We start from the raw sequence: 131,854 nt of genomic DNA, 5'->3' as shown, positions 1-131,854 counted from the left end.
GGCAGAGCAGTGAGAGGACAACAATGAGTTGTCCTTTCATTGTTACCCAGAGAAAGGGTCCTAGGAAAAAGACATCATCCTGCTACCTGCAGAGCATCTCATACTGCTTTAACAGCCTTAATTTTAGCAGCTTGGCATAACTGGGTGTGTGTCTTTCCTTTGCCATCTGTCTCTGAAGGTTTCACTGAAACTTGTGGCCTGGAACCTCCATGTACAGCTGATGAACATGAGGAAATGACAGAGAGATTTATGTTAATTCAATGTTCTCCAACACTCAGAGCCATTGCATTGGTCTCAGGTCAAAGCTGAAACTTTCACTGTAAATAATAATGAACAGATGCTGTACTTAAAACCAATCTCTTGTCTGTCCTAGGAGGATGCACAACTCCTTGGAACTGGTTGTGGGGATTATAAAACAAACCAAAAGAGGCAGGGATAAAAAAACAACACCATGTTTAGTGCTAAAGCTGTGGTGAACCATGTCAGTGGTAATATATAGGCAGAGAAATGACACCTGACCTTACATCTTTCCTGGCTGGATGTTTCCTGGCTGAATAATTGATTTTGGAGCTTGGCAGACAAAGAGAAAAACTGAGACAAAACCTGTTGTTTCTGACAGACCTAAAAAGTCATTCTGTCTCCAGACTGTTCAACTCTTCTCAGTGCTACCTGTAAGCTCAGCAGCAGAGTGAAAGCAAAGCTTTGCAATTTCATCCTGGTGAATCTTCTCATGTGCCAGTGGTTTTTAGCCAAATTTTTCTGTCTTCCAGCCAGGGAGCGGTGCTTTTCCCAGCTGAACTCTGGTATCCAAGAGGACTGGCATGGCAGCAGTTTGGCACTGGCAGCACAGCTACCCCTGTGCCTGGCTGGGCTCACAGTTTTGGCCAGTGACTACCATGGGGCAGAAACTGCTTTTACATCTCCCTGTCCCAGCTGACTGTGTATAGGCAGTGGTTATAGGGTCACTGTGCCCTGGTTATCCCCATCAGTGGGTGGACTCAAGAGATGCTACCTGAGCCCAGGCATCAGTTTGGACCAGTGCAAACCTGTCAGAAGACAAGGGATTTATTAGTCTTTTTTCTCCTCACATCAGCTAGTGGCCAAGTTCAGCCTGATCATTAGCAAGGAAGAGTGATTTACCCAATTCCATAACTAACTGGAAGGTGCTGTGAACTATGGCCATCTGACAGGGATTTGGTGGTGTTAACAGTCTTCCCTCAGCTGAAAGATGCCTTCTCCCTTCTGCTCCCAGCACTGCCCTTCAGAGAAAAAAGTACCTTCCATTCACTTTACTCTGTCAGTAAGCCTGTACTCAGCTGTACTGTGCTGTGAGGGGCTTTGGGTGGAAACAGAAACACCAGGTTCTCTTGCATCTCTCCCTGAATGCTATGACTCACCAGCTCTCCTCTTTCATTCTCCATCAGCAATGCAAGATCCCTGAACAGCAAAACTAATTCACGATTTTTTAATGCAATGTCTCAGAGTAAGGTGCTGCAGCTCATGGACAGGATTGCCTTTGAAATGAGAGGTGATATGAAACTTGCTGTCAGAAACCCTCCAACTGGTCTCTGCCATGTCTCTAGCACAGGTGCCAACCTACCCTGCTCCCTTTTTGTTTCTCTCTCCCCTTTCTTCCATTTCTTGCATGAAGCTCCTTGGCTGTACCACACTTTATGAACTTGTAGTAGGATTAATGTGACTTGAAGCCTGAGGCTATATTCAGCTTGGATCTAAGTCAGTAGGCATGGGGTCCATGGTACTGGAAAGCAAGCAGGCTGGCAGTGGCTGAAAGTGCTTGTCACCTCTGCAGCCTGGATGTGCTGGAGAAAACATTAGGTTTGAGGGGTCAGAAGCTGGGGATCCTCTAATGGGACACTCACATGTCTCTGCCTCTGGGTCAGTACCATTGCTGCCATCATCCTGTTGTGCCTGTGAGGATGAAGGAGGATCTTCTCCATATGAATCATAAGCCACAGCTGATCTGAGCTTTTGGGGAGTGAGGTTCCATGTGCTGGCTACTCCAAGACCCCATAAAACTGGTGAGTGCAGGAGCTAGAGAGAGGACCCCCAAAAGTGCAAGGTGACCACGTGTTACTTACAGGACAGAGTCAAATCTTGCAAATCCTCTCAGGCCATGTCTGTGCTTTGGGTAGGCTTTGGCATGCTTAGCCCTGTGGCCTGCCTGTTCTTGCAGAGTCATCAGGGCTGTCCAGCCAGGGTGCATGGGGTTCAGGGCCATCTGTGTCCAGCTCCTCCAGCACCACAGGTGTGATGGGCTGGGCTTGCACAAAGGTACTTGAGTTTTCCCTCTCCAAAAGGTGCTGCAGCAGATCTGGAAGTCCTGACCGGAGGCTGGTGTGTGTGCGTGCTGGGTGGCTGACGAGCCTTGGCAGGTTTGGAGGCAAGCCTCCTTGGTGGCACAGGGAATGGTGCAATGTGAGACCTGGGAAATGGAGCGCCTCTGTACAGCCAAGGAGGTTTTAATGTGACAGTGACACACCACAGCTCCCATTCGCCTGTCAGGTAGCACAGCTGAAGTCAAAGGATGAATTACCCTTGGCTAAGGATGCCATCTATGCTTGCCTAAAGCCCAATCAGGTAGGAAAAAAAAAAAGTTTTATTTTACAGCTTTCCAAAATCAAATTTGAACTACAGCAGATACTGATTTGCTTTCTGAAATTAAATATCAAATTAACTCAGAAATTATTAAAAAGTTATTTCTGTTCATTACAGTGGCGTAATATATGGCTAGACTCTTCAAATTTTTTAATCTCCTCACAGCTGCTCACCAGGCACAGAGGGCCCATTTTTTCTATCAGGCTATGATGCTACAGCTTTAGTCCTGTGTGCTCTTTGAGGCTTTCTGTAAAACATCAGATGGTCACATCACACTTCAGTGCCTGCATGTAGCAAGGCTCACTCTGTTTAGTAATAATGCGGCTACCAAATGTCACCTGTCACAGGCAACTAAGCAATGTGACATTGGTGACTCACCCCACGTTCCTGGGAACACCTTGGCCACGGACACACTTTTGCGAGTGTACCACACCCTCTCCTGCAGGCTTTAACACACTTTGACTGCAAAGTGCCTTAGCTTTGTTGGCTTGAAAAAAGTGGTCTTCCGACTGCTTAGCTGCTTGGATGCCATTAGAGACACGTACTGCTGTACGACCTGCTCTGCATAAAGTGTGGTTAAAACATCTCAGTGGTGTCTGCATGCACACATGTGCCACTTAAAGAGCTGGGATGCAGAAAGCATTCATTTTAGGGTAATCTTAAACTGAAGTTATCATAATATGGCACACACGTGGAATAATGAAAATAAGAGATGATACACTCTATCTTTGCAGATAGATGCACTTGACTACATCAATACAAAAATAGATTCTTTTGGATAATACAATTAGACTAGGACAGAAACACTATATTTGCAGTGTCCCATCGTTTACTAATACATTTTTTTTCTGACATGGCCATGTAATTTGTATAAGTGCATTGCAAAGTTTTAAGATTTGGTTCTGTTTTCCCATTGGTTTCTCTGGTTCATATTTGGCCCATTGTAATGCAGATTTAGCTTATCCCAATCCCGATTTTAACTAAGTAATGTTTAATGTTACAAGCTATGGTTGTGTTTGCATTTTGCTCCTAGCTCACTACAGTCCATTATATTTGTCAACAGATAACATGAAAATTTAGCCTGGCAAGCTGCATCCTAAATTTTTTTTAGATGTTGCAATTACCTGATTTGCTAATATATATTTTTTACCTTTCCCCCCTTTTGTTTCCACATTCATTTATCTCCTCTGTTTGTAACATCTTAAAAAAATTACAAAGCTGATTTCCCACCACCACCACAGTTGTTTAGTTATGGAAGCCTTTATAAGTAAAATAGTTTACAAAATAAATGGTATGGTTTTAACATCTTTACAGTGGGATAACCTTTCCACTGTGGAGAGCAGGGCAGACTTAAGCCTGCCTGCCTCCAAAGAGATGGAGACAGAGCACAGCCCTGTGTAAACAAGACCTGGCAGTGTCATTTCTTTCAAGTGGGCTGTCCCAGGGCGGTGTTTCCACTGAGCTAGTTTTCTGCCTCTCAGCACCACTCCCCATGCAGGGCGGGCGGGCGTGACAAGTGCTTTGCTACCTGCTGTGCCTGCGTTTTGATTGTTCCCCTAAAATTTTTACTCCGTCCAGACCATAGGATAGGGTTATATTTTACAATTGCTTTTCCTGTGGAATCCCTCCCCAGGGTCGACAGGCAGTTCTGTGTCCTGTTTGCTGCCACCGGATCATCTGAAGGACTGTAAAGGCAACCTCAACAGGGAAAGCAGAGATGCTTTCCTCCAGTCTCCCAGGCTCTCGGGAGCCTGTTGATGAGCAGAAGGGTTTTCACTAAACGGGCAGAGGCTGCCAAACTCCTTGTTCCGTACTTCACCGAAGTAAGCTATGACAGAGACTCCTTTTCCACCCCATAAAGTGTGGGCCATGCAGAAGCCCCTCCTCTCACTTCCCAAACTAATTTTTGGCTGCCAGATCTACCCAGACTGACATCATGCTCCGCTAAGGGTGAATCAGCGTGGTTGGGGAGTATGGTTTTGCAATCTCTTAATGACAATTCGCCACAGCTTGTCCCTGTATCAACTGTCCAGGGAAACAACATTAGTGCCCAGTAAGCAAGAAACAAGTTGCAACTTGCGACTTAGGCAAGGCGGCTGCTGCTGCAGCCGTGCACGTGGCCTGGGAGGAATTTTGTTGCTCAGCTCCATCTAGTGGCACTGGCTTCGGGAGGACGGCGGTGGCCGTCGGAGGGACGCGGCCCGTGGGGACGGTGGGTGTCCGACAGGTGTGTTTAATTACAGCTCTTCTCCCTTCCGGTAGACGCATGCATTAGCATGTATATCACTGTGAATCTGTGTTGTAATACATACACAAAAGGGGAAGAAGAGTCGAAATGATGCAGAACCAACAAAATTGAGCTCGAAGCTGCTCTGTGTAGTCCTTTGTTTTCCTGTTAGTCTTCTGCTTTCTTTAGGGGATGTTTTCCTCAGTAACTGCATCGTGTCTCACTCAGAAGATGAGCTCTGGGACCACTACTGGGTGTGCCTGCATGTCACTTCATGAGACAGGTCCTCAATCCTGAGCTAAACTGCTCCCTGAAATGCAGTATATAATATTGTAAAAGGAGCAGTGAGGTATGACAGCAACTACAGCAAGCATGATCCAAAGTAGCAGTGTGGGTCAGGAATCTGTTGGGGAATGTTTGGGCTGGGTCTCAGCTTCAGCCCCAGAAGGAGCTCAGCCAGCAAGCCTGGATGGAGTCACAAAATGCCATTTTTTTCCTGGCCCAGGATAGGCTAGGCTTCAGTGAACCTTGGAAAGTCAATTCAGCTTCAGGAGCCAGAATGAATAAGATTCATGTCAATCTGTTGGCAGGTTGTAACATTTTTCCTTTCTGTATTTCCCATGGCAACTTAATGTAGGAGAACCAGAAAGTGAGAGTGACTCAAAGGAGTGGAGAAGGGCTAATGCCAAAATCAGCATGATTGTGAAAAGCCTATTTGCATTTTTCCCCGGGGATGCTTGTTTTTAATATAGAGAGGTGCTAAAACTAAAGATATATGCTTATAATGACATGGGTTTTCTTAATGACATCCTCAAAGAGGAATTTCTTGGACATACTACTTCATTTGGAGATTGGAGTGAATAGCAGGGATTCACACTCTGCACTTTGCTGAGTAGAGGCACATTTGGAGCAGCTTCCTGAGTCCTCAAGATCAACAAATCCATATGAAAGCAATGCTCAGCTTTTACATGCTGCAGAACATTTCAACTTCAAAGTGCTTTGCACACATTAACTCATCTGAGAGGCGTTCCGTCATGAAACTGTTATGCCTTTGTTTTTTTGTACCATGCTATTATTATATATATATTAACCTGGTGCCTAGAGGCCCAACTGAGCTCAGGGCTCTGCCATTCATAGACAGAATAAGAAAACAGCTTCTCTATGTATGAGCTCACGATCTAAAAGAGTAGCAATGGATGGGAAAGGAGACAGAATTACTGTGAAGTGAAGTACCTCTTGTGTCGGTCAGCCAGCAGCTCACAGGCCACAGGCTTTACGAGTTCGAGGCCAGCATGCAATCCATTGGCTTCTGTGCTTCCTGTTAATGTCAAAGTTGGCAACACAGCTCGACAGCCATTTTACCTCCAGATCTGAACAGGCTAATACAGTCAAAATTGTGTGCAATGCCCTCTCAACTAGTCTTCTGCTTGAGTCCTTTCTTGTCCCTTAACCCAAACCAAGCCTTATTCTTATTGAAATCATTCTTTACACACCAACTGCCCCCTGCCCCAGTTACATTGTCCGCTGTTTGTGACCTCAGCTGGATAACTCACATGTCTAATTTACAGGGTTGTGTATGCATACACACGTGCTGAAGTGGAGATAATGTCAAGTCCGGCATTTCTCAGCTACAGGTTACCATTGTACCTGCACTGCTAAGTCTTGGCAGTTTGGCCACAGAGCAAATGTACAAGTTTGTGAAATCTAGAATGGTGTTCGGAGAGCTTTTCTCACAGCTCAGATAGTTAATTTGTTCAATGCTTTGAAACTACAAAAGAACAGAAAAATAGCAAATATTACTACCAGAATTTAAAGAGTTTGCGCGTGCCAGTGAGGGGCAGTCCCATGAATCCAAAGTAAATTCAGAAATGGGCATGTAAAGTGCTAGAAGCCTGCGCAACCTGGAGCATCTCGGGAGGAAGGAAAAGAAAAAAAAGAAAAAAAAGAAAATAAAAAGAAAATACAAGAAAGCTGCAAATACAAAAAATTGGTTGCAAACCATATGTTGCAAATAGTACCTCAGGAGTCAATAGGTACATGAGTGTATGTCCAGATGTCAAGTATTTAACTGCATGTAAGTTTAGTTACTTGATGCCAGAACCCTTGAAACACAGGGACCATTAGCTTCCCCAAGAATAATTCAGTGGGAAATCAGCCCTGAGGACCAGGTGGGTCCTAAGAATTTACTATGGACACTGAAGACCTTCCTGTGGGATTTGACAGTGGCTACAAGTTCTGTAGCAGATGTCTGGAGGATGGCTTCAGGATGGTCTGGAAAGGCTGGCCTTTCAAACTACTTAGGAAGACACTTTCCTCCTAGAATAATTTCTAGTGTGTTTTAGAGTATTATTTTAATATCCCTTTCACTGCTGTTTAATTCAGATTATATTTCATTCTCCTCTCTCCTGCCTTGTACAAGGAGATATACTTGTATAAGTCTTTCTGGGGCAGAGGCTTATTTTGCTTTTATGTGCCTAACATAATAAGGCCCCACCTTGAGGGGCCCTAGGCACTCTCCTAATAAATGAGCTGAATTAATTGCACGTTTGTCTCCTTTAACCATGTGGGAGGAATAATGCTTGTGGACCTTTATCTTCTGTTGTCAGTTTTCCAAAGTTTGCTTTGGATGTTCATGACAATTCAGGCATGTGCCATAGAACTTGCCCATGCAATCTATCTTGGTGAAGAGCTTCATTCCTGTGGCTTTTCTGGGACTTGACACCAATTTTTAAAGTAATCTTCCCGTCTGGTAACTCAAGTTCTTGTGACAGCTCTCTGGACCTCTGATCAGTTTTACACTGGCTTGATAATAGCAGTCAGGAATGGACAAACAGCAAATACACAAATCATCTAAATTGTGGAGAAGCAAATAAATAAATACTTGTAAAGATTTTGCTTCATCTTCACTTTGACTTTATGTAATTTATCACCTTTCAACGTGCCTGCACTTTTTAATTACTGCAACCCTTCCATCATTTTTGTAATTAAAAAATAGCCAATTATATGACAGTCTTGATTGGCTAATAGTTGTAGCAAAATGTACACGTGTGTAAGTAAGGATGATTGTTCTTTCTTGTTTGTTTTTGTAATATTCGCCTTTCAGATCTCTAGGTTATATAATTGTTCCCTTTGGCTTGAGATCAAGTTTTCACATTAACGATGGCTCTGCTGTAGTGCACTGAGGAGTTGACATACAGCTAATCCACCTGACAGGCTCTGGCTTCTCATTCCTTAAAAGCATGCGGCTGGAGGATTTTGATATTAGAATGGCACTGTCAGTCATGTATTAAGTGAAATCAAGGTCCCAATCTCCATCTCTAAACCAGCGCTAGGAATAACAAGTTCAGTGCTGGAATGCAGCGCTACTACTCTTGCACATGGGCTTGCAGATATGCAGGAATCTCAGCTTCCTCTGCCTAGCGGGGGTATAATTACATGCTTAGCAACTCAGAGAGTCAGACATGTATAAAACCCAAACCCATCTTTTGTTTTCCCTGAAGTAATCATAATGAGAAAAAACCTTTTTGAGCTCTTCTCTTATGGATGTAGGACATAGGATATTTTGTTCTACCTCCAGAAACATCCTACCAATGAGGTTTCCATGACTCAGTTTGTGACTTGCTCTTGCCTAACGTGAGACAGTATCCAGCAGACCTTCTATCAGACTGCAACACTGAAGTGGCAACCAAACAAACAAGAGATGGCAAGGTGGGAAGTACTTTTTAAGGAGTGTTAAACTGAGATGAAAAATCAGCTGAAATGTACACTTTTCTCAAATGTGTCTTAATACAATATTTAACTGTAAGGATGTGACTAGGTTGTGCCCTCAAGTATTTGCAGGAATGCAGGCTGAGGTCCACCCACACAGCCCACCAAGCAAGGTTTCATGTGGGTACAAGGTATGTGTGCCCATTAACAGTAATTTGCAAGGGAGAGACCTGATAAACAGCTCCTTTGCCAGTTGTTGTTGGGTCATTGACCCAGTAAGCCAATAGAAAAGTAGCTCTTCAAAAAGTGCTCCTTAGATACCACAGTAGATGTCCCTTCAGATGGATGAGGGCAGGCTGCCCTAGAGCATGTTATTGCTTTCCCTCTTCAGAAGGAAGATGCCTGCAGAGTTCAAAAGGCAAGTATTAAACAGAAATGCTAAGAAAACCGCTATTTTCAGGATTTAGAAAGAGGATTCTAAAAAGCCTAAGGCTTTGCGAAGGCCTGAGGAAAACAATGCATTTAGATTATCAAATCACTTTGCAAGTAACCAAAAACGCCCTGTAAAAAAATTGCAGGATGTACAACACAAAGCAACTGTGAAACATTGAGACGCTGTCTTCCCTGACAATAACGATCAGTTCATTTCTATCAAAACAAGACACGAACAAAACTATGCCAAAGTGATATTGTAGCATGAGATGATGGAAGTATATAGAGGTAGAGAGAGATAAGGGGAGGAAGGGTTTGGCTTGCTGGTGCTGCAGGTGGGGAAGCAGTACAGGGACTTAGGATACTCCAGGAAGAGACTGAGCAAGGGGTGTGCTTTTTGGGTAGAAAAGACAGAGAACAGGAGCCAATTCAGACCAAGTTTGAAGTCTGCAGGTTAGTCATTATTAGAATTTATAGTTCAGTTTTTTCAGATGTTGAGAGTCAAGAGGTTGACACATTACATTAAACACTGAGTTAGTTCACCTACTGTAAGGAGCAGCTCTGTAATACAAAAAACCCCACACATGCTTTCATTTAACTCATTATATCACTTCAGTGGTTGAAAGAGGCAATGCATCCAAGCATATCTGAAGATATTACTGCATCTTTTTGTTGCACTCACTTCAGTGTGGTCCTACTACTAAGCTTTGGCAGCAATTCTTAGAAAAAAAATGCATTTAAAAAAAAACTATACATCGAATTTGCAGGCCTAGCTCTCACAGCTGAGGGCAGAGGAGGGGCTGCCTTAGATTTTTTTTTTTTTTTTGTCAAAGTTGGGTTAAGCGCTAGAACTAGAAGAAAAACGTTTTCCCGCAGCGAATTTTTGCTCAGAATGAGCAAACAGAATTTCCCCAAATGAATTTCTGACAGAAAGGAAAGCTGAGAAAACTGGTTTTGGCTGCTCTGTGCTCAGCCACACGTAACCCCGCAGCCTGCGCCTGCCCTGGGCGACCCTCAGGGGCGGCTGCAGCCTCGGCCATGAGCAAGGCCACGGAAAGCCGCCAGAGCCGCCCGCCCGGCCTCCCGCTAGACATGCCACTGACGGAGCTCTTGGGAGGACACTCGGGAGGTTCTTTTTTTCCTCCTGCTCGTTAAGGGGAAAGCCTGGCCAATTGCTGAATTAGCGAAGGGGGTGTGGCAGTGTGCTGCAGCCGAGCTCTATTCCAGCTGGCCCTGGGCTTTGCTCCCGGAGTGTAAAGGCCCCCGGATGCGATGTTGCCGGCCCTTTGGGGCGGTGCTGTGAGGGAAAATGCTGCTTTATGCGGCCCCGGGCGGCGGCCCTCAGCCCGCCCCTCACGGCCCGGCCGCCGCTGGGGGGCGCCAGACGCTGGGCGGCGGGCGCGCGGCCGAGGGCCATTCCCTGGCGGCCGTGCCGTGTGAATTCCCCTGAATTCCCGAATTTTCCGTGAGAGGGGGGGAGTGAGAGGCACACGTAGGGCATGGCACAGGCAGTGTAGCAGACTAAGAGATGAGGCTGGGGTTGGGAGCCGTTTAAAGTCTGTGTTAGAGCTACTTATCGCGTGGGTGATGTGCGTGTCCCCGGGGGTTCAAGTATCTGCTTGGAAACGAAAGTTTGTCTTTCATGATGCATTAAGAAATGGTCATGCCTGCTCACCAACCTGCTTAAAGGTACGTGGAGCGAGGAAAGTAAAGAAACCTGAGATTTGCTGGTGGAGGAGGATGAATTTTAGCGTCCTCTTGGTGACTAATACAAGATCTCAGTACTGTGAGCAAGACCGAGACCATGCCACTTCTGAAGTAAACTACAGGTGAGCACCACAGGCTGAGAAACTGGTGCTTTGGGCAGAATTTCAATTATCCCCCCCCCCCCCCCCCCCCCCCCCCCCCCCCCCCCCCCCCCCTTAGTCTGAAGAGTCAGAATAAAGCTTCTATTCTCCATTAAGAGATCCAGTCTTGATTTGGAAGCACCAAGCAAAGATGAAAAAACTTCCCTGGGTTCCTTGCTGTTTTGGTTAATCACCTCGTAGATCACACCTTTGTCTGATTTCACAAATTAGTTTTCTTGGCTTGAACTACAGAGTTTTTCTGATGTGTGTATCTCTACTGTGTTAAAGATCTCTCTAATTTAATTTTCTCCTTTTGAAGCATTTATATACTGTAACTGATTCATAGTCTTCCTTTTGATAGCCCAAACAGCTGGACCTCCATAGGCATCTCCTGCAAAGTACTTTCTTGAGCTCTCACCTTTTCTTTGTGGTGCTTAATACCTCTGCCCAATTTCTTAATCAAAGATCTGAGAAACAAGCTCATCTACCACTGATGCCTTCCCCTGCAGCACAGTGCAAAAACAGGGACTGTGCTGCACACTCATTTTGTTCCTTCAGATGTGTCTGTAGTGTCTTCATTTTATCTTTAAAATTCTTTTCAAGTCCTTTGCTTTTAGAATATGATGTTGTCCTGCAAGGCTTGTGCTTGTTATTCTAACATTTATTGTATTGTGTTTGCTTGAGTGCTATGTATTACTGAACTGAATTTTGCCAGTCTTGGGATAGTTAACATGCATGTATGTGTATGTGTCAGGGGTACAAACATGTGTGCTAGGTATGGTTTTATTTCATAGGAGAGGGAGGAAAAAGACCTTTTTTTTAATGGGCTGTGTACCCAGAATGAAACCCTGCAGAGTCCCACTAGAAACTTGCTCAGCTGATAATATTTCCCCAGTATCTTTGTGAGTTTGCCACGTTAGCCATTTTTCAGTGCACGTGTTATGCTTTCATTGTTGCAGGGTAAGTGCCACATTTCAAAGTGCCGTGCCCTGCAGCTCTGTGTCAAGCGCTCTGTGGAAGTTGTTGCACTTTCACGATAATCATTGCTAATCAATCCCCCAGTCTCAGAGCATGCAATCAGGTTTGTGAGCCGGTGTCTATTCTCCATATAATCAGACAGGCCAGCCCTACTTATGTTCTCATCCTTTCATTCTTTATTGATTGCATTGCATGGGTTTTGCCATTATCTTGCCATGCACTGAGGGTTATAATTACTGATGTCAACCCAATCTCCTCTTTAGTGAGTATCAGTACAATGCTACAGTCTCCTGGCACGTTCCCAGTTGTTTGAAGGGGAATCTCTTCTCAGTGTAATCAGAAGAGGTATGAAATTAGATACTGCTGCAGCCCCTAAGTCTCATGAGCAGCTTGATGCCAAAGGCCTGGATAAATGAAAAGTAATCATGACACTGATACTGCTCTGATTTGTTGATCCACGAGAACATCTTGTGTCTTTAAACCTCTATTTGACCTTCATGTTCTGTAAATTTTATACTCCTTAAATCTGTAGTCTGGAAGGGTAAATACTGTACTCTTTCTATGGCAATGCATTTTGCATAATCCCTAGCAGGTATTGAAACTCCATTTTCATTCTTACCAGTGCATTTTATTTTCTTCATATGGACAATGAAGAGTAACTGAGGGACTGTCTGTATCATTTTACCAGACTCTAATCTTTAACTGGGTTGTAACCAATTAATCTGGCTAGGAACAGACACAGTTATCAGAGCAAACAGCCATCTGTTCATATCCTCCCTTTTAGCAACTGCACAAATAGTCTGAAAGATGTAGGGCAGGAAAGAGAATGGACAGATAAACTGGTCTCCAGAATGATCCTCCAAAGAATCTTATCTTTCTTTCCAGGAGAAAGGGATATGAATTAGATCTTCAAATCACATTTGTAAAGAGGAGTTTCATAAGTAAATTCCTTCTGCTTTGCCTGATTCTCTGCAATTTGAGTTGTACCTTTTGCTAACTGGGAAATTTCTGTTTCAGTGGTGAGCACTGTTTGCCATTGCCAAGCCCTACAGATAGGTTCAGGCAGCCATCTTAGATTTCACAGTATGGCTTAGCCCTATCCTTTAATACCTATTAAAACAATATGAGAGTTTTGGAAGATCAAAGATTCACACATTCACACACAAAATAGAGAGTTAATTAGAGAGGGTTTTTTGGGGGGTTGTTTGTTTTTTAATTAGTTTGTGTTCTTTTTTTTAGATCTAAATTATCAAAAATACTTTTTAAAAAATTTATTTTTAAAAATTTGGAATTATATTGCTAAACTTAGGAGATTACATATGTGCTTAGTCTCCTGAGGTGTGCACCAGGGTGGTTTGTAGTGGTGACTGTACTTGTGCATATACCTAGAAGTTTGGAATATTAGTTAAAACCTTACTGACTATAGACAGCAATTTCATTGATTGAAATGGAAGGTCACTTAGCTATTGGTCCCCATAATGTGGTTGTTGAACAAGAGAGGGGGGTCTGATTTCAGTCATATTGGTAATTTTGGGGGTTTTCATTAATTCTGTGATACATGTGACTTTCGTGCTCATGAAAAAGAGAAGTGTTTTGCATTACAGGTGCTTTGTGAACTTAAAAGAATAAGCTTGTTCCGCATCCTCCCTGATTTTCCTGTTATTCCAGTCCTACTTTAAGTCCTTCCCTGAAGCACAGACTCAGCAGCATGTTGGATGCAGGGCTGTGTAGTGACATCAGTCAATTGCATGTGCGTCAGAGGTCTGAAATGCAATATGAGCTATTAAGTGAAGCTCCTGGCTAAATTTGTAGCTGCTCCTGATCTGTAGAACTGTAGCTGTTTCCTCTGGTGGTGATGTCCCTTTGGTTTTGCACCCACACTCCAGGCCTGCTGCTGTCACTACTCTGCATGGGGTGCCTGTGGTGCTGGCTCTGCTCTGTCACAGGGTACAAAGCCGGTGTGCCCAGCTGTGTGCAATGAAGGGATAATGGGCAACGTTGAAATGTTGCCACAAGGAAAGTTCCATTATGACATGGAAAAAAAAGTCATTCCCATGGGGGTAGCAGAGCACTGGAAACAGAGCCAGAAATGTGATCGCTCAATCCATGTTGGACCTCAAGTGGGCAAGGCCCAGGATCTCAATATCTACCATGGACTTACCCCTGTGTGAAAAACCTTTTAACTAGATGACCTCCTATTGTTTTCAGTCAAAATTTTATTTTTTTGGATGATTCTTCTGCAGTCATTTGTACCCATTCCTCATACCAATGTTCATTCTGGCTCTCTGGATGATAGAAGTCATGTTTTCACCACAAGATGATTAAGAAGTGTCCTTATGTTTGTCTCTGAAAATTACCCCTTTTTTTCAGGCTTCTTATATTGGTGGCTACACCTGGGAAGTCATTCCAATTCCCAGACTAGCTGGGTTCTTGTCTACTTTCCCAGGTGTGGGTTAAAGCCTTCGGCTGGGATACAAGCTCCAGGGCATAAGGAATTAACAGTGGTCATTAAAAGGGGTGATTTTGAACTAACGGGTGTGTTCTTCACTAATGTGAATCTCCCATTTACTTCAAATTACAGTAGTTAAGATCCAAACAGTAAATATTACTTTAAGGTACTGAAGCAATAGCTGCATTTCTGGCTTCCTTGCTGAGAGTTAGTGGTTTAGGTAATTGGGTTCATTGCTATTTGGAGCATAATCAGCAAGCATTCATTCTCCATACAGCCAGCATATAAAATTTGCAAGAGCTGCATACCGTGCATGCTCAATCAGTGTAAATCATTTAGCAGCCTGCATAATGGATGTCTGGCTTTTGGACTAAAAAATCCGCTTGATACTACAGGCAAATGAGTAATGAACAAGTCTTCCAGTTTTTATATGAAATTATTATATCCACAAGAGACTCTGAAAGCTGAAGAGATTTTTAGCTTTCCAGACAGCAAAGGGGAAGATGAAATGCAGTTACAGTATTTTCATTTTTTCTGAGTATTTTTATTCAGTACCAAGATGGCTTTTTTGTTCACTTAATAATCATTACTGACATAGCCCCGCTCAAATCGCTTGAGGTTTTGGAGGGTATTCTTCTGTTCAGTGAGGGTTCATGGTAGTGATGAACAGATGCAATCAGCTCTGTCTTGAAAGTACGTTTGCAGCAGTGTTTTAATAGCTGCAGACTCCTCCCTGCCTGAACCGGAAGCTGGTGGATCTCCTCAGTGCTTGAGGAGCAGTGTACAGTTGCTGTGGGAGTCAGAGCCTCGCTAATAATTCAGCAGAGATTTCCTGAGATTAAACTATCAGTTAGAGTATGGCCCTCATTTAGACAACTGACATCAGAGCAGGAGTCTGTTGGCCGAGTATCAGCAGCTGCAGGGGAAGCAGATTATGAGTTTCCTCCTTGCCAGTGGATGTCATACCCCTAAACCTTTTCACTCAATATCTGCCAGTCAGCAAATGCTTTGAGCAGTAAAGCGTAGATTTGAGCTCACTTTCACTCCTTCCTTGAATAGCTCCTGTGTAATAGGAGAGGAAACATTGCCTCCTTCCATTGTATACCCTTCCTATTGCTTTCAAAGTCAGAACATTAAGGAATCAGCAGGAAAATCAAATATCTTGCAACTTCTTATTTGAAATGAGACCTTGTTGAGCCCATCTTCAGACAAAACCTCTCCTCTCTATAAATTATTTTCTGGGAATTTTGTCTTGACTCTCAGAAAATTTTCTTCTATTGACATTTTTCCATTCTCTCTACCATGCTTGTTTGTGCACTCATTCCACAGATGAAATAGGCACATCTTTGTAAGCATGACCTTTAGCTGGTTTGCTGCAGAGAATAAAATGCCACGGGTCAAATTCACTGATTCTTAGGGTTTGCCTGGGTTGCCTTGTTAAGCAGGATTTGGCCCTGTAAGTCCTAGAGAAAAAGGGGTTAATTTTTGTACGACATTTCAATTGCAGGTCTGAGGTGGTTATTTTTTGGTTGGTTGATTGGATAAGGCTTTTTTGTTGTTGTTGTTTTACTTTGTGGACTTTAAAGCAAAAAGCACTGATCAGTGGGTTTGAGTTGTCGTGGAAGAGCCTGGGAAACTCTTATCAGTCTCATTAAAATAAGAGAAGAGGGAAGAGGCTGTCTAGGGTTTTAAAATGTATGTACTAATACTCTGCACTAGCTTCCAGTCCAGAGTCTCCAAGTGCTCCATAATGATAGAGAACTAGCACTACCTGCTGCATCAGGAAAGGAATCTTGCTCCCATAGAAAAATGCAGTTATGGAAATCTGTCTTTTTAATGCTGCCACAAAAGGATAAAGCACTTTGCAAAGATCTGGTCTCCCCAGACTCACAGTTCTAGCTCCAAGTAAGATAAGGGAGAACAATTGCTCATAGATGCAAAAAGAGGAGGAGGAATAAGAGAACGTGGATTAGAGATCAAAGCTGTAACATTTTCTAAGTGGTAATGTGAGAACCTTCTCTGGGTCATGGATCTTTTAAGTTTGATTTGTCTTTTCTTCCTGACTAGCAAATAGTGCTCTCTGTGCGTAATTCTATTTCTCTTTTCTTCCCTCACCTCTTTTCTTATACCTAGAAATCCCTGCTGCAGCTCAGGGTGATGTGAGCTAGCTACTTACCTGCTGTACAGAATCAGGATAAAAAAGGCCTGAAAAGGTGATGAGTGGTTTGTGCGAATCTCACTAAACCTAGCCTCTGATTCAGTTGTTCTTCAGTGCTAAAGGAAATAATTTCTCGTTTACAGGGACAGTCTTGAGGTGATGATCAGACTCAAAGCTGCCCTTTGGAATAAAAGTAAGGTTTGTCCCTAGGACATAATGTTTACACAGTGGCTTCAAAAAGCCATCGTGGGATGGCTGGTTGTGGCATCTGTACATACTGAGGTGTCATCAGTATCTCAGCCCTGTCTTGCATTGTGCTATAGCTTCAAAGCACTGAGCAACAACAAATGTGAAAGACTTCAGGGAGCTAGTTAAACTCAGCAAAGTGTGTTAAAAATGGAGGAAGCAAAGTCTCTGGTAAGACAATTAATTAGATTTACAACTAGCCATGTTTCTTTCATTCTTTTTCCAGATGGGGAACAAAGAGATGACACAGACTTTAATTCCAGAAAAAGTCACTCTCCAGTGAGAGAAATAAGGTCTCCCCAAACTTTGCTGGTGACAGAAGCCAAGAAAGGGTAATTGATGAACCATCACACAGATGTTTACAGAGCTGTTAAGATTTATGTGTGAAGACTGCTCAACCCTGAAAATGCAGTGTTTTCGGTAAGGAAGAAACTGACAGGTCCGTGAGAGACAACCTTTTCAGTTTCTCTTCCTGTCAGTGTAATCCTTCAGACCTGAGAGCAAACTGCACATTACCCACCTGCAGTTCTTGAGTGATACAGTGCTCATTGCAATGGACTAGGCTAGTTTTTCCTGTGTGATTTTTTTTTTGTTTTGTTTTTTTTGTTAAAAGTAGCATGTCCAAGTCTAGGACTGGACTGATACAGAAAGATAAAGTCACCATGTACATGTATAACAGAGTCCTGGAATTTAAATATTTTGGTGTTGAGTGTGTTTGTGTTGGTTAATTTAATGTCTTGTTCCTATGTGTTTGAGATGGATGGCACTGCCAGGGACTCTGGTTCTGACCTAGAAGAATAGTCAGCATGAACTGTTGAATATCAGGCACTACATCTAAGGCATATTTATGACTTTTCTCCTCTGAAGGCATTAAAGGCCTTGAAAGAACAATTTGTGTGGAGTCTTCAAGGAAAAGGTAATACAATAAAATGCTGTTTTACTTCCTATAAGCATGGAGGGAAAAAGGGAAGAAGAATGTAAAATTTTTAGGATATTGGAGAGAGACACAGTTGATACAGTCTCAGTGTTTTAAATTAGTCTGGTGCTAAATTTGTACCACCTAAGTAAGGAAAAAGATATTATCTGTACTGGAGAAGAAAAGTAAGCAAGTCTTTATTTAAAATTTAATCAAATTTAGACTTTAGTCAATTTCTACAAAGTAGTTACATACCTACTAAATCACTTTAATTCTTGACAGATAATGTCATACTGAAGAAAATATAGTGGGATTGTAATTTGGTTTAGGGGTAATGTACTTTGTGGGAAACCAGATTATTAGGATAATTTTTCTACTTGACTTAACCTGTTACCCTGTGTGGTTCCCGTCATTAGACTGTGACAGTCCAGACTGCCTCATTGGCTTGAAATCTTTGTTCCACCTGAAATGTGCCTTGCTCTTGTACCTCCCTTTGCTAAGATATCTGATGGCTATTTATTTGCAGTCCTTTCCCTTCCTTAGACAAAATCAGACTTTTGAAGTGGAGGGAAAGCTTCCTGATGTTATGCCATTATCCCAGTATTTAATGACACATGGCCATCTTGAGACAATTTGTTATTTCTATACTGCTTTTTAAGGTCACTGCTTAACCAAGTAAGCAAATACATGAATTGAGTAGATGTTCTGACACCCAGTTTTCAGTATTCATAAATTATCAGAGGACAGGTCCAAATCTGTCTGAAAAACTCACTGAGATTAATTGTGAAGATGAAGCACATCTTGCTATGTAGTATGGTATTACACAGTACAAGCCAAAGCATACAAGTAGTATGAAGTATGGTATTACACAGTACAAGCCAAAGCAAGGCGACGTGCAGAGTTAGGCAGGGCTCTTACATCAGCACTGAAACTGCCCACAGTGCAAGTGAGAGCACTTGCTGAGAAAGCACCATTATGCAAATATTTTTGTTCTTGCACACAGTTCGCAGTTTCTTACTCAAGTCATCCCTAGGACATTAATTTAAAAGAAAAAGTGTGACCCAGTTTTGGGGGGATCTTAATCTTTAGCTTTTTTAGATTGCTTGCAGGTGATGCTTCTGTTCAGATCTCCTATAATGTCACACTGGCTGCACACCTTGTGCAGCTGATGGCCTGAGGTCAACTACTCTATCTACTTTCAAGTCAGCTTTGATTGTTTTTATTATCCTGGAAATGGACTGCTGAATGGAGGGGGATTTTCCTCTGTGCAGAGCAGTGGGTTGCATTTGGATGTTAATAACATGTTCTAATAAATTTGAAGGCAGGGGTTGAATAGCTAAAAATGTGGTAGAAGCCTCAGTAATATTTTTTAGCTGCTGCGGAATTCATACAGGCAAGGACCTCTGGCTGTATGGATCTGGGTAGGGGCCAAGATAAATTTTTACTTATAGGCTGTGTACTACCTCTCACTCTTTCTGTTTTAGTCTCTTTTATTTATTTTCTTTATTGAAAGTTAAGAAGTCTCACTTATTTTGTAATACTGAATGCAGATTTCTTGAACCAAAACCTGCATATTGACTAGTTTTATGAGAAATCTGGTACATAAAGTAATTAACAATTAAACTGACAACTCAAATAGAGAACTTCTCCTGGCATGAAGGCATAATGCAAATGTTAATAGCTTTTCTTTCAAAAGCAGTGCTCTCTTAAAGCCATAACAGGGAATAAATGTGACTGGGGATACTTGAGTAGGGAAGAATTCCGAAAGTGAGACCTGAATTCAGCTTAAAAGGCTCTATGCTATTTGTGGTAAAGGACCTGGATACGTGACAGCTGAGCATTGCTCCCATGGCCCTTCAGGGTGAAAATTTCTGCCTCTAATGCTTGTACTTGGGCCACTGTATAAATCGGCAGGTCTTTCCCCTGCATGTATCATTACAACATGCAAATAAGTGCCTATAGGATGGGAGTTTACAGAATGCTGTGAATGAATGATTTTTGTCTGAGCTGCTAATGCAGCTCTTTCTGTAGGGTGACTGGTTGGATTGTAAGCCTTTTGAAACAAATAATGTTTTCTTGTGTAAGAGGCTCCAGTGTCCTTCAAGGCCCCATGGTCCTGTTGAATGTGTAACCTACAACATGCAGTTTGGCTGTTTTTGTGGCAACGTCACACATGGAATTAGGATTTGGTGCTGAAGGGGAAGAAGTAGGCGAAACAGTAATGTCTAACTTTGTACATGTGATCTACTTTAGCTACTGATGATGTGATAAACAAGAGAAAAATACATGAAGAAATATTTCTTCCTCTTTGTCTATAAATGTATATAACACACTAGATATATTTCTGCATGCTTTTAAAAAATTCTCTGCAGCACTCTCTCCTTTGTGTGCATATAGGGTTATGCATTAAGATGAAATTAATCCCTCATTTTGGAATGCTCAGGCTCAACGTTTGCCACAGCTTTGCTCTAAGAAAGGGATTCAGACGTGATCTCTACCAAAGAATGGCAGATTGTTGGCACAATCTTTTTCCATTTGTTTCTGCAACTGAAACAGTTAATAAATCAATCATGCATTATTACTGGATTAGGAATCGCACTCCCAAATGCTACTAGCTGTTTTCACTCTTTCTCCTGATGATTACCTTTAAATCCTATCAAGGGACAAGATTCCTTTTGCCTTGCCTGGCATTAGCACCCTAGTGACCTACAGGCAAAGTCAATAGTCACTAAACTAGCTCTTTGTCGTGGTGGAAGAACAGACTGCCTTAACCATATCCACTGTTTCTTAAGAAAGATTTGGTTTCTCCTGTCAGTGCCTGCATTTCTTATTTTTCCCTTTGTTTAATTTTTTTCTGCCTCAGCCAGTCTGAAGCTGAACAGAAGGAAGTTTGCCACAATGAATCACTCAAGAGTCTGTTGTGGGGTCTCACAGAATGGAAGAGTTTTGCAAGGCTGAAGACTGCAGAGGAGCTGGAACCAAGAAAATGAGAAGAAGGTAGGTACTTAAATTCTTTCTTTCTGGTTAATTAAGCTTATTTACCTCTTGTCTGCAGCTGAGTGTCATCTGTAAACCTGCCTGTTCCTCTTGGTTTGAAGGCAGAGAAATAGCACTGGAGACAGGTCATAAATTGATGAGAGAATTCATGGTCTGTGAACTCTCCTTGCTAGCAGTTTCATAGGAAAGTTACTTAAAATTGCATGTTGGACATATAAAATAGTACAACACCTTTTTCATGTGTTTTGAAATGCTCACCAATGAAATGGCTTAACTCAGCAGTGACTCCTTATTTTGCCTCATAAGCTACTTTGTGTTTGTTTTCAGGGCATTTGTTTCATTATCACTGGGATCCATTTACAGAAGCACTGGGGTATGTTGTATGCAAAAAATTTCAAAAAGTAAGATTATACTTAAGTTACCATGTACTTCATTTTTAGGGAACCTGAAACATATAGACACTAAAATATTTTGAATTGTAATGAATATTCTTACAGTTTCATTATGCTTTACTGCATGGAAGATTCATGTTAATATATGTGTAAAATATTTTTCTTACAGCCTTGTAGGATTTTTTTGCTAACCTGTTACTAGACATGAAGGATGGTCTGAAGATCTAAACTATTCTTAGTATGCAGACAAAGATAACAGGATATAAAGTGAAAGGTGTTAGCAGTGCTTAAACTCTCCCTTGAACCTTGAATGATGCGTGATTCTGCAAGTAACTTCTTCAAGTGCCTCCCAGTAAATACGCAGCCACAGTATGCTTGCAGCACTGTACTTTCTGATATTATCAACATAGTTATCTTCTGGGGTGAATGGTTAGATAAAGGAATGGGCTGGCATTCAGATCAGGGCTCACTGTGTCTTAAGTGTCAGACTGTTTCATTCAGAACTCTTATTTCCTCGATTCACCGAAATTTTAGTTTATAGAGTTTCTTTTCTAGAAACTGCAAACAGAAATGGTGGACAAGGAATTGTGCATCGGGGTTAATGTGATAAAGCAAAGACCAATGGAACTTGACAAGAAAGAGCAGTTAAATGTTTGAGCATTGAATTGAAAAGTAAGAGAAAGCTTTTCCAGTCAGCTCAAATAATTTTTTTCTATGCATAAGGAGGGCAATATTGTGAAAAAACAAAATCTGGGAGGCACCCAGACTGAAAGCAAATTTTAGTCCCTATCAAGAACTTCCTTAGATGATGACCTAAGTGGGCCAACTTTCTACCATTTAGTCCTCCACCCTCACCTAATACTTATTCCTCTGTGGACAGTCTCAGCTCACAAGGGTGGATTGAAAATTCAGGTTATGGGCTCATCATTGTGCATGGAGTATTTTGCTGGCTTTCAAAACACCTCTTCCCTTTCTGTTTTTCCAACAATGTTTTTCTGGCTGCTTAAAGCTCTGCTTCATGATGTGTTCACTGGCAGACTTGCTGCCTGTCTATGACTGTTGGAGTTCCAGCCCAGCAAACCATGCCCATGGTCCCCACTGTTGTCATGCCAAGCACAAAACATGATGCAGAAGCCAGAGGGCTCACATGACGTTTCTCTAATGCTCTGGGTTGCTTTTCTTGCAGACTCAGAACACTTACTCACTTACTATGTGACATTTTATTTGTTCTCATTGGGTTTCAGCTTCTCCTCAAATAGGGTAATGAAATTTTGCTTGCTGTATAAAAAATGTGGAGGAAATGCAATGCAAGTGCAAATATGACTATACAGCAGCTAATTGTGAAATGATGTGACTGTTTTAGATGAAACATGATTAAGAACATTGAGGGGTTTTAAGATAATACTCAGTCCTTTAAAGCTATGAAACCCTGTAGTGTTCAGGGCCTAATTGTAGCATATCACTACCTTACACTTTTCTTTTTAAAAAGAAATTAGATGTGCTGTGTAAACATTAGCATCTAAACTTAATATGGTATGCAAACTTGGTGTGTAAGGAAAGGTTATTCAGAGAATAGTACACTCTAAGCTCTGTGGCCTAAATTCTAAATTCAGTTCCTGCCTTTTTTTTTTTTTTTTTAATCATCTTGGGCAAGGTGCTTTGTCAACAAGATCTCTCTTTACAGAGGAGGCATTGCAATGAGGAGTACATGAGGGACAGTGAGCTGTCTCAGTGCTGCTCTGATGGGAACCATATAAGTACCTACAGTAGTCACCTGCTCTCCCTGCAGCAGACCCTGCGATGAGGAAGGCGGCCTCATATTTGTAATATTGCAGCATTGTGGGTTGGTTCTCAGGCTAGTATTCAGTGGGCAACATCCTATAGGAAATCATGTGTCCACAAAGAGACAAATTTGAAATGCTGGGATTTGACAAATATTGCCATCCTGGAGAAAGACACAGTGCTTCCATCTTGTGGTGTGAACTCCATTATTTTTCTTCACTGTCAGTATTGCCTTTGGATACTGGAATCTTGAGCCATGACTAGGTTTTAGAGGTGCTGTTGTAATACAAGCAGTACTGCTACCACTAAGCAGCTTGCTTTTTTAATAGTGGTCTTCACAGCAAAACGCCAAACCCATGTTAATTAAAGGAGGTTGGGGGATGTGGAATTATTTCAGTTAGACCAGGACAGCAGCCCTCTGTCCAGAAAAACAGCTTTAAGCAAAACTCTGCTTGAGCAAGTTCAATCCTGCTCATTAAGACCAAGTGTTAAGACCACAGCCAGCTCCTAAACTGCCTCTTCTACTGGTTACTGTTGTCTGAAGGGCTGCTCTGCTTTTGCTTGATGGCAGCTCTTTTTCTTCTCCTCCTCAGCCAAGCTCAGACTAGTAGCTCTCACCTAACTGTGACTCTGCCCTCTGCGTCTGCCCTCTGCACCTGCCCTGGTCTGGGAAGTCAGAGCTTGTAAACCTTCTTTCATGCTCTTGAGATAATTTCCCATCCAATGTGTGTTTTTGTGCTGGTTTGATTGAATAAACACAGGTAGAGGAAAACATATGTATGCCTTTCATTAGCGTTAGTAGTTACAATTTATTTATGGCGCCTTCTAATTCTTGAAATTTTGTGGGACTAATGGACATCTTATGTTCCACAAATATTTAAGCAAACTCTGTCTGAAGATGATGATATTGCAGTTTTTCTCCTTATGAGTACTGACCTCTCGATTTTGTTCTGCCAAATGAGTTCCGTTGGATTTTACACCTGCTGTTCCCTCTCCTGTTTAGAAATGAGTCTGGATGCGGCTGCTATCATGCTGCCATAGCCAATGACTCCTCACAGGACTAAGGTTAAGCTTTTGAAACAAGTGACATTCGTAGTCACTCAAGTTATTCCAATCAGAATGGAAAATTTTCACTGCAGTTGTTCTAAAGATCAGTACAGGTTAATATTGATGAAATGTTGTAATCTCTGGTTTCTTAAGTCTCCTAAGAGTAGGTTGTATCCACAGTGGCATCTTCTTGGTCTCGAACAGCCGTGAAACAGCAATTCTTGGCTTTAATTTGAGTTACAAATACCCTATTTCCTGAATGGATGCTAATTTTGAAGAAATTAGTACTGTCCAACTGCCCATAGCCTCTGGACACAATTTGAAACAATTTGTCAATTTGATAGGATTAGGAACAGACGAAAGTGATATAAGGCTGAGGAGGGAAAAGACTGAAAGAAAAAAAGAGATGGATTAAGTTGATGACTGCAGGGAGATGAGAAGTAAGAAATATGGGTGTACTCATTATGAAGTGGGATAGATGGGATTAAAGAAACCCTAGGAAAGTAATAGTGAGGAGATATAAAATATGCTTGTATCTAAGTAAATAAGAGCACAGAAGCAAGAGGGCTTGGGAGAAAAAAGAAAACAAAAAAAGAGAATTTATAATGAAAAAGGTCTTGCTGAGCTGACAGAAGAATGTCCCTGGAGGAGAAGAATGCGAAACTATAAAGAATTGGGTATTTTGACTAGCTTCAGGGAAAGCATGAGTTCTGACAACAAGGGAAAAAAAATTCTTTAGAAGAAGTAAAAAGTAGATTTTCAAATAGAACAGGACCAACATATATTTAGAGTTAATTTCAAGTGTTATTCTATTGAAAGTTGGTTGATCTGATAGTATAATAAAATACTTCTATTTGATTTTCCTGGGTAGCAAAATCCTTGAGAAGTTTGCTGTAATTTTTTAATAGCTTTTTCTACAAAGGTCTCAGGTTTTCATTACCACTACTGGATGGTATGGTGCAGGATCCAGAGAGCCTGACACCCAAGGATTTGTATTTTCCTTGATATGGGTATGTCTGCAAGATAGAGGAAACATAGAGGAAAGATGCCCCAAACAACTTGAGATAGGCTGAATGTTGGTACTGTTGTATGGTGGTTGAAATGGCACAAGACTGTCCTGCATGTACCTGAATCATGTTAGAGCTGAAACCTCTTCTGTTGTCATTGTTCTTCTTTCACGTGTACATCATGGCAGTCAGGTGCACAACTGTAGTGCACATGTGTCAGGATTGGACCTCATAGATGTGAGAATAATGTCAACAGTTACAGAAATATGTTAATTAATAATGAAGAGTATTTAATATTCTGTGTACTGGTTTCTGCTTTTCTGCCTGCTGACACAGCTTTGTTTCTCACTAGTCCTGGTTACTGCTAGGAAACTACATGCGAGAAGCAAACATGCCATTTTAGCAGGGCTGGCTACTGAGGGAAACCTGAGCTCCTGAAAGCCTTCATTCACTTTAAATGGAACTCATAATCTGGGCAGTCAAATTTTTGTTGGCAGGAGCAAGGTTACAGTTAGATGATAATCTTATTCTCCAGCACAGTGAAGGCCATAAAAGGAATGATTTTGGAAATGGCTTCCTCTATTTCTAGCTGAAGAATGATATTTCTTTAGAAGAGGAATTGCTTTTTCAGCTAAGTTTTTGATGAGACCAAAAGATTTATTTTCAGGTGCCTCAAACGTCTTAGTGTAAATCGTTTTTAAAAGATCTTTTCAGAACAAGACTTGAAATATAACAATACTGTTTTAAGTTAAAACGGTAAAACTCTAGTTTAGTCCTTCATGATATGGTACGTGCTGTTTTAAATTTTTAAAGTAACTTTCTTAGACTATATTATCCTCATGCAGGAAAATAAACCCCATCAATTCTAACTGGTACTGACCCCCACCTCATTACAGTTTCCTTTCAGCCAGTTGTAGCGAGCAGTAAGGTCATCCTTGAGACTCCTTTTCTCCAGATTAAACACCCCGAGCTCCCTCAACTGCTTCTCGTAAGACTTCTCCAGACCCTTCCCCAGCTCCATTGCCCTTCTCTGGACATGGAAAGTGATAAAGTAAGATGTTTTCTGCCTGTTTGCTATATTCCTGACAATACAACTGCTGGCAAATTAAAGGCCAAGTAGAGTATTGGAAAAAGACGTGTTCAGGGAGAAAGTGTAAGATGAAATGCCCAATAGAGCATGCTGGAGCTCTCCAGACATGTGAAACCATAGGGATGAGATAATGTGTAAGAAGTTACACAGATCCTCTATAGTGGGATGGTTCTCTGCCTAGTTATAAACAACTTTATTCATAGCCACTCATAGGCATCACTTTGGGTATTGAAACCCCAGTGCCAATATTCATTACCCAGCAGAACTTTCTACGATGTTATGGTTTTTGTAATTCACTCAGGTTTTTTTAATAGAGACTGTGGAGGTGACATGTTAATATAACAAATATACATATATTGGAAGCTATGGTGCTTTTACTATACTGGATGTTCAGCACTGTGTAAGCATGGGACAAAAATCTGCTTATCCCACACAGGGCTGTTCTGTTTCTTCTTTGAATGTTTCATTGCTTGACTAAGTTAATTGTACACAAGCACAGCATGATTTTTCCCTAGCTGCTGCCTTTCGAGCTGAGGGAAAACACTTGATAAAGGACAAAAAGACTAGTTTGCAGCAAATCAGTCAGAGTAAATCCCATTTTAATTGGAAAATATGCAGCCATTTATTCTTATTTAGTCATGTTGCCTGCCAAATATGTATCTTCTATCTCCAGCCGCTTCAGCACAAGTCTCTTTAATGTTCTTTGTGTGTATGTTTAGAAATTAAAAAGTTTGTGTTTATTTTTTGTACTGCAGAGTTACTGCTTTTGCTTAGATGTGATACTTATCTTTTTAAAGACTAGCTGGAAATTACCAGCTTGAAATGAGAGTTTCAAAGCTCCTCACAACTGCTTAGTACAATTGTCAGGAGGTAAGGAGAGATGAAAGGAACTTTCAATAGAATGTTTATTCATTTTTCTTCTTACCTTTGATTATTACTTACCTACAAGGAGGACTCTTCCCCATAAAGACACTATACTAGCATTTTGGACATCCAGACTGTTGTCCCTGGATAGTATTGTCAGTAGTTTTCCAGTGGCTTACTTGTCTTATTTTTACTGGAAACTACCCTTCCTTCACTTGTACTAGTGTGACTGACTTCAAACCTTCTGTGAAACACTCAATTTAAAAATTAAATAAAATATGCTCACACTTCACTAGGGCCAAGCGTTTTTGCAAATCTCTTTTGGTGTGCAGTCCCATGAGTTGCTGGCTTGTGCAAGGCATAAACCTCTGCCATGGGTCTGTGGCTATGAGGAGCAGAGCTAGGAACATGTGGCAGTGGATATTCAGTTGAAGGAGCAATGACAAGAAACAACAGCCTGAAAATATAGATTCTCGTTAGAATTAAAAGGATAGTATTGCCATTTCTGCAGAGTCCTCTGGGTATTTTCTCCTATTACAATGAAGGAGATAGTCTCTTTCGTAGTTAATTCCAAGTTCCAGTTTTACTAGGAGTGTGTTCTATGTGCCTTGCATGTCATGAAGGAGTTGAACAGGTTGTACCTAAATTTGGAAGAGGATGCATAAATAGATGGTGTTTATTCTTTTAGCATCTGATTCAAAGACCTTTTCAATGTAGTAGAAGGTCACGACTGACTTCAGTGAACACTAAGCCAGTAACTCCTGTTCAACGATAGAGTCACTGCAAGAACATAATCAAGTGCATGGAGGCACTTTTCCAGACGATACTAATCATCATATGGCTCAGCCTGATTACTTATCCCAGATCCCTCATCAGCATGACTACTTTCATCTTTTTGCCTAGCTTTGCAATAGCCTGAAGCATCATAAAATCCCTCAACCCTATGCCCTTTGTTGCATATAAGTGTATTATTTGACAGACTGCCTGAAACAGACATACTTTGGCTAGCATTGATGTCTATATAAATAGGAATGTTTTGAGGTTCTTGTGTTGCTGTTGTTTTTGTTTTGTGTAGGAGGATGGTATGTTTTGTTGATTTAAGATATTTCGGGAATTTTAGAGACTTTTTAGTGGTGCATTTGGTGTTTGAAAGCAGCTGGATTATTTTCTCTCTAAACTTGCCAAATGGAATTTATTCCACAAGCCCTTTGGCATTTTCCAGAATATGCTGCCAGCCCTGACTTTTTAAAATAACTGTAGCTTTCTTTCTTTCTTTATGCTGTCATCTTGTTTTCCAAGTATTTCTGTATAGAATAAAAACTTGAAAACATATGCATTTCAAAAAGACGTTTGAGTTTTTAAAGAAAAATGGGATGAGAGACAAAGGCATATCAGAACACAGACCTGCTGGGCATTTAGGATGAAATGTGCATCATCTGTTTCATGCTGTGGCATGTAGAGAAATCTCAGAATTCACCTGTAGCCAGTAATTGAGCATGTGAAAATTGTTTCTGTGAAAATGAAAAATCATGAAATATTGTTGTCCATGCAGTGAATTCACACTGCTATTTTGTGGATCAGTTTTCTATGCAGTTGATTTTTATTTTGCTTGTATTGGTCCTTTCAACAGGGGTCTAATGCAAAGTTCCTAGGGAAATAGGAAGGAATCCTCATTTTGAGCACATTCAAATGTCACCACAAATATTTCTGCTGAGTACTGTAAATGGAAAGTCCAAAATTGTTAGAAAAGACCTCTCTAATCAAACATTATACAGAGTATACAGCTGCAACTCATGAACCCTACAACACATAACCTTACATGTCTTTGTTTTTCCATTTGTCTGGATGCTTGTATTGAAAAATCTTAGGAAAGAACAGTGATGATAAACAAGCTAATAATGCCCTTAAAGAGGGAAATTGTTGCCTGCTTTGCTGTCTTGTCATACATTGGAGTTAGGATTGATGACTACTCTTTCCAATGGAGAAGTATCTCTTGTCATTGCTGAGCAAGGAACAGGAACATTCAGTCTCGAGGGATGTGCCAAACATTTCTGATGCAGTTTAGAAATATACATGTACACATCAGGCTGCCTGGCCCAGATGGAGTCATGTGTCATGAATCATTGAAGAGGTTTGATTCATGGTGCTGGCATTTTTCTTACAGGTCTCTTGCATGCTGGGATATCTCCAACCAGTGCTAATCAGTGGGGATGACATTTTCTCCACACTAACACTGGGTTGACAGCTTTCCAGCAGGCAGAACAGCTCAGAAAAAGGAAGTCCTCCTAACTTTTTCTTGACTCTGTATGGTTAATAATGGTGGGAATTGGGCACCTTTAAAATGGCTTCAATACCCATGTCTTAATGATCATCCACACCCATCAGAGCAGAATGTTCTACTTATTGCCAGTTAACCTAAATCCCTCATAAGATAAATCAAAGGATAATATATTTACGTAAGCCAAATATAGCCAAAGTTAGTAGGTGTATAAGCAAGCCAAAAGCTAATCTTGATATACACCTTTACTTAAGCTCATCTTTACCTAACAAGCAGTCAGAATGCTTTGGTGCTTTATGGCTGGGATCTAGTTCTTGGACAAAGCCCACTGCTTTGGATTTAAATGTCACTGAAAACCCCCCTATATTTACGGGTTGCATGCATGTGGTAAGTGGCCAAACTTTTCTTGGAATTCTGTTCAGATTCAGACATCCCACCTCTTTTCCTTGATGTTTTCTTGTAATCTGTCACTTTCTTAAGGATCAGTTTAAATATTCTCATACAAGACGTGTAGTAGTAGAAATACTGTAGAAATGCTGATGTATTTCAAATGTTAGCTAGACAGTATTCTCCTTTCCAGATGACATACAGGCTTGTTCCTTCACTGGACTATAAATGAATCATTATCCCATTGCAAGATAAGCATTCTTTCATCTGACTGATGATGCACAAACCTCAGTACATAGCTTTTCACAAAGCCATATCCTTATACCAACAGTACTACCAGGTACAGGCATGTAAGAGACATCAAAAGTTGGGTACATATCCAATTCTAGAGGCTCATCATGTCAATAATCAGCACCTTCGTGAGACAGTGGATTTGATATCAAGGGTTCCCAGGCCTTGAGAGATCCAGTGACAAGTTATCTTCTGAACTTCTGAAGATGGAAAGGATTTATTAGAGTGATCAGCTTTTTAGATGCTGTGTACAACTAAAGAAACACTTACCAGTTACAGAAAAATGATTTGTCATGCTCTATTTATAAATGCCCAGGAAAAAAGTAGATTCTAGGTAATTTAAGGGAGTTATGGGGGGAGGGAAGGAGTGCTTTCGTTGCTGCTGAGGAGCAGGGAATATACAAGGTGGTTTTGGATAAAAGGTAATTTTGTTGAATTATTTAGTAGCGATGCATTCTCTCCATCGAGCAGGAATAAACACTGAATCTGTGCCCTGGTTTTCCAGTGTGAGGGAATTAGGTACTCTAGTACTGTGGTATATTATCTGTTACAGAGGGTCTAGATCAAAGACCAGATTGAAATGTCAACTGTGAAGACCCCTCACCACTATTTTGTAATGCTCAATAATGTCACATGTGAGAACAAAAAGAGGTCTTTGAATTAGTACCTCTACTCTGTTCTTTATTACCCTGTGTAATTCCAGCTACACAAGGGGCTGAGTATTAGTGGAACTATGCTCATGAGAGAAGAAAATGTAAAACAACACCTATCTTGACTTTTTAGCCTATGTGCATGCATGTACTGTTTTCCATTTTCTTTGCATATGTACATAGATAAATTGTTTGAGAGTTGCTTAAAAATTGTGTACAGCACAGCATAATTGATGGGGGAGGGGAATCTTACAAAAAATGTGGATTTTACCCATTAGTGTTTATTGTGACTTTTTTGTTTGCAATGGAAAAAAAAAAACAAAACAACTTTTTTTACTTTCTCCTTTGCTCTTCTTCAGATCATAGCCCCTCTTCTTAAATATAATGTATGAAAGCCAAGCTCCACTGAGGTCTGTAGCAAATATCCCATTGACCTCACTGAAACCAAGATTTTCCCTGAATTTATAAAATGGTTAAGCACTATTAAACCACACATGCCATAATGCACACCCAAAATGCCAGTGGTTTCTTTTCTGGGACTGGCAAAAATGCTGTTGCTAGATCACAGGGTATTAAACCAGTGTTTCTGTTGTCAGATATCCAGCAGAACCATTATTGCTATGCAGAGGAATGTTATTAAACAGTCCACTCCCCAAACTGTTCTTAATGTCAAAAGGAGAATGTACCTTTTAACATGTTGTTTTGGATTTAAAATATGTTTACTTATTTGCAGTGCTTTGGAATTTACCTTTTATAAATACATGAAATGCATCTGCACTTGCCCAAAAATGTCAGTATTTTCAAACTTTGTTTTAAAATATCCCAATTTTGTGTACGAGCACTGAGTAGGACAACCAATCTCTGAAGATCTGTCATGAGCATCTCCAAAGTGTTTCTGATTTGTTTCAGAGGAACTTTGTCTAGGCCATAGAAATGTAAGAATACTTGGTTCTAAGACTTTCAATAAGATCGTTAACTGATTTCATAGGAAAAATTAAAGTTCCTCTCTAGGAACTGTAAGAATTTTCTATAGATCACTGTACATTTCCATAAGTGGTACTGTCTGTCACTTCTGAATTGATGTACATATAAATATAAACTGTTCATTGATAATCAAAGAGTCTGTATTTAATACCAACTTCAATCTGTACTGATCTGTCCAAGAACTGAGCACCATTGTAGTCATAGGCTGGAAGTGCCAAAGGAAACATGGAGCTGTCATAATGGGGCTGCTTCCAAACAGTTTGCTAGGACATGTGAAATAGACAGAGATGCACCAGAGCTGACACGTTTAAGACTGTTAATGTGTTTGTTCTTAGGTATACATGGATTGCCCATTATTGGCTTTCTTAAGAATATAATCAAACCAGATTGCTTTTTGTAAAGGACTTTGCTCACACACTACACTGTTCATCTCGTGTCTCCACATTGAAATGGATCTCTATGTTTCATTCACTGAATTAAAGATGACTTCCTGCAGGGACTTAGTATAGAAGGGAGGCTTCTTAAAGGTGTAGTTCTCCTTACAGTCAAAAGATGGTACAATTTCTATTCCAAGCAGCCCAGCAACACAGAGTAATAGTTATGTATCCATTGTTTGCATCCTCTTATAGGAAGGGATAGGGCAAGAAAAGAAAGGTGAGGCTCCGTAGGTGAGATCCCTTATGACCATGACCTTCTCTGGTAGTCAGTAGTCCCGAATGTGGCCAAGATGGCCAGGTTTAATTGACTCTAGTACAGCCATCAAGCAATCTGGTGCCAGAATGGACATCTCTACTGAAGGGGTTATTGAAAGGCTTAGGGGATTGAGAGAGCATGGAATGGAAGTGTCCTTCTCATCATCTCTGATGTTTTCATAAAGTCTCTAAAAGCAACAACTTATGTAATTAAAGTAGCAAGTTTAATTAGACCTAACTATTGATTAGTTCAATGTTAATCTCAAAGTATTTTATACTGTGGTGCAGATAGTTCATAGCAAGAAAATGGTGCTTCTGTGGAAAATAGTACTAGAGTTTACTTAATTTAAAAAGGAGAGAAGTTGCCACTAACTGCTCAAAATAGAGAATTAAGACAGGCTGTTCCCTGAAAAATGTGTGTTCTTCCCATTTTATTTTTTAAGAATACAAAGAAAATAAGATGTTTATGCTGATTAAAATGAACCTGTTTTTTTCACTAATCAGTAGTAGGATTTCAATCTCATTTTGTCTGTAGTGAATCCTGTAAGAGCAGTTGTTTGCTCGTACATACTGCTGATTGTAGCAGAATCTGGGAAACTAATTTTGTACTGAGCATACATTATGTTCTTCAGCAAAATAAGATCAGTAAGGATCTAATATTACCAGGACACAGATATTTAGATGCATATGCTGCTACATCTGAGCTGAGGAAGCAGAAACATGTTTGCAGGAAGCATGTGCAAAGATTGTAATGGAAAATTTATATCCTTGACTAACAGAGTGAGTATTTCTGTATACACTGAAATGCTACTGTGAATCTGCTTAGAAGTAAGATTAATAATTTGAGACAAGTGCTCAAATATAAATATAAGTGCTCTGCTTTTAGGTGTGTAATATCTGTTTTGGGAATTCCAGTTCTACCAGTGTCTGTAAAAATTGTGCTTGGTCCTAACAGGTTACGTTCAGGCACCAGTATTAGGCACTGTATTGGGATCAGTGAAGAACCTTCAGACTCAGCATAGAAGTAGCTAAAAGAAAACAGTGAGTACAGGAGTTTGTCAAAATTTTCTTGCTTTCAGGAACGAAGGTATGGTTGAAAGCCACACATTATCACATTTTTCCACCAAGGATGTCATCCCCTTATGGATGTCATCGACTGTAGCAGGCCTGTGTTCGGAGAAGGCAAAACAAGTAGTGGTATTTTTCAATTCTCTGGCTTCAGATTGAAAGATACAATGAGAGCTATTGCCAAAAAAAGGCCTGGCAGATCAAGGCAGAATCCCATCTCTGGAGTGGATATGAGAGCATTATGCTGCAAAATGAAGGATTTGTTTTCTGTTCCCTGAGTTCAAGCTCGTCCTGGGAACAGGAGGAAGTTTGTAACTTTTAAGAGTTGAAATTTTAGTTTCAGGCACTGGGGTTATCTGAGATGTGTCTAAGTAATTCTCTCAATTCTCTGTATTGTCTGGAAAATTATTGTAAAAGCAGACCGACATTTTTGGTTCCTTCCCACCAAGCTAGAGCCCATTCCCCTCTAGAAATCAAGGAACTCTCTGTGCATGGAGAATGACTTCTGCAAAACCTGAAAGAGATAAAAGGTACTGCTGACATACATCCTTGAAGCTCTTTCCTCCCTCTTGTAATGATCTTTGTCTTAATTCACAGTGGTTTCTGAAGCATTTTATTTATCTCTAGGAATTTATTTTTTTAGGCATGGCATAGTGTGTGGTTCCTAAATTTTAAGTAATCCACTGAAATAGCTGATTTGGCCTGGACTGCTGGAAAAGATTACTGATCAGGGTTTGAATGAGTACTGTTATATTTCCATTACTCTTGGAACCTCTACATACCCAGAAAGTTGCTCAATTCATTCTAAATTGTAGGTAAAGCCATAAAAAGTCTTAACTAGCTGAATGCGTCAGTCACATTGGAATATAATTGTCTTGGTAGATAGTTTTGGTTTGTGTGTTTTGTTCCCTTGTATCTAACAATTATAAAGACATTCTGAGTAAGCAGTGCTGTAGGAAGTTGCCTCTGGATGTCCCTGGAGGCTGGAGACAGCCATTTCTGTTCAGAACTTCTCTAGCACAAATGGTGTCAGAGCAAGTGACAAGCTGTCTCCGTGCTGACTTGATGAAGCAGAAGACCTAAAGGTAATTATTTCTTGTTCTTTTTTGGGCTCCCTGGTCTGAAATGGATAAGCAGAGAAGTTCTGAATGCTGCTTATGGTGATGATGTCTAAGTACTAAAATGCAGGGAAAAGGGGGACAGTGGACAGGGCAGGGACTAAAATGTGCCACCAGCTGTTCGTTTGTTTTCCAAACAATGTTTGACTTCCCTTTTACAGGTCCACCTTCCCCTGTGTATAGCAGCACCTCAGTTTCACCTGTCTCTCACTATGTTCTGTAGTACCTGTAAGCAAACCAAACAATTTTATTTAATAATAAAGGCAGGACAGACCTTTTCAAACAGGACACTGCATGTACTGTGTTCAAGAGGCTTTTGCTAGATATAGTAACATCAAAACTTGTCCAGATGTGGTTGAAATCACTAATGGCTGTTAAAGTCAGAACCCGCAGCAAAGAGAAGCAGGTTCCATGTGACTAAATCCATGAGACAGCTAAGAAGCTGGGCTGTGCCTCTTGGTTGCAGTGCTCCCTGGCCATGAGACACATTCAGCAGCATTTTCTCACTTCCAAAATTATGTCAGTAGATACAATCCAGATCTTAGCAGAGAAACATGGAAATTCAAATAATTTTCTGCCTGAATTAGAGGCCCTCTGTTCTGTGGGAGCTTGCAGAATTATTTCAACTTTTGATTATAATGCTAGTGATTAAGTAGCTGAATTTCTTGCATTTCTGGATAAAGTAGTGAGGCACAGTTGAGGTTGTTACCTTTCGTTTGAATAGGTCGAGGTCAGCTGTATGTGTTTCAGTAAGGCAAACTGCTGAGTCTGCACTTCAGTCACAGCAACCTGAGGCAGTGCTACAGATGGACAGAGTGGCTGGAAAGCTGCCTGAAGGTGAATGACCTGGAGATGCTGGTCCACGGTGGGATGTGTTCCCAGGTGGCTAAGAAGTCCAGTGACTTCCTGGCCTGTGTCAGCAATAGATTGGCCAGCAGGACCTGAGCAGTAATTCTCCCTCTGTACTCAGTGCTGGTGAGGCGTCACCTCAAATGCTGTGTTCAGTTCTGGGCCCCTCACTACAAGAAGGACATTGAGGTGCTGTAGAGAGTCCAGAGAAGGGCAGTGACATTGATAAAGGGTCTGGAGCACCAGTCCTGTGAAGAGCAGCTGGGAGTGTTTAGCCTGGAGAAAAGGAGACTTAGGGAGGAATTTTACTACCCTCTACAGCTGCCTGAAAGGAGGTTGTAGGAGGTGGGAGTTGGTCTTTTCTCTCAGGCAACCAGTGCCAGGAAAAGAGGAGACAGCCTCAAGTTTTGCCATGAGAAGTTAGGTTGGGTATTAGAAAAAATTTCTTCACTGAACGTGTTTAAGCATTGGAGCAGGCTCCCCAGGGAAGTGGCGGAGTCACTATTTCTAGAAACGTGAAAAACAGATAGACTTAGTACTATGGTTTAGTAGGTATGGTGATATATAGTCAAAGGTTGGACTTGAGACCTTTTCCAGCCTTTATGATTCTATGATTTCTATACTGCTAGAACTCTTTAATTTCAGATGCTCAGTGACAAATTTCACTGTTCTGTGTATCGTTATCTTAATGCAGTCTCCTGTGATGTAGCTGTATAGAACCAGTGAAGCTTCTTTCTGGACCTACAAAGAAAGATTGATGGATAACATTCTCATTTTGATGTTAAGTGGTAACTTTTCAAATAGGACCAATTTATTTGGTCTGGTGATGTAAAAGAAAATCTGAAAGTGTTTGGAGTATTATGGAATGAAAAGGGAAATGCAGTCATGCAATCTTTGTCGTTAGAAACTTCCAAACCCACCATCCTGGTAGAGCAAGAAAAAACATCAGTTTATTAGAAGATAGTAGAACTATGAGACCATTTTAGATTCAAGACAACCTTACCATAAGCACAGATAACTCAGAGACTTCTTGACATTCTGGTATGATAATGTTTAATCCAGTAAATGAGGGATGATTCTCAAATATTTAGTGAAAAAAAAAAGTCTTAAATTAACAGAGCTATGGACTTTGCATAGGAAAAAAGGCAAGATATCCTGACTAGGACAGGCTGTTAAATTCCTGTGCTGTCCTTTTGCAGGTCTGTTGATTCTTTTTCTACATTGCTCAGCCATCTCTGCAATAGACGGGCTTTTATTTAGCTAGTCACAAGGTTTATTTGAGGTGAAGCACCTTGTTCAGAGATGGTGCTTTGTATCTTACACTGTCGTAACATGTAATTTCACAGAATAGTCTATGTTCCACTCTCCAGGCAGTTGAACATCATCTCTGCTTCTCACCCTAGGGAGTGACTAGTTCATTGGCCATGTCATGTAATCATATCACAAAAACCTTGGGGACTGTCAATGTTTAATCTGCCCTTAATGAAGTCTGCCAGATCAGTTTACACTATTTGTCACTATTTTCTGGCCTGGCTGCCAGAGCCTTGGCAATGATTTGGGCTTCTAAAACAAGGGAAAAAGTAGGCAGGCCTGCAGTTGTAAGCATTAACTAAAATTGAAATCCATGAGAAACCCAGGCAGAAATCCACCTTTGATCTGTTTCCTGTGTGTTCTAGGCTAGATGAAATCAGTTTAGTTTTAATCCCCATAATGACCATTCCTTGGCTGAACTCAGGTAAGATCCATGCAGGGACTGAAGCCAGATGTAGGGCCTGCTTACTCTCTAGGGTTGACTGGAGTTCAGGAACCTTCAATCTGGAAAAGTCACAATGCAGGGCAGGTTTGTGCACAGCACAAAGGCTTGTTAGTGGCCATGCACAAAGCCAGATTGTGTGTTTGTGCCCTGCACTCCCTGGCATTTCTGTTTTATGAGTCAGTATGCAGATCCCTGCCGGCTCAGGTGGCCCTGCACCCACATCTGTAGACATGGCCTTTAAATACCTAATGGCCGCCTTAAATACTTCAGGCAGGAATGTCAGCCTTCAAAACCTGCCACATAACCCACGTGTCTGGAGATGCTAAGCAGCAACAAGGGCTGAGCAGCTGAGCATCTCCCTTATACTTAGGCAGAGAAGACACTGTACCTGTCCTCTCTGAAGTAGTTAGTCTGGCAGAGCTCAGAAAGCACCTGTTGAACCCCAGCAAAACAGCTCCTGCCATCGTGGGCACAGAAACCCGATTTTGCACCTAATGAACAGCCAGTTACTGAGGCAGAGATTGGACTTTCAAGGTTAGTGCCTTAAACAACAGCCTGACTACAGGCTATGGAGTGGTCTTTGTTCTGTCTTTGGGTTCCCTTTGCTATTTGCTAATAGCAAGACAGCAGCTTCAGGAAGATTCCAAAGTTAAAATAACCTAAAAAGATAAAATTAAATAAGGGAATGTTGGTTTAGCTTTTATCTGGCTGCTAGGAGATTTGAACCAAAATCTGTCATCTCTCGAGTACGGTAATTGGCTCTCATCTCTTCCCCAGTCAGCCTTAAGGGGCCTTAAAAGAATGAGAATGTATGAATCCCAGTTGGAGACCGGCATTTTCCTGCAGTCCAGATGAGGACACCAAGTTCATGGAGAGAATTTAAGATCTTACCATTCACAGTAGCTAAGTTAGACAGCTCTGTGCTAATGTGCTGGCTTTTGTGGGTGTCATTCCTGTGGATTGCTTAAGCACAGAAATCTTGGCAGGAGGATCTGCAGACTGCAAGGCACCTTGTGGTTAGGAGTTGACACCCCTGCCTGTGCCTCTTTGTGAATCTGTCTCTTCCTTTATTTACTGCTAAGTTTTCTTGTCATCATCCAAAGCATGTCAATTCAAGTAGATGGGAAGTAGGACTTTTTCACTATAATAGGACCATGAGAGAAAAGAGACTGCAGTATCAAAAGCAATGCAAATCTGATGAGCAGTCAGTGCCCTAGAAATATAAGTAACCTGTCTGTGTGAAAGCCTGGCATGGAGTTAACTGAGGTGGTGTGACAACAAGAGATTTCCTTTGGAATAAGTGATGTAATATTGTATAAAGGGTTTCCATTGACACTACTATCTCTGACCAAAGTCATATGTAATATTATGTTGTCAATATATTTTTTTCATAAACCTGATGTAATGGCATGGGAAAAGATGTGGAAAACATAATAAATACTGATGGAATGGGTGAAAGACATTTTAAATAACCACTGAAAGTCTGCCTTGTTCCATGAGGTGTGCCAAACAATGTGCAGATCATAACAGCTCAATTACATTTTTTTCTGAATCTATTTGCTGAGAGGCCATTTTGGCAGATCTTGGGCTGTCAAGAGAAGCTTTAACTCCTAGAGTGAGCTAACTCCCTGCTGGAAGGAAACTAACAGCAAGTTCATAGGTTACAGCTGCATCTTTGTATGCCTGAGTCCTGCTATGAATGCAGATCTTTCTTTTGTTAGACTAACTGCCTTCTCAGCAGTATCTCAGCCAGGTCCCTTACAGCCAGAATCAGAGTTTGAGGTAAGAAGTGTAAGTGCTGTATGTTAACTTCCTGGAAGCACAGTGGCACTAGTGAGATGTCCATTCCTGAGCTGTGTGCCCAAACACCCTGTCCTTTGCCTGAGGATGCCACAGAGTGTCCAGGAGTTGGATACACACAGACTCTCTACATAAATAAAGGAGAAGGATGCAAGTTCACGCTGCTTCCACACTGAACGGGCTAGATGTTACTTTGCTCAGTCCAGAAGTCATGTAAACCATGCCAACTTTCGCTGTGCTATGCTTTTCTGCGTTGGGAGACTTGGCACAGCTATGAAAAGTAGTTGAGCCTTCTCATTCCATGTCAGATGTTTGCTGCTTTTTTAAAAATAACCTATTAGGTTCATTGCTTTACCTTGTTGTAATATTCATTTCTCAATTTGTCCCTGTTGCTGTCTTTGTGCAATGCACTCTTTGAAGTTCAAGGTTTTACACAGCAAAATGTCAGAACTACATGAGTTTAAGTGACAGCTTAGCTCTTTCTAATCTGCTTAAGGAATTTTTGCATTTTATTGCTTTTCTTTCTGAATATATTGACTTTTCTAGGGCCACAAAATATATATTCCACTAGACATTGTCTAATTATTCTTTAATTTTGTATATAAGATTAATTCAGAAATGGATGTAGACATTTTGTTGAAAACATTTTCCTTTCTTTTTATTTTTTTATTTTTAAAAGGGGAAAAGATTGATTATAATGCTTTGTGGTTGTATGTCCTGTGGATAGAACAGGAGTGCCCTGGGGTTTAAAAGTCAAATGCTAGAGAGGCATGACTCCTGTGTAATGTTTGTCTAGGAATGTGATACTTGATAAATCATAAAATTTTCAGTCATGTAAGTTTTAGACTGTGTCCTGCTGATGCTGAACTTCCTCAAACCCAACTGAAGTTAACACCATGTATCAAATCTCCTTCATTTTTCTGTGTAAAAGAGAGAGAATGTCTAATGCTTTCACATCTTCATACAACCCTTGAGTTTCACAGACAAAAAGGCGTGTTTGTGTGCACAGCCTCTGATAAAATACTGCTCTGTGTGATTGTCAGAGTAAATCTCCTGGTTAGGTCAGTTTGGGTATTCAATGCAATTTATGCAGCAGTGCTGTTTAATTTAAAAGTCCAGGGAGTTTTGCCAATTGCAGTGAAACCTCTTTGAGGGATTTTGTATTAGAGTATGTCCCATTACTTGTGGAGCCAGTAAGTTTTTTGTGAATCCCTGGTCTTGAACACCTGTTTGGAGAAGCCACATCCCAAACAATACTTCACCTTGAGGCAGCATGAATCTCTTTTGTAAAGGTATGTCCAGCACACAAGAAAGATAGAAAAATGCTGTGGGCTTTGAAGCAATGCTTCATGCCTGCTTTGTCCCACCTGGAGGGCCCCCTTTGCACTGCAGGATGTCGGAGAACCTTGCTTATGTTTTGGGGAAATGTTCTGTTGGCCAGGTACTCTCTCCTGTTCATCTTATGAATAGGAGAAGAGAAGAAAAATCAGTCCTCTGTGTATATTAATGTGGTACATGCTAAGAACACTTGCTAGGTTGATAGGTCAGGAGAGATCAATCCACTGAGTCACAGATGTACAGATATCTCAGAGGTAGGATTTTAGCAAAGTTTCCCCAACAGTATTCAAACTGAAATCACCAATTTTGTGTCAAGTTAAATACCTAGCTTTGCCTTCTTAACAGTTTGACTTTTGATTTGTGTGACTAGGATAAGGGTTATCTGCATGGGTGGCTGCAGATAGGGGAGGGACAGGAGACATCTACCTACCTTGTTTTGCTGGGGTCACAAAACACCTGTGATATGACTACTACTTCATGTCATTCCCAGCCAGGCAGGTCTTCAGCTGCTGACTTAGAAGGCTCCCCATGCCCAACCCTATTGCTGGGGCCTTAACATCCCCCTGTTCCTCATGCCGTCTGACAGACCTGCCCTGCCCTCCCCACCAGGGCTGTGTGTCTCTGAGCTGAGAGGAAAGTCATATAAACAGCAGTGTGCCTTCTCTATTTTTGCTCTACTGCATGCTCTGCCTCAGTGACTCACACAGCTCCTTTCAGGCACTTCCTGGAGTTTTGACATAGCTTGATTTCATAGTGTAGGGTAAGAGACTTTGAAGCTGATATTTCAGTTTTGCATGGGGTAGATGTCAGCAGTATTTGGCTTACTTCATTAAATGAGGTCCTGGTTGCTGGAAGAATAAACATACAGAGGAAATTTCAACTCTGCAAGATGCAATATTGATTGCTGCAGTGAGCCATGATGTCAAGTATATGCTTCCCTTCCTCCTTGATTCCCACAAGTGCTAAATAATAGAACTCATTTACTGGCATTTACAAATTATTTTGTCTTTGTGATTGATGCAATGATATGCCCCCTATACTCTCATTTAATTTGTAACACCATTTGGATTTTTTTATCCTACATTTCTAATGCAATTTTTAAATAACTGTATTTCCTGCCCCCCAGACAAATCAGCTCTAATTTTATAATGAGAATTTCAGGGTTAGATTGTTTTTAAAAAGAATCTAGGCCATATACATTATGTAAGGTTACCATAGTAACAGTTTCTCCGAGGGGAAAACCGACTGTCCGTAGTTTCCACAGAAACCACTCCCTGCTGAGAAGGTGCCTCCAAGGGAGGTGAAAGGAATATAAATGAGAGAGAGGGAGACGCGCACAGATGTCATATGACCTCTGCGGCATCCCTGCACTGTTGCAGATTCAACCGAGCGTTTCTGGGTTTGTTTTTAGTTTGTTGTTTTTGACTGCATGAGTGGCACCTTCTCTTGTCATGTAAAGTCTGGCCGCCCTTGCCTCGAGTGGAACTGGTTTTACAGCTGGAGGTACGGCGATGCTCCACCTTGGCAGTGAACTGACCGCAGCAGATACTAAAGTCCAGTGCTCTAGGAACCATTGTGCGTGGGAGAATTTAAATGGTAAAAGAGAATTTCCCCTCTTTTTTATTAACTTTTTTTTTTTTCCTGAAAGAAGTCAGCAAAGACAAGCAGGTATGGAAATGCTTCCTTGCAGACAGAAGCAGGAGAGAAGGGAAGTTCAACTAATTTGTTAGTTAATGGTTTTGTTGTTTTGGGATACAAGCATACACTGCTAGGAAAAATGTATTCTGTAAGGAAAAAAACCTTAAGTCCTAGGACTTGTTAACTGAGCAGGGAAAAAAAAAGGCGAAATGTCATTAATGTACTTTAATATCACTGAGGCAAGTATGGATTAACATTTCTGAAATCCTTTTGCACTTACTTTTTTCACAGACAGCGTTGATTTGTTTTATTTAGTTTTTTTCAAGGGCAATAAAACTGTGACATTCATTCAAGGCTTAGTGCAGCCATAACTACAGATTAACGCGCTGGCTACTTCATCCTGTCATCTCTCGGCTGCTTTCTGGGGAAAGCGGGCTGACATGGTTATTAAATCTGGCAGCTGTGTTGTATGCACATGGGAAGCAAGTAGAGCACAGCATATAGAAAATGAGTAGCTTTCAGATAGCAGCCTTCATTTCACTGCTGCAAGACTTGAAAGGCAGCCTAAAAAGCTCTTTCTCTTCTTTGTAATCACCAGTCGCTGGATCAGTGCGCAAATATCACAAATACAGTTGCAAATGTAAGTATTCCTTGCCTGTGTGGTGCTTTCAGATTGCTAATTAAGGTTTCTAACTTAGTCTTCTGCTTGGAAAAGCAGCTGAAAACATCCCTGACAGGGAAAGCTTCTCTGCAGTATTGTTCTGGCTTTCAGTGGAAGAGCTGCTTAGGGAAAGGGATGCATGAAAGCTTTCCATAACAAATAGTTTGCAGTTGTGTTTGTTGATTCTGGGGAGGTCTGCTTGCCATTTTGTCTGTGAGGGGAAGTCCAGCAAATGCAGGAGGTCATAGTGAGATGTTGTTCTGCTTAGATTAGATAGTATTAGATATACAGCAGGAAAGATACTTCAGCAGTAATTGACAGTCTGTGAGCACATAGAAGAAAAATTTTCCATGGTATTTTTTACCTGGAATTTTTTTTAAAAAATCCATAAATGCAGAGCTGGACTTCTCATTAAGAAACTCGACAGTACCTTATTATCAGAAGCACAAACAAATAGTCATCATAAGGGGCACCAGTAAGTCTGCATCTGACCTGATAAGAACAATGAACATAGCACGGTGAGCAATGCATGTTTTTCACCCATCTCACTCTGTCTATACGTGAAACTATCTTTATCTGCTACAGTGGCATCAAGACAGGATAGTAAGGTAGCTGGGAAGCAGTGGAGCTGAAGGTTTCTCTGTGTTGTGGTGATACTGTAAGGGAGAAAATTGATACTTGCCAGTATGTTTTTTGTCTCATAGCGTTGAAGAAGCAGTATGTTGGGTTTTATTCACCTTTCTAATTCAAAACTTCTGTATTGGCTATTGACTTATCCAGTTTATGGCTAATGAATTCTTACTGTGCTGTGAATGAAATCTGCTTCTTGAAAACAGCCTGTGATCAGTACCAAGTATAAATGTCAGATAATTGCACAAGAAGTGCAGGCTGTAGCCAGTTTGTTTCTGTTGCTATGTCACGTTTCTTGCTTTATTTACAGGTTTTGTTATTTCTTGGGGACCATTGGTACTGTCAGCTTTTCATGAGCCATGTGAAAATGTCATTTTCACAGTTAACAGGTGACTGCCATTAAGCAATGAGGGAGACTATATGTGTGTTGTTTGCTGCAGTAGAGGACTAAACACATTAATTGTATAAACCCCTTGATAATGCTGCTGTAACAGGTATCTGACGACTCTGTTGTGTTTATAAGCTGCTTTTGAAATACTTCAGCCTCACCTTAACAGATGTATATGTATAAATGCCTGTCTTCACTTTAGCAAAGTAAAAGCTGATTTTGAAGATTCCCTTTCCTTCCTCTTGTCTCCTTTTTCCCTTCATAGACATAAATTAATAGCTTCTCTGAAACTTAGCTGGGAAAATGGTCATTTTTGATGACAGCTGTGGAGCTAAGCTTCCCAAGTCTGATTGGCAGCCAGCCAGCTGCTGAGACAAGTGCTGACCTTTCAGGACAATGTCTCTCATAAAAATGTCAAAATATTAAAATGGCAGACATCAAATGCCATGTGCGTGGGGAAGGGTAGTCATCTGGCAGGCTTTCAGCTGAAGACAGTTAATCCTCTGCTTGTTTGGATTATACATTGAAAGCCCTTGCCTAAGTCGCTAAAATGTAGAGAAATAATTTATATGTGTCCTGAATAATTTCAGAAGTTCTTGAGATGATTTGGGACATGGATGGAAAATTTTAGAGGTGTTTTATTTAAAATCTGCTCAGGCATCTTCCTGACAGATATCCCAAAAAGAAGATTTTGGCCTTTAATTTTGCTCTTTATATCATATACCAGTTTTCCTCCCAAATCTCTTAACCAGAATGTAAATGGATCCTGATGAAGCTTAAGCAAAGTTCACTGATGTGCACAGGATGCTGAATTTCTGATTGCATGTGCATTGACTTTTTAGGCATATGCTCACTGCATACTAAACAATCCCCTGCAGTTCTTGGTGCTGCAGCCCTGAGCTGAAATCTCATTTGCTATTACATGCATCAATGCTTTGTAACTTTCTCTGAAGGCACTGAGGTGTGAGCATTCTCGTGCTCGCTGGTGTGTCAGATTCTCAGATACCTTTACCTCTGGTAACAGATCAGTGAAACTGATAGGCTGCCTCGTAGGTTTCAGCCTTGCTGCATAAATATTTCTGGGAGGTGTGAAGCTGCCTGATGCTTTACCTTGGTCTGTAGGAAAGCCAGGCAGCGTGCATGGCTGATCAGGGAACAAACCTCTTCACCTTGTGGTTGACCTCTCTCAGAGAATAGGAAAGGGTACACCAGTAATGGCATCACACCAGTCTTGTCCAGCCGGTTTGCAACTGGCCACAGTTCAAGAGAATTTTCAATATTCTCCTTGCTAAGCACAGGGTGAGCTGCCAACATGGATAACCCCTGCAAAGCTTTAAATATTTAGATTTAAGAGTGCCAAATCCATTGTTACTTACCAAGATGCCTTACCAAGTTGCTGAAAAGGAAAATATTTTTTTCCACTATTTCTTTCCTTTTTTCCTTACCTTTCAAGGTAGCAGTTTCATGTCACTGCAAGTTTTCTCTTACTTCAAGCAAGCAGCTTTTTCTAAATGTGTTTTAGTGTTCTTCCTTTCTACTCATAGAGGAAGTGTTTCCTCTCCCCTCTGCTCTTTAAAACTGGGAACATTGCATTCCATGATCACCTTCTCTCTACTGTAGTTATAGGAAAGGCTATGTATCCATGATGGTCTTTTCTTTCCAATTACTATTCTGTGATCACTCCTCCTTTCTCCTAATTCCCTTCAAGAAAAATTCTGAGGCAAATGAACTAGGTAAGGACAAATTCCCATAAGCATCTTACAGTAGTTAATCTCTCCTTACCTTCCTTTCTCCTTTCCTTTGTCTTCAAATTTTTATCTGCTTTCACACAAACATTTCTGCTGTTTGAGAATTACCAAAATGTAAAAATCTGTTTGGAAGAACAACATTATGCTTATCCAGTTGAGGAATAAAAAGGTAACAGAGGCATCAATTAATGTAAATTAACATAGCTCAGATACTTAGGCTGAGTTTTGGATTTTGATTTTCAAATAATAAACCATATGTAGGCCCAGTCTATTTAATCATCTGATAATGTTAAAGAAAAAAATAAATAGGGATGCTGCTGTTTTCTGTGAGCTTTGCTTGAAGAAAAAAATCTGAGAAAAACAACTGCAGCAGTGGTAATTTCTTTTAAATCAAATTATACAGGACTTGGTTGTTTCCTAAGAACTGTGCAGTGTCAGGTTGATTCAGTGCAGTTCATTAAACATCCATCAGTATACCTCGTATGAAATTCTGACTTGCACCAATGGCATTATCATTTTATTCTGCATTTATATTATTATTACTCTTTGCTATTTCTGTAGCATCTAGGAGTATCTTTTTTTGTTACTGAGCTAGTTATTATACAGAAACAGAAGGCAATCCTTGTTCCCAGACTGCTTACAAGCTCTATTACAAATAAATCAAAACCTTCTTTGCACTCACTTATTATCTTTCGTGTTTGGCTCTTTATCTGAATTCAAAACACAGATGTCAGTACTGTGTTATCTGAATTGGTCTTCAGGATACCAGATTTTGCTTAGACATGGGCTTGAAATTGCATGTAATTAAAATTAGGGAATTACATACTCTTACTGTGACCTTATTTTAAAGCTGTCTTACTGGTTCACATGAAGTATCTCCCTTAGGCTGTTAGCATTAAGTTAATGAAGTATATTAATTGAAATTAACTCAACTGACCAAAACATGACTATAGTTACAAAATATTTCTGGACCACCAACAGAGATTTCCCTTAAAATCATTAAGACACTATTGCCAATTACTAAGTTAATAAGATTCATGAAAATCCTAATTACTAAGGTAATAATATTCATTATTAAGTTTAATGAAGTATGCTTCCTTTTAATTATTTACAGAATCTAAATTTTCAATGTTGATTATTGACATGAAATAGCATGACAGCAGCAGCATGACACCTGACCATCAGGCACTAATTGACTCATGGGCGATGTACTGTGATTTGGGGTGGACAGTGAGGATCACAGTGTGGGTGAGATGAGAGTATCATAGATGAGAATCTTCATCTGCATTTTCTGTAAGACAAATTTTTCCCATCACTCTGCTCCTTATCCATCGTACAAGTAGATTTCAGGAGCAGTCACATATCTGTTAACATCACCTTTTCTGCTACCTTCTGTTTGAAAGATATGGTGTAAGGTACACAGTAGTTTTTATACTCATAAACTAGGACTAAACTGCCATCTGAAATCAGTGAACTCTCTAGTTGACAAAACCCCATTACAATACTATTCCATGCTGAAGGTATTTCATGTGTTCAGTTTGCACGCTCTGCAGACCATCTTTCACAAAGCAAGGCTGTAGTGTGTGAATACAAGCTATAACTTAACTGAGCAATGTAATCAACATATCTGAGCCAAAATGCATATTTAGTCTTTCTGGAAATTTATATCACACAAACCAGTGTGATTTCTAAGAGCCATTTTTATTTTGAGGTGATAAACCTAGTTGTATATGCAGAAATAAAAAGTCTGAAGGAGAGAGCCAAATTGCAGTTCAAAAGATATTGTACCTTGAATTTCCTGGGATTTTTAAATTTCATTTTGAAATTATAATTTGTGATACCTCTTTTTGCATTGACACCACAACTTGTATCACTTTAGTAACATATTAAAAACTAAATTTAAATTTATTACAACAATGTCATTGTTGTCCCTTCCATAAAGCAGTTGAATAGATCTACACAAATGCAAGCTAACAAACATGAAGGGCTGTTGTACTCCTCTACTGGTTTTTTTTTTTTTTTTCATACAGGGAATGATGAATAAAAGTCTGAAAGATTATTTGCAAGCATGCAATTAATCATAAATCTAGCTTGATCTGAATGGATAAAACAGTAATATGTAAATCTGGTTAGCCAGTACTTTGAAAGGATTTTGCAAAACTCATTAGGTCAGGAATATTAAGATAGGTACCTCTTTTCTAATGAGACAATAATGTGATTCCCAAAGGGATAAGCTAGAAGGTCAAAGACAAAACAGTTTATCCCCAGGAATGGTATGGATTACTGTTAAGAACGTTCTGAAATCCTGTCCCATCATTCATTTATTTCAAAGCATTCCAAAAAGTAATGACTTAATTTTAAAGACACTAAATCAGAAATAACCAAATCACTAAAGCTTGTTTGTCTTTTGGAAACATGGGTTGTCTTTGTTTAAAGGCTTCAGTACTTTTGAGTCTCCTTTACCTATCTAGGGGAGCAATTGAAAAAAAGTTAAATACTTTTCTATTCTGTTTCACTCCCCTTCCACCCCTAAATTCAGTGGGAATTCACTCACACAAGGGCTCTTTTTAAGAAATTAGGGAGTTTTCAGACTGATATTGAGCTACCTCTGTTGAATACCTTGTAATGAACCAGCTTCTGTTCTTATTCAGAAATAAGTTCACTGAAATAAGTGATCTTGGCAGAATGCAGAGGAGTAGATCCTGCTGGATGTCATGGCTAGGTTTTTGAAAGTGGAAGTTGACATCAACTTGCTTGGCATTCTGAGTGTTGGCCCCACTGACATACCTGAAATCCATAGGTTGCCAAAGCTTTTTTACAGTATGTGTGGCCCTACATTTTAAATTAGTCAGTAGTAATTGCTATGTAAAAGTCAGGGTAATTGCTATGTAAAAGTAAAGCAACAAGGTTGAAAATTGATTGAAGAATTAGATAACCAACACCCAAATTATTTTAGTATGTTTGGAGTTCCCAGGACAATATACTTACTAGCCTCGGACCAAGACACAGCCATCCCAAAATGCTGCATATTCCCATGGCAAAATTTTATCCCTAATGGGCTTTCAACCATCAGTGTCCCTACTAGGTGGAATGGCCAAAGTACTCTTTTTCTCTATAAAATTAATAGTCTATGCTTTAAAATGAGAAATGGAGAATTTGTTCAGTTTTTCTTTTGTTTTTAAGAACATGTTGAGAGTTAACATAGTGAAGCTTGTAAAATAGATGCCATTGTATAATGCTTAAAATTAATAACATGCTATGATATCAGAGGTCTTCTAGGAGTCAATAATTATTGATGAGAAAATAAGTCATTATTTTCACTGTAATTATCAGGAGACGTGATGATTTGCTTTGGTTCTGACCTTGATTGTTCATGCACTGAAATAATAATTGAAGTTAATTCCTTCTTTATCATAAATGTTCATAGATTCTTCAGTCAGAGAGTATGTATAGGGAAGGACCACCATGTAAAACACTTCTGTGTCTTGGGAAGTATGAGTTTGTCTTTTTGTCGCAACAAAAGCCCTCACCCATGCTTACAGTAATGCTTTTTAAAATGGTTCTGTCCTTAAAATGTTTTCTTAAAGGTTTTTCTTTGTTTTATTCTTGAAAATGTGAGGGCAGATAGACACATCTGAGTGCAAGTGCTATGGAGGGCAGAAAGAAAAAAGGTCTTTTTGATGTTCCTGTATCCTCAGCCAGCTAACCCTAGGATAAACCAGAGCTGATGTTATGATTTATGGAGCTTGGAAAACATAGCTGAGATCCTTGAGCAGCAGAGACCCCACACTGCTCTGATATTATCATCTGGAAAGCATTTTTCTGTAATTATTCTTCCCCTCTGTTTGTCACAGAGGAAAGTTTGAGTGTTGTCTGGGCAACAAGTGGTACAACATCACTATGTCATCTGTGCTTCTGGTGAACTATCTAAATAAGGGTGTTAATAGATTGTCTTTATAAAGAGATCCCTTCAGCTGATTGCTTTTATCTGATATGGGGATTAAAAGTAGGTACAGGGTTGCCTATCACACTGACAGTGCAATTCTCTAGGTTAGTGAGTCACTATCTTTTCACAGGACTATTTGTTGGTGGGTATGTGTATGTACCATAGTCCATAGCACTTTGTTTTATCTAGTGATTCAGAACAGATGCTCAAATTGCTCAACTTCCACGAAGGAGGAATTGACAAAAAGTGCAGCTGGGGTGAGGATGGTACAAGAAACTCCATCCATCATTCTCCAAAAGGCACAATGAATGGCTTAATTGTTGCTGCTAACAATTGTTGGCCATTTTATTTGCCATAGTCAAAGTATGATCCCACTAAGAGCCAGCTTGGAGAAATACAATGACTGGGCAGTCTCTTTGTTCTGTTCACTTGGCATCAATCACTGAATAGATTCCACTGGCTTTGTCTGGGTGAAGACCTTCCTCTGTTGCTCACCTGCAAAGCGCACTTCTTGATCACAGTGAGGTCTTGAGCTGGCTAACATAGCAATAACATGATATAATTAGGAAGGAACGGTGAAGAAACAGTACAGTATGCAATAAAATCAGCAGTATTTCATACGGAGGAGTTTTTGTAAGGCAGTCTGTGGCAATACTTATCCTCATCCCAGAGTTTCCTTCAGTCCCTTGTGATTTTATTCTATAATTTTTCATTGAAATGGATTGGATGTGTGTGGTTTAATATCTTCCTCTGTTGCAAGGTTTGCATTTAAGGGATGCTACACAAACTAGGAAAGGACAGAAAGCATGCTGCCTGTATCCCAAAAAAATTCATCTCCCAGGACAATTCATCCCAGACAATTCATCTCATTGTCTGGATTAAGGCCTCTCCCTATTGTTTAGTATCCAGGCTCCTACTGAAAAATGGAGAATTTTCATAGTTCTCAAATAAAGACACCTGAATTTTTGTCATGCAAAGCAGTCTGATTTTTCCTAATCTTATTCTCAGAAATAACTCAATAATTTTGGCTGATTTTTTTTAATGAGGCAGATATCTAGCATGAAAAATTTCACGCTAGCCAGTAAAGAGTGTCAGTCTCTTAACAGCTGAAATGGAGTCACTTAATGAAGAAATATAAAATTACCATGCTTGTACATTAATATATTAACATGCACAATTGACAACAAAATCCTGCTTTGGGCAAACATCATGGCATTCAGTACCTCTGTGTAGGAAGGAAGTTCCTGAGTATAGGTGTAACATGATTTCTTAGAAAAATATCCTGAATGGTAATTTATTCTGTTGAGGATGAGATTAAATATCTCTGTGGGTCTTCCCCTTCTAAAAAGTGATATTGGAATTTGCTGTAGAGTCTGAAATTGCTGTGGATGAGGGAGGAAGTGAAAGGAAAAAAGACTGGACCATCTTCAGTTTCATTTTTTGAAATACTACAGAGAAAGTTTAACTTTTTCCCTCATTCACAAGTTAAACAGATTTTTGACTGCAGAATATTTGCTTTTCAGAACACATGTGACCTGTTATTCTGTATTGTGGACACCAGTGTTCTTGAATCCTCTGGAATATTAAGGAGTTTGCATGTGTTTGGTTTTAGGTATCATCATATCTATTGATGCCAGTGGGATGAATTCAAGATAAGCTTCCTTCTGGCTGACTTGTAGTTTTTGCTGTCTGTCACCCAACCTTAAAATGACCAGGAAATATAGCTTTAAAATAACTGCATTAATCTGAGCAATTACTGAATTTTAGCAATTACATTGCAACAATCATTGCCTCCTTCTGTGAGGTCTCTCGCAGCTTGAGCTCGAGTCAGAAAGCAACCGAGAGCAAACAACAAACCTGTCAATGCCTCCTTTAAATGTGCCACATTGCTGACCTTGACAAGCATGCAGAAAAGCACAAGTGAATGCACACAAAGTTTCAAGGCCTGCTGTTCATGCAGACCCTGGGTACTACGCAGTATTATAATCACACAGATTTTGTTCCTTGCATGCAAAATAGAATCACAGTGTGTGAGCTATGATTTAATCCCTGTTGTAGCCTTGGTCAACACAAAGGGCCTGGTGGAGCACTGTGTTGCAGTTGGGCAGCCCTGGCTGTTTTAACAGAATCTGGGGATCCTTGCTCAGGGAATGAGGCAGAATAGAGCAATAACAAGAATGAATGCTGGGAGAAGTGTTGGGCTTTTTTAATAAGTCTCTGTTAAATTGGGAAAAACCCCCAGACTGACATGGAACTGATTTCATATTACTATAAAAATACCATAGTGATGCTGGATGCAGATTATAGAGATTATAATTTTATTTCATGCTACATATTTTCAGGAAACTCTTACTAATTTGGGTAGCATTTGCACTGCTTTTGCATATACATTTTTATTTATTTGCTTGAGCTAAAATATACAATATCTCCAAGTGTCTTTTCTGGCTGGGTAATATTTCAAAATACTTTAAGTTTCTTCTCCCCAGTTAACCTTTGCAAGAAGAGTATCTAGAATTTTTTGTTTTCAATTAAAAAATATTTTTGGTTGATTTTATACTTACATTGAATAAATAATTTAATTATATGTTCTCTATACTTTCATACTAATTACAAGTATGTTCTTATATAGATTTCTCCCTGTAATTTACGGTTGCTATATAAATGTACAATCTCATATAAATACTTTGGATCAAGAGGACTTTTATATTTTAATTGAGTTTTCCTGCATGGCTGACATTTGTAGTATCTTTAATGGTAAGGTCTTATTTTCCTCTCCTGCTGCTCAGAATACCCTTATAACAGAGCTTTGCTTGAGAACTACTGAAAGGAAACATCCCTGTTTTTCTGAGGGGGATAGGTAGTCATGAGGAACTTGACTTGAGAGCACCTGGAATTCACTAAAATTCCTCTTATTAGCGTGTTATATTAGAATACCAAAAATTTGGACTCTTGTGTTTGCTTAAAGGCTTATACAGGACACACCAGTATCTCTTTGGACTCCATTGTCCAAATCAATGATTCTGACCTTTGTTGTGCCTCTGCAGTTTCAAGCAGTTAAATTATTTAGGTGATTCCTCGTGCTCGGTAACTGGCACACTTTGTCTAGGCTTGCTGGATAGAAAGGGGATGTAGAAGTATGTTGGTTATAGCAGTTTTTTTGGTATCCCACTCACTCCACTTCAGCAAGAAGGCATAAAATGCATCAGTAGTCTCATTCAAGGAGAGGTAAACTCCTGATCCACACTGAGAGAGGGGAGGGACAAGTCACATCTGCACCATTAGGCACAAACCACTCTGGTCATTATTCAGAGAGTGTGTATGTGTGAAGAGAGTTAATTCCTTTTAGTTCCTGGATAAGTCCATGGCTGACCTCATTGATGTGACAGTGAAATCAGCAGGAGTTCTCATATGCTTGACAGAAAGGCATGTATTAAAGTGCTTTCTTTGAACCAAGGTCACTGCATCACTAATCTGAGCATTTTTCCTGTGATGGGCAAATCCCTCTTGGTCTCTGAGCATCCTTTGCTCTAGTTGATGCAGGAATTTGGTTCTGTGCCAAGGAAACAAGTGAAATATTTACTGCTGAGTTCATGATGAATAGGGTTTCTTATGGGAGCAGGAACCACAGCTATCTTGAAGGCAGTCTTCTAATTAATGCTGTCTGTTTGTTGTGTAACAGCAAGGTCTGCACAAAAGAGTTCTTTTGGATATTTCTCTTGAGTTCCTCTGTGTGAGCAAGAACATAGGCCACAGAGAAGTATGAGAAACTGGAGAGGAGATATCTTTTTCTTTGTGACAAAGCCCGCATTGCGAAAGCCATAATAAGAAATTTGTCAGTTCCAAAGATATCACTGGAAATGTTTATACTGTTATTTGGAAAGCATCCAGGCTTTCCAAATAACAGTATAAACAGGAGACAAGTCATCTTGTAATTTGAAATTAGGATGGATGTGTGTGCTGCTGGGTCTCTGGCTCTTTTTTGGCTCTCTTTGTCAGCATACCTGACACTCTGAATGTAGGTCTGCTCCAAAGCCAAAGTATTTGTCCTTCTGAAATATTTTCTTGGACTCTAAACTTAATCAGAGACAAGGGGTGTCTCAGCACTGTTTGCAAAACCCTTCTAGAAGGGCATGAATCACCCCATAACAACAGTGGAATTTAAATGTTGTGTCTAGATTAATTCACAGAATTTCACTGAGAAATGCCTGTAGTGTAGCATAGCAAGGCTTAAGCAAGCTTATAGCCAGCTTGGATATAGAAGCCAGTTATGGCAGCATGATGCCCAAGATAGGCTAATTTGCTTTTCTTCTTGACTGAGTTTTCTCCTGCTTTAACAGCACGAGAAACATACATTTGACATACATTACACAGATATTTCAGATGTAGCTTTGATACTTCTTGCTACCTTGCTGTCACAGTTCTGTCTAGAAAAACCTTAAGGCTCAAAAACTCTGACTACCAAATTCCAAGTGAGATGAGAAATGAGGCCATTGGTCTGCAAATAAGGTAAAGCACAACTACCCCTGAATGGGGAATGAAGGGCATGTGCAAAGAGTAGTTTGTACTTGAAAGGCCTCCTCTGAACTCTGTGGCAATTGAGGGCTGTGAAATATCTCTCACCAGGAAATGGGACACAAAGAAGCTAGGGAGAAAACTTGATTAGACAAACTTTAAACTTGTAGGCTTACTGTGCTCTACAGTGCCGGAAGTTAATCTTTACCCACAGTGCGTGTGTTTTTGGAGGTGCATCTCCTTTTATTAGTGTATTTGGAATGTATTTGGAATGAGTGACCTTTGAGAAGGTAGGAAATTAAAAAAAAAAACAAAAAAACTTACCTTGCCAAAGTAGCTATCCTGTTTATTTGCTTTTAAAGGATATACTTCTTAAGTCAATTGTGAAAATAAAAACAGTTTGTATGTCTGAAATGTCTTCAATGAGAGCTTCAAAGATGTAAATGTATCCACAAAGAACTTCTGTGAAATAGGTAAGACATAATATTATCACTTTACAAAGGGATATAAAAAATGAAATCACTAACAGTGATTTCATAGTGCAGATCTAACTAGAACACCAGTGATAGTCATGACAGCTGTTGATGTACATCAGCTGTATAATCTTTGTTTCTTTCCACACAGCTCCTAATGCTATAATTGTATTTTTAGTTACAGTTACAATGTGATAATACTCTGCTGCTTTTCCATTCCTGTGAAGGAGAGAAGCAGGTCTCTTGGTTCAGTGTGGTGTTATTTACACTATTAAGTTGTGGCAGGTATCTCTGTTTGATCTGATCCTTGGCATAGCATTACTGATGAGGCGTAAGGAAATATTCTGTCTTGAAGACAGGTAGATTCTGGATGGAAAGCACATTACGGGGTGATTCCAGCAATTGGTCAGCAGCACAGGAAGGACTAGTTGTAGGCCTGACCTTTCTGTGTAGGGAGCCGTGAAAAGAGGTGCTGACAGCAGTCGTTTCACTTAATTTAGAGCATAGGGATAGGTCCTATGTATATGTCCCTATAGTCTGTGTGGCCTCCAGGGGTTAGACACACCCCCAGAGAGTCTTCTGGCATTTGCTACACCTCAGGAGGCACCAAAGGGTTAAATAGCTCCACAGTGTGTCACTTGCTCTCTAATTAGGAAGTGGTCCAAGAGCTCAAAGTTCAAAATGCACATGGTCTGAGCTGGGACTAAGCCCAAGTTCCCACAGACTGCAGTCTCATATGTTTGCGTGGTGCATCTGCATACAATCTCTTCCCCTTCCCATTTCTGCCATTTGTTTTTCTTTTTAACAAGAAAATGAGACATTTCAGCTTCAGTTCTTTTGTCATTACCTGAAGTCTTTCATTGCTTGAGCTTGTGTGTTTTCTAGGAATAACTTGAAACCCCCTCTATAACTGAAAGCAGGCCAGTAAAACACAACAAAAATCTCACTTCACCCTATTCTGCAGCATCTGTGGCTTCTGCCAGAGTACCAGGGCAGGTCTCCCCAGCAGCAATGTAGATACAAACTGGCTAGCCTGAGCCTCCTGGGGCCTGAGGTTCCTTGTTGGCCCCAAAGGGAGATACAAAGAACAGGCAAAAAAGCATCCAGCTGAGCTTGTTTTGAGAAGAAAGGGCAGAGTGAGGGTGGGCTGAGGCCACAAAATGGTAAAAATAAAAAACCAACATTTTTGGAAAGCAAACAATAAGTAGTAGAAGCCAGATGCATGGATGGTAATACGAAAGAGACAGAGTCAAAATGAAGCCTGCAGCTGAAGGAGTGGGCAAAGTTCTGCTGAATCATATCAGAGAATCATAGAATATGCTGAGCTGCAAGGGTCTCATCAGCTTTTGGGATCTTGTGTTTAAAAATGGTGTGGGTTTGAGGGTCATGGTTTTAAGTTTCACCCCAGCATAGATGGTAGCTTTTTGGGGATGACAGCCATATTTTGCATATGAAAAAAACCCGTGGTGATTCTGGTCTCCACCTTTTTCCCTCTCTGTCTTCAACCTCATGTGTTTACTGTTTCCCTCCAGTGGTGTTTCGGGTGCTTAACATGGCAGGGATATTGAGTCAGATCATTAACCTGTCTGAAAGACATATCCAGCAACACAAATTTAGTCTGTGAGCTTTCACACTGTTCCTGCAATACCTGTGAGAGAAGAGCAGGCCTGTGCAGCTGGGAATGGTGTTAAAGAGAGGGGGACTACGACCTTTTTTGATAAAACTAAGTCATTGCTTCAGCTTGGCCATCACACTTAGCTGGTGCCTGGGCTGGTATTCTTGGCAGTGCTGGTAACAGTTTTCCTGTGTCATACAAGGCTTAAGGACAAAGAGATGGCTTCATCCTTGGCATAATGCTATGACTGGAGTCATGAGAGTTGTACCCAGAGTGACTTTGTTTAAAGTGTGCCTTTTCAACAAAGTCCTCTAAATCAGCTCATTCTTGCTCTGTCTTTTGTTTCTTTATTTGTGGCTACACTGAATTAGCATCTTAAATAAATTTCCATGGGAGTCAGAGATGCAATAGCTAACTTGCTTTTTCTTGTGCATCTACAAACAGTCTTTTCATAGCAGTCTTTTCACAATCTCATGTACAGCGTTTGGGCACTTGATCCATATCCATCAAGGGCTTTTCATGCATATCCTGTTCCATTAAAAAATGCAACAGCATAAGGTGCATTATGTGCAATATATAGTTGATGGCAGAAGATTTGTAGCACATGTATTTTATATGCACTGATGAAACATTTCTCTTCCTGGAGTGACTTTTCACCTATTCATAGTTTCTCCTACTCTCACTCTGATACATTATTTCTATATTTTGCAACATGTAGATTGTAGAAAAGAAAGAAAATTATGTAATTTGATTTGATGAAGCAGGGCATTCTCTGCATAGAAGACAAGGTAAGAGAAGAGAGCTAAGGAAGAGAGAAAACTGAAAAGGCAGGCCTTGTGATGAAGAGATCTGTGGGAGTGGATCAGTAAGAAAGGAGAAACTCTGAAAAGGCCTTGAAGCTCAGGACATGAAAGCATGGCTTTCATGGAGGTGCGGGCAATGTGGGTCTGGTATGGAATAAAAGATTACCTCAGCTGCTGATTTTTTTGGGGAAAACAGTGCAAGTGTATTGGGAATAAGGTCCAGGCTCAATAATCAGAATAATTCAAGTAATAATATAGTGTGATCACACGGTGGACCTGGGCAGAGATTTACATGTTAAAAATACTAGAAGAGAGCTCTGGTTAAATAATGGTCTTGGTGTGGATAGCAGAGACTAAGTAAGAAATCTGGGCAAAAATATATGCAGTGCATGTTATGAACCTGGGTGGCAACTGATGGAGCTGTGCAATTGCATCAGAATCTGAGATGTCATTAAAGAACGTGCCTAGTACGTCTCACTGTGAAGAAAAACTTGCGAACGTGCCCCTGGCACATTGTGATGCAGCGCTTTGTGCCAGAACTCCCGTGCAGCCTGTCAGCAGGAGCCGGGAGAGCTGCGCTACGCCTGCCCATCTGAACGAGGTGCTAACTCCGGCATCTGCTTCTCCTGGGAGTTCAACTCCTTTATCAAAGCAGAGGGGGAGAGAAACTTCTTGTGCCAAGACTACACGGAATGTAGTGTGATTGGACTGCTTTAATTTGACCCCAGAAAAAAGGTCTTAAAATTAGGAGCTGTCAGGGCATTTAATACAATATGCCTAAAACACAGGGTGGAATATGGGACTGGAGAAAAGCAGAAAGTTGAAAAATACAAATGGATACTTGTAAATCACTGGCATAAAGTGGTACAGGACCCTGCACAAGCAAACAGTACAAGCTGGTTAGAATATAACAAGAAGTGGAGTGCCTTTGGGAGTGTGAGTGAGGGAGGAGTAGATGCTGAGAAAATAATTAATCAGAAAGGTCAGAGAAAAAAACAATGAAAGGCAAAAAGATGGTATGGTTTTGAAGGAGGATTTTAGTTATTTCCAAAGCAAAAAAAGAGCTCAAAGAGCCTGAGGCTTGAAGCACAAAGCATGATATTTATGCAGGGAGTTATTATAAAGCACTTGATGAGACAGATTTTGGTGGCAGACAGGCCTCACAGCCAAACTAGAGGCATAAGAAAGTAGGACAGAGCTGGGATGAAATGGGATCAGCAGCTGTAAGCAGGGTATTCAATTAACTAGGAACAATTCAATTCAAACAACAAAGGAGAGAGGAACTTGGGCAGACAGGTGGGAACATAGATGACTGAGGCAAGATCAGAAGGAGCTTATATTTCAGGGAGTATTCATTCCATGCAATACCTCTTTTGTCTCTGCGTTAAGATCAGTAAACTGACAGAGAAGCATTTGCTTCTGTGCTACCTTACCTTTCCTTGAATGATGGGGGAACATACAAGGAGGGCACAGTGTGGTGCTGAAGAGAAGGGAGAGTAAACACCTCCACTTTTTACAGCAATAGCTTGCTAGATCAACGTGGTTCTCTCACAGAACCTTACTCTAAGGTGCATCCGTTGTGACTCTGCTCTTTGCAGGAGATCAGGACCCAAAGAACAAGCAGTTAAGATGGAGGCGAAGAGAAGCAATCATCGGAGGATCAATAAAGGTTGGGGGGTCAGGTCAAGAAGGTCAGGGTAAGACATTTGTGATCGAGAAGTGAGAAATGCCACTGTCAGCAAATAAAGCAGATAAAGCATGTTAGGAAGGATGAGAATAAGAAAAGGTACGGAGAGAATTAAATTTAGAGGCTTTGCAAGTGAAACTTCTATACAGTGAATATGAACTGAATTTAATTTAGAGGTCTTTTGTTTGCTTGTATGTTTGATTAACCTAAAAGAAACAGTGCATTGGAGATGCCTGTGGGCTCCCTATAAGTATTTGTATGAATACACAGCAAATACATGCTTTTCCTGAAGTGATCTATTGATTTTTGGTTTTCCTTCCACCTTAAGCATTTTAATGCCTAGCAGTTAACCTTCAAGCCTTAGCCCTTCCCAGCCAGTCCCTCTTTTCCCTCTGCATAAGAATGAAACGCAGTATCTTGAACACCCAGAATGCGAGGAAGGAGCTAATCATTGGCTCGCATTGTGGCTGGCAGGGCAGGCCCGCCTCTTTGGCTTGTGCTGACAAGCTGTTTATGTTTGTGCACGGCCACCCTTTAACTCAGCCTCCCGATGGCCGTAATGGGACCAACTGTCTGAATGCTGCAGGGAGCTAAATCTTCTCATCAGACTGAATTTCAGCCTCTGATTCTCCTGCCTGGACTCTATGGAACACTAGTAAGTAGCCTTCTGTCTTGTTGTGGCTTTTCTCTTAAGACTAAGGGCATGTTTTAGCAAGGCAGGTAGGTGCTGTCATTCAGAGAGGCAGCTATTAAAGCATTTCCCTCTGTCTGAAGTAAAAGAGCAGCTACTTTGTATGCAGTGTCATGACTGCAAGGACCGCACGATTTCAATCTCAAATGAGACCTTCCCGAAAGGCAAAAGGGAAGATGGTAATAATGACACAACCCATTTAAACCTACTAAGTTGTTGGGGTGTATACATATGTGTGCATATATACAGACATATACACACTTCATTTAATCTGCATCTAGTTCTTATTTTCAGATGCATTTACAGTATTTGAAATCCAGTCTCAGTTTAAGCAGCAGCAATTTTTGCAAGGTCATGAGTAGTTTGGTTTGGAAAAGTGTGAAATGGCTGGAAATGAGATACTATAAAAGGAATGCTCCCCAAAATGCTGATATGTCATGTTTGAAGATATATACCTAGCGGTAGAAAAAGAAAGTCGTGGTCAGAGATTTCTGTCCTCTTTGTTGACTGGGAATTGTTATTGGGAACTGTTCACAGCTCCACAGAGCAAAAGACTGCAGAGATAGAATGAGCATGACTTCTTACATCTTTGGTATGCTTTCTAATTTTCAGAAATTGAAATCAAATGTTGCCTGTTTGGGCAGTATTCTTCAACTTATACCTGCGCTGCATATATTGATGGACTTTTTAGACTTTCTCTTATACCATTTACACCAGCAAAGTCTTAATGTCGCTGTCAGAGTTGGCCACTCGGCAGAATCTCAGAACTAGTCTGCTCCTGAAGTTTGGGCAAGTCTCTGTGTAGATTTCATGTGGTAACTGAGGCTCAGGCTGTGAGTTCAAGATACCTTGAGGGGGAGAAAGGTGGCTGTCACTGTAAAGAAGCATGTTCATTATTCCTCTATTTAAAATCACAGGAAAGTAAATTGCAATCAGATCTTCATTAGCCTTGACTCATGAAAAAAAAACAACAAAAAACCAAAAAAAAAACAAAAAAAAACCCCAACAAACCCAAACCAAACCAAAACAAAAAAACCCAAAATAAACAATTAAAAGCAAATCCAAAACAAGGTCTGATGCCATGTTTCTTTCAGCTTGTTTAGCTTCGCCCCTGTGGATTGTACCAGTAGGGGAATACCCTGGGGGTTGTGCCTTTGTCTCTGCTGTGCTGCTTGTGTTTTGTGGCTGTGCACAGCTCCCTCTGACAGCCCTAGTGCAGCCTGGAAACTTTTGGCTCAACAATCCTCCTCACCTATAGGATCTTAATGACTGCAACCTTCAGTGAGTTCTGGATTGCAGAGGGCCAGTCAAGCAATATTATGTTTAGAAAGCAGTGGCTGAGAGAGCTAGACAGACACTTTCTGATAACACTGATCAGATTGTAGGCAGCTGTTGTACTTAGTACATTTTGGATGGGTCTTGATGCTGATGGTTGTTCAGCTCTGAGTCTGAGCCTTCTCTACAGCAGTACAGTGCATGTGTGGTAGTGTATGAATTAAAGCTAATTACCGCAATAAGCTTCTTCTGTGCCAGGCTGTGAATACAGGCCAGAGCGTTTCAGTCAGTTGCACTAAGCAGCAGATAGATACTAAGCCTTGATTAGTAAAGATGGATTTTGTCTATAGATTAAGAAAACACGATCTCAGTACTTAAATGAAAACCATACACCACACACCTAGGAATTGTTGTTGTGCCCTCACAGTACACTGTTAGGAGTAATCAATATGCTCACCACATTGTCTCTTGACTAAAGAAAGAAATCCCTTGTGCATCACAAGCTCAGCACAACATGGCTGGCTCTGAAGGGGCAGACTGTGCCTGTTTGATTTGCATCAGGGTAAACATGCAGAAAATTAAAATTGATTTTTTTTTTCCCCTACCAGAGAGATAATTTTGAAGATGTATTTACAGGGCTTGCTAAAACAAGGCGCTGAATCAACATCCTTCATAAAAGAACTGCTCTGAACTGAATAAGCTATAATTGCACTTTTTGATTCTGAGCTGGTAGGCAGTTTGTGAAAACACAGTTATTTACTAATACTCATTAACAAAGCTTTCAGATGGCTTGGGAAGCAGAGAACCATATCATGCTCAGTCTACAAAAGAAGGAGATAAAATCTGCAAGGAAGCTGGAAATAGAACTGCTTACTGTGGTTCATTTTCTTCCTCTGGTTCTGTAGGAGCATTTGCCAGCACCTTCCTGTGGCTGAGTATTTAGTCTGCAGGCACACTTGTAACATAGCTATTGTTCATTTGTTCAAAACTTAATGAAAGGTATTCATTTGGGGTTGACTGAAACCCTGACCTCTTACCAATATTTCCCAAATATACTCATGGTTTACCAGATTATTAGATCCACTGTATTTCTCCTACACTTCCCTTGGGAATGTCAGACCAGCTCCCAAAATGGATCAATATCTTGGGAAGGAACAACTCTCTGGAGTTGCTAAGAATTTTGACTTACTGGAGCTTTAATTCATGAAACTGAACATTTGAATTATTAGTGAAAGCAGAAGGCTTTAAGGGTACTTTTTGCCTCAGGATTTATTACTAGCAGGTGCTCTGCTGATATGTCCTATATGCTTGACACACTCAGTTAAGGTTATGATAACAGAGAGCCTGTGAGCGAAATATTCCATGTGTCTCACTCCCATCAGCTGTTTAAGTCTGACCAGGAAACTGAACTGTCAGGTAACAGAAAAAAAAAAAAAAAAAAAAAAAAAAAAAAGAAAAAGTCTGGGGGTCTGAAAGAAGCAATGGCAGCCTTCTGTCTGGTTTGGATAGACTTCCTTGTAAAATCACTCACTATCAGAAGTTAGGTCTCTATAGGAAATCACTCACTATCAGAACTCAGGTCTCCCTAGGGATAAAGGCTGAGATTTGCCTTCTCACCCTCCTTGGGTAACTTGTCCTCTCTCTTAAATCTGAACCCTGTGACTGATATCCTCAGTTTTCACACATGCCTATGAAGCATCTTTTGTTGTTCAGGTGGTGGTGTTTTGTTTTGGTTTTTTTTTTTTTTTTTTTTTTTTTTTTTTTTTTTTTTTTTTTTTTTTTGTTGGTTTTGTTTTGTTTTGTTTGTTTTGTTTTGGTTTGGGTTTTTTTGGGTTTTTTTGGGTTTTTTTTCCCCCCAGATCCCTTTTCCCTTTTCCTAAGTATTAGATGCTAGGTAAGGGATGGTGTTGCTGTTAAAGTGGAACCTACTGGTTGGTTCTAAAAACATGAAAAATGCTAGGCAGCCTTTTCTATTAAAAAAGCAGCAGGGCTGTAGTACTCAGATCTCACTTGAACATTAATAGCAGAGGGTCTTCCTCAAATGTGTGCATTTTATTTTGGTGGTGTTACCTGGAGAACATACTGCTCTTAGGAAAGAAAAGGATTGCTAGGCAGATTATATTTTCAAAATTCACTCTGGGAGAATAGAGGAAGTCTCTCAACCAGGTATTTGCCACAGGTCTCGTTCTGTAGTGTGGCCTGCCTGAAATAAAATGGAAAACTTGTGTCAAGACAGAGAAAAAAGGGTTTACTTCCTACCTTCCTTGTCTGTGACAGAGAGTGAGTGGCAGTGGCTAAGTTGTCTTGAGGGTGCTGTTTTTAAATCATCAAGTATCTGCCAGTTTCCACCAGTTCCTTTGACTCATCTCCCTCCTGTGTGACATATCTGGCCTCTGTGCTAGCCGGCAGTGCTGAAAGAAACAACCTTCCGTGGCATTCCAGCACTTGCAATATTCTTTGCTCTCATGCTGGGAAGATGTTTCCTTGGACTCCATTGGCAAGCCCTAAACTTTCTTCTTACTGGAATTACTGGCTTTCAGAACAGACTCTCTGCATTGCTGCTTTGCTTTGATAGTGTGTAAAAGGCACAGTCGTGCAAACAACTCTTTTTAGGGTACATACAGGACTGATATATTAGTTGTAGCCTCCAGATGGCTCATTTCTCTCTCTAGCTCACCTCTCTCCAGCCCAGAAAGCAAATTGTATGTGCTCAAGTAGTCAGGAAATACTATAGATGCCATGGTATCTTCATCCATGAAGAAGCTTTCAGTTTATTAAGAATACTTCAGTTTCCTTCCTTTTGCCCGTGTAGTTGCCTAAACGTCTAAGAAAGCAGCAATTTTAGCTCGTAGCATAAAATGTCCCTAATTAAGAGGGTAGCTTGCTGTGTTCTTCTTTGTGGCTGCTGTCTAAAAAAATCATCATGGCTGTCATCAGCCTTTTCCTCTTATCACTGCTCGTTCACAGCATGTGAAACTGAGAAGCATTATATCCGTTAAAATTCAAGGAGTGTGCTGCAGTTTCTCTCACGAAATGAAATCATACTGTGGCTTGTTTTCTTCTTGACATCTTTCTTCTTATACAGCATCTTCGGTTGACACTTTACCTAATGCTCCCTAATGTAATCCTCTAATGTACTGTCAAAAGTTAACATTTTTTATATTAATATCCTGGCATGGAATTCTGCAGGTCTTACTCTGGCAAAACTATTGCTAAAGGCAATAGAGAGGCTGGTTTCTTAAGGACTGAATGGGACTGTGAGAGTGACAATCTTTTCCCATATGTGTGGTTTAATTTCTGCTTCTGATTGGGATACTTAACTTAAGTGTGATACCTTTGGCCTTCATTTTAATTAGTTTCAAATGTGTAAGAGCAAGTTGATAAGTATTTGATGAGGTTACTATCAACTCTAGCATTGCAGTGGCTGAATTTTCAGCACTTTTCAGACATTGCCTTCAGAGACCATCTGTCTAAAGAAATGTCTCCTTTTCTCTATTTTCCCAGTAATTTTCTCCTGATACCCACTCTTTTCTGTCACTTTGAAATCTAGGCTTAACACTCATATACACTTTGGGATCCAGAGAGACCTCAAAACATTTCTTTGGATCATACTGCCTATGGAAAATGTCACACTGTCACATTCCAATACACAGATGAGAAAATGTGAGCCAGGGCTAATGTGGCTCTGGCTGCAAAAGAGAGGACGCATGTTGATGGAGCAGGGACAGCATCTTTTATATCCATGCAGGTATACAGATAAGGATAGTTTCAATAGAGAAAGTCTCATTCCCTTCCTGCCCCAAAGCTCTGCTCAGCTTCAAGCATGTCAGCCTTTCACTCTGGCTTGCGGTGTCTTCTGGCCTCAGGCCCCTCATCCTTAGTTCAAGCTCATGCCTGTGTAGGGAGGGCATGTAGCTTTTCCCTGTCATCCTTGCCCCTTAGCTCACTTGCAAAGTTCACAGCTTCTTCATATTTCTGCCATGACTCTTTTCCTATCCTAGAGGCACCATTTTTCCCTGGCCTCACATGTCCCACCCTCCTGAACCTCTGTGTCCTGTGCCATTTAAGATGCTTGTTCTCCCTCCCTTTCAGCCCTTAAGATCTTCCCCAGAGCTCTTTGCTCCTTGCTGTATTCTCTTCCTACTCTCTGTCTTCCTCACTACAGCCCAGTGTTTGCAGGCTGAGAGACAGGGGACTCTTTGTTCTCCCCTGGAGTCTCAGGTTCTTCAGTGCAAAGGTCTCAACATACTTTCTTTTTCCTCTATTGTACTTGAAGGCAGAAAAGTAGGACAGGTCCAGGGTAACCCAGGCACATACTAGTTTTTTGTGTGCTGTAAAGGGGTATAGCTCCAGGCAAGTCAGAGAAAGAAAGAAATATATAAGCTTTTTTTTTTTTTTTTTTTCTTTTGAAAATGTAGCCCTATTTTTTTGGCAAACAAAGTGTCCAGTATTCAACAAATATCTTGTGAACCAAGTTCAGGCCCAGAGCTGCTTTTGAACTGTTTGCTGTGATTCTTCATGTGCTCATTTCTTTATGTTACCAGTCACATGATAACATTTCTGATTCTTGGATGAATGATGTTTTCAAACAAAAAGAGGGATTTGGACACATTACTTTTGGTTCAGAACTTTTCATGAATGCAGACATATGAAAATGTCTTACATCAGTGCTTCCTGGTTACTTGCTTTTGAAAGGAAGCTTACATGAATGGAAGTTTGTGAAAACCAGTAGTACTGAGACAGTACAATTTTACAAGAGCCAGGGCTGATGGTTAATTTCTCAAAGTAGCAAAGTGTGATTCAGAGCAGTGCAGAGCAGAAGTGTGAGCCTGGCACAAACTGAGTGTATGCCCGTATTTAAGGGATGTGGTTGCCACAAAAGTGTGACTGAAGACCTTGAAGTAGGATCACAGTCAGGAGAAGTGTGGGGCTTACCTGCTGTTACATGGTATATTTTTATAAGAAGCTTGTGCATTTGGTTGCGGTTGTCTTTCTTCCCCTGCTCCAGTCCATAATGTCTGCAGCACTTAGTGGACATCTATGAGCTAATTCACCTCTTTTGGGTTGCAGAAAATAGTTGCATTTTTTCACAGGGCAGTTTTCTGTCAGGCAGTGAACTGTGTCTGTTCACTGGGGAGTCCAACAAGTTCCTCCATGTGAGGTAAGGAGTGTGAGGGTGCACTGAGAGGGGAACAGGGGCCTTTGAAAACAGTCTAATGTTTGTTTTTTGAAATTATGTTCTCCTAATATGTGACCTTCCTTGATGAAAACCACTGGGGTATATGCATTGCATAGTGTTTGCTGACTTGTTGCCTAAAAAATACGAAGTATCCAGCCCGTAACTCCTGTTCTGCAGACTTCCAGGTGGGAAAAAGGAATCGTCACTTCATTTCACTTACAAGGGAAAAGGCTGTGTATGTCTCCATCACCAATGTGCTCAGAATGAGCTCATGTGCCCCAGGCATGTCCAGATCCCTGCAGTCACAGATGTAAGTGAGACTTGATGGGAAAAGTGGCTTAGTTATGCTTATTCTCCCTCTTTTTTTTCTGGGGACAGCCAGGGGCTACTGCAGGCAGTAGTGAAAACAGAAGCAGCCGTGGGGCTTCTCCAACGATGACATCAAGGTTAATAATGCACTGTGGTTTTGTCTGAGCTGCATTTTTTCTTTCTGTGGAAGAGAAGTGATACATTATAAAGCAAAATACAACATCATGGAAAAAAAAAAAAACCAACCAAACAAAAGCACTGAAATAGCTCCAATCTCATCTAAGAGCTGGAGCAGGCAGCAAAGGATTATCACATGATATCTCTTTGGAAGATCAGCTAAAAATTATGTGTGTTTCTGGAGGGGGGCAGGCTTTTGCCAAACTCAAGTCACTGGGCACCAAGCTGAAGTGCTGTGATAAAATACATGAGGCCAGACCTACTGAATACAAGTTTCGCATTTGAACCCAGACCCAAGGCAGTTGTTACATGTGCTGACTTTAAAATACTGGTGATAAAATGATTCATAATGATTCACAGCTACTTTGTCTTTTAAAAATGAGCTATTGTCAGTGCCAAAATTGATGTTACTTTACTTCATTAAGTGAACTGAAGCTTCACCCTGAACTCTTCCAGGGGTAGTTTTGAATCAGTTTATCAGACCTGTGGTTTTCAGTTGGTACAAAGCCTGCCAGCTTGTTTGCATCAGAAGACTCATTTAGAACTTGAGTGGTGACCAACTAGAAATCTGCATAAACATATTTAAATTCCTACGTCAAGTGGTCTAGTGTTAAAACCAAAGGTGAACATATACTTGTGGTGAGACCCAGCTTAGTAATCTACCATCCTTAACTTCTATCATTTAGGTAATTTCACAGATTCAAATGAAATGGAAGGTGCATCCTCCACTAAACCACTTGTCACTTTCTCAGTATTTCAGCTGCAAAAAAGCTGGTTGAAAAACAGGTTGATTTCAACTATACCTTTGCAATGCAGTGCTTCCAATACAACCACACTAGACTACATGGGAGCAGAGTTCAGACCAAGATATATATATCTATATATATATAGATATATAGATATATATATATATATATATATATATATATTCTGCCACTACCTGTGCGTCACAACCTGTCCACTGACTAAGGAGGGATACTTTTCCCTTGCTTTAAGGAACATGCAATGGCATTTGAAAAAACCTTTCAAGCATCTACATATAAAGATACATAATCAGTGTCTAAGCTGGATTCTACTCCACTCTTGTCCTACTAATATTGCTAACATAGTTGATCTTGGTGAAAAATTTATATGGAAAATAATTGAAAATATCCTAAATGGAAGCTGCCATTTTTCTGAGAAGACAAAGTGCTCCTAGAAAGTTTTTCCTATCTGATCTGTTATTTGTTGCAGTCTTTCCTAGATGAAGCTTTCTAGAGTAAATTTTATCACCATCAAAGGAATGAATGTCTTCCATCTCCATTTCTCCAGAAAGCTGAGATCTCTGTGCTCAATAGGAACATGGTGCTTGACTGCCCCAAAATTCATGGAGACAATGTGGGAGAATGGGAGCGTTAAATGATGCCTTAGATCCAGGCAACAGTGAGGGGATCCACAGCTGGCCTGCCTGGAGGCAGAAGCTATGTAGGGACAGTAGAATACAGATACCTCATAGGGATGAGATAAAAGAGGAAATGAAAAATACAAAAAAACCCAGAAATAAAGTTAGTAAGAATGATTCCCAGAGCCTGGAAAATGAAGGGTCATTTAAAATTGATCTACTGTTTTTGAATCTTGAATTTTCTTGAGTTTTTCTTGAGGAATTGCTATTTGTGAAAGCCACTTTTGATGTAAATGAACTGGTTTTTTGAGAGAGCAGGTATATTGAAGATCACCTGAGCGATCAGTGTGAATTAATGCATTTGCTCCTTTGGGGGAAAAACATTCAGTCAGCAAAAGCATCACAAACTGAAAATGCTTATTTCCACTTACTCCTCTCTTTATTACCATGTCTCATCAAAAAAAGTGTTCTTATTCCAAATATAACAGTCATTCAGCTTGTCCTTGTACAGTGGGGAGAAACCTGTGTGCCCAGAAAACCACACAAGGACTACTCTGCTGTGGCCCATGAAATAATTTCTGTGCCCAGACCTGTAAGTCTGCTCTACAAGGATCAGGTTCTTTGGTATCATGGAAAATATCAGTAAGAACATGAGATAGTCAGTTCATTTGTTTATGAAGTGGGAGAATAGCTCAACAGTTAGCAAACTCTGCTTATTGCTGTTTCAAAAAATATTATTATTTGCTTCAGCTGACATCTGCGCATTTTGTGTGTTTTGCTGCTTACTACCTTGAGAGGAGAACAGAACATAAGAGAGGAAAAATGTTAGAATGTAGGCAAAGTTGTCCAACTCTGGCAGCAGCTGAGCAATAGAGCTCATGGAATCTGTTCTCATAGACCTGTTGTTTGTGTGGGGTGCCCTGGTGTCTGATAATACAGCTGAGTTCATGTGTAGCCTTTTACGTTGGATCACTGGATGGTATTTCACTCATCTGGACAGTTGCCTTTTTTTTTTTTTTTTTTCACAAAAAGCTGGAGGAATATAATACCTTTGGGATCTCTACCTGATGTGACTGAAATTATTCAATGGATTATATGACTACTGGAAAGAATTGTGACAGCACAGGCAAAAATAAACAGAAAAAATTAAATAATAATTTCCTCCTTTGCTTCTACTGATTAAAGGGCCTTGTTTTTTGGGTTTGGTTTGTTGTTGTTTGTTTACTTTATTTGTTTTTAATTTTTTAAAAAAATAATTCAACTGCTTTTGGCTTTAACAGTCCAGTTGTGTCAGTACCTTGGATGCAGGTACAAATGAGTAGACAATCAGCACAATTCTGATTGTACCAAGATGAAAAACTGAGCAAGTGACAAGGCTCAGGACTTTTGGGCAGAGCGTTTACAATGGTGTTTTTATTTTGTTAATGACTCACTGTACTGATCCACAGATGCTTTAGTGAAAGCTGCCTTCTTCAGAGAGTCTCATTGTTCAAGCAGAGTGAGATTATTCCCAGTAGAAAAGCTTGAAAAAGTCCTCTGATAAAACTAACAACTAAATAAAACTTAGTATTTTAAGGAACGTATTAATAACTACAACAACTTTAAGCCATGGCAAAAGTTTTTTATCCACCATAAATTTTTTTCATTATTTTTTTTTTAATTGGGAAAAGAATCTTCTTCAGTCCTGACACAAATGCCATGAAGTGTACAAAAATATAGGTGAATCCTTAAACCTTTGGTACTTGAATGTAATCAGGGTACTAGACCTTTAAATGGATGAAAATAGAAGCTAAAGGTGACTTGGGGGCTCTGAGCCATGGACTTTCATGGGATGCATATCAAAGCTTTGCTTCTGCTAGTTTTGGTAAAATGTTCATTCTAGTAATGAATGGGTTGAACCACCATCGAAGTTCCCTATTCAGCAACTGTCCACTGGCTCTGAGTTGCCTTAGTAGGAAAAAAAACCCAAACAAAACAAAACAAAACTTACCAACACATTAGATTTGCTTCCCACCTGGAAGCATTTAGAGGATGTGAGGGGATCAGCATTCACTTCCCTGTTTATAAAAAATCAGGTTGTTCTAAATGACTTACTAAACTGTTGAACGATTTCATGTAATGCACTGGATTTCCCTGCCCCTTTCCAGCGAGGCTGTTAGTGCTGGGAGCGAGGGAGGGCTGCAAGGTCGGTGTGTTTCCACAGCGCGGAGTGTGGGCACCCGGCTGCCGCTTTCCTGAGCGGTGGGTGGTGCTCTGGGCTGCCGGACGCTGCCTGGGGGGAGCCGCCAGGCATCTGCAGACGGGAGGGCAGCCCGGCATGGGGCCAGCTGTTTATTTTCAAAGCCTTTGTACTTCAGGTTACTTGTAAGGCTGGTGCTTGGGGAGTTCTGCTAAAACTGGACTGTGTACGTTCCCTGGTTTGCCTGTAATTTGCAGTTTATAAAAACCAGATGGATGACTGAGTGCTCTGCAAGTTAGGGTAGGAATGGGATCTTCTGACATAAGAGCAGTTTTTACAGAAAACATTGAGTTAAGAAGATTCAGGCTCAAGCTAGATTGCTTCTTCCCTCTCCCCCCCCCCCCCCCCCCAACTTTTGTCTATTTTTACTGCATCATTGGTATGTGTCCAAGGAAAGTCGGCCATATCATTCGGAAATACAAGGGGATAAACTTTTGACTGTCGGATCTCTTCAGGCTGAGAGACTGCAGAGTAAGTGAACTGGGAGAGAGAGAATTACAAGGAGAGATTTCTTTTAAGTGAACTTTTTGGGTTGTCTGCTCTGCCGACAGCAGTGTAAAATAACGAAGAAACTGCAGCAGTCCTTTCCCACTGTCTTTCTAAATAATGTAAGTTACCCTTTCACACTCATCTCTAAATGTTCGTGTGCTTATTCTGCTTTTGAATATTTTGTGGGAGCAGTGGTTTTATAGCCAGTGAGCTCTTGCCAGGAGCTCTGCTATGTGAATGAGTGAATTGCTTTGTCTTTTTCTTTTTTAAGTCAGGGTGGTAGCGGGGGAAGCCGAGCAGTTTGACACCGCCTTTCTTTGACAGTCGTGTTAGCTCGGCTTTAGATGGCTGTCGAAACCTTTAAACCTTTTCAGTGTTAGTGCAGAAATTTGTTTGTAGCTGGCAAAAGACAATAGCAAATGTTTTGATTGAACTGTGCATGTCAGGCTTGCAGTAAGAGCAGGCGTTTCAAAGGGGACTGTGTGATGCTATGTAAAGACGAGAGGATGTGACAAGGGAAAACAAATGCTTCCTGCTCTTTAATATTTAGAAGAAATAATTGAAACAGAGCCAAGGAGTTTGCCTAGGAAAGAAATACTGGTGTTTATTCAAAGCGAAATAATGACTGTAAATCCGAGAGGACAATGCCAAGGTCTAATTAGGAGGGAGAGTTTACTTTCCACAGTGGTTCATTTTTGAAGCTGGAAGTTGGCATTAATGTTGCCATATTCTGTTGTGCATTTGTGTAGTGTAATTTGAGCCATTACCTGATGCATAGCTCTCCATAGGTTATACAGGCAGGTTGATTACTCTCCTTTTATTTCATTTTGCTATTTTCAAAACGCAGTCTAGGCAGACTCGTCAAGCAGATTGATAGGTGTACATAAAAACAAGGGGTATAATTATAATAATGTACCAGGTAATATACTAAGAATAAAACAAGAAATAGACCAAGAAAATCACCCTGAACTCAAACATTCATCGGGCCAAAGCAATGACATAGATGTTCATTTCAAAGGGACAAATGAGAAAATTGTTGTGAAAGTAAGATGACTAAATAAATATTTTTTAGATAAGGATGTGGCTTAAGAAAAGTTGCTTTCTGTTCCAGCCTTGGATTTTTTGTTTTTGTGGGCAAGGGATTTATTATCTAGATAACAGTCTGTGGCCAGCTGTTATGATCTAATAATCAGAAGGTTTTTTCCTCAAAATTTCACACTGCTGCTTGTGAGAAAACAAATGAGACTGACTAGCAATACTAATGAGAGCTTCTAGACAATGTGAATATTTTTCATAAACTTGGGAATATAAACTATAGGGCTTGAAAAGCATATTAAAAGGTTTGTTTTTTGGTAAAATCTGTATAAACTTGTTTATTTTCAAGTTAGTCCTATAATTTTCTGGATACTATCTAGAGCATGGAGTGGTTATAGAGAGAAGCTACTGTACCTGGTCTTGCGACTGCATCATCCTGCTTGCAAGCAAAGGCAGCAGAAAGAGGAGGAAGTTTTTTCTGTTTCCAGAGAGTTTGGGGGAGAAATCAGTCTGTTAGCTGCTGACAATATGAAATAAGGCTTCTGTGCTTTGGCCCTCATCCAGAACTACTTAGCATAAACCAAAGGTTTCTTCAAACTTCTCAGCAAAGCATTTGAAAACTTGAGTGGTGAAGACCCTCTGACATCTGATCTGGAACTGCAGTGCTCACAATTTGGTTATAAAGAGCAGGTGTGTGTTTTCTTTGTGAAGGGTTCATTTCTTGAGTTCTTGAGATGCATCCTTTTTCACGAGAAATGGCTTTGATAGGCCTTTAATAATTACATCTTTCTTCAGGGAGGAGGCTAAACAGAACTTTGGTTCAAGAAGCATCTCTAACACATGCTGCTTGCAGGCCAGAAGGAAACATTAAGTGGGTTTTATGACAGAATAAATCCTGGATTTGATTATAGGGTTTCTGGGAAGAGGGAAGGATTAACATCATGGTAACAATTATTTCAGACAACTGGGAAAAGTCTTTTGATTTCTTTATGTAATTTGTAAAGGGAGTAATTTTTCTAATTTTTAATCTGTGCCTAGAATGTATCCTTCTAGAAACAGAATAAAAATTAGAAGTTAATACACATTTAAGCCTTTGGGAGAGCGGTGGGGATATTTGTGTCTTAAAAGTTCATCTTTTTCATGGCATTGATTCTTGATGAAATTTTGCATTTGAGGCTAGATTTGAGACAGGCAGTGTCCATGGTCTGGTGGCACACGCAAGTGCTGTCTGAACTGTGCAAGGTCCAGCAGCATGCATGTTTGGAATATTAGACCTTACCTGGACAAAGATGGTAATTCTGCTGGGGGATTTCCCCAACCCATGATACTATTCTTTTTCTGGCAATGCTGGTTTTAGCTTGAAGCTCAGGTTGTTTACTGGAAAATCCCAGGTAATTGGTGCTTGAAGCCATTATGAAAGCATGCTGGGCGTGTCTTTGCCTGATAATGAAATTTCATTAATTCATAACAAAACTAGAATTTGGACAGCTTATATAAACACAGTGATGCTCCTGATTCCTTTGAGGAAAACTGAGGAATTAAATTAACTGAAAAGGTACTGGGCGTTCTAATCCAGAGAACAAAGTGCTGTACATTACTATACTGAAGCTGAAATTTAATCATCTGCATAAAGTACTAAACATACACAGTTTTGCAGAAGCATGTAATACTGTGTCTAGACACATGAACTATTTTTATAAAACAAAGGCACAATGTATAGTAGGTTAGGGTAAATCCTTGAGCCACATGTAAAAGCATTTGATTTGATCTGCTGGCAAGCATATTGTCTCATCAGAATTAAATGTGTCTGAGGATGCAAGTGTAGCTAGTTTGAAGTATTTTTTTATACACAGTAGCAAGCATATATTACTGCAAATAATAAGTTCAGTTTATAAAGAATATTCCTTAAAATCATGGCATTATATAAGGGAATAACACTTTAGATTTAATTAGTTATTATATGGACAATGCAGTATTCTGTATTATAAAATGCCACTAATTCCTAAAAATTCCTAAAATTTTTCTCCTGGAATTCTGCCCATCTGTATTTTGCAGAGTAACATATATGAACTTACTTTTTTCAGTTATTAAAGAAATCCAGTGACTGCCAGATTGCAATCCACTGTTGCAAATGCTACACTTGCCTGACACCTTCAACCAAAATTATAATTATCAATAATTATATGCTATTTCCAGAGACTGCAGGTTGTGGTTATGTTTTCTGTTATGCTTCCTGGTAAAAAAACAAAGGTGGGGAGGGCTAATCATGTGAAATGCATGGCATGAGCTGTTCAAAAAACTGGACTGAAAACAAAAATCAATATTTGTGGAAAGAAATCAATATTGGAAAGGAAATAATGACTATTTAGAGGTTTTTAAAATACTGAAGGGAGAAGAACAGGGCTTAGCAATCATATAAATGGACTTCACCTCTCTATATCTCCACTTTTGATAAGTTACTTTTCAAGACATGCTCCTTCTGTTAGAATTGGACTTGCTCTTCTATGTGTTACGTGACATAAATGGATTGCAGTCAGTCCCTTGGTGTGCTGTAAGGTTTGTATTAACATGTCTGTAAAAGAAAGAGCTGCTTGGTTACAAACACTTAACAAATGAAATTTGGAAGAATTCCTGTTTTGAGCACAAGATCTCTTTTTCTTCCTTTTTGTTTTTGATCAACTGAAGTTAAGATCACCTTCCACTGAACAAAACTCAGGCTGACCTTTGGAGAAATTAAAATGACATTTCATGTCAAACTTTCTGAATGGTTTTATTTCTGTTAAGAAAGACCATGCTTTGTTTCTGTAGTTTAAATAGATAAATATTTATTGTATAAATTTGAACATTAAAGGCATTTGCCTTTGTTTTCTACCACACACTGTCTAAATGTTTTCTGTCCACAGTCTGAAGATGTATTGCATGTCACTCCTTCTAATAATTGGGGTGGCTGGTTATATTTGGATTGGGCATTACTTATTTTGAGGGGTGATTTTAGCTGGAAGTCAGTAATTTAGCTTGATCAGAAATAACGGTTTATAACCACACAATGAAACAAATGATGTAACATGTTCTTAATGTTCTGTGTGGGGACAGCCAAGGATCTAGTCAGATGAGAAGTCTGCAGGCAACCAGGCAGATTTCCTACTTGCTAGCTGGACTTTAGGGCAAAAACTCAGAGGCAAATCCCATTCAAAAGGAAGAATTAAAATTGGAAATGCAAATGAAATATAGTTCTTGAGGTGCTGAACTCAGCAGCAGGCAGATGTAGCAGGTAGATGTTGGCTGGTTCTGTCCATCTGGCCACTGTCTAGTTGCAGTAGGGTTAAAAGAGGCACAGCTAAATTAAGAAGAGACTAATCATAGACACGTGAAAATGTTAGCAGCATGTATTCTGGCACTTCTTACATTACATGGTGACCCTGCTAACACAACCATCAAAAGAAACTCATGCTGAAATGGCTGCAATGGTTTATTGTTAAATATTTAATCTAGGTGATAATAACTTAAGAATATGCCCTGCCACTAGGAGAAGAGAAAGGACTTAAAAATTTACTGTAATCACGTATATATGTAATGTTCCCCTGGAAGAACTGCAAACAACTCTGCTTTTTATGGTCAATACTTTTGCTCAGGTGTAAAAGTATTGTTCATTCTGTCTCACTTTAAAACTATCTGAATATTATCAATTTTGGATGCATTGTAGGAGTGGTTACTTAGGTGGAGGTGATCTTCAGTCCTTATGCCAAGGTGAATGCTCTTCGTGAAAGAGACGTAAGGATTGAAGTAGATGCAATTACTTTTGATCAGATTTTAAATGCTTGAGATGAATGTTCAGCAATTTGCTTGCTCCTAATCCAGTATGGATTTATTTGTCTTAGTGTTATTAGTCTGCCTAAACATGTGTATGATCAGTTTATTTATGGGTGACTTTCTGTTCTTTTGTCATGGAAAGCTATTTGTTTTGTGCTGCCATGAGCTTCTGTTCTTGATTTTTTTTTCTTGCAGTTCTGGAAACAAAGAGTGACAAGCACTTTTTTTTTTTTTTTTTTTTTTTTTTCTTTTTTTTTTTTTCTTTTTTAATGGGATTTGAATGCTGGTTTTGAGGATGCTCCTTCAGTGAACGTGTGATTTGGAAATTTGTCATGCCTGGACTGATGGCTTAAAAGAAGTCTTAGTCCCTGCAAGGATCTATACTGTGCCTTCTCCTTCTACATCAAAGTTCAGCAGAACCTGATTATTTGTGAGCTTGAAGGTGTGTGATATCTATCAGTATGTTTTGTGAAGTACTCAGGGGTTGATTTAGCAAGGAAAGAGTAGTGTCCAGGTTATTTTGAACTACATAACTGCATAGTATGAAAACATGGAAGTGCAAAATGCTTCTGCACCTTTTGCAGAACAAAAGCCCTCCAAAGTAGTGATGAGTCTTGAGCAAATATGCTTGAAACAATTACTTACAGACTAAAACAAATTGCTCTCAAAAAGACTGTGCTGAACTTGGAAATGTTCTTGAAAAGATCCCAACAGTTGTGGGTTTTATGTGCCTCTGTATGTGTCCCATATTTAGACCCAACCATATTTGGCCCATGATCTGTTCTATTAAAGAACTTGCATATTCTATGAGAAATGGGGCTTCCAAAAGAGCAAGTGTCAGCAGTTTCAATGATGTCTTCAGGGCCCCCTGGTTTCTCTGAGAACAGCTGTAAGTCGCAAATACTTAAAAATTTTTCAGGAACTAAAATGACCCCCAGGAATGAAAATGCCGGGTGGAGGAACAAGCCTCGGCATACATAAACTTGTGAAGAGGAAAAACTGCCATGTTCCTCTGCATTCACCATTTTTTGATTTCGTTTTGTTTTTTCTGTTCTTTTTCCAGTGAGATAACAGTATTCATGAAATTCCCTTCTACAACTTTCTCTCCTGTAATCCCTCTGTTGGTGGAAGTGTTAAATGTAAACCTTCAGGGATTAATTCCCACAAGACAAGCTTCTGCAGGTGCTGGTTTGGGTTTTTTTTTTTTTCTGTTTTCTTTTTTTATCTTGAAAGCAGATTTAATTTGATATCTAGAACTCAAGAAATTGCACTGTGCTGAAGTTAGGAAACCGAGGGCCAAACTGTCGGGTAGACCCACAGATTATTTCATAGCATCTGAGAGTATTTCTTTTTGTCCTGAGTGTTACTCTGACACAATACTACAATATGGGTTAATATGTGGTCTTTCCAAAGTGCTTTTAAGTTTTACTGGACTCTCTTCAAAGAACTGGTTCTTCTCTTCTTACCTAATTCTTAGTCTGCTCTGAGTAGTTTTGGGAGCAACTGGTCTTTATGCATCTCAGTTCAGAAAACGTAAGAAAGATAAAATTAAGTGTTGCACCATGAAAATTTCATTGTGTTTATCACATAAGCAGCAATAACTTTTTGTCTTACATCTAAAATAGCTGGAAATAAATTTTGATTGTAAAATACAGACATGTTCAGAGATACTTAGTTCATAATTAAAGACAAATAGTTTTTCATTAATTTACAAAAGTAATCCTTTACTTAAAATCTCTCAGTGGAGATAAGTGCTACCTTTTATTAAACAGAAAAAGAAAACAAGAAAACATTAAGTATTGGAGCATCATTCTGTAATACTTGCACTACATATTCTGTGTAGGCGGAGAATCCCTTCATCCCTTAGCTTCTTCATTCTAATTAGGTTTTACTCTTCTATCCTGCAAAACATAGTAAAAAAAAAGACTAGATTAGAGCATGGAAAAATGTTTGTATATATTAAAGTGGATTTGGGGAAAAAAAAAAAAAAAAAAACAACAAAAAAACCCAACCAAACAAACAACAAAAAAAAAGAGTAGTTCCATTTCCTCTGGTGGCACAGTTGAAAATGTTTGTTTGTCTTATCAGAAGCTGACTTATTACACAGTCTTGAATACAATTAATTGTATAAGCAGGAAGATTTCTTCCCGTGTTTAACTTTTGGAATGGGTTTTTATCTGTGCTCGTGAATGGTGGCCTTTATCCTCTGAACAACCACCATTGTTTCACCTCTGGGACGTGCTCGTACAGTAGGCTTGCTCTGAAGATGTGCACTGTCTGAAGGGACCTCTGATGTTGAAGGTGGGCAACTTTTAAATGAGAAGAACCAAGACAATGATCAAGGCATGAGTTCCCCAAGCTCTATGTCATTGCTTAATATATTAATAATACAGAGTGCCTGTGCAGAGAAACTAGAAAAAGGAAATATCACTGGAAGTCTCTTTTTTTTTCTTAAGGATGAAGTAAATTCAAAAAGGTAAGAGGAAGGGGGAAAAGAAGTGCTAGGTTATTATTGTATTCACTATAAAAGGGTTCTCTGCTTAGGGTGATGATTAGTCATTCGCCATTGTTGGGAGCCTTGTTTTTATGACTTGAAATGGGTGTACCTGCTAAAGGTACTCTGTGGTCTCGAGTGGTGGTCCTCATGAAACAGTGGTGTAATAAGGCAGATGTCTGAGGGATTCATTTCACCTGACATCCCTAAATGCCCCAGCTTTGCAAAGTGATAAAAGCAACCCTGTAGAGCCATTCATTGCCATTAACTATGCCAAAAGGGAGTGGCTCTTATGATGTCGGCCCTGAGTAATTTGAAGGTTTGTCTGTGTCAAATCAAAAGTAAATCTAGCCTAGCCTTATAATTTGGATGATTGTTGACTGTAGATGCCTACAGAAGAGCACAAGAATGGATCAGAAATATCATGGTACTCTTCAGAATGATCTTCTATATTCAATGATTTGTGCTTCCAGTTCTGCTCCTGGTAGAGGTGGTGTCTTTAATCAATTTATTCACCATTAATTTGTCCCACTGTCCTGGACTATCTGTAAATTATTAACTGTAGCATCCTGGACAGTGAGTCCACAGCTCACAGGGTGAAGAATTATCAAGCAGATTACTAGTATCCACAAAAGAGGCTTCTCCTCTGTGGCCAGTAAAAAGCAAGAGATACAAATAGTGAAGAAACAATACATTGTGAATAAAATTTAACACAAAAGGACAATAGACTCCATCTGACAAAAACCTAATGATGACTGTTTTATCAGCCTTCCAAAAGCATTTAAGTTACTTGAAATACATCCTAAGAGCTGCTTACTGTGGAATCTGAGTTAGAGAAGTTCAGTACCTGAGGTAGGGCTGTCTCCATGTCCTGTTTGTAACTGGTTTTCCGCTAGGATTTCTCAGTTGATAGTAACATCAGTGCTTACATCTGGTTACTTTGCATACACCTCTCATGGGTTTTATCACTTACAATGTATAATCTGTTTCAGTAACAACATGGTGCATCTTGTCACAGTCATCACAAGGACTATTTCTAAAATCTCTGGCAGTTCTTATATTCACTCTTAGAGTTTGCAAAGGAAAGAGCATGCTAAGATCTGCTTCCATTCCTAACTGCAAGAGTTTCATGCTGCAGAAGCCACTGTCTTGCACCTCTTTCTTTACAAAGATAGTCCTTATCTAAATAGATGGGTGACTATAAAAATTTATTTCATAGTGTAGAAAGTGCTTGCTGTCACAGATACAGTTAAATACCAACAGTCTAACTGTGTTTGGCCTTAAGATAAGGGCTACCTATGCAAGGGAACTTGTGTGCTGTGTAGCAGGTGCCTATCACAGCCGGATTCTGGTATTTGAAAGAGATCTCCAGGTGCTGCCACAATACAAATGATAATGTGGTTGATTATATTGATTAATATTATTCTTATCTCTCCTGATGCCAGATTTTTTTCCAGGTGCCTTTTGTTTTGTTTTGTTTTTTGTTTAAACAGACAGATGCATTCACATGGTTATTATAGTTTTCTATACCGTCCCCTCATTTGCTTTTCATATACACAAAAATGTACTGAGTTTCTTGTGAAGTAAAATGGATGTGTTTTCATGGAGAAATTAATGGCCTGGATATCCCAGTTCAGCTTGGGACTCTGAATATTGTGCATATGAGTGGTTCTGCTTTATTCCTCTTTCATTAGCTGTTGCTTCCTAAGTTGTGATGCAGTTGAAAAGACTGATATTCACACAGCAGCATACATACCAGGTATCCTGAGAATGTTGTTTTTGCAGAAATCTAACCTACATCAGAGCTAAGCATTTGCTTATGAGCATAAGGGCCTTTGGGCATCTGGCCTGAACATGCAAGAGATGTCTAATAGGAAGCTTAGGAGAGTTGTTTTTGGAGATTAAGGGTAAAGGTAGACAGATTTGTGTTATGTATAAAACGTTGTTTATACAAGGGAGAAGGCTTGAGTAAAACCTGGGCTGAGCCAGAGGGGCTGCTTGGTAGGAGTGTCTGGGGGTCCTGCCCACACAGGGGTTTGATGGACTTTGCAGGCAGATAACACGTTACTGTGGCTGTGGTAAAACTCTGCTATGGAAGCACATGCTGGGAGTTGATGTATTTCTGCAGGCAAGGCACAAGGTGCAGGGAGCACTTAATCCCTGCTGTAGAAAGGTTTCAGCTATTTCCAATAACAACAGTTCTTTAAATAGGAATGCTGGAATGCAATCAGCAAATGAGTGTCCTTGCTGAGGACTGGAAGGACATTTTTACTGGGTGAAGTTCAGCTGTTGGGTGTTTCCAGGTTTTGAACTGCTGGAGGTGACTGCTGGGAAGTCAAATAGAGTGTCCCTGTGAGTGTGGAGGTGGAGAACACAGTGTCACAGCTGGCACGCCTGAGCTCTGAGCACTCTGAGCTCCCACCGAGAGCTGTAGATGGCATTTTGCTATGGTTGTTTGGTCTGTTCAGCGCCTGTGCCCACAGCCATTGTTAAAATCCACAGAGCTCCTTTTGCCAAGGTTGTCCTGACATTGTTTCTCACTACTGCTGGTGCTGCCAGACTGACTGGTGCACACAGCTATGTGTTTACCTACTCACTGTGAAAGTTCAGTATTGTACTTTTGCCAACATAAAGAGCCTGCCTGGGTAAACTTCTGCCTGCCACTTAATGCTTGAGCAAGGTTTTCTCTGAACCCAAGGACAATATACATGTTTAGACATATTGCTGTGTTTTTGAAAGATATTTTGTTTAGAGGAAGACTTGGCAGGTATAGAAGTTAACATCGCTGCTGGGCTGTGGACAAGAAAATGAGGTGAGTGCTGTTCAACAGCTAAGACAAATATGGAGGTGCAGCAATCAATATTTTGTATTTTAAACAATCTAAGTGTTACAGAGGATGTAAATCCAAATTCAGGCTGCTTATATGCTGGAGAAGTGCTCTTTTTTTCTCCCTCCTTAGTCTTTATTCCAATATGTGTTTTTGCGCTAAGAAGATAATAATTCCTTCCCTTTCTGCCCCCAGTTTTGCTTTTTTTAATACTTAGATTGTATCTCCTGTTTCTTGTTGTGAGACACCTAAGGTGGTTTGGGTTTGTTTACCTTCTGGTTTGTGTTTCATATGTTGCATTTGATGGGAAGTGGGAGTTTTGAAGGCTGCAAGGAAAACATTCTAAACGGTTGGCACTCTTAAGTTGATTTTGCAAAGAAGTTACGTGGCTTGTAGTGATTGCTCAGTACTGCCTTCTTCCTTGCTGATTTGAACTTCATGCTAGTTTACCAAAATCTTACTGAATTAAATGGAAACAACAGAGGAACTTTTTGGTGGTCATCAGAGAATATGTGACTAAACTCCAGTACCTGATGTATGTTACCTCCTCTAAAGGGAGAGCTGCAGTGGACATGCAGCGTGGGACAGATCCAGTATCAGGAGGGAGTGAAAGGGATAATCTCTACAATTTTCACCACACGGTTCCACAGTACCAAAAACATTGAGCATTTTCTGCTTCCATTTATTTTTTCCTTATTGCTGAGCAACTCTAAAGAAAATGCCCAGAGCACTTTTCAGCATATCTTATATCTAACAGTATGTAGAAAAGACCAGGGACCTTTTTCCAAATTCTTATTCAGATTCTTTTTCATCCTCCTTTTTTGCTCTATTGCCTGTTTTTCTGCTCCTAGAAGTATTAATAGTAATAAGTGTGGAGTCTTCATGGAGCACTTTTATTTCAAGTAGCATTTCACAGCAGATGTTTATGAAAGTAGCAGTGTTTTGATGTGCAATTTTAATTATCTGTCAGTTCAGCTTGATTTTATTTGGGCCTGTGTACCTATAAAAGCTCAAGATCTGTCAGTGTTCACAAAATAGGTAGACCTAGAGAGTCAAAAATGTGCAACTGTAAGGTGATAGTAGCAGTACCAGTAGTCAGGGTATGGTTTTCTTAGAAGAGATACTCTGACTCATTGCTTTGGATGCAAGTATACAATTTAAAATTCTTTTACTTATGACTGCACAACATCTAGTCCCTGAAATATTTACTTCGACATACCTCACTGCAGATTTTTTTAGGAGCTCACCTGAGAATATGACATTTTATTAAACAAGAAAAGGGCCCTAAATTGCAGTTCTGATGCTGTAATTTAACCTGGTACTTTTATCTTGCTATTTCCCTTTGTGTGTCATTTTCATTAATTTCCTACTCCTTCTCTCTGAAATCTCATTTTTTGGAATTTGAGGTATTTGATTGAGGACTCATGGATGCCATCCATGCATTGTCCTCGCATGTGCAGTAAATTTAGTGTGTTCCAGCTTTTTGGAATTTATTTGTGCAAGGCCCTGACTCAAAATGAGGTCCTGAAAACCTGAGTCACACAAATAGCCTCTCAGTTGGTGGTAACTGTGTGATCACAGAAGCTCTAACTTGCCATACTTGTCCCTTGGTGTTTGCAGTGCAGCCACCAGCAGGTCCCCTCTCCATCCAAGGACAGGACAGCTGGGAGATGGGGTCTCTGGGGATAGAAACAGGACTACTTACCTCCAAAGTGGGATGGAGAAGAGGTGCTGCAGAGGCACAAGTTTTGGAGAGAAACGTGGGTGTTAGATGCCAGCCATAACCTTCACTCTACAACTGGAGTATAAAGCATTAGTATGTTGGCATCTTAGGTCCACCCATGTTTCAGGGACTCACCCTTTTGTAAGCTTTGATTACAGGCTGGGGAAAGGAGGAAGAAAAAAGAACAAATCATTAAACATGTAACACTATTAAGTGAGGCTTTAATTTGTAGCAGTGGCTTCTATTCCAGTTATTCTTGTGCCTTCAGCAGCTGAAAATGTTAAAAAAAATCTAATTCATAATCTGCATCTGAAAGTGATACTGAAGGTGAGCCCATTGCTGTGCAGGAGGAATGCCAGAATACAGAGCTTGTTTCTGGTGACTGCAGTGCCACTTCAATGGCAGATACCCAGTAGCGGGAAGAGAAAGAATAACACAGAGAGAAAAGGAGTTTGTGTCTGGTGCTGCCTGACTTGCAACTTCAATGGTGGAGAGAGGCAGGAAGTGCAGTCCTGCCAGAAAGGCTCAGACTGGCTGAGCAGGAGGCCAGCTGTCCCAGCCTTGCTGCAGTTGTGCTGCAAAAGCCGCAACCTTGGCAAGATAAACCAGGCATAAGCAGAAGGTAAAAGGAAATAGAAGGTGCAAAGTCATACGAGGATGGGTGCTGGGCTGCTGGAAACTTTCCCAGCAGTCCAGCATTACATCTAAAGCAAACCTTTCAAGTTGTTTGCCTCCCAGGCTATGACAAATCCCTTGCGTTGGGTCACAAGATTTGGGAAAATGCATCTGCTCTGCTGGATCATAGGATGAGGGAGTGACCATGGCTCAAGGCTGTGGTTGATGGGGAGGAACCAGGACCTAGCAGAGCTCCTTTTGGGGCAGACATGCCCTCTGGCTAGAAACCCACAGTGGGAGGAAGCTGTTGCTCTTTTCAGATGGTGTGAGCTGGATGGGGTTGAGCTGGATGGTGTGAACTACAGCCTGGACTATTGGAGGATGTGGAGTAGGGGCTGGAAGTTGCACTTGCTCTCTGGAAGCTGCTGGATCTGCATGAGTGCACAGCCGCAGTGGGGAAGGTAAAGGCCACTGGCTCATGAGCTATGCCCTGATGTGGGCATAGCTGCACAATGACAAAACTTGGCTGTTTCACTTCACTTACTCTCCTGTCACCAGGGTCAAATTAGGGATGTGTGGAGCTCGGTGATGACTGTAACAGCCCATCCTATCCTGTATTTGTGTTCCTAAACTAATCCTCATTTCCAATATTTTGGCTTTGGGTAATTGATTTCTGGTCTCTCACATCTCTTACTTTTCAGTCAGCCTTAATTGCCAGGACTGTATTAGCTGGTCATTTAGTTTGAACTAACCCAATAATTTTTTTTCTGCTGACCTTAAGATGGCTTTTGTACAGCAGGGTGAGCTAGATAACTCTCTATTCAGTCAGTTTATAGTACTGGCTTCAGTGCAGACAATCTTGACTTGGAGTGTTTGGATAACTTACTTAATATTAGGGAAGATATCAATATCTACCTGTGACCTCTAAGTTAACTGTGAGGTTTTTTTGTAGCTTACTACTTATGGTCTCTCTAAGAATATGAATTCAGGTTGTGTTTGGAAAAGGAAAAAGTTATTCAAAACCCAGGACATTTACAGAGGATGACAACAGAAGCTATATCACTCTTCCATGGCACTATGAAGATGGCATGTACTATGTATTTTCTTCCCCAGAACTTTCTTCAGTAGTCAGCAGTGACACAGATAAGTCAACAGCAACAATCAAGTGCAGCAATTTTTTCTGAGGAAAAGTAGCCTATTCTTTTAAAAATGAAAACAGAAAAACAACAAACAAAACAAAGTATATAATGACCACCCCCACCCCCTCTCCTAGCACAAAAGACGTACACATACAATAAACCTATTTGAAAGAGTCTGGTTGTAACTGCTGTGGGGGTAAAGTGCAAGATTGAATCCTTTTCCTCTTTGCTAAGCAGAAGAAACCCACATATCTACATGTAACAAGAAAAATCTCAGGGAAATGCTGTGCCTTTTGTCTCATTTTCCTTGCCACAGTAGAAATTTTTTGTTTTGCTGAAGAAGCAGGATAATTTGTGGAGTATCAGCTCATTGTCAGCAGGCAACTTCTCAGAGTTAATTGTAAGAGAACAGCACTTTGAAGGAATCTCTTGTTTGGAGGTGTATTTCCCTGTGAGAGTGGCTGCAGCTGTGGCTCCAGCAGTCTCCCTTGGCCATGAGGTATGTTACGGGGATCGGTTCTGAGGGGCATGTAGTCCTTACTACTGACAGTAAAAGGAAATAGTAATTTGAGTGATACTGGTCATTCTGTTTTAGTGTATGTAAATAGGTCGTTTGAAATGAAGAAGGGAAAGCAAGCAACTAAATGATACCTGTGTGCTTCTGTCCAGCAGTCTTCCTCTTCAGTTCTGGGGGTGCCACTCCTGAATTTTCTCACTTGATTTTTGATTTAAATGTCTTTGTTCCACTGGCAGAAACAAAAGGCCTTGGATCTTCTTGTTGTAGGAGTGAAATTCTTTGCAATAGAGATTCCCCTATTCCCCAGACAGTTTAAAAAGAAAACCAAAAAACTCCCTGAACCAAAAACGTGCCTGAAAGGTCTGGCCCTCTTTTAAACTGAATCCTGCTGTACAGATGCCTGCTGCTCCTGAATGTTGGAGCTAAAATGAAACATACCTTGTGTTCTCTCTTTGATTGAGTTCGGCACATGTTAAGAGAGTTAGAGGGGCAGTATTTTGGCACAGGCACCCCAAACCCTAATACATGCACACACACTGCCTGATGTTTCAGTTCAGGTTATAAACTGGATTACAACATGCCTTCACCCTGTGGGTATTGTCCAGGGAAACCAGGCTGGATCTGCCTGACGCATAAAATGATCTGGCTAAATGATTGCCAAATGGAAAGTAAAGGATGTGTGCAGAATTTGTATTTTTAACAGGAATTACATTTCTGTCACACTAAATGATTAATAATGCTACTTAACTCATCAATTCAAGAATGGAATAATACTATATTCTGGAAACCACGCTTAAAGAGTTTGGGATAACATTTTAAACTCCTAAAATACCTATGTCTGTCCTAATTAAGTCAGGGTAGCAAAGAGAGTATTTAAGCCCCACGTTTTTCTTCCTGATGCAAATGGAGCTTTATGTTCTTTTATTTGTGGAAAGCTTTGTTAGCCTCAGTTAGCTGAAATACTTGCATATGATTCAGTTCTTTCAAAAGAAAAGATACACTGTATTTGGAGATGCAAATACTACCTTGTATGCAAAACCCACCAGCTGTTATACTAGAAGACAAAGCTAATTTTATGTTGCTTTGCTTCAATGGTGTCTGTATTCACAAGCATCTTTTTAACAACCTTCTCTGCATAGCTGAAAACTAGCAGGCACCAAGTTTTTTAATTTCTTTGGTAACAGCCTAGTAAAATCAGAGTTGATCTGTGAATTTAAAAAAAAATTAAGCAAGTAAATAGATGAACTATGGTAATACACCTTTGCATTAATGTTTATAGGAAAGTTGAACAATCTGTTAGCCTTGATTCTCAAATTCCTTTAATACGAGTTTACTAATTGCTGCCTTGAATATTTGACTTGAGACTGAGTCAGGTCAACTATGTCAGGTTCTGTAGTAGTAGAAGCTGCTGCTGGTTTGTGTGTCAGTAGCACAGTTTTCTGGAGAGGCTCTTTGCTTCTGCTTTAAACATCTGGAGAGAGACAAAGAGCATTTGTGGGGTCTTTTGTTGCTTCTGGAAGCTGGAGCAAGGAAGAATTACGTTCCAAGAAATACCCAGAATCCTGGAAAAATCTGAGTGGAAGTGTTAAACTTTATCTTCTTTGTAAAGAAAAGTGCTCTCGTTTTATCTCTGGCAGCTGTCCTGGTGATGGATGTTATGTAATATTTACTCTCTCCTTCGGAGTTAAATCGTTTTTTCCGATTCGTGAGTAATATTTGCATATGTATTTCTTAGCTGCATTGACATGCCAGATGCACAGTGGTAGCTGTCTCCGCCTGCTAATCCTGTAATAACATTCTGGTGACCAAATTCAATGGCCCTGCGCGGAGCCTCGGAACAGCTGATTGCTGAGTAGGGAGGAAAAAAATAACCCAGCGAATCTGGTTGCAGCTCTCTGCTGCATCCCCATCCCACAATCCCTTGCACCATTTGCTGCAGTCTTTCTACACAGGCTGAGTGAGAAAAGGATGTGCTAAATAAAGATTGATTGGTTTGAATCCTGGAGGGGTCTCCCACTCGTAAATGACCTAGGGAGGAAAAAAAATTCATGACGACTTCACTGGGCCTCCTCTTATTTTTCCATTTTTCTTTCCACCTGTCCTCTTCATGGAATGGAGCATCATTCCTTAGAGCACAAAATCTCTTGTGCGTCTAATAATGATTGTGCTGTGATAGGGATTCCTTAACAGTTTCATGCGTGAGGCTTGAAATATTAACAGATGATGGTTTGTTCGTTTGGATTACTGCGGAACTGCAGCTCCGTCCCTGCAAGGATTTTATCCTCAGCACTGCACTGATTAAGCTATTTTTCTACAAAGATGGGTAGGTCTGAAATGCTCAAGTTTGCTCAGTGTTATTCCTGGTGGCTGCTGCTGGGTTGCTCCTGTTTTGGCCCCTGATCGTTCATTACATTTTTGCATGCTGTAAGAATGAAAAGGGTTGCTGTGTTTTAAACAAGGCACTAAGCTGATTGCAAGAGTGGGAGAGAAAGGAATGCAAATTTAGCTGATCAAGCCTTTTACACAAATGGACTGTGTGGCGGTTCTGATTCGCTCAGTGTGTTCTGTATTGGCTAATCTGGGGGCTGCTGCTAGAAATGGCTTGAATCTGTTATTTTTTCCTACAGACTGTGGACAGGTGATCTATCAGTTTTAAGGACTTTTAAGCCTCAGCTCTCCCAGTCCTTGAAGCAACATTATTGAGGTTCCCCACCCTTTCTTATGGCTCTGGAAGCCTAACTGTTCCTTTGGAAACGTTGCCATTGGAAACCTATTCATTCATAGTACATGAATAGACCCTCTAGGTTGTGAATACCATTGATAAGAAGAGGATGAATAAGCTGCAAGCAATTTGTTCTCCTCAGGCTGTACTTTCAGGCTAGTGGCAGCTCTGGCTGGGTGGATTTCAGAGACAGCAGTGTATCAGTAACACAGAATTCTACTCTTTTAGGAATAAAATCCTGTGAAGTGAACAGTTACTTGATTCCCCAATGTCTTTTCTTGGCTGGGAAACTACTAGAGAATTTTTGGGAGTCACAGAGCTCATTTGAGGATACCTGTAGAAAGGGTGCATTTTTCTATTATGTGTCTCTTTTTACCTGAGACAACCCTTCTGGAACTGTTATTTGCTACACAACATGGTTTGGGGTTTGTTTTTTTTTTTTTTTTTCACCCTTTTCCAGTGCTATAGGAACTTCCTTTCATATGGGTGGGGCCGCACCCTGGCTTTCCTGAAAGCACGCATGCATAGCGGGGCAAAGCTTTCCACTAGCTTAGAGAGCCATTGTTTTCTCCTTTCTCTGCTATCTTGTATATTTTTAATGAAAATCGCAGAAGGAAAAAGAGTAATGCTGTTTCTGGGATGGCTGGGAAGACAGCAATCCTTGAGCCTCAAAAGGGCGACAAAGGGAGTACATTTCCGAACCCTTTACTGCACTTGGTTTAGCAAACCCGAATTTGGTTTTGAGTTGCAAGTGTGTTATAGATAAATGGGTGGGGGCTTATGTCTTGTTTGGTGCAATGTTTCCTAGTCCTTTAGGTTTGCATGTTTAAATTATGAAGTGTAACTATATGGAGAAGTGGTAGCCCTGTTTTCAAAGGTCATGCTTCAGCTGCTCTATTTTGATTGTGAGGGAATGAACCCCTGAAAAGTGCTCTGGCAGTTTTTGAGCACAGAAGATGCTACCAAAAAACCGCTTTCTTATGAAAGTCGTGTTATTTTGCAAAATCTCCCACTGCTAATATATTTAAAACTTAGGTTGCTGCAAGCATAACAGTAAATCAGAAAAAATACCGTCTGGTGAAATTTAAAAACATTGTCTGAAATCTACAGATTTTTTTCAGATAGTTTTTGATTGTACAGTTGCTTTAATTGAGTAAATGGGCAAAATCATCCTTCTCATGGCTACATCACATTTATCAAGATTACATCAAAGGTGGAGTTGCCTTAGAGAGACTGCAGAATCCTGCAAATCCCGTACTCAAAAGATTTTTTTAAAGGGACCATTTGTGTAAGAAGTTGTACCAGGTAGTGGCCAAAGCTTGAAATGTACAGGAGAAATACTATTTCCAGGTGCATGTTTTAAATCTGATTTGTGTGAGCACAGGGGATATATGACAGCCATGACTTGCTGCATTTCAGACAAAACACAGAATATTAAAAGCACTTATTTATGAATCATTAATGGTTTCTTTCACTGACAAAGCTTAAAGCATCAGCGTTTGAAAAATAAAGTCGTTGGCATAAGATTTATGTGCTAAATTGTAAGAATTATTTGATCTGCAGTGACATTGGGGGAATGTGAAAAACTAAGATGAAAAAACAGGTTAAATCAATATTTTTTTTTCAGGCAGCCGCAGATTTTCTTGTGCATGCACTATTTGTTGGTGTAGTTTTACTTGATAAGGGAAAGATGAAATACAGAAAATACCTGGTTGCTAGAGAACTTTCTTCTGTTAAATAACAGGCAGCATTCACTGGAAACCTATTCTTTCATATCTTAAGTACAGCTTTCTGTGTTTAGTCTGTAACAAAAAAATTACACTGTCTATGTGTCCAGTTTGGAAACCATGCTTTTGATAAGAAATCCTCCTGCTTCTCATTATCTTCCCTGTTACATTTGGGTCCCTCCACCTAACATTCAGGGCAGAAGAGTGGGAGGCAAACACAGCTGTGTAAGTGGTAAAATGAATTTTCCTTTTGAAACATGTCCTGATGTTCTGCCTGTTAGGATGCCAAATGTATGAACATGTTAATGGGTATTTGATTGTCTGGTCTTTCTACTCTGTTTTGTAAAAGCCAGATCTTGGTTCCACTTCTTGTAAAGCCACCTTTAACTCCAGCATTTTAAAAGTAACATGATCTGCTAATTGATCTCCTAAGGTTTGTTCAGTGTGATTTATGGCATTTAAACAGGAAAAAATAATTTGTGTTTATGTAATACTCACATTTTATCTTACTATAAGGAAAGAAATTTTTTTAAAAAATTAAAAATATGGAAGAGACATGCAAATATTATCAATCCTGAAATCATGCCCTTTTGGGTCTTGAACAAACATGATACTTTATGAGAATTAGAGCCATTTTTATTGTTGCAGTTTCCCTTTCCTTGGAAAAAAGGAAACAAAAGGGCCTGTCATGAGTGTTTTCCATCAATTTAAATGTCAGTTACTGCTGTTGGGTATCTGAACAGTGAGTAACTTTATGCTGCTGTGTTTGTTAACACAGAGGCGATGCCCTAGGAAGCTGTTATCAGGCAAGCCAGCACAGCTGATCCATAATCACTGTAATTATTGTAGAAATAGCCCCTTGCTCAGTGCAATAAGTAAAATATACCAGTATGGCTAAGTACACAGCTCAGGAAGAGCAGCATGGGTTCAACTCTGACAGACTAGTGTGCCATTCATTCAAGCGCAGGAAGTAGACCTAATGTAACAGTAGCAATAAAATGCTACATAGGTCACGTAAATCGTTCTGGAATTGAGTGACCTTTGAGCATGATCAGCAGAAGTCTTGTTGTTTCTGTCTTGGAAAGCCTGAACTGCCCTCAAGCTAGATCTCAAATTGTCTGAAGTGGGTAACTAAAAAGGGGTAGAAATTGTTTAGGAAGACGTTAGACCCCTCAGGAGTGTACCTGCAGAGAAGGAGCCCAGCTGGGTTCGCAGCTCCCAGAGAAGAGGATCCCGGTTCCACTGTGGGTGCGGGAGGTCTGGCAGAACTCAGTGCTGCGACAGTGGCGCCTGCGCCTCCCAGCACTACAGCCTGCTAGAAATGCTGATGTAGAGGAGTCCCTGCTGGGCCACCCTGCCAGGGACTCTGCTGGCCAGGTTTTTGCCAGGTTTTCCTAAACTATTTTAGCAAGCAGTTTACTTTTTCCTTCTGTGATTGCTTCCTTCCTTTTCCTCCTGTCTTCTCTTTTCACATTTTACTCTGTTGGCTATAATCTGTATCTCCAGCTGAAAAGAATCTACATTTTTCTCTCCCTGTGCCTTGTTCCAGGACAGGAGGCGTTCCAAGCCTGCTGCCATCTCTTTAACCTGCGATTTTAATTCTAAGTTAGTAGACTTTTTTCTTAGCCTTTTGTTTCATGCTTTTTTTTTTTTTTTTTTTTTTTTTTTAATGCCAGACTGTGAAGAATCCTCAGTCCTAGAAACATGATTCTTACTACTAGTTCTGCCTAGAATGACATTTTTCTTGCATTTATTATTTGGATGCACTTCATGTATCCTTCACCCTACCATTGCTGATTCTCAGTGGTTATCAGTTGCTTCTTCTTTGCTTTGTTTCTTTTATCATGAGGTTTTTAATTTTGCCTACCTCATCCCTATTGGTGATGCAGAATTTGAGCATTCCCTTCCCCGGGGCTGGCTGGTTCTGGAGCTTCTTTCTTAGGGGCTTCTTGGAGACAAAATCTACCTTATTTTCGGCAATACCAGCACTGACAAGAGAAAAAAAATTGTTAGGTGAACCATTTTCAAATTCTGTCTGTGATGCAGCCATCTGACTGGCTGGTGCAGTTCCAGTTGGAGCGTTTTGCCAGCGGTACTGTAGATGTAAGAAATCCAATGTTTGTTAGCACTGGCTGAGTCTATTGGCATGAAAATGTTTTTATCGTGGGTTTTCTTTAAAACCAGACAGCCCCATAACTCTTTCAGTCCAGAGGCAGCATGCCTCTCCAGAATGCTCAGACAGAGGTGTTGTAGATCTTGCTGACTGTTTCCCTGGCTCTCATCAGTGATAAACCATTTTAGAAGTATAATTCTTTCTTGTTTTGATTTTACATGGAAATATGAACTCCTGCATAAGGATAAAACATGAGTGGATTAGTCAATGATTTTGTTATTTCATGGCGTTTATAAGCCATTTTTCTTCTTTTCTTCTTTTCCCCACCCCACTCCAGCAGTGTGCAGGGTAGAAGGGAACAGGACCCATATGTCAGTGGTCTAGGATGGCCAGTGAAGGTTCCAACATCCCAAGTCCTGTGGTCCGTCAGATTGACAAGCAGTTTCTGATTTGCAGCATATGCCTGGACCGTTACAAGAACCCCAAAGTACTTCCCTGCCTGCACACTTTCTGTGAGAGGTAAGTCCTTTCCTCACGCTGGTAACTCAGGATTAGTAGCTTGTGCTACAAATTTGTAGGATTTTGCAGCTTGTGCTGTGCTGCAAGCACAAGACAAGGCATCCTTTAGTGGACAAGGACTTTTCCCTTTACTTGTAAATGTCGTGTTAAGGCTTGATAAAGTCTGGGAAGGCTGGAGAGGCAGGGATGTAGAAAAACAGATCTGTGGCAGGCAGGAAGAAGAGACAGCAGTGGCATATTTGGAATACATTCCCTTTATGCAAGAGTAAACAAAAAGTAAATCCAATTAAACTAATGAATACAGTTGCTACAATGTGAAATGTGATGATAGCCAGAATTTGGACCTCAAATTAATGGTCTCAAATTTATTCTGATTATCATATAATTAGAAACAATAAAAAATTCTTTGTTGATTTACTAAACCAATAATTAATTATCCCATCCTTTAGTACCCAAGGGTTAGACATGATATATACATTATTAATAACCTGACATTAAATGTCTTCATTATTCTGCAGCTTGGTTGACTGAAGTGGGAAAACTCTCTGGGAAGAGATGGGATAAACCAGCAATCTGCCTTTTACTGTATTTGGCTGAAAGAACTGAATATGTATAATGATACTTTTATGCATTATCCATCAATTTGTGGAGAAAATACAGCACCTGCAGAAAAGTTAGCTGGAAGAATTAGTGGTTAGATTTCTTAATCTGATGATGAGATGCAACTCTGGATTGTATATTGAATGGCAGGAGAATTTTTATAAATGGCATGTGGTGTGAACCCTTATATAATTTAGCAGATTTCCACCTCTTAGCAAGAACTGTGGTTTGAATCTCTAACTTTGCACAGGGTGAAAGAAAAATTGTTGATCTCTGCCTGTGTCAGACGAACTAGTGTTTTGTAGATGAATAGGAAATCCCAGCAATAAAGAGGCAGCACCGAAACTCTTACTGAAGTCAGTAAGACAAGATTTTCACCATCATGTGTTAGGTTTCCTGACTTCTGTTCATGTATGAAATCTAGGGTTGGCTTCTGGTTTTCACTGTAATCCTCTTAAGCTGATCTTGTTATGGAGGGAGACTGCAAGAACTCTTCCAGTGTAGTGCTGATGTGCAGAGCCTAAGCTCTCCTTTCACAGAGCCCTTACTTGGGGGTCAGGAGGAGGGCTGCTAGGGGAAGATGAAGAGTGGTGCAACCAAAGCCCTTGGAAAAGGAAAAGTGCTGTGGAGCTGTGTGAGGTCACACTTTCTCTTAGCTGGCATCCCTTGAAGAATTTGGTATAGCACTGCTCCCCTTAAAAACTGCATTCTGCAAACTTCTGCTTACAGAAGGGCCGTACTGAATATGTCATATTGCATGCAACTATATGTTGCATACCCAGCCAGGTATTAACTTCATTTCCAAGGCCAAATGTGTCATTAAGTCTCACCTAGGCCAGCCTGCTGCATATTGTGCATAGTGTTGATTGGTGAACTTTCATGTCAGGTTTATACTCTGTGAAATTTATTTTTTCTGAAAAATGCCAATACTACCCTCCCAATCAAACACAAACAAAAATTTCCTCCAAAACTCCCCTTAACCTAAACGGTGATAACCTAGCAGATAGTTCCCTTTGTCATAAGTAAAGGTCTGTTGATTTTGGCTAGCTGCCAAATAACTTTCCAAATTGAAATAAATGAAAAATTTTTCCTTTGGTTTCATTGAGACCATGTTTTGCCTCTGAAACACTAAACCCATAAAAACAAGTTATTAAAGGAGATTCTGTTGGAAGGACAAGGGTCAAGCACCGGTTAGTCAGTTAAAGGCACAGACTCAAATGCTTGGTGTAACTTCATGTCTGTCAGACTTTATCTAATAGTTTAAAATTTTTACTGTCCTGTGAGCAGGGTGCAGTAGGTCTGCAGCAGTCTGAAAGCATGATCAACTGCACGAATGTCTCAAAAAAAAGCATATAACTCTTTTAATGATGTCTGCTTATTGAACCTTTTTTTTATGTGGCAGAGTAAAACAAGATGTAAAAAAATATATTCTCCATAACCACTTCTGCTTCAGAAGCCTGTTTGATGTACTTTTCCTTCTATAAGTAAGAGTAGCACTGTTTCAGACTAGCTCTTTTACTGATGAGAGGGGTTTTTTTTCCTTCTTTGATGATACTTTTCCTTTCTTTCTCCTTCCACTTTCCTTCCCCATAGGTGTTTACAGAATTACATTCCAGCCCATAGCTTAACCCTTTCTTGCCCTGTGTGCCGCCAGACCTCCATTTTGCCAGAGAAGGGGGTTTCTGCACTCCAGAACAACTTCTTTATTACCAACCTGATGGATGTCCTGCAGCGAACGCCGGACAACAGCATTGAGGAGTCCTCCATCCTGGAGACTGTCACTGCTGTTGCTGCAGGCAAACCACTCTCCTGCCCCAATCATGATGGAAATGTAAGTGAGATGGCCTCCTGTGCTATGTACAGGTATTGATATGTGCTGACTTGTCCGGGTTTCATGGATGTATTTTTCTGAAGAGAAAGTATGGAAGTGGAACCACACTATTTCTTTGATTTTATGTCAGCAAAAGACAAGTGATTCTTTAAACTAACTCAAATGCTCTTAGTGGAGTAGTCAGGATGTTATTTTATCTTACCAATCATCTGGGATGATGCTGTATTTTGGCACATTTGGTCAGAATTATTGTCCTGCAAGTACCGAACCTTGTGCCTTTACTTCTTTGGGTTGGGTTTCCATAGCCCTCGTGCTTGTAGCTGTTGCTGTCGGTACCTGTGTTTTTGTCTGGCAATATGTGACGAGAACCTTACGAGTTTAATTGACCTGCACACTGGGGCAGTATCAAAAGGTATGTGAAAATATTAACATAGAGCCAAATAAAAGTGAGTCCTAGCTTAGGATGCTTTGGATCAGCACAGGCTAGAAGCAGAGAGCTTCTGTTTATCTGCAGTGTTTTGTAGATCTCTCATATCAGTTATTGGAGGATGCTTTGTTTTTTCCCCTCCACCTACTCTTTACCTAGCATGTCCCCACCTTCCCACACACATCCTCAAATCATATCAGTTTATTCTTTGGCAAGTACCCCCAGCTGAGTTAATATTCACAAATTACTGCAAGAACAGCTCTAAGTCTGCTTGCTTCACAATTCTCAGTGTTAACCTGTGCAACTTCATGATAGGCAAATGAGCTCCTAACTCATAGCTAAGCTTATGCAAACATGTAAGTAGTGACTGCAAAACTCAGCCATGCTGTGTTGTGTACTGAATGTTGTGCTTCTGTGCAAGCCAAGAAACATATGTCAGTAGTTTAAGACAACTTTCTGGGGACTGTTTTATTTGATACTCAGTGTAGATACACTGGTTGTATGGGAGTAATCCAGCTGATAGGTAATGATTGCTGTAATAGAGGAATAGCTCCGTTCCTTTTCTGTTGGAATTAGGTGGACTTGTAGAGCTGATGTTGGACACTCTAAAAGAAGTTGCACCAGTTATTCATTAATCAATGTGTACCATACCTATGTGTGTGTAGTGGTTACTGATTAATGCATTCCTAGGTTTTGTTTGGATTTTATTTGCTCTCTTTAAAATTAGTTGTAGTTGTTTTTTGACACAACCGTTCTGATAGGCACCATTTGATTGTGAAACGCTGAAAAAGGTCAGAATTAAGGAATTATTTGTTTTTTATTTTAAATTATCAGCTGATTATTCTTTGGGCATGTTTTAAAAAACCTGGCTTGTCTACAATCAAATATATGCCACCTTACACCTCTCTGAGAACTCTCTTATAGGGAAAGGTGCATTTGTAAGTCCTCCAACCTACTTGGCTTGCCTTGAAACATAGCATGTCATTTAGGATGCTGAGTAGTGTGTGATGGGAACATCCTCTTGCTTCAGTAAGTATCAGTAAGGGTTAGGGATAGCCTGAGGATGACTCCAATTTAAAGCTTTGTGAAGCTAAGAAATGAAAAGCTAAGCACACACATTAGTCCTTGTGATGGGAGGAGCTGAGGTAAGATTTGGGGAGAGCTGCCTGAACCTGGCCAGGTGGGTCTGGCTGCAAAGGTGCACAGGGCAAGGTGCTGGGCACCTTAGGCTTCACTGAGGAAATGGGATTATGCTGGCTTCATAGGTTCAGGACATAAGGGCACTATGTGGCAAGTAGGTTAGATACTAGGAAATGTTTTAAAAACCTTAATCCAGATTGTCTTTTCTGGAATGTGCTTCCCAGGGAAGTGGTCACAGCACCAAAGCCTGCCACAGTTCAAGAAGCATTTGGAAGAAAAATGCTTTTAGGCACATGGTGTTGGTCCTTGGCAGGGCCAGGTATTGGACTTTGGTGATCTTTCTAGGTCCCTTCCAGCTCAGGGTATTCTGTGATTTTAAGTGCCTGACTGCTAGTAACTTTACTGGGGGCTTCAGCAAGTGAAAAAGGATTGAGCTGGCAGCTGGAGGAGAACGCCTTTACAGAACCAGCAGTCATTTTCCACTAAATCCACCCTCCGTTAATTTTTACATATTGCTTGGGGTAGGATCAGACCCATTGTATTTTTACTATTTGCATCAAATATATTTCTTTTAAATATTACCATTTTTTCTTCATATTAGCTTGGAAATAAGTTTCTGTTTAAACAAGTTTTTTTCAATAATTTCAGCCATCCTGGACTTAAACCTCCCTGATTAAAATGAGGTAGAAACTGATGCAGAGATACTTTCTGATTTGCCTGCCTGTCTCCTTGTAACTTACCCTTCCTCAGGCCACACAGATTAGATACTTCCCCTTCCCAGTTGATCCCCTATTCCCATCACTCATATTTTCCATATGTGTGCATGTTTGTTTTATTCCTTCTGTGCACATCCTCCTGTCCGCTGTTGTGGTATCTTTGTTCTGTGTGTTCTTATGAAGAATGAAACTTAGTTTGTTGTATCTTAATGTAAAGCGTGGTTACCTGTGCTTGAACTATAAAAAAATGCTTTCTCATTTTGACCCAACATGAAGAACAAGTGTATGTTCTTGTTGAATCAGGGCACATACAGAACTTTTGAATCTCCTAGAAGATTCTTATCTTCTACCTGAACATTAAAATAAGATTTGCTTTATTTTCAGCTGCGAAACACCTGCAGCTCTTGTGTGTAAAAAGTATTCTGGATTGGAAACATGGATCAACAATCATTTAGGGGCAGGTACAGAAGCCAGGGCAGGGAAGGCTATGAAATTCTATCTCCATTGTATGTAATGGTGGTGTAGCCCCTGAAATGTCTATGCCTGGGTTTTGTTTGAATTTGAACTAAAAACCAACTCAGAGGGGAGGAGCATGTTTTTACAATGTGGAAGGTGGGACAATGTATTTTTTGCCTCTAGAGTGTAATAAGAGAGGATACACAGTATTAAATTAAACACTTAACAAGAGAGAATGCCTTATCTCTAAGTAGCATTTTCTCAAAAGATCATAGCATATCTTGGCAACTTGACAGGCATGAGATCTTGCTTACAAAAACACTTCCTGAACTTGTGGAGGTGTTGCTTACTGCTTATATGCTTCTTTTAGAAAAACAAAAAGTCACCTATCCTTGTTGTTGTGATGAAGTGACTTCATATCTTACCTTTTCAACCCTTGTTTTTTCTCCTCACCTCTGTACTTCTCACCATGTCACTTACTCATGTATCACATTAAAGTGTAATCCGTGGGTTAGGCAAAAGCTGTGACAAGGGAGAGAGAAAACCCCACATTCTAAATTTTATCAGGTATCTCCGAGATGCCCTGAGGTAATTCAAACTTAAATTCTTCTGAAAGCCAAAGCATACAAAGCTAAGGTGCACACTAGCCCTGGGACAGAGGAATTAAGCATGTGTGTGTGACATGAGGAAGGTGGGTGGCAAAGAGCTGACTCATCCTTTTTCTGTAGACTGCTCTTCTAATTCAAACAAATAGAAAGCAGAGGATGAGCAATGTGATTTTCCAAATGTGATTTTAGAGAAGATGGGATTATGATTGGTGAGACCTGAACTCTGAAGGGCTGGAATTAGTGTGTTTTGGTTTTGTGAAATCTAGTTCAGAAATACTTGCATTCTTGATTATGCAATTTAAAAATTTTCTGTAAATTCAGTTGAATTATAGTAGTGAAGATTTGCATGGGTCTCTAGTTACATCATTGTGTTGAAATATGCTGGTCTGGTTTAAAGTGAGAATTAGTGAGAGCATTTCAGAATCAGTGGGTATTAATCCACAGTTCATTACAGCTGATGGGAATGTTCTCTTGTTGAATTTGGTGGAAATACAGCTGAAGCCAGTACAGCATATTGTATCCAAGAGCTGTCTTGAATTTGGGAAGGATAGGAAAGTGTCATTTTCTGAGTTATTTTTTAAGGCAAACCTGTCATAATGAAAAATTTTCTAGGAGTGTCACAAAATGTGATGCCCATGTTGGCATGGAGGGGAGAGATGAAAAGCCAGTAATACTTGTCTGTCTGTAGTTAGAAATTATTCTTTCCTTATTAAGAGATGCTAGAAAAAAAATCTTAGGAAACCAGCCTATCTAGACAGTTGAAGCCTGAATTGTATTATTATGATGTTCTCCTTCATCTATGCCCAATACAAAAAATTATAGTGGGAAATGAAAGCTGCCTCTCTCAAAACATTTTGAATTTGAGGCAAAGACAACTATTTCTATATAGAGATACACATTAGGTCTTTATGATCTGTTCGCTATTATCATTTGAGATTCTGTGCTTCCCTGATATTTGAATAAAGAGGAACAAAGTTGTTTAGACTGAACAACCTTTTTGCCAATGAGATGCTTCCTTTCTTATATATGTGGCTGCAGATATAATGATGTTTATTATGGGGTGGTCAGTAGAAAACAGAAATATTAAATTATTCTAATCACTGTATCTAGAGATAAAAATACCAAATAAATAAAGGGCTTGTTGAAATGTCTTGAACCTCTAAGCATTAAATTATTAAGAGGCAGAAAGATGAATTTTGGACACCCATGCAAAAGAAATGAATTTTTTTTTTGGCCATATAAGAAGACTTCAGAGTTTCCTAATAAAATATTCTTCCTTTTGGCTGCTTCTGATTGCAGACTTTTGAAGCCTTTGAAAAGAACTTAAATCCTAAACTCTGTTTAACTGATGCACTGTAAGAATGCATCACATCACAGTGCCTACCAAAGTGACTATCAGGCCTTGGAGGATCTAAACAATGAGGCTGCTAAATTCACAGTGACTGGAGTAGTGTTCATGAGGGTTCACATTGTTTAGAGGGTCTACTTTTTTTCCCCATTGCTGATCCATTTGATGTTACACAGATTATTTGGATCAACTTTTAAATTTTCTCAGCTTACACGAGTGGCTGACAAATGACTAAACCCTCACTCATTGTGAATCCCACATCTTGTGAATTGAGATAAGAGGGGAGAATGGGAATAAGATGAAAAGGAGCTTATCAGAGGAAAATCCCCATTAATGCTAACAGCCACGTACAAATCATGGTTCTTGCTTCCCCCTCCTTAATTCTCAAGATGCTTCAGAGCAGCCAGCTATTTTGCACGGTTCTGTTACAAATCCTTCTGCTCACCTGAAAACAGCTGGTGCTACAACCATCTCATCAACCAGCAACTCCAGCACAACCATCTTTGTGCAAGATGTCTGAGTGCCAGAAGCATCAGCTGAATTATTCAAGATTCTGATACTATGCTCTGAATGCAAAAGAGCTGCCAATGTCTTGCTTTGAAGCATATACTAGGAACTTCCTTATATCATTTTTAATAAGCCTAAAACGCTTTGTGCCCAAGGATGTCCTAGCTGTAAAAGAAAGTCTCACGCCGAATTTGCATATATGTGCATTATTTTGACTAACATATGATTTTGGGCACAGCATTTCTCTGTTTCTTTCCCTTAATGAATATATTCAGAATTTGGGGTATCTATCACATGTAAAGATCTATTTTTATCTCTAAAGAGCATCTTGCTGGGTACTTAACAGGTTGAAACAATCTCTTCCTCTTTCAAGTGTAGATCAGCACTCCTATTTACAATCTCAGATATGAGGTTTTAATGGTTTTAAGGGATTAGTAATAGGATATGGAGATTTTTCCCTGAAGCATGTGGGTTCATTTAGGGTGCTTTCCTCTAGCAAATTAACTTGCTGTTTAGTGATTTCCATTGAGTTTGTGTTTCAAGAGTGGCCCTGTTATGAAAAACAGCCTAAGTTTACACGTTCTTTAGCAGACCCTATGGGAAGACTAAGGATCGAGTTAGAGAGGACAGTTAAATGCCTGTTTTTTTTGAGTTGTTTCATGGACTACATAAGAGAGACACCAAAACTTACGATTACACAGTATAAAGATGATATTAGGACCAGCAGTGAAGTCCAGCATTGTTCATAGGCTGCTGATCTGACACTTTGTGGTAGAATAAAGTGCTTTTACAGGATCATTTTGATATAAAAATATGTAAGATCAACAGCCATCTTTTGGGCAGTAAATTATTGGTGCATAAGAAAACAGAAGCTTTGTGTCAGAGCTTAGCTAATAAACAAATTCAAGATTCAGTAAGATGTGCTTTGAGTTGTGTTACTGCTGCCATGTTTGAGTGTAGAGTTGTGCACTTTTCCAGGTGATGGAGTTTTACTGCCAGTCCTGTGAGACAGCCATGTGCCGGGAGTGCACTGAGGGAGAACATGCAGAGCATCCCACAGTACCACTCAAGGATGTGGTGGAGCAACACAAGGCTTCCCTCCAAGTCCAGTTGGATGCTGTCAACAAAAGGTTTGGAGACTCTGCTGACTATTTTCCACTTTCAGTTTTATCACTGGCTTCCTTTGCTGACTGGAGTAGACGTTTTAGTGTGCTGGTGCCATGAGTATTTACCTAGGAAATGGGGATAGTGAGGCTAATGTAAGGACAAAAAATCCATTTTTTGTACTGAAGGGTTAGCAAAAAGAGCAAAAGATTCCTATCTGTCTTTCACAAAACAGAGGCCATTAGAATTGCAAGTGTTGTCTAAAGAAAGGGCATAAAATGCTAAGGAGGAAACTACTGTCCAATAATGAAAGTAATGACAGCTAAATAAATAATGCTGAGTGTTAAAAAAATTGGTACAAACACTACAGTGGGAAAATGGCTTTAGAAAAAAGAAAAAGTGGGATAAATCTAGTTTTATCTTCTTGAGTAGATATACAGCATGAGGACAGAGGATTCAAGGCCTCATTGTTGGTAATGCCTAAAGTCTAATGGATTTGCACGGGGAAGGACTGTGGCTTAGCCTTATTTTATCAGACCAGACCCACTGTGTGGTTATAAAAGGAATGAACTTCTGGGAAATGACTACATTTAAAGACAGCCTGCTGATGAGAGGGTTTAATCAAAAGATATCAGGGCAAGGGCCAGTGTTTAATGACTTTTGAAACAGCAACCTTTGTAATTTAATTCCTCCCTCAGGCTTCCAGAGATTGACTCAGCACTTCATTTTATATCTGAAATCATACACCAGTTAACCAACCAAAAGGCTAGCATCGTAGATGACATTCATTCCACTTTTGATGAACTCCAGAAGACTTTAAATGTGCGAAAGAGCGTGCTGCTCATGGAGCTGGAAGTGAATTATGGCCTTAAACACAAAGTAAGATGCATGTTTTGTTTCAATGAAAAGCTGTTAATTTGATTAGCCAGTTTTTACAAATGATGCAGGATGCCAGTTTGAGAAATCATGTCTGAGATCCAGTGAACTTTGTTTTCCTGAAATCAGGTGCTGCAGAGCCTCGCTTGTGGGCCTTTTAGAATGAGCATGAAGATACAGGCCAAACAATTTATCCTGAAGAACAGAGTAAAGCTGCCTGCTTTGCTTCAAAGCACTGTTTTCCTTTCCAGTGCTTGCTAACATATTTCATGTTAGATGTCACCTGTTGGAAGACAAAAGGATTGGAGGGACGTCTCACTTTCTTAGGGGAATGAGGAGAGTAATGGATTGCAGAGCTGTATTCACTCTTTTACTTCCTGTCTGGATGATTGATTCTGAGGGTTTTCCCTATATTGTGGACCAAGCTGCAGAGGAAGAAAACAGAAACCTGTACTTTTACGAAGCAAAGTCTTTAACCTGGTGGGTAGAGATTTTGTTGAGGATTATTAGGTCTGAATCAGGAAAGTGAAAGAATTTAGTCCTTATTTTCCTGCTTATCAGTTCTCTGCTTTATAAAGCAAGATTTCTCCCTGAAAGTTGCCTTTAAAAGAAAATGTCATCAATTACTGGAGTTTCAAGAATGCCATTACCGAGCAGCTTGAGCATCTCCAGATGTCTGAATTGGAGGAATGCTGCATTCCTGCATGTAGAATAGGCTTGAAAACATCATTAGAAAGGTGCTGAACTGCTGAGCTTGTGGAAATGGAGGAATTCTAACATATGCACAAGATACATACTTCTAGGAACATAGGAAGCCCAAAACCACTGGGGCATAGAATTTAGTCATCTCCAGAGCTAAGCAGCAGCTTACAGAAGTTTGAGCATCAACAATGTGGACTTAGATCTCAGGTTCATCTAAATGTATTTACAATGTTATGATGTATTCAGGTTGTCACACTTACTTCCATACCAAGCAAATATATTCTGTTTGTGTACAAAGTCTACACAAACTAGAATATGATGTTAAATTATCTTATTGCTGTTTAAAGAGATTTAAAGTAATTTATTAACTGTGAGCATTAGAAAATCATATTTTTATGAAGTTCTACATAAGCACTAAAAGAGGCATCTACCCTGTTTGGATAAAAAAAACTCCAACTGAAATTGGATTTTACTTTTGAATGCCTAGTAGTCCTGCAAAATTACAATCATTCTGATCATATACTTTCAAAAAATGAAAAAATGAAAGGGCTACACTTTACTAAAAAGAGTTTGTAGTTCAGTTTGCTGTCCAGTGGACTGAAAGAGTGTAAGATATAAAATGCTCTGTGTGGGTTTAAAATATTATTTATGTTAGGATTTAATATTTTCCATTTTTGACATGAAAGAAAACTGTTTTAGGAAAGTATTGAATTTAAACCTTGCTGCAAATTGTCTTTCTTTTAGTTTGTGGCCTGTTACCTGAAGTGTATGAGGTTTTGTCATCCTGGGACCTTATTTGCTGTGCTCCCTCTTTAACTACTTATGTCTTTGAATAAAGACCAAATAGATTAGAAATGCCTTGTATTGCGTCCTGAGAAGTTTCTGCCTAAAAAAGCAGATGACTTGAAATTTCAGTGTAGTCTTGAAATTTGTTCATTCTGTTTTAATTGCAAAAGATTTTGTGTTGTTATCACTTTCCCATATCAGTAACACATGAGCCTGGATTTTCTCCAGTAGATGAAAAGCTTAAAGCTTTGGAAGATTCAGAAAAAAAATACTTTAGAATTCAGTGTCATTACATTGTGTGTCTCAGCAAGGAAAGAGTATTTCATAGCAATAAATATATCCAGTCTTTATTTTACAACAATTGAAATGTTTCAAAAATATTTACAGTGATGGTCAACAAGATAACTTCTCTAATCCACAGTCATGTCTGTGCCCTAGTTCTTCTATGTAGGAGAAACCCAAGAATTGTGTGACTGGGTACCTTTGTTTGGGGACTTCATCAGTGGAGATTATGGAGGCAGATGCAATGTTTTCTTGACTATCCTGAATGTCTCTGCTAGGTTGTTATAATTGAGGGATCCTTTCTCCATTGCAAAATTGGTTAAAACAAACAAACAAACAAACAAAAATTAGCCCTGTTCCCAGCCCACATCTAGCAGTTTTAAGGTCAGTACTGTTTTAAGGATTTTAGACTGAGGGCCAGAACTGACCCTATAATAGAAGTCCTTTCATAGTCCTAAATATGGAGTGGCTACTTGATGCCTACCAACATTTCTGGCTACTTAATCCAACTCTTTCCACTATCCACAACCCATTCTGTGTATTTTGCTTTCCTGCCTGCTGAAAGTGAGGAATCAATTTACCTTCTGCTAAGGAGATTTTTCCTTTCTTCACCTTTTTAGTTCCCACTTTTCCTCAGGATGCATCCAGGTCTTGAGGCCTCCCTGTCCATCTCCATAGAGGAGTAACCCACAGATTCCCTTGGCTCCGCAGAGAGAGTATCAAGAAGCTTCTTGTAGCCTCCCTAATTAATGTACCTCATGATATAATATCTCGAGTAATATCTCTGCATTTGTGAACACAACTCAGTTCCAATAGCTGTCTCATTAACTGTGACTCCTGAGAGTTAGATGAGGCAGGGATCAAACTTCTACATTTGTTGCTGGGTTTTTGCTCAAAAAAAAACCCCAAACCAAACAACAACAACAACAAAAACTCAAAGCAAAACAGAAAAAAAACCCCAAACCCAAACCAGAAAATAACCAAACCAAAACAAACCACCCCAAGCCAAACAAGACAAGGCAGGTGGGGCAATTCAGTCTACTGTGACAGTGGGTCTGTAAAGTCTTGAATCACCAAACCAGGGTATTTTTTTTGTGTTGCAGCATTGTAGTCCAAATACAGGTTGGCAATCAGTGTGCTACTTCTTCTAAAATGAAGGAATAATTTAAACTCTAAGACACTATAAATTTGGTTCCTACAAAGACCTTTAGATGCTACATCTTCCTGGAATAGATCTTGTAACGTGATGCTAATCTGGTGTTTGGTGATGCACACAGGTCCTCCAGACACAGCTGGATACCTTGCTAGAAGGACAGGAAAGCATTAAAAGCTGCAGCAACTTTACAGCCCAAGCCCTCAACCATGGCACTGAAACTGAAGTGCTGCTGGTGAAGAAGCAGATGAGTGACAAGCTGAATGAACTGGCTGAGCGGGACTTCCCGCTGCAGCCCCGTGAAAACGATCAGTTGGACTTTATAGTGGAAACAGAAGGCCTGAAGAAGTCCATTCACAACCTGGGAACTATTTTAACCACCAACGCTGTTGCCTCTGAAACAGTTGCCACTGGTGAGGGACTGAGGCAGACAGTGATCGGACAGCCCATGTCCGTAACCATCACAACCAAGGACAAAGATGGGGAGCTCTGTAAATCTGGGAATGCTTACCTCACTGCTGAACTGAGCACGCCTGATGGGAGTGTAGCGGATGGAGAAATACTTGACAACAAAAATGGCACTTATGAATTTTTGTATACTGTTCAGAAAGAAGGAGACTTCACTTTGTCACTGAGACTTTATGATCAACATATCAAGGGCAGCCCATTCAAACTTAAAGTGGTCAGGTCAGCAGATGTGTCTCCTACCACTGAAGGGGTTAAGAGACGTGTTAAATCTCCAGGCAGTGGTCACGTGAAGCAGAAAGCTGTGAAAAGACCTGCAAGCATGTACAGCACTGGCAAAAGAAAAGAGAATCCCATTGAAGATGATTTGATCTTCAGAATAGGTAGGTAACTTGGCTGTCTGTTGATATACTTAAAAATAGTTCAGGGAAACTGAATGAAAAAGTTTAGTTATTGTAAAGCTAAAGCTGTAAGTAGAGCAACCTGATAATACCATTAGGCCTCTTGACTTTTGTTTATATGTACATTTTGGAAGTACACATTTCAAAATCAGTTTGCAGCAAATATTTAATTGGGATTTCAGTTGAGCATTCGATTTGGGATATTTTAAAAATTGTTAATATTCATATTACAAAGCTTTTGGTACGGATTAAAGTAATTTCAGCTTGTAATTTCTGCTTCTGTATCCCTTGCTTCTAGTGTGCAGTTTCTGACTTGAGTACCAAATAGTGGTATGGTTTGGCTTTTGTTGGTAGTGGTGTTGTTTGTTAGGTGTTGGGTTTTTTTAACTACTCTCTCCAACACACCATAAACTCTAGAATTCTCAAATGTTTCCCCCGAAGTGCAGAGCTTTTAGTTCTGTTATGATGCAACCATGACCATGTGCTTTATTTTTGAGTTCTACCTTCTCCTCTTCTTCAGCACTCAAAACAAGATGTATTTCATTAGAACAAGATCTATGCATGTCTCAGAGCTTTTGCTCCATGAAATGTCTTGTAGTATCCACATTTGGGATATACGGATCACTGTTTTATAGAAAAAACAGAGCAGAGCTTTTGTGTTCAGTCTTCAGCCACTCATTTCACAGAACAACCCTACATAGTGATGTTCCTCTGGGCTTCTGTGGGCTTATGTGTGCATTGTCTGAAAGGTCACAGCTGTAATGCTCTAGGGTTTTCCACTTTTCCAAAATATACAAAATTATTGAGACAGATAAAACTTTTGACATTTCCACAAGGATTGCCTTCATGAATTTAATTTACTTCCAGTTTCAGCTCACTTTAAAAAGTTACAGTTTGGTTCATTTGTTGATGAGGTACTGTAAAGTTCATAACTGTTCTCCAACACAACTGTGTATCTCTGTTTTGAACCCATTGTTGAATTCCTCCAATGGCCCTGGCCAAATCTGGATCAGTATTTTAAACTGGGCAAGATAAATCTTCTATTTGGCCTGCCAGAAGCTCATACAGCTGTGTCGGAGAATCACACTGTAATATTCCTCTGGGCGTCCAAGTTTCTGGAGTGTGCTATTGTGTATATGCTGATGTATGGGCTTTTATGCATAAGTAAATTGATCAGCTGCTAGCAGAGGATTGTTCTCCTGCTAGTATTAACAAGAGATAGCATTAATACAACATTAGCGCATTTTGTTCACAGGGTGCATTGTATCTTCGGCCAATTCTGTGTTAGTTGTGGCTTTTAAAATGACATGTGGTTCTCTTCAGACATTCCAAGGTCAAATTATTGACTAGACATTCATACATTAGTGTAATTCATTATTTTCAAGAGCAGAGTATTTTCTGCACCCTCTTTTTCTTTCTCAATAATTTATATCCTCAACTTACTATTTTTTAAACAGGTGTAATCTCAAAGAATGTGTCCATGTAGATCTGCGTAGCATATCCTTAGTCAATACAAATGCAAACAAGAATGTTCTTACAGTATCTAGAAAATAATTCTTGCACAATGGTTTTGCTACTTCTACAACTGGTAGGAAGCACTGAAGTGAGAGAGAAGCCTTTCTTTCATTACCCTGCTTTGGTGGCTTAGACCCATGCTGAGCAGAGGTGAGGGGTGCTCAGTGTCAGCCACTTCCACCTACCCTGGTAAATTTCTTCCGTGTTCTTCAAAGAAAGGTTAAGAAACATGGTTGTCATCAGCTGCTCTGTCCAGGATCCCACCTTGTGTTCAAGCTCTGCTATGCTGCACTGTGTGCCTCGGTATTTTTTCCTTCTGGCACTTTTCATGACTGGATTCTTTGACACCTTTTAGCAGTAGTGGTGCTATTTCCCTTTTTAACTGCTTTTTTTCTCTTCATTTATTTATATTTGGAATTGGCATCAGATACAGCCAGATGGAGAGTTGGCCCTCTGCTAGAAAGTTAAATTTTCCAATTTTCTTTTTTCCTCAGACTGTTTAGTTGTCTCTTCAGTCATGTAACTGAGCATCTAAGTTTAGCTGGTACATTAATGCGTAAAAAAATATTGCCTTTAACAGAACTTCTGTCAGCCTCTTCACTAGGTGTGAATGTCGTCTTCTGGTCTGTTATCAATGCTGAAAGCAAATAGGAGCCTTGCTGTGAATTTACTCCACATAAAAACTCAAAAATTAAGTCTATGTAATAATAGTTTTAGTGCAGTTTAAAAAGCAGGCTTAGAAGGAGCAAAGGGGCTCTTGACTGGGTGTTTCATAGAATCAAAGAAGAAATAAGGTTGGAATGGACTACACTGGATCATCTGGTCCAGCCTCCCTCCTGTAAAAATAGGAATGCCTAGTAATGAGAAATATGATTTCCTTTTCCAATTTCTTAGCTCAAATCCCTCTGATGCTCATTGTGACCTCTATGGGGTTATGATGGTCCGTGTGGAATTTTGCCAGGTCTGCATTGCATTGCAGTCATACCTGTATTGGACAGGGAGGGAAGAACTCCTGATATCACATTGCTGGCAAAGTCCTCAGTGTAGTTCTGATGTGCTGACAACAGAGACCTGGCCTGGATTTGACTCTTGTTATTCGAGTTTGGCTGCTGTGGCAGCAAAGACCTTGTGATTTGTGCTTACCCCTGGGTTTGTGCATAGCTGTCTGTGGTGACGGGGGCTCTGCTGCACGAGCAGGGCTTGGAGGTGGTCTTGGCCAAGCTCTTAGGGGCAGATGCTGTGTAAAGCAGATTTACACAAATCAGTCCATCTTCACTACCAACAGTGTGTGGGCGTATCTGCCAGAGTTCCTACTGAATTATTCATTCCTCTTTAAAGGTTACAACCAGTGTGCCTTCAACCATCAGACTGACTGATTTTAAAACTTGAGGTTATGTGGGAACTTGGATCAGAAAGACTGACATTTCTTTTACACTAAGCACATAGGGTTAATAATTCAGTGCAGTTTTACTACAGAGACTTTCATGTTTCAGCTGCATATGTTATGAGAGGGGGCATCACAGTCTCTTAATATGTAAGATTTGACTAAATATCTTTTGGCACTCTGAGTAAAAAAGAAGGGAAGCTGGGAAACAAGAAAACTCCTTGATGCCTGTCTATGCAGTATGTATGTAGACCTTTCCATGCTCTTTAGTTTTACCTTTTTTTTTTTCTGTACCATATAGGAAAGAGTCCAAGAAGAATAATTTGAAGTGCTGTAGGCAGGAAAGAAATGGTACCTACACAACAGGTTATGGCCACTCACAACCTCTTAAGTCTTCCCAATAATCTGTAATATTTCTGCAGTTTGATTTTTGTCTCTCTGAATCTATTCCCTTCCTGCTGGAGGCACTGACATGCTTTTGTTTGTGTTTCAGGAAGCTGGGGAATCTAGGTTAGCAAGCAGGGGGGTTATTATTCATATTAGTAAACTTGGAAAGGAAAAAACACTCCTTCTATTACTATGAGCATCAAAAATATGTATTATACAAGTTTGTTCAGATTCCCAGGACTTAAAGAGCAGATTCTTATTACAGTTACATGATGTTATTTTTGACATCTTCTGTCATTGTTAGTGGGCTTTTAGATTATTTTTTTCTTCTTTTTGGTGAGACTCAGTGTGACATCTATTGCTCAAGAGTAAAAAATTGAAATTGTGAAGCATTTTATGTGTGCTAGAATCATCTTGAGTGGAAAATGCACACTTTTTTGTTGAAAGCTAAATTAATCGGTTTGTGCAGGCTATGCTCAGTAATACTAGAAGGAATTAGATAGGGCTAAAACAAATCTCATCATTATCTCTATACAAAAATGGTAAAAAAGGAGATATTCCACAGGCCACTGATCTGCTTCCTAATAACTCTGTTCAGTCTTCTCCTTTTGAAATCTCTCCTGTTTTCTCCCAATCTCCAGCAGCTTGCAGTAAAATATCACTCTTTTCCTCCTTTGTGCCCTACAGTAGATCAGAACAGCAGGGAGATAAAGCTGGGAAATGATGGCACAAAAGATGCAGGCTTTCATCTGTTAACCAGGCTGCTTGGGAAACACTGGAATAAGCCTCCTACTGGTTCCAGCCATGTACAATTGAAATGTTGGTGCCTCTCTAGGCTGAGGAGAGATGGGTGACTGCCCATGATGGAGAGAAGACAAAACCTGAAATGCCTTGATACAGAGGGGTAGTATCTTGCAGTAAAAGATTTACTGAAGACTGTTTTAGGCAGGTGTGTTCGTAAGGAAGGAATTTCTGCTTAAACAGGGGACTTATCATCCTTTGGTATTGCAGAGTCAGTAGCAAAAGCCTGCTTTTCCAGAGGCTGATATGCTTTCCTACAGGCTTTCCTCTCATCATCTGAAATGCTTGTGCTTGGCTTCAGATCTTTGCTGGCGCAGTGAATTATTCAAAACGAAAAGTTCAAAGTTATCTGATTTCCTCTTGAACATACATTAGGAAGTAAGCTTTCTTCTGCAGAGGAATTTCTGCCATTGCAGAGGGGACTGTATGCAAATTAGGAGCTAGGTGATTGGTTTAATAGCTGCAAAGTGCTAGATACAAGGACATTGCAGAATTTCTGAATTTCATCTACACACTGTGCTAATAAAATGCTATTTCTTAAACTTACTGTGAGTAACTCTTTATATATGTCTCTCTTATCTTTAAAAACAAAATTCCTTGACTTTCAAGAACATTTTTCTAAGGCTAAAGAGCATACATTCCATAAAGTTTGTGCTAGTTAGTTCCAGATGCTCTAGCTTATGCCTCCTCTTTTCTAACAAATGTTTTCCCTTTACTCTCAGTAGTAAAAGGAATGTTTCTCTCTTTTCTCTTTGGCTAAGAAGCAAAAAGGAAACTTATCATTAGCATATGGTGGAAAAAAATTGCTGCATGCATCCCTCAGGCACTGGGTTAAAAGAATAAACAGAAATGGCTCAAGTATGAGTAATGTAATTGGTATGTAACTCACTATTCCCTGAATATGTACTTTTCCCTTGCAGTACAAAAACTGAGAAGCATTTGCCTTGTTTAGAGGATGAAGCAGATGGAGTTGAAGAAGATAAGTCTTGAAACAAAGGGACTCCCAGCACTGAGTGCAGAGAAATTAAATGTTACGTGTTAGCCAGTGACAGGAAATATACATCCCACAGCCATCACCACAGAAGAAAGAAGGGTTATTATGAGCATGCACATCCTTGATGAAAGCTAAATACCAATTAGAGCTTATATATATGTCTTATATTAGGCATCACAGTCAGAACAGTTTTAATCACTGAGCTCCAAAATATTTTAGACTGACTAAAATGAAATACAAGTTCTTCAGTTAAAACCATATATTGGAACCAATTAATGCCAGATACACAGCCAGTGAATGCTTGTAAAAATATTTCACCAGGAAAAACAGCACTGCATTCCATGTCATGGAAAGGACAGCTTATAGAGTTGGTGGTTGTTTGGTGGGCTTTTTTTTGTTTTGTTTCAGAATTCCTTTATTTATTATTAATAACTTTGGGGTCCAAGATCATAACTGGAGTCTTTTCTAAAGACCCCCGAGCCTCCTTTGCAATCAAATCAGGAATTTGGATCCTGTCCCTGTGTTCCAGGTGTAATTTGGACCAGCCACTTTGGGGTTATCTTTTAAAGACTTTTTTTTTCCCTGTGATGCCCCTTGGAATACCTCAGAACAAGCATCTAAGTAATAAGCCACCTAAACTTAATGAAGTTTTGTGAAAAAACGACATTTTACAACTCCTTATCACCTTAAGACCCTGGGTAAAAGATTTGGAGTTCTGTGTAATGCACAAGCGCATTTATCCTGGGTTAAAATGAGACTTAAAATGAGTGTGCGGGCACTATTTTTATTAGAACAATCTAAGGTCTCTCCAGAAGCATTCAGTCTCCCGTGTTGGTCTTCATTGGCAACAAGTCCCATTCATTCAAAGCTAGTTCTTCATTTGAATTTCCCTGATAAGGGAATTTTTGAAGCCTATGACTGCAAATTATATGTGAGGGAATAGGCAATTTCCCTGTCTTGAAATGGCTCCATCCAAAGTGATGTTTTATCCCAACTTTGATATTTCACTGAGAAGACTTGGCTAAAACTGTGTCATGTGTCCAAGTTCATATTTAAGCCTCTCTCTGTGTGTTCCCATGTACTGCCTCTTTAATTGCCCTGTCAGCAGAATAAAAATCTGCAGTTTTAAAAAGTCCATTGCTTATGTAAAAACCTTCTACTACTTCCCTAATGCAAGAGGCAATTTGTGAATACTGATTTAGGAAGGCTGAAGAAGCAATTAAATGTTGACAGGGGTTTGGGTGACACACATGCTGAAGAGCGAGAACAGTCCCTTCCTTAAACAATCCCTTCTTCCTGGTAGAATTGTGTATCTGTTACTGAAAGGGTTCTTTGAAGTTGTAGCAGTGAGAAGAACTCATCAAAATGGAAATCCTTTGTTCAGAAATGAAATAATTGCATGTGTTGGCATTTGGGTCCTAACTGATTAGTCCTGTCTAACCTGATTTCTTATGTGCTTTGTGTTCAATTTTAGGCACCAAAGGAAGAAACAAAGGGGAATTTACAAATCTTCAAGGTGTAGCTGCATCTACAAATGGAAAAATATTAATAGCAGACAGTAACAACCAGTGTGTGCAGGTACGAGAATATGCCACTTTCAGTGGTTTTTTTCTCCTTGCCCCAACATCTCCGCCTTTTTTGTAGTCTCAGAAAGACACATTTTGTACAATTCAGCCAGATATAGAAAATACAAAGGAAGTTCAATTTATCAGCTATTAACTTTACATCTTCTTAACCTGCAGCTATCTTTTTCAGATCTATACTATATCTAGTAAATAATCAGAGTTTATTTCCATTCCTTATGATGTTTTGATGAAAAAATAAGTTGTGCAATAATCTGGAAAAATGCCTTTTTGTAAATATAATTTTACATTGTAAATTTTATCACTCTCATGTTTTCAAATGTAAATCTAGAACAAGGTGCCACAAATATAATTTTTTAGGAAGTACAAATAGAAAAATAAGCATATACATGTCATTTTCAAGTGGCTTTTAATTTATTTAACTTACTTCTCTTTCTGATACCATGATCAAATCTTTTCTGTGATAGCATCCCAACACCCACAATTTCTTGGCTTCTGCAACCTGTGTGAAAATCAAGCTGTATATTTTCCTTTGCTTGCCATGTATCCTTTTTGCCATTAACAATTTGTCATCACTTTCCAGGCTGCCCATGTGGTAGCAGTGGACATGGCAGCAGCATGTGGCTTGTTCCTGCATGTGAGAACCAGCAAGCCACATGCCATGAGAACTCCTTTCCAGGCCTTTTCAAAGAGACAGAGTCAAATATTCATCAGCACTCGCATGCTTTATAATTTGCAGCCTCTTCAGAGGAACTTCAATGTCTAGTTACCTGGCTTGGGGACACAACCAGTGGACATATTCCTATGTTTTCTACGGACTTAGTGTTTGACTGTGGCCATATCACTCAGTGCCTCAGTTTCCTCATTTTCAGTAAGGGAATAATACTGTTCCCTCTCTCCTGAGAGAGATATCGTGAAGCTAATTCATTAATGTTTGTGAACTACTTTGAGATCACTGAAGAAACAGTGCAATGAGAATTTCTTTTTTTTTAATTAGAGTCTTCTTAAATTAGAAATAGCACCTTCACATATGGACTGTGTAAAAGTGTTTCATGTTCCCAACTCTCTTCCTGACTATAGTGTTCATTAGTGACTTGCTGAAACCTAAGCTTCAAGAAATAGGTGATGGTCATATGTGAACATAATTTTAAAATTCCTGTTTTCTATTACAGATATTTTCTAATGATGGTCAGTTCAAAAGCCGTTTTGGCATACGAGGAAGGTCTCCTGGCCAGCTGCAGCGGCCAACAGGAGTGGCTGTGCATCCCAGTGGTGACATCATTATTGCAGACTATGATAACAAATGGGTTAGCATATTCTCATCAGATGGAAAATTTAAGGTATGAGTTACCATGTGAACTCTCCTGAGCTCTCTCTGTCTTACAAGAGAATGCAAAGTAACAGTGTTTTTCAAGAAATGACATAGTTGGCTGTAGTTCAGTCTAAATTCCATTGTTCTGATGTGGAAATCCCTGACCCAGCCACATGGTATAATTAATAGGAGGAGATTACAACAGTAATGCTAATGTTACACCAAGCAGAGACATCATGTTCCATACCGGTACTTAGATGCCTGTCTAAAACTTATGGTCGAGGATAGCAAGTGCCAGCAAGGCTAGCTGGACTAGTTCAACAACCTTCACATCATTAGTACTCTAACTGCACAGAAGGGTGTGTGCAGATACATGTATGCACACACACAAACACAAAATCTTACAAGGATTACAGGAAGTGACATATGGAGGGAAAAAAGAAGGTAGCAGACTGATGATGACTTCCTCTTTTATTCCATACTTCTCAGCAAATAAAGTGTATAATTTATGTACAATCCTGTTGGTAATAAAAGCAAGGAAGGGTAATCCAGGGTGTTGTTTCAGTGCTACAGCATAGCCAGGAGTGTTCTAGGTGGTGTGTTGTGCACTGAAAACCTGAAAGGCACTAATGATGTAGTTTTCAGAAATCAGGAATTCTAAGGAAAGCACACTTCACATTTTCATAGCAACTCTGATCCCTTTAATGGGAGTAAAATAAGACAGCAGCAGACTACATTGATGATTTCCAACCTGCAATATATATTTCACTTGGGTTCAGGTGCAGTTCTAGAGAGAATTAAAGGTTTCCTCTATTTGGTGCTGTTCTCTGAATGCATGGTACCAAGTCTGGTGATGCACACTTAGAGAGAGCCACCTCTAGCAGAGGTTAGCAGTACTCACTGGTCATAGAGATAATGGACCTGCAGGGAAATTTCTACCATAGTTACTTAGTTCTGGAGTCCTGCATTGGACATATATGGCCTGTTTGGCTAATTTTTTGGCTGCCTAATGACCAAAAAGCTCAGGTTCTGAGCTGCTCATGTGTGCAGCAAGAAATGGCCTTTCTCTGAATAGTCTTTGCAAAGTGACAAATGCAAGCAGGCGATTGTGCTTGCGTAGTCCTCAGTGACCTCCATCTGAGAAACAGGTGTGTACACTTTTAGAAGTATCCAGATAATGTATAGACTTCAACCTAAAATAAAACAATACTAAAATGTAATGGAAGTGTTAAAAAACACAAATTATTTGCATTTTCAGAGAGAATATGATCTTACTTGTCAAGTAATTTTGAAAATTTGCAGCTACACAGGGAAACCTTGGTTTTGGCTGAAGTCCTCAAAATGAAATGAAAACACCAAAACAAACCCAAAGAAATATGTAATTTAGTTAAGAACCCAAATATTCTAAGTGTGTTTTAAATAATTATTAACGTCTTTAATGTGAATGGCTTGATCTGGACACGGAGCATGGAGGGCTTGTTTCCCTGCTTTCTTGAGATATGCTGTAAATCCAGCATTTTGGATGGTTCCAGCTCTGGAGAAAAAAGCTGTGGAGAAGCCAGGACCTTATGTGCAGTATACCACCAGCAGGGAGATAGGTATTCGAAAAAAAAATTAATTATTAATGTAGTTCCTCTGATGTAAAGCCTAGATTTGTTTTAAGTCAATGTTTTTGTTGGATTGCAAAAAAAAAAAAAAATGCAAAAGCTGTGTTATGTTGCCAGTGTTTGTGTGGTTAATACAAATTAATGCATCAGACTTCATAGTTCTTGGAACTAGACTGATTAAATAAGAGATGAAACATCAATGGTATAAAATACTGGTTTTAGATTGAATGCAATAAGCCATATTTACGAGAGGAAAAATAAATGTTTGTAGAAGTATTGTTTTTTTATACAGAAGGTAGGCATAAGCATGTAAGTGCAGGAGCTGGGGGGGAGCGGGGCACGTGGCAGAGCATGTGCGTGGGGAGAGCAGGAGCAAGGCAGTGGAGAGCACTGGGATGGAGACACAGATGGGCACTGGGCCCAGGGCCACACTGAGGAGCTGTAATTGGAATAGGGGTCTTGTTTTGGTGCAGCACTGTTTCAGGGGATCCTGTACTGCACAGTGTAGCTGGAGAGCTGTGCTGGGGAGGAGGGATGCAGGCAGGGTGAGCACAGGGCCTGGGGGAGCTGTGGGGGGACACACAGAGGGTTGGGAGGTCATGTCCACGAAGGGTGAGGTTGTGATATGGGGGACAGTCAATGCCATGAAGGGATGGGGCTTGTATTGGGCATGATGGTGTTAGGACCAGGAGTTGGACTCTATGATCTTTATGGGTCCCTTGCAGCTCAGGATATTATTCTGTTATGGGGTTAAATAAAATATATTGGAAGCACAGAACATAGATATAACAGATCTAGCTGGTGGGAATCTGGACAAAGCCTTGTAATTTCTTATGTGTTGGCAGTGGTAATTCTTACACGGGCCTTGTCAGATTAAACTGGGCAGCACTTGCTAAAATAACAGACAGAGAGAAAACGACAGTGGCATTTGTCTTCAAAGGATTGTGCCTGCAAGTCATTGTGTAAAACCTCTGATGCAGGTGGCGTGCTAGTTGTTAACTCAGCAATATCAGGTTGTTTTGAGCTTAATCTAACTATTTTTATGTTGTCCCCTGCCTTCTGTATTTACTTACACTCACTCTCCCTTAGCAGAATTTTAATGTGAGCTGTAAGGCAAATTTCCCTGGAGACAGGCCCAGGCATCTCCCTGATTACAGCACTGGATTGACTCCCCTTGGCAACCTCCACTGCCAGGCAGAAAATTGTCACCTTCCTCAGTTCTGGAAGCAACAAAGACAGAGTTCTGTTTTCTCAAGGCTGTAAAACTTACATAAATGCAGAGGTGAACAAATTCTAATCTAAGGTTGCACCAAAACATGAGCTTCTTCACATGAAAGGCTGTGTTATCCTGGAAATGATAAAGACCCCGATTGGGTTTTAGGATTTGGAGCTTCTGTTTCTGGCTATGCCACAGATCTCATGGGTGACTAGTGATCTTCCATTCCACTACCCACTGCTTTATTTTCTTCATCTGTACAAGGCAGATAACGGTGCTGGCTTCCTCTGTCAAGTACTCTAAAATTGCTAAGAAAAGAGTTGCAGCAGATACAGCACTAGGCTAAGGAGAGAGGGCATGGTGAAGCAGCTGTACCAGCTCCTCGCTAGTGTGGTGTTCAAGCCTAGTGAAGGAAGTGGACAACAGAGCTGAGAGAATGATTCCTGTTCCTCTGAGAAGAGAATTGTTTTCCTTCTAGTCTCGAAGAGCTGTTATCAACCAAACAGGGTTCTGCAAGGCAAGATCAAGTTTAAATAAGTGGGAAAAAACTAAAGGAAACATTTTATATGTCAGACTTCTTCCTTGTCACACTAGTAGAATTCTGGCAAGAGCTGTCTGAAGGTGGTTGCATGTTCTGATGGGAATAGGTAGTGTTGTTAAACAGTCACAGTTGAATTTTGACAGTCACATGAATGATAAAGCCACTTGTTGTGTGATATTGCAACGTGTGACAAAGCTGTATCTCCTTATTAGAGAAGTTCTCAATCAGGAAAAGATGGTTTGTTGAAAGTGTGTAATTAATCCCTGACAATTTTGAACCTTTCAGATAGCAACAAAACCAGTAATGTTAAACTTAGTGCTAACATGCTTACTTCTACAGTGGAAAAGTCTTCATTAATTTTTATGTAGGCTAGCTGGGTTTTTTTACCTCTAGGAGTATCCCACAGTAGAACATTTTCCAACCTGGTAGGGTGACTTTATAAACACATGTTTGAAACCTAGTCCAAATTCCTAAGAGCCTATAAAATAAGGGACATAATGTCCCTGACTGAATTAAATTAAACACATTATTTGTATTAAGGGTTTACATGATTCATTGTACTGTATTCATTTCTAATGGAAAAAAAGCCTGAAAATACTTCCATTCATACAATTAACAGGAATGACTGGGTTTCATAATGTTCTGTTCTAAATAATCAAACCTATAATTCTAAGAAACTTTCTGAAATAAAAATATACAAAGAATATGCTTAGCCAAATCCAGTAATGTGTCATCAGCATATTTTGACCTAAACTGGGAACAGATTTTTTGTAAAAAGCATTGCAAACTCTAGCTGGGCATATTTTATTGCTGCTTGCAAATTATGTTTTAAACCTCGCCTGAGAATAGTGATTTTTATTACTCTTCTCAGTATTGAGTGCCCATTAATGTAGTGTGTGATTTATTCATTATATTTTTCCATATGTGTTTATATGGGCAGGAAGACACTGTACTCATGAGTCTGAGTCATTTTCCATAGGAGTCCTGGAAAGATGGGAAGGAGGTGGTGCAATGCTCAAGCAGACAACTGTGTGGGCATCCCAAAGGAAAGAGGGGAATATGATTTAAGCACCCTGAAGGAAATACATCTGCAGATTTGCATTTGATTTATGGTTTTGCTGCTTTGGTGTTATGCAAACTGAATACATTCTGTAGGTCTGCTGATATCTTTCCCCTGGTGAACACAAAATAATTTTTAATAGTTTTTCCTGGGGATATTTTAGCCTGATTTGATTTGGTAGATTTTGCCTAAATATTTTGCGATTTATAACAGTATATGTACATGAACATAAAACTGACATAAGATCGTTGCATGTTGGCTAGGCAGAGACTTGAAGCTGCAAGATTTACTCCTTGGAATTTTCTTTACTGGAGACTGAAAAAGGTTCTGTAGTGGCTTAGCAGCAGCCATCCTCAGGGAACCCAGGTAGCTTTCTTTTAGGATCGTTCCTATTTTTTACCTGCAACCCCACCTATGAGAATGTACTGTGAAATAGGAGCATGGGACGTACTAAGGGTAGGAGAGCTCCTTCTGTTTGCTTTGAAAACATCAGCAACATGAGAAAAATGAGTTGAGCAATAGATTTTCTCAATGCCTTGTAACCTGTCCCACTGCTACTCACCAATTTCAGGAAGGAGGGGAGAGGGGCAGAGAAGTCAGAAGTAAATGTGGTAGTTGGGAACACAGTTTAGTGGTAAACATGACAGTGTTAGGACTCAATCTTGTTAATGCTTGGACTCAATCCTAGAGGTCTTTTCCAACCAAAATGATTCTATGATTGTCAGCATTGCTTGTTCTAGGGCTCATCTGTCTCACTCTGCAAAGGCAGTGAGGTGAAAGATGGCCTTGTTTCATAAATAAGATTAATATCTTAGTATATATTTCATTAAATTCTAATGCAAACAGAAAAGTGTGTTCTTCACCAAGATATGAGCCTCAGTTTGTAGGATGTGTCTCTCACAAATTACTATAGGATCTGAAAGTTCTGGAATCCATAATTTCAACACAGCCTCTTTGGTGGATTGTCTGCCCAGTACAGATATTTGAAACCAGCCTGAATAAGTGCTTTCAAATCTGTCCATCAATTAAAAAAAATGTCTAAAAGCAGGATGCAATATTGCTCCATTCCAGTGCAAACAATTGCATATTTACAATCTTTTTTAACTGAAAGGTCGAAACTAGACTGATTTTATGTAGATTAAAACAGTTTCTAGAATCTCAGCCTAAAAAAGAGCTGAATGGTGAAAAATGTGGAATGGATTGTTGAGGTGATCCTGGAGTCTTCTTGGGTATGTCCCCAGGTAGCTCATGGACTCTTTGAAGGCTTGGTCTCAATTTCTGCTTGTTCTGTTGCTTAGTTCCTTTTTTTAAGACCTCCTTTCTTAAAAAAACCTACTAAAGCATGCTTCTGACATTTTTGGATTTGAAGCTCTCTAGCCTTTCCAAATAATTTACTGTTGTGAGATCCATCTCATCTCCACAGAATGCTTTTCCTGTGAAATATTGTATACAATTCCCCTCCTGCTGCTGATTTTGTCAGCAGATGGTTTTGATGGTCACAAGGCCTACTTAAAATGATGGAAATAATTTTATTTACCTAAGACAGGAACAAGCTTTGATTTGTTTAGTGTTTCAAAGATTGCTTCATTTGCTGTTTGGCAACATGATCCTCTCCCCTTTGCAGTTTTCAGCTGACACTTCATGTGTCTAAGCAGCAAGTGAAGCAATCTCATGTGGAATCTGGTGGAAGATAGCGAGGTTAGCCTGAGCTTTAGCTCTGCTCAAATTCTTTCCATGAGCACTCAGAAGGTGCTGGTGTCTTGCTAACCCAAGAAAGGCAACAGAGGACATCACAGCCTACATTCCACCCAGCCCTGATGCTTCAAGAACTCTGACTTCTTAAATGCAGGTGGTGATAAAGATATCTCCCTGTCCATCAACATGGTTGTTGGACTCAGGAACAGCATGCATTAGGAAACAAGAGTCCTTTCTGCTTGTCTGCCTGTCCTGCTGGTCTCTTAATGCTGGATATACAGACATTTCTGACAGGTTTATCAAGTCACACAAATCTGATGACTGTATTTCTTATGAGTTGTTTATTTGGACTCAGTTGCTGTGGTGGCACATTTTTCAGTCCAGAAAAGACATACAGAAAGCAAACTTTATTTTCAGCTGAAGAAAAAATTATGAAGTACATTGTAAGAACATAAAAAACTATTGCTTCCAATTTTTGATAAAAAAAAAATGCCTCTCCATTCTGCTCTGTGCCTGTAATACAATCTTTAAACTGTACTAACTAATTTCTATAATGCAAACATATTTTCTTGTTTTATGTTTTCCTTTATAGGCTAAAATTGGGTCTGGAAAGCTCATGGGCCCTAAAGGAGTTTCGGTGGATCGTAATGGACACATCATTGTAGTGGACAATAAAGCATGCTGTGTCTTCATCTTCCAGCCAAATGGGAAAATAGTCACCAGGTTTGGAAGTCGAGGAAATGGTGACAAGCAGTTTGCAGGTACACTTGATGGTAATATGTAAATCCCCTTTTCTTGCCTCTTCTGCTCACATTTGCATGATGTTTGAGCATGTTAAAGGTGCTGTATCCTACTCCTTTATCCTCTGGGGGAGAGGTTCCGCTAGGCATACAGCTTCTATTTGCTTGATTGGTCTGGCAGACTGCAACATCTGTTCTGCAAATGTAACTGTAACCAGATTGTTTCATTTACCTCCTTATGCCTAGAAGCATTTCAGATCAGTGACCCAAGAAAGACTGATCTTAACTAGCATTTTATAAGTGCTTTGTAATTGCCACACTGAGCTGTTCACTACAGTCAACTCAGATGCTGCACTTTGTGTTTCTAATCATCAGATATGCAAACCCCAACGCCCTAAGTGGTTTTTCTTAGAAAAGGAGTGTAATGGGGTAGTGTTAAGATTGAGATCAGGAAGGCAGAGTTACGGAACAGCCAATGTAAGTTTGGGGAAATTGCAATTTATACTCAACTGACTGCTTGCACATGCTGTCTTTCAAGTAGAACATGCAGTTATTTTTTTAAAAACAGAATAACCCCAGTGATATATTTTAAGTGAATAGCTGTTCTTTCAAAATTTGAAATGAGGATGACTAGGTATGCAGGTCATTTTACAGGTGTTGGGTCATTTTTAGTATGTAGTTGTTTGGACTGGTTCCCAGTGAAAGAGAGGAATATCAATGTGTTCTTATCATGAGATCTCTTGCAATGTCTTATAGCATAATATATATAATTTATGAGACCTTGGGCTCTATCACAGCTAAATTTTCTGGGTATCTCAATTTCTTTTCATTTGAAAATTTGCAGAAACACCTCCTGAAAATAAGTAGGCATATACTTCCTAACAGTGCATTTGAGAAATGTATCTTCTTGCTGTTAGGCTACAGAAAACAAGTAAATTGTCAATACTCCAATGTTTTCAATGTAAAGTTTTTCACTTTTTTTTTATAGTTTACCCTAATATACTGTGAAAATTAAAACTGCGTTCTGTTTCTGTTTAATAACTCAAAATAACACCAAGTGTTTTAATTTGGGTACTTGCCTTTTTCAAGCTACTGTTTGTTTTTTATGGAAATTTGCACACATATTTCAATACACAATGTAAAGCAAAAAATGCCTTTTTTCCCTGACAGTGGTCTTCTAAGTAACTTTTTTATTTATCCTAAAACTTGTTAGCTCAATTGCTTGTGAGATGGGAGCACACAGAGCATAAAATATTTCAACTAAGAATTTACGGGAACATTTTTGATAACAATTTTCAGTGTATACACAACTTTATGCTTAAACACTACATGTTTTGTCTTGTTAATAAGCCCATAAATCTCTGCATATTCATATGTATACAAGAGAGGGAGAAATCAACAATGCTTATTGGTAACAATAGCTGACAACTGGTTGAAAAAGAAATTATTTGTGTTTACAAAAAGCATGCAGAGCTTTTTAAAAAAACACATGAAGTAAAATTACTCTTAACTTGAAATTGGTATTCCCACTTGGACTACTATTGCTCAGAAGCCAAATATAATATGCTGGCAGGCTGATTTTTTTTTAAATTTAATTTAACCATACTTTTTATTTTAATGGTATTACAATTTTTTTTCTTCTTCTTTTTCTGCATTGCAGGTCCTCATTTTGCAGCTGTAAACAGCAACAATGAAATTATCATTACAGATTTTCATAACCATTCTGTCAAGGTACTGTCAATGAATTGAAAAGATGCCATTTTAACTTTATTGTGATACTTTCTTGGGGAAAATAATGTATTGTTAAAACCAAAAAGATTGCACTCCACATGTATGAGCTCTGCTATAAGGACAGCACTTTCAGAGAACTTTGCATTGCAGTGCACCACTTAGTGAAGATATAGTCCATTTCCTTTGGTATCCCTATAATGGTCTCCAATTCAATTCCTTGAAAATAATTTAAACTTCACTTAGTTTTAGTAGCCCTCTGCCAAACCTGTTTATGACCCTGTGTTTTGTCTTCTTTTAAAAGGCTGGCTTTTGAGTTTCCCAGTAAAAGCTTTCCTTATAACAAAGTAAAGATATGTAAAACAGTCTTTAAATTCCATACCTATAAGCTTTAAGATTACGGGATCCATTTTACAACCTGATTCTCTTAAAACCCATGTAACTAACTATTGGTTTTCATGCAGTGCCTCCTGCACTGGGCAGAACTGGCCATTAGTCCTTACACCCATGGGAAGTCCTGACTCACAGCCTGTTAAAGTCATGGTATGATAGGAAGCTTGTTTGTCCCAGTAACAAACCAAAGAAAGGAAACATGCTGAGATGTGTTGGCAAATGTCTCTGAAGGAAATACAGGGCACTTGAGAAATGCCTCACCTGTGTATGTTGTTCTCAGGCATTCCCTTTCCTACACTTTCTGCGTGTGCTCTTGTGCCCTCCCTCTACAGGAGGCAGGAGCAGGAGGACCGAGGCAGGATGCTGTTTTACCTGGGTTCTCAGGACATGTGTGTCAGTCCCACACACCAACAAAATAAAATCTCTGGCATTTCACCTGATGCCTATTTTGACCCAAGACAAAGATGAACCCTTAGTCTAGTTCTTCACTGCTTTTGATTGGAAAAATAATTTTATATATTCACCTGAAATAGGAAGCATATGCCTGAGCATAGACACCTTTGTGTCCTGAGCAGTGCTGAATCACCTAGGTATGGAATAGCAGCCTTGCTTGCATATCCTTTTCAAATTGGCGAGGAAGTAGTTCGTAGTTGGGATTACAACACAGAAACCGAGACTGCTGCAGGAGCCCTAAAGCAGCAGGAGGCCTATGACTCCATAAATTACCTCTCCACAAGCAAGGTTTGCCTGGTAACAAGAATGCCTGTAGAGGCTTAACAGCAAGGGGCAAACTGAAATGAAAAAAAGCAAGTGAAGAAATGTAGGAAGTGTGGCATCCTAGAGGATTTATAATTATTACATTGCTAATGAGAACAGAGTGTCCCATCTGTCTCTGCTGTGACTCAACGGGATACAAATGTTACTTGTTACAATTTGGTACTAACCGGAAAAGATTCTTATTTCTGTAGTGTTCTCTAAATTGGTGCATACAACTGTTGACACTCTGGAGAGTTTATAATCTGAGAGCAGAGAGTACCACTTCTTTTAAATAATAAATGAGTTTATACATAACCAAATAAATTAATTTCACTCTTATAAGTCCCAAAGCCACTTTCTGCCACCAGTATCTTGAATTAAACAAGCTCACTCAGCAACATTTTTCTCCCGCCCCCATTAACCTTCAAGGATGTTCCTTCCCTCAGGCATCTTTTATGGAAAATCCTGCGCAATGCAGGCTTCTCTCTCATTTGGTCACTTCAGCCCAGGCAGAGAGCAATATATCTTTGTCTGTTTCTTTCACTAGTTGGCTTTTTTATATTATTTTCTTTAATCATCTGAGGCACAAACTTGGTACTTCATTAATTTCCTTCCCCAAATGTTTTTTCTCTGTTCAGTGTGGGTGTTCAAGAACACAATAATTTCCTGACATCTTCTGCCTTATTAGCACTTCAGTGTGCACTTGGCGCTTGTCAGGTCTTTGCATTTTCTTGTGCAAGCCACAGTCAGTCTCTGAGATCACTGTTGGACTTTATGCTATAGCTGGGCCTGGCTCCAAGATGGACCAAAATATTTTAGAGATGGCTGTGGTACTATGTGAATGACACATTTTGTATCTTCTTTGGTCCCATTGGTGCATCCAGGTCACTGACAGAATAGTCATTGATCAGCTCCATCTTTCTGCTGTCTAAACCTGTTACCATCACAGAGAATTCAGTTGCTGAACTGCCTACAGAGAGCAGCATGCCATGGTTTGCAATGTGTGTTAGATTACGGAAGCAGAGAAGAGCGCATCTGCTCCATTGTGTTTTAGTTCCACAGAAACAAAGAACCCAGTGCTGTATCTGTATTCAGCTCTTTTCAGTTCAAGATGCACATGCTGCAGAAGAGTTCTGGGGCCCTTTGCCTCCATGTCTGAGATGAATCAGATTTTAAGTGAGAAGGAAAATGCTGTATGGTGTAATGGAGTGAAGGGAGAGATGGGCACCTTTTCTCCCATCTGGGGTGTGTGTGTGTGTGTGTGTTGGGGCTGTGTGTTCCTGGGAACTCTTCAATTCCTCCTTCAATTAGCAGGTGAACTGGTAGTACTAGATTACTACTATTTGATACCATGCCATATTTATATTCCTGTTTTAACCCATACAGGTATTTAACCAGGAGGGAGAATTCATGCTGAAGTTTGGATCAAATGGAGAAGGAAATGGGCAGTTTAACGCACCAACTGGAGTAGCAGTAGATTCAAATGGAAATATTATTGTAGCAGACTGGGGAAACAGCCGAATACAGGTAGAAATTTCTGTATTTCAAAGGCGCTTGTTTAAAAAACTAATTGGTTGGTAACTGTGGCCTTCAGACTGCCCAAGAAATGCCATCAGCATTAGAAGTGATATGGTGTCTCACACCATCCTTTATATGCCTCATTGTCCACCTTGAGATCTGGTGGTGTCAGATTGTCAGCTTTTCAGTGTGGCTGCTGGCAGGTCTGATGGCCACTGTGACCCAGGATTTTGGTGCCAAGTAGTTCTGCAAAAGTTACTTGATGACTTATGAGACTTGCAAGCATTGATGAGATGACAGTCATTTATAATCACCATAACAGAAGATCAGAGACATAGTGGAAAATATGAAAAAGCAAATGACCTGAGGTGAATGCAGCACATTTTTATCAGCTTTTTTAAATGTTGAGAAATTATTCTGCTTTCAAGTTATGAGAGTTGCACTCTTTTTATCTTTTAAATGCTAATCACAAGGTCTTCTTCTCTGCCAAAGAATACCTAATAAATAAGTGTATGCATTATTTCCACTGAGGGAGCTGCTTATGAGTTGTTCTCAGGAAGCACTGTCAACAGGGTAAACAAATTCCTGGTTTTCTCTGTGTGGGAACCTAAGGATCAGGCTAGCCACAATAGTGATATTTGTTAGGAAAACAAGGTGTTGGTTGAGCTCCCAATTAAGTTTGATTTATTGTAGGTGACTATTTTTAGAACAAGGAACAGCTGAGGTTCTTATTTTTTATTATTTCATTGTGTGTAATTCTTGCCAAAAATCCTGGCAGCTATAATTAGTTCCTTTTAATAAGAACGTACATTTGTATACAAACTTGCATATTATGAGATAACAGAAGAGATTTTGCCCTTGTTAATTCTATTGTATATCAGCTGTTTCAGAAATGAGAAGTAGAACAGTATAACTGAGAGCAGACTTGTGTCCGCTACTTGCCTTTTTTATTCATAATATTTATTCTGTGCTTTCTCACCCTCCAAGGTTTTTGATGGAAGTGGATCATTTTTATCCTACATTAACACCTCTGCTGACCCACTTTATGGTCCCCAAGGTCTGGCTCTTACTTCAGATGGCCACGTTGTAGTTGCAGATTCTGGAAATCACTGCTTCAAGGTCTATCGATACTTACAGTAGCAATGAGCTCTGGAGCTGGATAATCACCCACAAAAAGACTCGTCCTAGAGATCCAATGCAAGATATCTCCTACTTTGTTTTCATTTTTAATAACAAAGGAGTCTCTTATGGACTTCTTGTGATAATTTCCAAACTTACCTTGTTTACATAGGACTTGCACCTCTTATGTTCCTCACTGAACTTTTTGTTGTAAGTGTTAATAAAAAAAATCCTCTGTAACTGAATTCATAAAGACAATGTGATATTACACACAAACTGCAACTTATGAAACTGGAATTAACTAATAAGGCAAAATGAGAAAAATTTGGGAAAAGTCCCCAAAGATTTTTGAGGACTGCGAAGGATAGCTCCTGCTCAGAGCTTCCAAATTTAAATAACCGACTTCCTGGGTTATTTAACCTAGAGGTGATCCTGGGAATCTTCTGGATCTCATTATCATGGTAGGTATTACACTTTTAACATTGTTCAGTCTTACTGTGTATAACAAATAGGCCCTTTTAGTATAAGGTTAAGTCTCACAAAATCCGTCTAGCTCTAACTGTCACACCTAACACAGCTCAGTGTTTAGCACTATGAGAATCAATGCAAATTCCCTATTCATGTGGAATTAATGAAGGATTGTTTTGTGCGGCCGTTTCTCACTCTTCCTCTTGCTCAATGTGCAGGAAGGAGTTTGCAGAGACCTGACATTTCTAAAGCTCTGGAAAAACTTAATTGTAGCGATACGTTAGTGGGAGCAGAATTTCTGTATAACCACAGACCTTTTGACACCAAACCAGTTCATTAGGATCAGGGTTATTACAATGTCAAGTCAATTAACCTCATGTGTGCCACTCTTTTGTACGTGTCCATTGCCATCTTTCCTTATGGCAACTCATTGTATTAACCTGTAAAATAAAATGCAGCTTCACACAGGACAGAAAGCCAGAGAATTTACCCTGTGGAGGACCTACATTATACAACCAAAGGAACTGTGGTAAACAGAGGTTGTATAGGAAAGCCAAGGGTTACCAAAGTTATTTGTTTTTATGTGAGAAAAAATACGTTAAAAATAAAAATGAATTTGAACCAATTCCTGAAGTCCTTCATCAAAGGGAATTTTGTTAGAGGACAAAACAAGGACTGTGAGATTTGTTCCAATTTGTATGTATGTATGTATGTATGTATGTATGACTGATTTACATAAAAATAAAAAAAAGTAAATGTGGGTTATTTCAGCAAACTGGAACGTATGTATGATATTTGACAATGGCAGTACTCCGAAAAATGACCTTTCTTCCTCTGCCAGATCCCTCTACTGTGTTCTTTATTGAAGTATTAATTTAACTGGAAATGCTTACAGGCATGGTTCTGTTTTTAATGTTTGGTTTGTTGGGGGTTTTTTAAGTATAAACTTGTCCTTTCTAAAGTAGCATTGGCTTTATTCTTATTTCTATATCCAGTGGTCAAAGGTTGAATTGCTACTGTAGCCTGATATAGATAGAGTGGTGCTCCCTTTTAAGTGTTCTTTGAGGAGATGTGAGCTTGCTGCCAATGCCTACAATAGCGTGGGAAGTGCTGTCTTTCTTTTCTCATTTTCAGGGCCTTGAAACAAGAGGGCATTGGCTCAGAAACAAGGGAGTATTTTAAGCATGTTTGCAAAATGGAAAGAAATCTTTGATAAAATTTCTTGTTATAAGTATTTGTCTTATTTCTAAAATGTTAAGGTGGTTGTTTCAATGAATTTGAGAAACACTAATGGGTTTTTTTGTAAAGTTGCATTTGACTTGTAAAAATGCAGACCCCAAGGTTCCTAAATGGGGGGTTTGTCTGGTTTTTAATTACTGTTTCCTAAAGATATTTCCTCTACCTTCCTTTGTTTATTTTTTGCACATAGAACCAATTTACAATTTCTCGTGCAAATATGTTTCCTTATTTCATTGGAATAAATACTTTGTGCATGAAGCTTAAGGACTGTATGATGAAGCTGAGAAGCTGGTGGTAACATTTATGAATATTAAAACTCAAGTTTGTTATTACTAAGAGAACAAGATATCCTCTGCTTGAACTGAGTTTGTCCTAAAATTCTGAAGATGGTATCTCAGTCATTACAAATAAACTGTCCTATCAAATTTAACAAAACTGAAGATCAAATTTTCATTCTAAGTGTCCTTATAACACCTTCTGACATTGGAAGACCCGTAAATGGCACATCAATGAAGAAAAGGCATTTGAACTTTTTTTAGTAATAAAGGGGTTGCACAGATTGAGATAAAAATTTTAAAAAATGTGCTGTGGCTGTCAGTTATCATATCTAATTCCAAACATCGATTTTTAGAATACAATTTTACTAAGCTTGCATGTTTACCTCTCAGAAAACATTGCCAAATCCTCTGTTATCAGGAACTTTGAGAAGCATGAAAATCAGATCCTAACCCATAGATCAAAAAAGATACTTAAGACTGTGCTATTTCATGTATACATTTTTCTTCAAAAGCTTTTCAGTCCTTTGGTCCAGCACTTTTTACCAGGATTTTAGATAACCCTGCTGAACCCAGTGCATCCTGATGAAATAGTGAATTCTGCACAAAACCTCCCTCACAACCTAGCTCAAAGCAGTTAGGAGTTTTGTGGATTTTTTCTTAAAATTGAGTAGTCTTTTGGATTTTCAGACATTATCAGCAGAGCATAACCTAAAAAAGGTCACTAATTTGAAATTGCTTCTGTTGGCAAATGCTGTGAACTGCAATTTCAAATTTAGTGGCATAGGGCATTCCCTTCCAAAGTCTGACCTTATCTGCCTGGCACCGGGAAACTAAGAAACACATTGCTTTTATGGTGTGCTTCTGAAGCCAACTTTGCTAAAATGCTTGGCTTACAAACCTTACAAAGAGCAACCAAAGCAGAAATTCTGCACTTAAAAGCTGGCAGTCTTTTTTTTCTCATCCAATTTAAGGGAAGGTCATAATTGCACTACGTGATTTGCTGAGTTGCTTGCATTTATTAAAGGCTTTATAGGCACGCTGCTGCCAGATTTCAGGTATAACCAAATGTCCCCTTGACTTCCCTGGAATGCTAATTGACTAGCAGCACAGCATGAATGGTGGAAGTATGTGCTTCATTGAACTAATCTTCAACTCAAAAGTAGTCTCAAAAGGTTATTAGATCTCAAAAGGTTATTAGATCTCGTGTCATATGGAGCATTTTAGGACAAACTAGACAACTGTATTTTCATTGTTTTGTGAATAGAATAAAAAGATCCATTCAGATAAATCCAATATAAACAATAGGAGAGTTTTACATAGGCTAAACCAGCACCAATGTAATGAAAATTATTTAGGCAAGTATTTGCCTCATGAAGATGGAGTGTTATTTGCTTGTAAATGCTCATCTGTTCTGTAAAAGCTAGAGGGCTTTTGATTTTATGTCAGTATTTTTTATTATAAGGATCTAGTGTTGCCATAATGAGAACTATAAGTGCCCAATATGTTTGTTGTAAGGAAATGACTTTCAGTTGTGGGAGACAGCTTGTGATGAAATCATGATGTAAAGTGAAACTTTTCTTCAAGAATTGTGAGCAGTGACTAGTTGACCTGTTTGTGGAAAGTGTACAAAAGGTATTTGTTCTATGGAGTGGGAAGGTTCCTAACAGGTCATTTTGTTTCTGACGAATGTACAGCACTTCAGTCAATGTTTGTGAGCAACACAGCCTTAACCCTGACACTTTTCCTTTGGCTTTATGACATGGGAATGTTCCCTAAGCTGCATAGTGTATGGCAACAGCCCCTGCTAGACATCTTTATCTAACCAGTTGATATGCTGCAGCTTTCCATTTAGGAGTGTTTCCAATTCTTTTTTTTTTTTTTCATGTTTTTTTAAAAGTTTTTGTACATTCCATCTTTGTAAGTCAATATAAGTTTTGTGTGTATGTAAGCCCTGCACTCTCTTGACACTCATAATGAAATATTATTCTCCCTTGTTTTTTTGTTGTCAATGATGATGCTTTTTGTTTGTTTTTTACATCCCTATGAGGCTAAATACAGACTTTTTCTCCTTAAGGTCAAGGATAAAAGATGCACATCAAAGTGTTTGTGTGTGTGCGTGCGTGCGTGTGTGTGTGTGTGTGTGTAGTTTTAGCTTCCTGTGTGCCATGGTATTCATAATGCTTTAGCTGACAAAAAAAATTACTCTGTCTTGGAAATGTAGGAAAAAACGGAGTCAAATGTGTACCTTTACCACGCACAAAAATTTCAAGTAATAAAAATAAAGCTTGTTTCCTCTGTTATTTTCATGGTTGAGGATTTATTTTTCATATGTTTCATACCTACTGTCCGTAAAAGTAACCCATTAATGCAGGAAGGCAGGTAATTTTTTCCAGTTTTCTTCCCTGACACCAGGTCACAAGCCAAGGAAAATGTGATTTTTTTCCATGAGTGTTGAACTTTTATGTGGACACAGAGGAAAGAGGGACTTGAGTTGTTCTTGGGAAGAATATGCAGAGTTGGAATTCCTTGTCTTCCTTCTTCAGTCCAGGAATCAAAATTAAGATTTTTCATTGATGGCAGTAAGATAAGAGCTGTAAGCTTTTCTGCTTGCATCACAGAAGTACATAGTACCTTTTAGCTGACCTGTGCTGTAATCCTTCAAGGGTCTGTTGCAGAAAACCAAATTAAATTATTGTGGAGAACAGAAAATTTGCCTTAGGATTTCAGTCTGACTCTGTTCCTGTAAGAACAAATTTCCAGCTTGTATTAACTTCAATTTCACGTAGTACCTATGTCTTCTTGGTCACTGGTGAACTCTCCAAACCTGAATCACTCAGTGTGACTGGGAACTTGCTCACAAAATAAAGACAGAATCTTCAGATGCATCCTCAATGGAGGGGATTAGCAGAGTCAGTGAAACCCCCAGTGCTGAGTGTTTGCTCAGTGGCAGGACAGTCAGAAATGACACAGAAATGAAATACTGAGCAGCTGTCCTTTTTTGTGGATCTTTCCCCCAAACCCTCTAGAGAAATACATGTTTTATTCTTTCTTGCAAGTCATAGGGAATGTCAGTAGCCATGTTTTGAGGCTTCATTTTTCTCCTAAAGACAAACTTAGTACAACATAATGGATCGGTTTTGGTTTTCTATCAGTCTCCAGATGAATACACATTCAGCAAATAGACTCTTGATGCTGAATGTACTTGTCCATCTGCCCTGAAGTTCAGATAATTACAAAAGGCTTTATTTGTCTGCCAGCTAAAAGAACATCACATCTTGAAGCCAAGCAGTGTTGTTTTGACATTCAGAGTTGCAGAGCACTTGTTCCTTCCCACGTCAGAAAAGGTCACAAAAGAACATAAGAAATAGCACAGGATATCCTGAAACCGCTGGGCTTAGTAGGTAAGACACTTGTTACGTTCCCAATCTTTTCTTATTGATAGGCAAGAAATGTTTTCTGTTCCCTGGATTACTAGAGCAGAGGCTCTTCACCACTGAGCAAAATCAGACAGGCCAAAAACTAATACTAAGAAACACTTCTGTTGCTGATCAGAAAAAAATCTGCAGTAAATGTCCAACTTCTTCTTTGACCCTCTCGTGGTACTTATTTAAATACCTAAATGAGGCACTTATTTAAATACCTAAATGAGGCAGCAGAATCTTTTAGGAGTTCTGTAAATAGGACTAGAGCACTCAGTCTCACCAACGAGAAACAATGTCAGGGGGAATAGGTTCAAAGCAGCTAAAGGAGCAGGTACTTAGGGCAGCTACCCTTGGCCAGGCTCTCTCTGTTTAGAGTGGTACCTCTTAACGTGGATAAAACCCACGCTGTGGGAGGCAGCCACAGGATTCAAAAGCCTTGCTCTTGCTCTTCTAGAAATAAACTGATCTGCTATTTGAAAGGAGTGAGAAGGAGGTGCCTTTACAAACAAACTGTGGGTCTGATGGTAGTTAAGGCCAGATAAGGCGAGGTGAAAGAAGCAGTGGGGGAAACCATAAATTCCATAGAAATGCCACTAAGTGACACTGTTACTCACTGTTACTCACTCAGAGCTGTGCTAAATTTCTGGATTTAGAGAGAAAGAACAGGGTCAAAAAGAAAAAGAAAAATGGGAGGGGGGCGGTTATACACCACACGGGGTCTTAGGTATTAGGCGTGTCAGGAAGTCTCTCAAGTACCTCAGCCAATGGGGAAAGAGGAATGGAAATGCAGCTGGAAAATTAGGATTAAAAGGAGGCTGCGTCCCCTAAAAATTTGAGAGACCACAGAGGAAATGCCTCATGGCCTCTCCCTTTATTTGACTAAAGTTTCAGGACTCTTCTGTCTTCTTTTTGGACATAAACCTCCAGTGTTTATGGATTAATTTTCCTGACGTATTTGACATGAACTATTCTCTTTCAGAAAAATAGTTCATATAATTAAGACTGTGCTATGGCACATATGTATGAAAGGAACAAAATGAAACTAGGACAATTTTCATTCTCTACTGGCTAAGCTTTCTGCCATTGTCACTTTATTGTCATTTTAAAACAGAATTTCTGATTGTAATTCAGCTACAGTCAATTGTAAGAGCGAAATTAAGGAGAGTACAAATTTCATCTCATCCAAGCAAAATTACACTGACAAAGCACTGTATTTTCTCTAACTCAGGAACAGTGGAATACTGTTTTGACCTGTACTTAAAAATCTGTCAGACTCCTAGAATAGAAAATGTAGCCCAAATTGTTACAGCTAAAGAAAATCACAAGAAAATGAGAACAATCTTCTAACAGAAAGACAGAGTTATGAGTCTCCCTTCCACTGTATTTTCATCGATTGTCTTGTTTTTAGAATCATAGCAGAAGGCTAGCAGTTTTGTGAAATACCACATCGGGACATTCTGACGCCCATTAAAAATGTCAGGCCCTTATGTATTTTAGGAGTCGGTAATTCCATTTCATGCAGTAAAGCAAAACCATCCTTCAAATGATAAAGCATGAGCTGCACCGTGTGTTCCCCTTTTGTTTGGGACCTCTTTCACCCCATGGTCTTTCAACTAATTAGTTTTGATGGGGTGCTGCAAAATGTAG

The 131,854-nt window shown here is 39.7% G+C and overlaps 1 protein-coding gene across 7 annotated transcripts; it reads left to right on the top strand.

Annotated features, from left to right (window-relative positions):
• The first annotated feature begins 16,927 nt into the window (after nucleotides 1-16,927).
• TRIM2 (tripartite motif containing 2) lies at nucleotides 16,928-129,085 on the top strand. Of its 7 annotated transcripts, XM_066317685.1 has the most exons (13): nucleotides 16,928-16,993; nucleotides 20,441-20,574; nucleotides 90,868-91,049; nucleotides 93,243-93,480; nucleotides 99,661-99,812; nucleotides 100,485-100,665; nucleotides 103,710-104,433; nucleotides 111,007-111,110; nucleotides 112,288-112,455; nucleotides 119,139-119,319; nucleotides 120,947-121,017; nucleotides 123,550-123,690; nucleotides 124,669-129,085. In XM_066317685.1, the coding sequence occupies exons 3-13, from the start codon at nucleotides 90,916-90,918 to the stop codon at nucleotides 124,819-124,821; spliced, it is 2,247 nt and encodes a 748-aa protein (XP_066173782.1). In that variant the 5' UTR covers nucleotides 16,928-16,993; nucleotides 20,441-20,574; nucleotides 90,868-90,915; the 3' UTR covers nucleotides 124,822-129,085. The 7 variants fall into 7 exon arrangements, with proteins under 7 accessions (XP_066173782.1, XP_066173784.1, XP_066173781.1 ...); XM_066317687.1 differs by lacking the exons at nucleotides 16,928-16,993; nucleotides 20,441-20,574 and adding an exon at nucleotides 41,395-41,563; XM_066317684.1 differs by lacking the exons at nucleotides 16,928-16,993; nucleotides 20,441-20,574 and adding an exon at nucleotides 58,579-58,723.
• Nucleotides 129,086-131,854: the final 2,769 nt, after the last annotated feature.

This window comes from Sylvia atricapilla, chromosome 4 (genome assembly GCF_009819655.1).
Source record: "Sylvia atricapilla isolate bSylAtr1 chromosome 4, bSylAtr1.pri, whole genome shotgun sequence".
NCBI lineage: Eukaryota > Metazoa > Chordata > Aves > Passeriformes > Sylviidae > Sylvia > Sylvia atricapilla.
Note: the sequence above shows the minus strand (reverse complement) of the source record. Positions and strands in the feature narration are given on the sequence as shown.

What these genes read in the sequence shown, in the direction of transcription:
- TRIM2 (XM_066317685.1), top strand. Translation starts at nt 90,916, where the DNA reads ATGGCCAGTGAAGGTTCCAACATCCCAAGTCCTGTGGTCCGTCAGATT. An exon ending in CTGCACACTTTCTGTGAGAG is followed by an intron (nt 91,050 to 93,242) that starts GTAAGTCCTTTC and finishes CCTTCCCCATAG; the next exon opens with GTGTTTACAGAATTACATTC. An exon ending in CATCAGATGGAAAATTTAAG is followed by an intron (nt 112,456 to 119,138) that starts GTATGAGTTACC and finishes TTTCCTTTATAG; the next exon opens with GCTAAAATTGGGTCTGGAAA.